This window comes from Haemaphysalis longicornis, unplaced genomic scaffold (genome assembly GCF_048455015.1).
Source record: "Haemaphysalis longicornis isolate Haplotype H1 unplaced genomic scaffold, Haemaphysalis longicornis Haplotype H1 scaffold_6, whole genome shotgun sequence".
Taxonomy (NCBI): Eukaryota; Metazoa; Arthropoda; class Arachnida; order Ixodida; family Ixodidae; genus Haemaphysalis; species Haemaphysalis longicornis.
The window spans coordinates 38,182,886-38,327,064 of record NW_027526407.1 but is presented as its reverse complement, the minus strand read 5'-3'; the positions used below and the strand labels follow the sequence as shown (position 1 = coordinate 38,327,064).

The window sequence follows — 144,179 nt, the reverse complement described above, 5'->3', positions numbered from 1 at the left end:
CCGCTGGCACTTGTGGTCTTCGGCTTTTTGAACTTTCATTTGACCCTCCCCGAAAGAGGTATGGATACTGCTTCAAGGCCTTTTTGTGTTTCTTTTCCTCCGTAGCTGTAGTGGAATGTCGTTCTGTCGCTGTTTCCGTTCCCGACGCCTTTTCAACCTTTGTTTCCTATCCACAGAAGCGTCAACATTCGAATTGAGTAAAGATTGAAGTAATTAACTATAATTCATTTCAGCAAGAAGAGTCCTTAGCGACGTCCCGTGGCAGGTGGTTGATCATTTTCACATCGACGGTTGCACATCAATTCTTCACATCAATGCACTCTTCAGTCTTCCAACAGTGGTTGTCTAGTCTCAGAATGGTCTCTTGAATACGCTTTCCTTATCTGGTAAACATCGAAAATACGTTGTTTTTACAAATTGTAGATATGACAAGATGCTCCGTTCATCCCGTACCCTATACACTAGCAGATCGAGGGCATTCATCTTCTCAAGTTCAAAGAGTCGGTTGTCTTCCGTGCACGCCATTACAATGTGGTTGGTGCAGAGCTCTTTGCTTTCTTGTTTACTTTTCCCGTCGGCTACCTTCAACATGTCGCCGCTTCTGTCGGCTGTTGCGTGGTTCCCGTGTTTAAAGCAACGTACATTGGCATCGGCAAGAAGTCTCACATGCTGACGTGCTGTAGGAAATGTCCCTTCAGTTCACTTGTGGGTGCCTGGCTCTGCTGGAGTCTTTTCAAATGTGCGGCGTCGGTATTTGCAGGAGTCATTTGCCTATCGAGGTGCTGTATTCATGAAGAATCCCAACTGCTTCCCTTTGCTCATATCGTGAAACGCGGGGAGTTCGGTCACTGCCCTGTCTGATCGGACACCTTGGAGTAACCACTCAAGAAATCTTCAATTATGGCGCACTTGCTGCATTTTATCAGTTGGGTTACCCGTACATATAGTCGATAGAAGTTTCGCCATCTTTCCGCTGCCATCCATTATTGTTCTCCTCCCATTGCTTCAACAGTGGTTTCTTGTCAAACACCTTTCGTAGGATTGCTACTTATGCCTAGCTCTTGAAGCTCACGCCGTCTCTTCTAAGACAAGCTGCTTTGCGTACACGAAGTCTGCCGATTCCGGTGCTCGGCGAAGGAGTTTCAGTCCACGAACACATTCGACCTGCCATCCACTGCAGTCATCAGTCATCCTTTCCCAGACGTTCTCGTCTGCACCGTACAATGTTGGTGATGCTGAGGTGGTGTCGATCATTGGCACAAACTGCATTGCGCACCTTTAAATACGCGCTTGTGTGGCGCCATCGCCTTTCCTTGCATTGAATGGGTTGTCTTGTATTACAATTCGTTGCTGGAAGAGTTGCGCCATAATTTAATTTGTACCGTTGTGGAGAGCATCGTGTGCTCACTTATCTCAGTTGCCGTAGGGTTTCTGTGTCAATCAGAGTTTCGTGAAAGTTCTTCCTCCAGCGCCTCTTTCTGGGTAATCACTTCTGTAGTGGTGTTTCGGCATCGCGTAATGGAGTTTGTCAGCAAGATCCTTCAAGGCCGTTGTTGCTCTTCTGGCACCTAGTGCTTGGACTTGGTATTTGGACTTCACTGACACGGCGGAACATAAAGACATTAGGATTCGCTTGATTCCGCGTCGTTGACATCGCTTAGCTTATCTTGTCGTTACATAAGACAAGCTGCCTTTGTTTTTACTATTGAGTACCACTTCTGCTAACAGGGAGGCTGTCCACCTAACTGTGCAGCAACCGGTCCCAACAGGATCTGCACTTGGTTCCACAAGGGCGGCAGGTGGTCCTGCAGGGATGTAGTTGGTCCCATATTGCGCGGCAGCTCATCAAAGCTGGGCGCAGCTGTCTCAACTACATGATAGCTGGTTCCACCTGGGCGGCTAGTGGTCCCAACCAAGCACTGTCTGGTTCCGAGTGGGCAACAGTTTTAGTTAGGACGCCTTTCGCAAGTGACCATCATTTGGTGTACCGGCCTCTCTGATACACCTGTGGTGAAACCAGTTTTGCACCGTGCTATTTCACTTTCACTGCTCCCAACGGTTGCCGACCATGACGAAATTAGCGCAGAGTACCAATGAGTCCTTGGCATTAAAATACCACGAAGGTATGCGATTAGCAGAACTCATCATTTCACATTCCAGCACTGAGACGTTTGCCAGTTGTAGATGCGATATTCCCGCTGGCACTTGTGGTCTTCGGCTTTTTGAACTTTCATTTGACCCTCCCCGAAAGCGGTATGGATACTGCTTCAAGGCCTTTTTGTGTTTCTTTTCCTCCGTAGCTGTAGTGGAATGTCGTTCTGTCGCTGTTTCCGTTCCCGACGCCTTTTCAACCTTTGTTTCCTATCCACAGAAGCGTCAACATTCGAATTGAATAAAGATTAAAGTAATTAACTATAATTCATTTCAGCAAGAAGAGTCCTTAGCGACGTCCCGTGGCAGGTGGTTGATCATTTTCACATCGACGGTTGCACATCAATTCTTCACATCAATTCACTCTTCAGTCTTCCAACAGTGGCTGTCTAGTCTCAGAATGGTCTCTTGAATACGCTTTCCGTATCTGGTAAACATCGAAAATACGTTGTTTTTACAAATTGTGGATATGACAAGATGCTCCGTTCATCCCGTACCCTATACACTAGCAGATCGAGGGCATTCATCTTCTCAAGTTCAAAGATTCGGTTGTCTTCCCTGCACGCCATTACGATGTGGTTGGTGCAGAGCTCTCTGCTTTATTCTCGTTTACTTTTCCCGGCGGCTACCTTCAACATGCCGCCGCTTCTGTCGGCTGTTGCGTGGTTCCCGTGTTTAAAGCAACGTACATTGGCATCGGCAAGAAGTCTCACATGCTGACGTGCTGTAGGAAATGTCCCTTCAGTTCACTTGTGGGTGCCTGGCTCTGCTGGAGTCTTTTCAAATGTGCGGCGTCGGCATTTGCAGGAGTCATTTGCCTATCGAGGTGCTGTATTGATGATGAATCCCAACTGCTTCCTTTTGCTCATATCGTGAAACGCGGGGAGTTCGGTCACTGCCCTGTCTGATCGGACACCTTGGATTAACCACTCAAGAAATCTTCAATTATGGCGTACTTGCTGCATTTTATCAGTTGGGTTACCCGTACATACAGTCGATAGAAGTTTCGCCATCTTTCCGCTGCCATCCATTATTGTTCTCCTCCCATTGGTTCAACAGTGGTTTCTTGTCCAACGCCTTTCGTAGGATTGCTACTTATGCCTAGCTCTTAAAGCTCAGGCCGTCTGTTCTAAGACAAGCTGCTTTGCGTACACGAAGTCTGCCGATTCCGGTGCTCGGCGAAGGAGTTTCAGTCCACGAACACTTTCGACCTGCCATCCACTACAGTCATCAGTCACCCTTTCGCAGACTTTCTCGTCTGCACCGTACAATGTAGGTGATGCTGAGGTGGTGTCGATCATTGGCACAAACTGCATTGCGCACCTTTAAATACGAGCTTGTGTGGCGCCATCGCCATTCCTTGCATTGAATGGGTTGTCTTGTATTACAATTCGTCGCTGGAAGAGTTGCGCCATAATTTGTACCGTTGTGGAGAGCATTGTGTGCTCACTTGTCCCAGTTGCCGTTAGGGTTTCTGTGTCAATCAGAGTTTCGTGAAAGTTCTTCCTCCAGTGCCTCCTTCTGGGTAATCACTTCTGTAGTGGTGTTTCGGCATCGCGTAATGGAGTTTGTCAGCAAGATCCTTCAAGGCCGTTGTTGCTCTTCTGCAACCTAGTGCTTCGACTTGGTATTTGGACTTCACTGACACGGGGGAACATAAAGACATTAGGATTCGCTTGATTCCGCGTCGTTGACATCGCTTAGCTTATCTTGTCGTTACATAAGACAAGCTGCCTTTGTTTTTACTATTGAGTACCACTTCTGCTAACAGGGAGGCTGTCCACCTAACTGTGCAGCAACCGGTCCCAACAGGATCTGCACTTGGTTCCACAAGGGCGGCAGGTGGTCCTGCAGGGATGTAGTTGGTCCCATATTGCGCGGCAGCTCATCAAAGCTGGGCGCAGCTGTCTCAACTACATGATAGCTGGTTCCACCTGGGCGGCTAGTGGTCCCAACCCAGCACTGTCTGGTTCCGAGTGGGCAACAGTTTTAGTTAGGACGCCTTTCGCAAGTGAACATCATTTGGTGTACCGGCCTCTCTGATACACCTGTGGTCAAACCAGTTTTGTACCGTGCTATTTCACTTTCACTGCTCCCAACGGTTGCCGACCATGACGAAATTAGCGCAGAGTACCAATGAGTCCTTGGCATTAAAATACCACGAAGGTATGCGATTAGCAGAACTCATCATTTCACATTCCAGCACTGAGACGTTTGCCAGTTGTAGATGCGATATTCCCGCTGGCACTTGTGGTCTTCGGGTTTTTGAACTTTCATTTGACCCTCCCCGAAAGAGGTATGGATACTGCTTCAAGGCCTTTTTGTGTTTCTTTTCCTCCGTAGCTGTAGTGGAATGTCGTTCTGTCGCTGTTTCCGTTCCCGACGCCTTTTCAACCTTTGTTTCCTATCCACAGAAGCGTCAACATTCGAATTGAGTAAAGATTGAAGTAATTAACTATAATTCATTTCAGCAAGAAGAGTCCTTAGCGACGTCCCGTGGCAGGTGGTTGATCATTTTCACATCGACGGTTGCACATCAATTCTTCACATCAATGCACTCTTCAGTCTTCCAACAGTGGTTGTCTAGTCTCAGAATGGTCTCTTGAATACGCTTTCCGTATCTGGTAAACATCGAAAATACGTTGTTTTTACAAATTGTAGATATGACAAGATGCTCCGTTCATCCCGTACCCTATACACTAGCAGATCGAGGGCATTCATCTTCTCAAGTTCAAAGAGTCGGTTGTCTTCCGTGCACGCCATTACAATGTGGTTGGTGCAGAGCTCTTTGCTTTCTTGTTTACTTTTCCCGGCGGCTACCTTCAACATGTCGCCGCTTCTGTCGGCTGTTGCGTGGTTCCCGTGTTTAAAGCAACGTACATTGGCATCGGCAAGAAGTCTCACATGCTGACGTGCTGTAGGAAATGTCCCTTCAGTTCACTTGTGGGTGCCTGGCTCTGCTGGAGTCTTTTCAAATGTGCGGCGTCGGTATTTGCAGGAGTCATTTGCCTATCGAGGTGCTGTATTCATGAAGAATCCCAACTGCTTCCCTTTGCTCATATCGTGAAACGCGGGGAGTTCGGTCACTGCCCTGTCTGATCGGACACCTTGGAGTAACCACTCAAGAAATCTTCAATTATGGCGCACTTGCTGCATTTTATCAGTTGGGTTACCCGTACATATAGTCGATAGAAGTTTCGCCATCTTTCCGCTGCCATCCATTATTGTTCTCCTCCCATTGCTTCAACAGTGGTTTCTTGTCAAACACCTTTCGTAGGATTGCTACTTATGCCTAGCTCTTGAAGCTCACGCCGTCTCTTCTAAGACAAGCTGCTTTGCGTACACGAAGTCTGCCGATTCCGGTGCTCGGCGAAGGAGTTTCAGTCCACGAACACATTCGACCTGCCATCCACTGCAGTCATCAGTCATCCTTTCCCAGACGTTCTCGTCTGCACCGTACAATGTTGGTGATGCTGAGGTGGTGTCGATCATTGGCACAAACTGCATTGCGCACCTTTAAATACGCGCTTGTGTGGCGCCATCGCCTTTCCTTGCATTGAATGGGTTGTCTTGTATTACAATTCGTTGCTGGAAGAGTTGCGCCATAATTTAATTTGTACCGTTGTGGAGAGCATCGTGTGCTCACTTATCTCAGTTGCCGTAGGGTTTCTGTGTCAATCAGAGTTTCGTGAAAGTTCTTCCTCCAGCGCCTCTTTCTGGGTAATCACTTCTGTAGTGGTGTTTCGGCATCGCGTAATGGAGTTTGTCAGCACGATCCTTCAAGGCCGTTGTTGCTCTTCTGGCACCTAGTGCTTGGACTTGGTATTTGGACTTCACTGACACGGCGGAACATAAAGACATTAGGATTCGCTTGATTCCGCGTCGTTGACATCGCTTAGCTTATCTTGTCGTTACATAAGACAAGTTGCCTTTGTTTTTACTATTGAGTACCACTTCTGCTAACAGGGAGGCTGTCCACCTAACTGTGCAGCAACCGGTCCCAACAGGATCTGCACTTGGTTCCACAAGGGCGGCAGGTGGTCCTGCAGGGATGTAGTTGGTCCCATATTGCGCGGCAGCTCATCAAAGCTGGGCGCAGCTGTCTCAACTACATGATAGCTGGTTCCACCTGGGCGGCTAGTGGTCCCAACCAAGCACTGTCTGGTTCCGAGTGGGCAACAGTTTTAGTTAGGACGCCTTTCGCAAGTGACCATCATTTGGTGTACCGGCCTCTCTGATACACCTGTGGTGAAACCAGTTTTGCACCGTGCTATTTCACTTTCACTGCTCCCAACGGTTGCCGACCATGACGAAATTAGCGCAGAGTACCAATGAGTCCTTGGCATTAAAATACCACGAAGGTATGCGATTAGCAGAACTCATCATTTCACATTCCAGCACTGAGACGTTTGCCAGTTGTAGATGCGATATTCCCGCTGGCACTTGTGGTCTTCGGCTTTTTGAACTTTCATTTGACCCTCCCCGAAACAGGTATGGATACTGCTTCAAGGCCTTTTTGTGTTTCTTTTCCTCCGTAGCTGTAGTGGAATGTCGTTCTGTCGCTGTTTCCGTTCCCGACGCCTTTTCAACCTTTGTTTCCTATCCACAGAAGCGTCAACATTCGAATTGAGTAAAGATTGAAGTAATTAACTATAATTCATTTCAGCAAGAAGAGTCCTTAGCGACGTCCCGTGGCAGGTGGTTGATCATTTTCACATCGACGGTTGCACATCAATTCTTCACATCAATGCACTCTTCAGTCTTCCAACAGTGGTTGTCTAGTCTCAGAATGGTCTCTTGAATACGCTTTCCGTATCTGGTAAACATCGAAAATACGTTGTTTTTACAAATTGTGGATATGACAAGATGCTCCGTTCATCCCGTACCCTATACACTAGCAGATCGAGGGCATTCATCTTCTCAAGTTCAAAGATTCGGTTGTCTTCCCTGCACGCCATTACGATGTGGTTGGTGCAGAGCTCTCTGCTTTATTCTCGTTTACTTTTCCCGGCGGCTACCTTCAACATGCCGCCGCTTCTGTCGGCTGTTGCGTGGTTCCCGTGTTTAAAGCAACGTACATTGGCATCGGCAAGAAGTCTCACATGCTGACGTGCTGTAGGAAATGTCCCTTCAGTTCACTTGTGGGTGCCTGGCTCTGCTGGAGTCTTTTCAAATGTGCGGCGTCGGCATTTGCAGGAGTCATTTGCCTATCGAGGTGCTGTATTGATGATGAATCCCAACTGCTTCCTTTTGCTCATATCGTGAAACGCGGGGAGTTCGGTCACTGCCCTGTCTGATCGGACACCTTGGATTAACCACTCAAGAAATCTTCAATTATGGCGTACTTGCTGCATTTTATCAGTTGGGTTACCCGTACATACAGTCGATAGAAGTTTCGCCATCTTTCCGCTGCCATCCATTATTGTTCTCCTCCCATTGGTTCAACAGTGGTTTCTTGTCAAACGCCTTTCGTAGGATTGCTACTTATGCCTAGCTCTTAAAGCTCAGGCCGTCTGTTCTAAGACAAGCTGCTTTGCGTACACGAAGTCTGCCGATTCCGATGCTCGGCGAAGGAGTTTCAGTCCACGAACACTTTCGACCTGCCATCCACTACAGTCATCAGTCACCCTTTCGCAGACTTTCTCGTCTGCACCGTACAATGTTGGTGATGCTGAGGTGGTGTCGATCATTGGCACAAACTGCATTGCGCACCTTTAAATACGAGCTTGTGTGGCGCCATCGCCATTCCTTGCATTGAATGGGTTGTCTTGTATTACAATTCGTTGCTGGAAGAGTTGCGCCATAATTTGTACCGTTGTGGAGAGCATTGTGTGCTCACTTGTCCCAGTTGCCGTTAGGGTTTCTGTGTCAATCAGAGTTTCGTGAAAGTTCTTCCTCCAGCGCCTCCTTGTGGGCAATCACTTCTGTAGTGGTGTTTCGGCATCGCGTAATGGAGTTTATCCTTCAAGGCCGTTGTTGCTCTTCTGGCACCTTGTGCTTGGACTTGGTATTTGGACTTCACTGACACGGCGGAACATAAAGACATTAGGATTCGCTTGATTCCGCGTCGTTGACATCGCTTAGCTTATCTTGTCGTTACATAAGATAAGCTGCCTTTGTTTTTACTATAGAGTACCACTTCTGCTAACAGGGAGGCTGTCCACCTAACTGCGACGCAACCGGTCCCAACAGGATCTGCACTTGGTTCCACAAGGGCGGCAGGTGGTCCTGCAGGGATGTAGTTGGTCCCATATTGCGCGGCAGCTCATCAAAGCTGGCCGCAGCTGTATCAACTACATGATAGCTGGTTCCACCTGGGCGGCTAGTGGTCCCAACCAAGCACTGTCTGGTTCCGAGTGGGCAACAGTTTTAGTTAGGACGCCTTTCGCAAGTGAACATCATTTGGTGTACCGGCCTCTCTGATACACCTGTGGTCAAACCAGTTTTGTACCGTGCTATTTCACTTTCACTGCTCCCAACGGTTGCCGACCATGACGAAATTAGCTCAGAGTACCAATGAGTCCTTGGCATAAAAAAACCACGAAGGTATGCGATTAGCAGAACTCATCATTTCACATTCCAGCACTGAGACGTTTGCCAGTTGTAGATGCGATATTCCCGCTGGCACTTGTGGTCTTCGGCTTTTTGAACTTTCATTTGACCCTCCCCGAAAGAGGTATGGATACTGCTTCAAGGCCTTTTTGTGTTTCTTTTCCTCCGTAGCTGTAGTGGAATGTCGTTCTGTCGCTGTTTCCGTTCCCGACGCCTTTTCAACCTTTGTTTCCTATCCACAGAAGCGTCAACATTCGAATTGAGTAAAGATTGAAGTAATTAACTATAATTCATTTCAGCAAGAAGAGTCCTTAGCGACGTCCCGTGGCAGGTGGTTGATCATTTTCACATCGACGGTTGCACATCAATTCTTCACATCAATGCACTCTTCAGTCTTCCAACAGTGGTTGTCTAGTCTCAGAATGGTCTCTTGAATACGCTTTCCGTATCTGGTAAACATCGAAAATACGTTGTTTTTACAAATTGTAGATATGACAAGATGCTCCGTTCATCCCGTACCCTATACACTAGCAGATCGACGGCATTCATCTTCTCAAGTTCAAAGAGTCGGTTGTCTTCCGTGCACGCCATTACAATGTGGTTGGTGCAGAGCTCTTTGCTTTCTTGTTTACTTTTCCCGTCGGCTACCTTCAACATGTCGCCGCTTCTGTCGGCTGTTGCGTGGTTCCCGTGTTTAAAGCAACGTACATTGGCATCGGCAAGAAGTCTCACATGCTGACGTGCTGTAGGAAATGTCCCTTCAGTTCACTTGTGGGTGCCTGGCTCTGCTGGAGTCTTTTCAAATGTGCGGCGTCGGTATTTGCAGGAGTCATTTGCCTATCGAGGTGCTGTATTCATGAAGAATCCCAACTGCTTCCCTTTGCTCATATCGTGAAACGCGGGGAGTTCGGTCACTGCCCTGTCTGATCGGACACCTTGGAGTAACCACTCAAGAAATCTTCAATTATGGCGCACTTGCTGCATTTTATCAGTTGGGTTACCCGTACATATAGTCGATAGAAGTTTCGCCATCTTTCCGCTGCCATCCATTATTGTTCTCCTCCCATTGCTTCAACAGTGGTTTCTTGTCAAACGCCTTTCGTAGGATTGCTACTTATGCCTAGCTCTTGAAGCTCACGCCGTCTGTTCTAAGACAAGCTGCTTTGCGTACACGAAGTCTGCCGATTCCGGTGCTCGGCGAAGGAGTTTCAGACCACGAACACATTCGACCTGCCATCCACTGCAGTCATCAGTCATCCTTTCCCAGACGTTCTCGTCTGCACCGTACAATGTTGGTGATGCTGAGGTGGTGTCGATCATTGGCACAAACTGCATTGCGCACCTTTAAATACGCGCTTGTGTGGCGCCATCGCCTTTCCTTGCATTGAATGGGTTGTCTTGTATTACAATTCGTTGCTGGAAGAGTTGCGCCATAATTTGTACCGTTGTGGAGAGCATCGTGTGCTCACTTATCTCAGTTGCCGTAGGGTTTCTGTGTCAATCAGAGTTTCGTGAAAGTTCTTCCTCCAGTGCCTCCTTCTGGGTAATCACTTCTGTAGTGGTGTTTCGGCATCGCGTAATGGAGTTTGTCAGCAAGATCCTTCAAGGCCGTTGTTGCTCTTCTGCAACCTAGTGCTTCGACTTGGTATTTGGACTTCACTGACACGGGGGAACATAAAGACATTAGGATTCGCTTGATTCCGCGTCGTTGACATCGCTTAGCTTATCTTGCCGTTACATAAGACAAGCTGCCTTTGTTTTTACTATTGAGTACCACTTCTGCTAACAGGGAGGCTGTCCACCTAACTGTGCAGCAACCGGTCCCAACAGGATCTGCACTTGGTTCCACAAGGGCGGCAGGTGGTCCTGCAGGGATGTAGTTGGTCCCATATTGCGCGGCAGCTCATCAAAGCTGGGCGCAGCTGTCTCAACTACATGATAGCTGGTTCCACCTGGGCGGCTAGTGGTCCCAACCCAGCACTGTCTGGTTCCGAGTGGGCAACAGTTTTAGTTAGGACGCCTTTCGCAAGTGACCATCATTTGGTGTACCGGCCTCTCTGATACACCTGTGGTGAAACCAGTTTTGTACCGTGCTATTTCACTTTCACTGCTCCCAACGGTTGCCGACCATGACGAAATTAGCGCAGAGTACCAATGAGTCCTTCGCATTAAAATACCACGAAGGTATGCGATTAGCAGAACTCATCATTTCACATTCCAGCACTGAGACGTTTGCCAGTTGTAGATGCGATATTCCCGCTAGCACTTGTGGTCTTCGGCTTTTTGAACTTTCATTTGACCCTCCCCGAAAGAGGTATGGATACTGCTTCAAGGCCTTTTTGTGTTTCTTTTCCTCCGTAGCTGTAGTGGAATGTCGTTCTGTCGCTGTTTCCGTTCCCGACGCCTTTTGAACCTTTTGTTTCCTATCCACAGAAGCGTCAACATTCGAATTGAGTAAAGATTTAAGTAATTAATTATAATTCATTTCAGCAAGAAGAGTCCTTAGCAACGTCCCGTGGCAGGTGGTTGATCATTTTCACATCGACGGTTGCACATCAATTCTTCACATCAATGCACTCTTCAGTCTTCCAAGAGTGGCTGTCTAGTCTCAGAATGGTCTCTTGAATACGCTTTCCGCATCTGGTAAACATCGAAAATACGTTGTTTTTACAAATTGTGGATATTACAAGATGCTCCGTTCATCCTGTACCCTATACACTAGCAGATCGAGGGCATTCATCTTCTCAAGTTCAAAGATTCGGTTGTCTTCCGTGCACGCCATTACGATGTGGTTGGTGCAGAGCTCTCTGCTTTATTCTCGTTTACTTTTCCCGGCGGCTACCTTCAACATGTCGCCGCTTCTGGCGGCTGTTGCGTGGTTCCCGTGTTTAAAGCAACGTACATTGGCATCGGCAAGAAGTCTCACATGCTGACGTGCTGTAGGAAATTTCCCTTCAGTTCACTTGTGGGTGCCTGGCTCTGCTGGAGTCTTTTCAACTGTGCGGCGTCGGTATTTGCAGGAGTCATTTGCCTATCGAGGTGCTGTATTGATGATGAATCCCAACTGCTTCCCTTTGCTCATATCGTGAAACGCGGGGAGTTCGGTCACTGCCCTGTCTGATCGGACACTTTGGATTAACCACTCAAGAAATCTTCAATTATGGCGTATTTGCTGCATTTTATCAGTTGGGTTACCCGTACATACAGTCGATAGAAGTTTCGCCATCTTTCCGCTGCCATCCATTATTGTTCTCCTCCCATTCGTTCAACAGTGGTTTCTTGTCAAACGCCTTTCGTAGGATTGCTACTTATGCCTAGCTCTTGAAGCTCAGGCCGTCTGTTCTAAGACAAGCTGCTTTGCGTACACGAAGTCTGCCGATTCCAGTGCTCGGCGAAGGAGTTTCAGTCCACGAACACTTTCGACCTGCCATCCACTACAGTCATCAGTCATCCTTTCGCAGACTTTCTCGTCTGCACCGTACAATGTTGGTGATGCTGAGGTGGTGTCGATCATTGGCACAAACTGCATTGCGCACCTTTAAATACGCGCTTGTGTGGCGCCATCGCCATTACTTGCATTGAATGGGTTGTCTTGTATTACAATTCGTTGCTGGAAGAGTTGCGCCATAATTTGTACCATTGTGGAGAGCATTGTGTGCTCACTTGTCCCAGTTGCCGTTAGGGTTTCTGTGTCAATCAGAGTTTCGTGAAAGTTCTTCCTCCAGCGCCTCCTTGTGGGCAATCACTTCTGTAGTGGTGTTTCGGCATCGCGTAATGGAGTTTATCCTTCAAGGCCGTTGTTGCTCTTCTGGCACCTTGTGCTTGGACTTGGTATTTGGACTTCACTGACACGGCGGAACATAAAGACATTAGGATTCGCTTGATTCCGCGTCGTTGACATCGCTTAGCTTATCTTGTCGTTACATAAGATAAGCTGCCTTTGTTTTTACTATAGAGTACCACTTCTGCTAACAGGGAGGCTGTCCACCTAACTGCGCAGCAACCGGTCCCAACAGGATCTGCACTTGGTTCCACAAGGGCGGCAGGTGGTCCTGCAGGGATGTAGTTGGTCCCATATTGCGCGGCAGCTCATCAAAGCTGGGCGCAGCTGTCTCAACTACATGATAGCTGGTTCCACCTGGGCGGCTAGTGGTCCCAACCAAGCACTGTCTGGTTCCGAGTGGGCAACAGTTTTAGTTAGGACGCCTTTCGCAAGTGACCATCATTTGGTGTACCGGCCTCTCTGATACACCTGTGGTCAAACCAGTTTTGTACCGTGCTATTTCACTTTCACTGCTCCCAACAGTTGCCGACCACGACGAAATTAGCGCAGAGTACCAATGAGTCCTTGGCATTAAAATACCACGAAGGTATGCGATTAGCAGAACTCATCATTTCACATTCCAGCACTGAGACGTTTGCCAGTTGTAGATGCGATATTCCCGCTAGGACTTGTGGTCTTCGGCTTTTTGAACTTTCATTTGACCCTCCCCGAAAGAGGTATGGATACTGCTTCAAAGCCTTTTTGTGTTTCTTTTCCTCCGTAGCTGTAGTGGAATGTCGTTCTGTCGCTCTTTCCGTTCCCGACGCCTTTTCAACCTTTGTTTCCTATCCACAGAAGCGTCAACATTCGAATTGAGTAAAGATTGAAGTAATTAATTATAATTCATTTCAGCAAGAAGAGTCCTTAGCGACGTCCCGTGGCAGGTGGTTGATCATTTTCACATGGACGGTTGCACATCAATTCTTCCCATCAATGCACTCTTCAGTCTTCCAAGAGTGGCTGTCTAGTCTCAGAATGGTCTCTTGAATACGCTTTCCGCATCTGGTAAACATCGAAAATACGTTGTTTTTACAAATTGTGGATATGACAAGATGCTCCGTTCATCCTGTACCCTATACACTAGCAGATCGAGGGCATTCATCTTCTCAAGTTCAAAGATTCGGTTGTCTTCCGTGCACGCCATTACGATGTGGTTGGTGCAGAGCTCTTTGCTTTCTTCTCGTTTACTTTTCCCGGCGGCTACCTTCAACATCGCCGCTTCTGTCAGCGGTTGCGTGGTTCCCGTGTTTAAAGCAACGTAAATTGGCATCGGCAAGAAGTCGCACCTGCTGACGTGCTGTAGGAAATGTCCCTTCAGTTCACTTGTGGGTGCCTGGCTCTGCTGGAGTCTTTTCAAATGTGCGGCGTCGGTATTTGCAGGAGTCATTTGCCTATCGAGGTGCTGTATTGATGATGAATCCCAACTGCTTCCCTTTGCTCATATCGTGAAACGCGGGGAGTTCGGTCACTGCCCTGTCTGATCGGACACCTTGGATTAACACTCAAGAAATCTTCAATTATGGCGTACTTGCTGCATTTTATCAGTTGGGTTACCCGTACATATAGTCGATAGAAGTTTCGCCATCTTTCCGCTGCCATCCATTATTGTTCTCCTCTCATTTGTTCAACAGTGGTTTCTTGTAAAACGCCTTTCGTAGGATTGCTACTTATGCCTAGCTCTTGAAGCTCACGCCGTCTGTTCTAAGACAAGCTGCTTTGCGTACACGAAGTCTGCCGATTCCGGTGTTCGGCGAAGGAGTTTCAGTCCACGAACACATTCGACCTGCCATCCACTGCAGTCATCAGTCATCCTTTCCCAGACGTTCTCGTCTGCACCGTACAATGTTGGTGATGCTGAGGTGGTATCGATCATTGGCACAAACTGCATTGCGCACCTTTAAATACGGGCTTGTGTGGCGCCATCGCCATTTGTTGCATTGAATGGGTTGTCTTGTATTACAATTCGTTGCTGGAAGAGTTGCGCCATAATTTGTACCGTTGTGGAGAGCATCGTGTGCTCACTTATCTCAGTTGCCGTAGGGTTTCTGTGTCAATCAGAGTTTCGTGAAAGCTCTTCCTCCAGCGCCTCCTTCTGGGTAATCACTTCTGTAGTGGTGTTTCGGCATCGCGTAATAGAGTTTGTCAGCAAAATCCTTCAAGGCCGTTGTTGCTCTTCTGGCACCTTGTGCTTGGACTTGGTATTTTGACTTCACTGACACGGCGGAACATAAAGACATTAGGATTCGCTTGATTCCGCGTCGTTGACATCGCTTAGCTTATCTTGTCTTTACATAAGAAAGGCTGCCTTTGTTTTTACTATTGAGTACCACTTCTGCTAACAGGGAGGCTGTCCACCTAACTGCGCAACAACCGGTCCCAACAGGATCTGCACTTGGTTCCACAAGGGCGGCAGGTGGTCCTGCAGGGATGTAGTTGGTCCCATATTGCACGGCAGCTCATCAAAGCTGGTCGCAGCTGTCTCAACTACATAATAGCTGGTTCCACCTGGGCGGCTAGTGGTCCCAACTAAGAACTGTCTGGTTCCGAGTGGGCAACAGTTTTAGTTAGGACGCCTTTCGCAAGTGACCATCATTTGGTGTACCGGCCTGTCTGATACACCTGTGGTGAAAGCAGTTTTGTACCGTGCTATTTCACTTTCACTGCTCCCAACGGTTGCCGACCATGACGAAATTAGCGCAGAGTACCAATGAGTCCTTGGCATAAAATACCACGAAGGTATGCGATTAGCAGAACTCATCATTTCACATTCCAGCACTGAGACGTTTGCCAGTTGTAGATGCGATATTCCCGCTGGCACTTGTGGTCTTCGGCTTTTTGAACTTTCATTTGACCCTCCCCGAAAGAGGTATGGATACTGCTTCAAGGCCTTTTTGTGTTTCTTTTCCTCCGTAGCTGTAGTGGAATGTCATTCTGTCGCTGTTTCCGTTCCCGACGCCTTTTCAACCTTTGTTTCCTATCCACAGAAGTGCCAACATTCGAATTGAGTAAAGATTGAAGTAATTAACTATAATTCATTTCAGCAAGAAGAGTCCTTAGCGACGTCTCGTGGCCGGTGGTTGATCATTTTCACATCGACGGTTGCACATCAATTCTTCACATCAATGCACTCTTCAGTCTTCCAACAGTGGCTGTCTAGTCTCAGAATGGTCTCTTGAATACGCTTTCCGTATCTGGTAAACATCGAAAATACGTTGTTTTTACAAATTGTGGAGATGACAAGATGCTCCGTTCATCCCGTACCCTATACACTAGCCGATCAAAGCATTCATCTTCTCAAGTTCAAAGATTCGGTTGTCTTCCGTGCACGCCATTACAATGTGGTTCGTGCAGAGCTCTTTGCTTTCTTCTCGTTTACTTTTCCCGGCGGCTACCTTCAACATGTCGCCGCTTCTGTCGGCTGTTGCGTGGTTCCCGTGTTTAAAGCAACGTACATTGGCATCGGCAAGAAGTCTCACATGCTGACGTGCTGTAGGAAATATCCCTTCAGTTCATTTGTGGGTGCCTGGCTCTGCTGGAGTCTTTTCAAATGTGCGGCGTCGGTATTTGCAGGAGTCATTTGCCTATCGAGGTGCTGTATTGATGATGAATCCCAACTGCTTCCCTTTGCTCATATCGTGAAACGCGGGGAGTTCGGTCACTGCCCTGTCTGATCGGACACCTTGGATTAACCACTCAAGAAATCTTCAATTATGGCGTACTTGCTGCATTTTATCAGTTGGGTTACCCGTACATATAGTCGATAGAAGTTTCGCCATCTTTCCGCTGCCATCCATTATTGTTCTCCTCTCATTTGTTCAACAGTGGTTTCTTGTCAAACGCCTTTCGTAGGATTGCTACTTATGCCTAGCTCTTGAAGCTCACGCCGTCTGTTCTAAGACAAGCTGCTTTGCGTACACGAAGTCTGCCGATTCCGGTGCTCGGCGAAGGAGTTTCAGTCCACGAACACATTCGACCTGCCATCCACTGCAGTCATCAGTCATCCTTTCCCAGACGTTCTCGTCTGCACCGTACAATGTTGGTGATGCTGAGGTGGTGTCGATCATTGGCACAAACTGCATTCCGCACCTGTAAATACGCGCTTGTGTGGCGCCATCGCCATTCCTTGCATTGAATGGGTTGTCTTGTATTACAATTCGTTGCTGGAAGAGTTGCGCCATAATTTGTACCGTTGTGGAGAGCATCGTGTGCTCACTTATCTCAGTTGCTGTAGGGTTTCTGTGTCAATCAGAGTTTCGTGAAAGTTCTTCCTCCAGCGCCTCCTTCTGGGTAATCACTTCTGTAGTGGTGCTTCGGCATCGAGTAATGGAGTTTGTCAGCAAGATCCTTCGAGGCCGTTGTTGCTCTTCTGGCACCTTGTGCTTGGACTTGGTATTTGGACTTCACTGACACGGCAGAACATAAAGACATTAGGATTCGCTTGATTCCGCGTCGTTGACATCGCTTAGCTCATCTTGTCGTTACATTAGACAAGCTGCCTTTGTTTTTACTATTGAGTACCACTTCTGCTAACAGGGAGGCTGTCCACCTAACTGCGCAGCAACCGATCCCAACAGGATCTGCACTTGGTTCCACAAGGGCGGCAGGTGGTCCTCAGGGATGTAGTTGGTCCCATATTGCGCGGCAGCTCATCAAAGCTGGGCGCAGCTGTCTCAACTACATGATAGCTGGTTCCACCTGGGCGGCTAGTGGTCCCAACCAAGCACTGTCTGGTTCCGAGTGGGCAACAGTTTTAGTTAGGACGCCTTTCGCAAGTGACCATCATTTGGTGTACCGGCCTCTCTGATACACCTGCGGTGAAACCAGTTTTGTACCGTGCTATTTCACTTTCACTGCTCCCAACGGTTGCCGACCATGACGAAATTAGCGCAGAGTACCAATGAGTCCTTGGCTATAAAATACCACGAAGGTATGCGACTAGCAGAACTCATCATTTCACATTCCAGAACTGAGACGTTTGCCAGTTGTAGATGCAAAATTCCCGCTAGCACTTGAGGTCTTCGGCTTTTTGAACTTTCATTTGACCCTCCCCGAAAGAGGTATGGATACTGCTTCAAGGCCTTTTTGTGTTTCTTTTCCTCCGTAGCTGTAGTGGAATGTCGTTCTGTCGCTGTTTCCGTTCCCGACGCCTTTTGAACCTTTTGTTTCCCATCCACAGAAGCGTCAACATTCGAATTGAGTAAAGATTTAAGTAATTAATTATAATTCATTTCAGCAAGAAGAGTCCTTAGCAACGTCCCGTGGCAGGTGGTTGATCATTTTCACATCGACGGTTGCACATCAATTCTTCACATCAATGCACTCTTCAGTCTTCCAACAGTGGCTGTCTAGTCTCAGAATGGTCTCTTGAATACGCTTTCCGTATCTGGTAAACATCGAAAATACGTTGTTTTTACAAATTGTGGAGATGACAAGATGCTCCGTTCATCCCGTACCCTATACACTAGCAGATCGAGGGCATTCATCTTCTCAAGTTCAAAGATTCGGTTGTCTTCCGTGCACGCCATTACAATGTGGTTCGTGCAGAGCTCTTTGCTTTCTTCTCGTTTACTTTTCCCGGCGGCTACCTTCAACATGTCACCGCTTCTGTCGGCTGTTGCGTGGTTCCCGTGTTTAAAGCAACGTACATTGGCATCGGCAAGAAGTCTCACATGCTGACGTGCGGTAGGAAATTTCCCTTCAGTTCACTTGTGGGTGCCTGGCTCTGCTGGAGTCTCTTCAAATGTGCGGCGTCGGTATTTGCAGGAGTCATTTGCCTATCGAGGTGCTGTATTGATGAAGAATCCCAACTGCTTCTTTTTGCTCATATCGTGAAACAAGGGGAGTTCGGTCACTGCCCTGTCTGATCGGACACCTTGGATGAACCACTCAAGAAATCTTCAATTATGGCGTACTTGCTGCATTTTATCAGTTGGGTTACCCGTACATATAGTCGATAGAAGTTTCGCCATCTCTCCGCTGCCATCCATTATTGTTCTCCTCCCATTGCTTCAACAGTGGTTTCTTGTCAAACGCCTTTCGTAGGATTGCTACTTATGCCTAGCTCTTGAAGCTCACGCCGTCTGTTCTAAGACAAGCTGCTTTGCGTACACGAAGTCTGCCGATTCCGGTGCTCGGCGAAGGAGTTTTAGTCCACGAACACATTCGACCTGCCATCCACTGCAGTCATCAGTCATCCTTTCCCAGACGTTCTCGTCTGCACCGTACAATGTTGGTGATGCTGGGGTGGTGTCGATCATTGGCACAAACTGCATTGCGCACCTTTAAATACGCGCTTGTGTGGCGCCATCGCCATTCCTTGCATTGAATGGGTTGTCTTGTATTACAATTCGTTGCTGGAAGAGTTGCGCCATAATTTGCACCGTTGTGGAGAGCATCGTGTGCTCACTTATCTCAGTTGCCGTACGGTTTCTGTGTCAATCAGACTTTGGTGAAAGTTCTTCCTCCAGTGCCTCCTTCTGGGTAATCACTTCTGTAGTGGTGTTTCGGCATCGCGTAATGGAGTTTGTCAGCAAGATCCTTCAAGGCCGTTGTTGCTCTTCTGGCACCTAGTGCTTGGACTTGGTATTTCGACTTCACTGACACGGCGGAACATAAAGACATTAGGATTCGCTTGATTCCGCGTCGTTGACATCGCTTAGCTTATCTTGTTACATAAGACAAGCTGCCTTTGTTTTTACTATTGAGTACCACTTCTGCTAACAGGGAGGCTGTCCACCTAACTGTGCAGCAACCGGTCCCAACAGGATCTGCACTTGGTTCCACAAGGGCGGCAGGTGGTGCTGCAGGGATGTAGTTGGTCCCATATTGCGCGGCAGCTCATCAAAGCTGGGCGCAGCTGTCTCAACTACATGATAGCAGGTTCCACCTGGGCGGCTAGTGGTCCCAACCAAGCACTGTCTGGTTCCGAGTGGGCAACAGTTTTAGTTAGGACGCCTTTCGCAAGTGACCATCATTTGGTGTACCGGCCTCTCTGATACACCTGTGGTGAAACCAGTTTTGTACCGTGCTATTTCACTTTCAGTGCTCCCAACGGTTGCCGACCATGACGAAATTAGCGCGGAGTACCAATGAGTCCTTGGCATTAAAATACCACGAAGGTATGCAATTAGCAGAACTCATCATTTCACATTCCAGCACTTAGACGTTTCGAGTTGTAGATGCGATATTCCCGCTGGCACTTGTGGTCTTCGGCTTTTTGAACTTTCATTTGACCCTCCCCGAAAGAGGTATGGATACTGCTTCAAGGCCTTTTTGTGTTTCTTTTCCTCCGTAGCTGTAGTGGAATGTCGTTCTGTCGCTGTTTCCGTTCCCGACGCCTTTTGAACCTTTGTTTCCTATCCACAGAAGCGTCAACATTCGAATTGACTAAAGATTGAAGTAATTAACTATAATTCATTTCAGCAAGAAGAGTCCTTAGCGACGTCCCGTGGCAGGTGGTTGATCATTTTCACATCGATGGTTGCACATCAATTCTTCACATCAATGCACTCTTCAGTCTTCCAAGAGTGGCTATCTAATTTCAGAATGGTCTCTTGAATACGCTTTCCGTATCTGGTAAACATCGAAAATACGTTGTTTTTACAAATGGTGGATATGACAAGATGCTCCGTTTGTCCCGTACCCTATACATTAGCAGATCGAGGGCATTCATCTTCTCAAGTTCAAAGATTCGGTTGTCTTCCGTGCACGAAATTACGATGTGGTTGGTGCACAGCTCTTTGCTTTCTTCTCGTTTACTTTTCCCGGCGGCTACCTTCAACACGTCGCCGCTTGTGTCGGCTGTTGCGTGGTTCCCATGTTTAAAGCTACGTACAGTCGGTAAAACGCTTGTCTATAACACGGCTTTTGTACTTCCGACCTTCTGGGGTGTTGGCTTGAAATAATTTAGAGAAAATTAACGCACCATTCTGAAGTCTACGTTGACAACTTCAGTCTTCAACGCTTGTTTGAAGAGTATCCGTCAACGCTCTCCAGATATCGCAAGTTGAAGTTGAAATCGCTGTTATAGACAAGCGTTTTACGGACTGTACATTGGCATCGGCAAGTCTCACATGCTGACGTGCTGTAGGAAATGTCTCTTCAGTTCACTTGTGGGTGCCTGGCCCTGCTGGAGTCTTTTCAAATGTGCGGCGTCGCTATTTGCAGGAGTCATTCGCATATCAAGGTGCTGTATTGATGATGAATCCCAACTGCTTCCCTTTGCTCATATCGTGAAACGCGGGGGGAGTACGGTCATTGCCCTGTCTCACCGGACACCTTGGATTAACCACTCAAGAAATCTTCATTTATGGCGTACTTGCTGCATTTTATCAGTTCGGTTACCCGTACATGTAGTCAATAAAAGTTTCGCCATCTTTCCGCTGCCATCCATATTGTTCTCCTCCCATTGGTTCAACAGTGGTTTCTTGTCAAACGCCTTTCGTAGGATTGCTACTTATGCCTAGCTCTTGAAGCTCAGGCCGTATGTTCTAAGACAAGCTGCTTTGCGTACACGAAGTCTGCCGATTCTGGTGCTCGGCGAAGGAGTTTCAGTCCACGAACACATTCGACCTGCCATCCACTGCAGTCATCAGTCATCCGTTCCCAGACGTTCTCGTCTACACCGTACAATGTTGGTGATGCTGAGGTGGTGTCGATCATTGGCACAAACTGCATTCCGCACCTGTAAATACGCGCTTGTGTGGCGCCATCGCCATTCCTTGCATTGAATGGGTTGTCTTGTATTACAATTCGTTGCTGGAAGAGTTGCGCCATAATTTGTACCGTTGTGGAGAGCATCGTGTGCTCACTTATCTCAGTTGCCGTAGGGTTTCTGTGTCAATCAGAGTTTCGTGAAAGTTCTTCCTCCAGCGCCTCCTTCTGGGTAATCACTTCTGTAGTGGTGCTTCGGCATCGAGTAATGGAGTTTGTCAGCAAGATCCTTCGAGGCCGTTGTTGCTCTTCTGGCACCTTGTGCTTGGACTTGGTATTTGGACTTCACTGACACGGCAGAACATAAAGACATTAGGATTCGCTTGATTCCGCGTCGTTGACATCGCTTAGCTCATCTTGTCGTTACATTAGACAAGCTGCCTTTGTTTTTACTATTGAGTACCACTTCTGCTAACAGGGAGGCTGTCCACCTAACTGCGCAGCAACCGATCCCAACAGGATCTGCACTTGGTTCCACAAGGGCGGCAGGTGGTCCCGCAGGGCTGTAGTTGGTCCCATATTGCGCGGCAGCTCATCAAAGCTGGGCGCAGCTGTCTCAACTACATGATAGCTGGTTCCACCTGGGCGGCTAGTGGTCCCAACCAAGCACTGTCTGGTTGCCGACCATGGTCGGCCCGAACGGTTACCGACCATGACGAAATTAGTGCAGAGAACCAATGAGTCCTTGGCATTAAAATACAACGAAGGTATGCGAATAGCCGTACTCATCATTTCACATTCCAGCACTGAGTCGTTTTTCCAGTTGTACATGCGATATTCCCTCTGGCACTTGTGGTCTTCAGCTTTTTGAACTTTCTTTTGACCCTCCCCGAAAGAGGTATGGATACTGCTTTAAGGCCTTTTTGTGTTTCTTTTCCTCCGTAGCTGTCGTGGAATGTCGTTCTGTCGCTATTTCCGTTCCCGACGCCTTCTGAACCTTTGTTTCCTATCCACAGAAGCGTCAGCATTCCAATTTAGTAAATATTGATGAAATCAAATATATTTCATTTCAGCAGGAAGAGTCCTTAGCGACGTCCCGTGGCAGGTGGTTGATCATTTTCACATCGACGGTTGCACATCAATTCTTCACATCAATGCACTCTTCATTCTTCCAAGAGTGGCTGCCTAGTCTCAGAATGGTCTCTTGAATACGCTTTCTGTATCTGGTAAACATCGAAAATACGTTGTTTTTACAAATTGTGGATATGACAAGATGCTCCGTTCATCCCGTACCCTATACACTAGCAGATCGAGGGCATTCATCTTCGCAAGTTCAAGGATTCGGTTGAAATGAAGGTACAAGCCGCTGCAACAAAGGACACGCAGGCGCCGGAGAAATCGGAGAAGAGCGCTCCGAAGTTCAACGTAGCACATAAGAGAAGGATTCCAAACCTTCCCAAGCAGGACTTCAAACCTAAGGAAATGCCAATACGTTCGTTCACGGTGCCCCAAATCACCCAAGCTATAGCGAGAGCATGCCCCAGTAGGGTGAAGAACCTTCAAGAGGCCATAGTAAGACCGAAGTGGACTTCCAACATCAACTTGGTTAGTACACCGAACCAAGAATCCGCTATCGAATTTAGAACCATAGAAACCCTGACCATCGGAGAAAAAAAGTATGATGTATAATCGTACGTGGCTTATGCCGAACAAGGAGTTAAAGGCGTCGTTCACGGCTTTGCTCCTGGCACTACCTCAGAAGAACTTCTGGACGGCCTGCGCGTGCGGACCATCGACACCAAGATCGTGTTCGCTCGCATGCTGGGCAAATCGACCACCGCTCTTGTCACCTTCGAGGGCAACACGGTTCCCCGCGTTGTCTACTTTTGCGGAGGGGAAATGACGTGCTACCTATACAAGGCTACAAGGCTGGTCTGCCAAATATGCAGAAAAACGGGGCACAGAGCCGACGTATGCCCAGAAACCAACGCCAACATCTGCTCGTCATGCGGAGAAGAAAACCCTGCGAAAGACCACGAGTGCACGCCGAAATGTGCGCTGTGCAAAAAGGAACACCCCACGGGCTCCAAGGAGTGCGAGCTGAAATTCCGTAGCCCCAGAATCTCACCAGGCAACAGAAGCAAAATTTCAACGAAGCAAACCAGACCAAGATTGTTCGACGACGAGTGGGCAGAGCTGGAACACCACCCGGAGCCAGAAGACTGAGAGGACCAACCAGCCCAAGGGTTCTGGTACCAAGGCCCTCAAGAAGAAGAGAAGCAAAGAAGACGACAGAACTAAGGTGAGCTGGGCAGATGCAGCTTCCCAGTACTATATTTGTCATAAACGCAAAATGTCCAAGCAAAACAAATATAAGGATGAAATTGCAGCTCTCAAGGAACTTATATTAGACAGTAAGGCCGAAATGTAATGTTAAGGAAGACATTGGAGAACTACGACAGATCAGAATGAAGAAACCCAACCTAAACAGAAACTGAACCCTCCACATCGGGCGCTCGAACCACAGCAGTACTGGACGACAATTTTATTAGTCGAATGAACAGGAAAATTCAAGAATTTAAAATAGAAATAGAAGTACAGTTAAAAAATCCTCATGGATTGGAGCAAAGCCATAGGGGAAGAGAATGCACAAATCCCAATGGACCAGGCGAAGAAGCAATTAGAACAGGCTAATAAGCGGAAGCTCGATGACACACGAGCGAACAAAAATCCAAAAGAAATAATCATTGAAAACGGCCAAAGCCAAATGGACGCGGAATCCGATGACACAGACTCAGAAGATGACCTATAGACGGCAGCAAATCCAAGAACAATTAATAATATGGCAATGGAATTGTAGAAGCCTACGTAATAAGAAATACTCCTTAGAAACGTACATATGCACCATAGAACTGAAACCGGACGTCATATGCCTGCAAGTAAAGGTGCAAACTAGTCTCAGAGGATACAATAGGATGGACCTTTCAAAAGACTTCAGAGCAGCTGTATACCTAAAAAAAGACATAACTTGCCGGAAGCACTACTTATCCACTAGAGAACCGTCAGCGAACTTGGTTGAAATATACCCCACCCAGAGAAGACAGAAGAGTTTCTTCATATTGAACATATACAGCTCTCCTTCCAACCCAAAAGAGAATTTTGCCCCTCTTTTCCAAGAGACGATGTGCCTAACCCGGAACAATAACATCATAATCTTGGGAGACATGAACGCTCCACATAATGAATGCAACAACAACTACAACTCCGTAAAAGGAAGAAATTTAATTGATACTATGGAATATCTAAATCTCCAAACGATCAATGATACGGCATACCCCACCAGAACGGGTAACCACAGATGCAAAGATACATGCCCTGACTTGACCATTGTGCCCACCAAGGACAGACTCACGGCCTGGACAAATACGGGTGAGAATCTCGGCAGCGATCACGATATCGTAGAGATCAGGACGAAATCGGACAACTTTAGAAGCAAGGCAAGAAAACAAAAGATCACTAATTGGGACGTTTTTCGAGAAAAGCTAAGAGAAAAAGAAGAAATAGAAGACATAGACATCTGGTGTCATAACATAAGAGAAGCTCTCAAAGAGTCCACCAAGGAATTTGGACAAGAGAGCGAATACCTGTGTGTCGGCAACCATCTGATCAGTCTATGGAACAAGAAACAAAAGCTAACTAAGCGATGGAAAAAGAAAAGACACAACAAGAAGCTAAAAGCAAAAATAAAAAGATCACGAATCTAGCTAGGAAGTACGCGATACAACTCGCGAATCAGAATTGGCAAGACTTCTGTGACACACTCAAGAATACCCTAAATACCTCGAAGACATGGGCAATAATTAATTGTATGCTCAATCCGGAGACAACAAGAAGGGAGACTGGACACAACATCAACAGAGTAGCCAAAGGTTTCGAAGGCACCAACGAGGAACTAATTAGAGCCCTAAAAGACAGATTTGAACTGACCACGAAACTTCCCCCCTCTACAAGAGAATACCGATCTTCCCAAAATGCAAATCTCGACAGTGGCATCACAAAAGAAAAAGTATATCAAGCCATCCTTGCCAGCAAACGAAAGAGTGCGCCAGGAGAAGATGGAATTGACAATAACATACTCAGGAACCTAAATGACTCACAACTGGAAGCATTAGCTGCATACATAAATGAAAAGCTATGGAAGCCGAACCGATTACCTATGCAATGGAAACACTCGAGAATTACGACAATACCCAAACCAGGGAAGCCACCGGCTATTGAGAATCTACGACCCATATCACTAACCTCGTGCGTAGGAAAGGTGTACGAAAGAATTATCACGACAAGGCTTCAAAAGCACTTGGAGGAAAACAACATGTTTCCACACTGTATGATTGGTTTCCGCAGTGGACTATCCACTCAAGATGCCTTTCTACAGCTGATACACGACATCCTCAATCGCAATGACGACTACGATCAAATTGTATTAGCCCTGGATCTGAAAGGGGCATTTGACTACGTATCGCATGAGGCAATATTGAAGGCAGCTGAAAAGGCAGGATGCGGCAAGAAAGTTTATGATTACATATGAAACTTCCTGTCAAACAGAACAGCCACGATTGGCATTGGAAACACTAGATCCGAACCTTTCGAAATGCCTAACAGGGGAACTCCACAAGGGGCCATCATCTCCCCAGTGCTGTTCAACCTGACAATGATTGAAATAGCCAAGAAATTAGACGAGAAAGAACACATCGACAAATCAATATACGCAGATGACATCACTATCTGGACCAAAAGTGGAACCCTCTCTGAAAAACTACTGATCCCGCAAGAAACAATCAACGAGCTACAAGAGCCAATACGAAGAGATGGCCTAAAATGCGCCCCGGAAAAAACTGAACTCATTAGAACAAGACCCTCCAAAGAGAAAATTCCCTCTGGAAGCATAGTAATTGACAACCAAAACATTCTCTTCAAACCGACGATAAGAATATTAGGCATGCACATACAAAACGACAAGGCCACCACCACCTTGGACAAGCTAAAGAAAACAACACAACTGGCTAGAGCCATCCGAATAATCACAAGAACAAGAAAAGGCATGAGAGAAGAAGACACTCGCAAGCTGGTGCAAGCATTAATCATGAGTAGAATTACCGCTTACCGTACCACCACATCGACGCAAATCAACATGAGAGGGTCGACGCACTCATCAGAACTGCCTACAAGGCAGCTCTCGGTCTTCCCATATACACCTCAAATGAGAAATTCTACAAGTTGGGAGTGTGCAACACCTTTCGGGAGGTCACAGAGACTCTCCTAGAAGCCCAGAAAGAACGACTACTGAATACCAAGACTGGAAGAGAAATACTGAGAAGAGCCGGGTACTCTGTCCACTCAGAGTACATACAGAGAACGACAGAACTTTCTCGTCAACAAAGAGCAAGCCTCAAAATTGCACCGATTCCCCGAAAAATGAATAAAGGAAGAAGACTAGCACGAACAAGATACATAAGGAAGACATACAGCAAAGACCCGGACGCAGTCTACACCGACGCGGCAACTAACAGCCGTGGCAACGCCTCAGCGGTGGTAGTCAACTGCGACGGGAAAGCTCTAGACTTCCTAATGAGCAACAAACAGAACATACAAGAAGCCGAAACCACCGCCATCCTAATGGCCATAAGGTGGGGCGAGCACAAAAAGAAAAATCTCACCATAATTACTCACTCCACGAAAGCAATTAGAAACCTAATTTGCGGAATAATTCCTAAAACAGCAAAGAATATAATGCCTCTGACACCGAAAGGCAAACACAAAATAATATGGACCCCGACTCATCAGGGACTGGAAGGAAATGAAAAAGCGGACTCCCTCGCGAGGCAAATCACGGACCGCGGGGAGTCTGAGCATTCATACGCCCTTCCTCCATACAGTGCGGCTACCGACCGACTCCGGTTATGCCGACTAACCAGAAAAACAATGCCGACACATCATCTTCTACTAGACGCAGAGGAGGCCAGAAATCTTAGGAAAATTCAGACAAATACCTACCCACATAAGTCTAGATTAGCACTCATGTTTCCGGATAAGTATAACGAAGAATGCCATAAATGGCATCAGAAGGCAGACCTCTTCCACAGTAAAGGTCGTTGCGACAGCGAAGACCCAAGCATACCACTTAGAGAGATTGACCAAGATTGGCCAATTAAACATAATAATAATCATAAAACATAATAACATACGCGTTCCCGACACATTTCACGCGATTTCAGAATCAATCCAACGGAAACACCAAGTGAACCGCACGAGAACCAAGAATCCGCTATCGAATTTAGAACCATAGAAACCCTGACCATCGGAGAAAAAAAGTATGATGTATAATCGTACGTGGCTTATGCCGAACAAGAAGTTAAAGGCGTCGTTCACGGCTTTGCTCCTGGCACTACCTCAGAAGAACTTCTGGACGGCCTGCGCGTGCGGACCATCGACACCAAGATCGTGTTCGCTCGCATGCTGGGCAAATCGACCACCGCTCTTGTCACCTTCGAGGGCAACACGGTTCCCCGCGTTGGCTACTTTTACGGAGGGGAAATACAAGATGCTCCGTTCATTCCGTACCCTATACACTAGCAGATCGAGGGCATTCATCTTCGCAAGTTCAAGGATTCGGTTGAAATGAAGGTACAAGCAGCTGCAACAAAGGACACGCAGGCGCCGGAGAAATCGGAGAAGAGCGCTCCGAAGTTCAACGTAGCACATAAGAGAAGGATTCCAAACCTTCCCAAGCAGGACTTGAAACCTAAGGGAATGCCAATACGTTCGTTCACGGTGCCCCAAATCACCCAAGCTATAGCGAGAGCATGCCCCAGTGGGGTGAAGAACCTTCAAGAGGCCATAGTAAGACCGAAGTGGACTTCCCACATCAACTTGGTTAGCACACCGAACCAAGAATCCGCTATCGATTTAGAACCATAGAAACCCTGACCATCGGAGAAAAAAGTATGATGTATAATCGTACGTGGCTTATGCCGAACAAGAAGTTAAAGGCGTCGTTCACGGCTTTGCTCCTGGCACTACCTCAGAAGAACTTCTGGACGGCCTGCGCGTGCGGACCATCGACACCAAGATCGTGTTCGCTCGCATGCTGGGCAAATCGACCACCGCTCTTGTCACCTTCGAGGGCAACACGGTTCCCCGCGTTGGCTACTTTTACGGAGGGGAAATACAAGATGCTCCGTTCATTCCGTACCCTATACACTAGCAGATCGAGGGCATTCATCTTCGCAAGTTCAAGGATTCGGTTGAAATGAAGGTACAAGCAGCTGCAACAAAGGACACGCAGGCGCCGGAGAAATCGGAGAAGAGCGCTCCGAAGTTCAACGTAGCACATAAGAGAAGGATTCCAAACCTTCCCAAGCAGGACTTGAAACCTAAGGGAACGCCAATACGTTCGTTCACGGTGCCCCAAATCACCCAAGCTATAGCGAGAGCATGCCCCAGTGGGGTGAAGAACCTTCAAGAGGCCAAAGTAAGACCGAAGTGGACTTCCAACATCAACTTGGTTAGCACACCGAACCAAGAATCCGCTATCGAATTTAGAACCATAGAAACCCTGACCATCGGAGAAAAAAGTATGATGTATAATCGTACGTGGCTTATGCCGAACAAGAAGTTAAAGGCGTCGTTCACGGCTTTGCTCCTGGCACTACCTCAGAAGAACTTCTGGACGGCCTGCGCGTGCGGACCATCGACACCAAGATCGTGTTCGCTCGCATGCTGGGCAAATCGACCACCGCTCTTGTCACCTTCGAGGGCAACACGGTTCCCCGCGTTGTCTACTTTTACGGAGGGTAAATGACGTGCTACCTATACAAGGCTACAAGGCTGGTCTGCCAAATATGCAGAAAAACGGGGCACAGAGCCGACGTATGCCCAGAAACCAACGCCAACATCTGCTCGTCATGCGGAGAAGAAAACCCTGCGAAAGACCACAAGTGCACGCCGAAATGTGCGCTGTGCAAAAAGGAACACCCCACGGGCTCCAAGGAGTGCGAGCTGAAATTCCGTAGCCCCAGAATCCCACCAGGCAACAGAAGCAAAATTTCAACGAAGCAAACCAGACCAAGATTGTTCGACGACGAGTGGGCAGAGCTGGAACACCACCCGGAGCCAGAAGACTGAGAGGACCAACCAGCCCAAGGGTTCTGGGACCAAGGCCCTCAAGAAGAAGAGAAGCAAAGAAGACGACAGAACTAAGGTGAGCTGGGCAGATGCAGCTTCCCAGGACTATATTTGTCATAAACGCAAAATGTCCAAGCAAAACAAATATAAGGATGAAATTGCAGCTCTCAAGGAACTTATATTAGACATTAAGGCCGAAATGTAATGTTAAGGAAGACATTGGAGAACTACGAGAGATCAGAATGAAGAAACCCAACCCAAACAGAAACTGAACCCTCCACATCGGGCGCTCGAACCACAGCAGTACTGGACGACAATTTTATTAGTCGAATGAACAGGAAAATTCAAGAATTTAAAATAGAAATAGAAGTACAGTTAAAAAATCCTCATGGATTGGAGCAAAGCCATAGGGGAAGAGAATGCACAAATCCCAATGGACCAGGCGAAGAAGCAATTAGAACAGGCTAATAAGCGGAAGCTCGATGACACACGAGCGAACAAAAATCCAAAAGAAATAATCATTGAAAACGGCCAAAGCCAAATGGACGAGGAATCCGATGACACAGACTCAGAAGATGACCTATAGACGGCAGCAAATCCAAGAACAATTAATAATATGGCAATGGAATTGTAGAAGCCTACGTAATAAGAAATACTCCTTAGAAACGTACATATGCACCATAGAACTGAAACCGGACGTCATATGCCTGCAAGTAAAGGTGCAAACTAGTCTCAGAGGATACAATAGGATGGACCTTTCAAAAGACTTCAGAGCAGCTGTATACCTAAAAAAAGACATAACTTGCCGGAAGCACTACTTATCCACTAGAGAACCGTCAGCGAACTTGGTTGAAATATACCCCACCCAGAGAAGACAGAAGAGTTTCTTCATATTGAACATATACAGCTCTCCTTCCAACCCAAAAGAGAATTTTGCCCCTCTTTTCCAAGAGACGATGTGCCTAACCCGGAACAATAACATCATAATCTTGGGAGACATGAACGCTCCACATAATGAATGCAACAACAACTACAACTCCGTAAAAGGAAGAAATTTAATTGATACTATGGAATATCTAAATCTCCAAACGATCAATGATACGGCATACCCCACCAGAACGGGTAACCACAGATGCAAAGATACATGCCCTGACTTGACCATTGTGCCCACCAAGGACAGACTCACGGCCTGGACAAATACGGGTGAGAATCTCGGCAGCGATCACGATATCGTAGAGATCAGGACGAAATCGGACAACTTTAGAAGCAAGGCAAGAAAACAAAAGATCACTAATTGGGACGTTTTTCGAGAAAAGCTAAGAGAAAAAGAAGAAATAGAAGACATAGACATCTGGTGTCATAACATAAGAGAAGCTCTCAAAGAGTCCACCAAGGAATTTGGACAAGAGAGCGAATACCTGTGTGTCGGCAACCATCTGATCAGTCTATGGAACAAGAAACAAAAGCTAACTAAGCGATGGAAAAAGAAAAGACACAACAAGAAGCTAAAAGCAAAAATAAAAAGATCACGAATCTAGCTAGGAAGTACGCGATACAACTCGCGAATCAGAATTGGCAAGACTTCTGTGACACACTCAAGAATACCCTAAATACCTCGAAGACATGGGCAATAATTAATTGTATGCTCAATCCGGAGACAACAAGAAGGGAGACTGGACACAACATCAACAGAGTAGCCAAAGGTTTCGAAGGCACCAACGAGGAACTAATTAGAGCCCTAAAAGACAGATTTGAACTGACCACGAAACTTCCCCCCTCTACAAGAGAATACCGATCTTCCCAAAATGCAAATCTCGACAGTGGCATCACAAAAGAAAAAGTATATCAAGCCATCCTTGCCAGCAAACGAAAGAGTGCGCCAGGAGAAGATGGAATTGACAATAACATACTCAGGAACCTAAATGACTCACAACTGGAAGCATTAGCTGCATACATAAATGAAAAGCTATGGAAGCCGAACCGATTACCTATGCAATGGAAACACTCGAGAATTACGACAATACCCAAACCAGGGAAGCCACCGGCTATTGAGAATCTACGACCCATATCACTAACCTCGTGCGTAGGAAAGGTGTACGAAAGAATTATCACGACAAGGCTTCAAAAGCACTTGGAGGAAAACAACATGTTTCCACACTGTATGATTGGTTTCCGCAGTGGACTATCCACTCAAGATGCCTTTCTACAGCTGATACACGACATCCTCAATCGCAATGACGACTACGATCAAATTGTATTAGCCCTGGATCTGAAAGGGGCATTTGACTACGTATCGCATGAGGCAATATTGAAGGCAGCTGAAAAGGCAGGATGCGGCAAGAAAGTTTATGATTACATATGAAACTTCCTGTCAAACAGAACAGCCACGATTGGCATTGGAAACACTAGATCCGAACCTTTCGAAATGCCTAACAGGGGAACTCCACAAGGGGCCATCATCTCCCCAGTGCTGTTCAACCTGACAATGATTGAAATAGCCAAGAAATTAGACGAGAAAGAACACATCGACAAATCAATATACGCAGATGACATCACTATCTGGACCAAAAGTGGAACCCTCTCAGAAAAACTACTGATCCTGCAAGAAACAATCAACGAGCTACAAGAGCCAATACGAAGAGATGGCCTAAAATGCGCCCCGGAAAAAACTGAACTCATTAGAACAAGACCCTCCAAAGAGGAAATTCCCTCTGGAAGCATAGTAATTGACAACCAAAACATTCTCTTCAAACCGACGATAAGAATATTAGGCATGCACATACAAAACGACAAGGCCACCACCACCTTGGACAAGCTAAAGAAAACAACACAACTGGCTAGAGCCATCCGAATAATCACAAGAACAAGAAAAGGCATGAGAGAAGAAGACACTCGCAAGCTGGTGCAAGCATTAATCATGAGTAGAATTACCGCTTACCGTACCACCACATCGACGCAAATCAACATGAGAGGGTCGACGCACTCATCAGAACTGCCTACAAGGCAGCTCTCGGTCTTCCCATATACACCTCAAATGAGAAATTCTACAAGTTGGGAGTGTGCAACACCTTTCGGGAGGTCACAGAGACTCTCCTAGAAGCCCAGAAAGAACGACTACTGAATACCAAGACTGGAAGAGAAATACTGAGAAGAGCCGGGTACTCTGTCCACTTAGAGTACATACAGAGAACGACAGAACTTTCTTGTCAACAAAGAGCAAGCCTCAAAATTGCACCGATTCCCCGAAAAATGAATAAAGGAAGAAGACTAGCACGAACAAGATACATAAGGAAGACATACAGCAAAGACCCGGACGCAGTCTACACCGACGCGGCAACTAACAGCCGTGGCAACGCCTCAGCGGTGGTAGTCAAGTGCGACGGGAAAGCTCTAGACTTCCTAATGAGCAACAAACAGAACATACAAGAAGCCGAAACCACCGCCATCCTAATGGCCATAAGGTGGGGCGAGCACAAAAAGAAAAATCTCACCATAATTACTGACTCCACGAGAGCAATTAGAAACCTAATTTGCGGAATAATTCCTAAAACAGCAAAGAATATAATGCCTCTGACACCGAAAGGCAAACACAAAATAATATGGACCCCGACTCATCAGGGACTGGAAGGAAATGAAAAAGCGGACTCCCTCGCGAGGCAAATCACGGACCGTGGGGAGTCTGAGCATTCATACGCCCTTCCTCCATACAGTGCGGCTACCGACCGACTCCGGTTATGCCGACTAACCAGAAAAACAATGCCGACACATCATCTTCTACTAGACGCAGAGGAGGCCAGAAATCTTAGGAAAATTCAGACAAATACCTACCCACATAAGTCTAGATTAGCACTCATGTTTCCGGATAAGTATAACGAAGAATGCCATAAATGGCATCAGAAGGCAGACCTCTTCCACAGTAAAGGTCGTTGCGACAGCGAAGCCCCAAGCATACCACTTAGAGAGATTGACCAAGATTGGCCAATGAAACATAATAATAATCATAAAACATAATGACATACGCGTTCCCGACACATTTCACGCGATTTCAGAATCAATCCAACGGAAACACCAAGTGAACTGCACGAGAACCAAGAATCCGCTATCGAATTTAGAACCATAGAAACCCTGACCATCGGAGAAAAAAAGTATGATGTATAATCGTACGTGGCTTATGCCGAACAAGAAGTTAAAGGCGTCGTTCACGGCTTTGCTCCTGGCACTACCTCAGAAGAACTTCTGGACGGCCTGCGCGTGCGGACCATCGACACCAAGATCGTGTTCGCTCGCATGCTGGGCAAATCGACCACCGCTCTTGTCACCTTCGAGGGCAACACGGTTCCCCGCGTTGTCTACTTTTACGGAGGGGAAATACAAGATGCTCCGTTCATCCCGTACCCTATGCACTAGCAGATCGAGGGCATTCATCTTCGCAAGTTCAAGGATTCGGTTGAAATGAAGGTACAAGCAGCTGCAACAAAGGACACGCAGGCGCCGGAGAAATCGGAGAAGAGCGCTCCGAAGTTCAACGTAGCACATAAGAGAAGGATTCCAAACCTTCCCAAGCAGGACTTCAAACCTAAGGGAATGCCAATACGTTCGTTCACGGTACCCCAAATCACCCAAGCTATAGCGAGAGCATGCCCCAGTGGGGTGAAGAACCTTCAAGAGGCCATAGTAAGACCGAAGTGGACTTCCAACATCAACTTGGTTAGCACACCGAACCAAGAATCCGCTATCGAATTTAGAACCATAGAAACCCTGACCATCGGAGAAAAAAGTATGATGTATAATCGTACGTGGCTTATGCCGAACAAGGAGTTAAAGGCGTCGTTCACGGCTTTGCTCCTGGCACTACCTCAGAAGAACTTCTGGACGGCCTGCGCGTGCGGACCATCGACACCAAGATCGTGTTCGCTCGCATGCTGGGCAAATCGACCACCGCTCTTGTCACCTTCGAGGGCAACACGGTTCCCCGCGTTGTCTACTTTTACGGAGGGGAAATGACGTGCTACCTATACAAGGCTACAAGGCTGGTCTGCCAAATATGCAGAAAAACGGGGCACAGAGCCGACGTATGCCCAGAAACCAACGCCAACATCTGCTCGTCATGCGGAGAAGAAAACCCTGCGAAAGACCACAAGTGCACGCCGAAATGTGCGCTGTGCAAAAAGGAACACCCCACGGGCTCCAAGGAGTGCGAGCTGAAATTCCGTAGCCCCAGAATCCCACCAGGCAACAGAAGCAAAATTTCAACGAAGCAAACCAGACCAAGATTGTTCGACGACGAGTGGGCAGAGCTGGAACACCACCCGGAGCCAGAAGACTGAGAGGACCAACCAGCCCAAGGGTTCTGGGACCAAGGCCCTCAAGAAGAAGACAAGCAAAGAAGACGACAGAACTAAGGTGAGCTGGGCAGATGCAGCTTCCCAGGACTATATTTGTCATAAACGCAAAATGTCCAAGCAAAACAAATATAAGGATGAAATTGCAGCTCTCAAGGAACTTATATTAGACATTAAGGCCGAAATGTAATGTTAAGGAAGACATTGGAGAACTACGAGAGATCAGAATGAAGAAACCCAACCCAAACAGAAACTGAACCCTCCACATCGGGCGCTCGAACCACAGCAGTACTGGACGACAATTTTATTAGTCGAATGAACAGGAAAATTCAAGAATTTAAAATAGAAATAGAAGTACAGTTAAAAAATCCTCATGGATTGGAGCAAAGCCATAGGGGAAGAGAATGCACAAATCCCAATGGAACAGGCGAAGAAGCAATTAGAACAGGCTAATAAGCGGAAGCTCGATGACACACGAGCGAACAAAAATCCAAAAGAAATAATCATTGAAAACTGCCAAAGCCAAATGGACGCGGAATCCGATGACACAGACTCAGAAGATGACCTATAGACGGCAGCAAATCTAAGAACAATTAATAATATGGCAATGGAATTGTAGAAGCCTACGTAATAAGAAATACTCCTTAGAAACGTACATATGCACCATAGAACTGAAACCGGACGTCATATGCCTGCAAGTAAAGGTGCAAACTAGTCTCAGAGGATACAATAGGATGGACCTTTCAAAAGACTTCAGAGCAGCTGTATACCTAAAAAAAGACATAACTTGCCGGAAGCACTGCTTATCCACTAGAGAACCGTCAGCGAACTTGGTTGAAATATACCCCACCCAGAGAAGACAGAAGAGTTTCTTCATATTGAACATATACAGCTCTCCTTCCAACCCAAAGAGAATTTTGCCCCTCTTTTCCAAGAGACGATGTGCCTAACCCGGAACAATAACATCATAATCTTGGGAGACATGAACGCTCCACATAATGAATGCAACAACAACTACAACTCCGTAAAAGGAAGAAATTTAATTGATACTATGGAATATCTAAATCTCCAAACGATCAATGATACGGCATACCCCACCAGAACGGGTAACCACAGATGCAAAGATACATGCCCTGACTTGACCATTGTGCCCACCAAGGACAGACTCACGGCCTGGACAAATACGGGTGAGAATCTCGGCAGCGATCACGATATCGTAGAGATCAGGACGAAATCGGACAACTTTAGAAGCAAGGCAAGAAAACAAAAGATCACTAATTGGGACGTTTTTCGAGAAAAGCTAAGAGAAAAAGAAGAAATAGAAGACATAGACATCTGGTGTCATAACATAAGAGAAGCTCTCAAAGAGTCCACCAAGGAATTTGGACAAGAGAGCGAATACCTGTGTCGGCAACCATCTGATCAGTCTATGGAACAAGAAACAAAAGCTAACTAAGCGATGGAAAAAGAAAAGACACAACAAGAAGCTAAAAGCAAAAATAAAAAGATCACGAATCTAGCTAGGAAGTACGCGATACAACTCGCGAATCAGAATTGGCAAGACTTCTGTGACACACTCAAGAATACCCTAAATACCTCGAAGACATGGGCAATAATTAATTGTATGCTCAATCCGGAGACAACAAGAAGGGAGACTGGACACAACATCAACAGAGTAGCCAAAGGTTTCGAAGGCACCAACGAGGAACTAATTAGAGCCCTAAAAGACAGATTTGAACTGACCACGAAACTTCCCCCCTCTACAAGAGAATACCGATCTTCCCAAAATGCAAATCTCGACAGTGACATCACAAAAGAAAAAGTATATCAAGCCATCCTTGCCAGCAAACGAAAGAGTGCGCCAGGAGAAGATGGAATTGACAATAACATACTCAGGAACCTAAATGACTCACAACTGGAAGCATTAGCTGCATACATAAATGAAAAGCTATGGAAGCCGAACCGATTACCTATGCAATGGAAACACTCGAGAATTACGACAATACCCAAACCAGGGAAGCCACCGGCTATTGAGAATCTACGACCCATATCACTAACCTCGTGCGTAGGAAAGGTGTACGAAAGAATTATCACGACAAGGCTTCAAAAGCACTTGGAGGAAAACAACATGTTTCCACACTGTATGATTGGTTTCCGCAGTGGACTATCCACTCAAGATGCCTTTCTACAGCTGATACACGACATCCTCAATCGCAATGACGACTACGATCAAATTGTATTAGCCCTGGATCTGAAAGGGGCATTTGACTACGTATCGCATGAGGCAATATTGAAGGCAGCTGAAAAGGCAGGATGCGGCAAGAAAGTTTATGATTACATATGAAACTTCCTGTCAAACAGAACAGCCACGATTGGCATTGGAAACACTAGATCCGAACCTTTCGAAATGCCTAACAGGGGAACTCCACAATGGGCCATCATCTCCCCAGTGCTGTTCAACCTGACAATGATTGAAATAGCCAAGAAATTAGACGAGAAAGAACACATCGACAAATCAATATACGCAGATGACATCACTATCTGGACCAAAAGTGGAACCCTCTCAGAAAAACTACTGATCCTGCAAGAAACAATCAACGAGCTACAAGAGCCAATACGAAGAGATGGCCTAAAATGCGCCCCAGAAAAAACTGAACTCATTAGAACAAGACCCTCCAAAGAGGAAATTCCCTCTGGAAGCATAGTAATTGACAACCAAAACATTCTCTTCAAACCGACGATAAGAATATTAGGCATGCACATACAAAACGACAAGGCCACCACCACCTTGGACAAGCTAAAGAAAACAACACAACTGGCTAGAGCCATCCGAATAATCACAAGAACAAGAAAAGGCATGAAAGAAGAAGACACTCGCAAGCTGGTGCAAGCATTAATTATGAGTAGAATTACCGCTTACCGTACCACCACATCGACGCAAATCAACATGAGAGGGTCGACGCACTCATCAGAACTGCCTACAAGGCAGCTCTCGGTCTTCCCATATACACCTCAAATGAGAAATTCTACAAGTTGGGAGTGTGCAACACCTTTCGGGAGGTCACAGAGACTCTCCTAGAAGCCCAGAAAGAACGACTACTGAATACCAAGACTGGAAGAGAAATACTGAGAAGAGCCGGGTACTCTGTCCACTCAGAGTACATACAGAGAACGACAGAACTTTCTCGTCAACAAAGAGCAAGCCTCAAAATTGCACCGATTCCCCGAAAAATGAATAAAGGAAGAAGACTAGCACGAACAAGATACATAAGGAAGACATACAGCAAAGACCCGGACGCAGTCTACACCGACGCGGCAACTAACAGCCGTGGCAACGCCTCAGCGGTGGTAGTCAACTGCGACGGGAAAGCTCTAGACTTCCTAATGAGCAACAAACAGAACATACAAGAAGCCGAAACCACCGCCATCCTAATGGCCATAAGGTGGGGCGAGCACAAAAAGAAAAATCTCACCATAATTACTGACTCCACGAGAGCAATTAGAAACCTAATTTGCGGAATAATTCCTAAAACAGCAAAGAATATAATGCCTCTGACACCGAAAGGCAAACACAAAATAATATGGACCCCGACTCATCAGGGACTGGAAGGAAATGAAAAAGCGGACTCCCTCGCGAGGCAAATCACGGACCGCGGGGAGTCTGAGCATTCATACGCCCTTCCTCCATACAGTGCGGCTACCGACCGACTCCGGTTATGCCGACTAACCAGAAAAACAATGCCGACACATCATCTTCTACTAGACGCAGAGGAGGCCAGAAATCTTAGGAAAATTCAGACAAATACCTACCCACATAAGTCTAGATTAGCACTCATGTTTCCGGATAAGTATAACGAAGAATGCCATAAATGGCATCAGAAGGCAGACCTCTTCCACAGTAAAGGTCGTTGCGACAGCGAAGCCCCAAGCATACCACTTAGAGAGATTGACCAAGATTGGCCAATGAAACATAATAATAATCATAAAACATAATAACATACGCGTTCCCGACACATTTCACGCGATTTCAGAATCAATCCAACGGAAACACCAAGTGAACTGCACGAGAACCAAGAATCCGCTATCGAATTTAGAACCATAGAAACCCTGACCATCGGAGAAAAAAAGTATGATGTATAATCGTACGTGGCTTATGCCGAACAAGAAGTTAAAGGCGTCGTTCACGGCTTTGCTCCTGGCACTACCTCAGAAGAACTTCTGGACGGCCTGCGCGTGCGGACCATCGACACCAAGATCGTGTTCGCTCGCATGCTGGGCAAATCGACCACCGCTCTTGTCACCTTCGAGGGCAACACGGTCCCCGCGTTGTCTACTTTTACGGAGAGGAAATACAAGATGCTCCGTTCATCCCGTACCCTATGCACTAGCAGATCGAGGGCATTCATCTTCGCAAGTTCAAGGATTCGGTTGAAATGAAGGTACAAGCAGCTGCAACAAAGGACACGCAGGCGCCGGAGAAATCGGAGAAGAGCGCTCCGAAGTTCCACGTAGCACATAAGAGAAGGATTCCAAACCTTCCCAAGCAGGACTTCAAACCTAAGGGAATGCCAATACGTTCGTTCACGGTGCCCCAAATCACCCAAGCTATAGCGAGAGCATGCCCCAGTGGGGTGAAGAACCTTCAAGAGGCCATAGTAAGACCGAAGTGGACTTCCAACATCAACTTGGTTAGCACACCGAACCAAGAATCCGCTATCGAATTTAGAACCATAGAAACCCTGACCATCGGAGAAAAAAGTATGATGTATAATCGTACGTGGCTTATGCCGAACAAGGAGTTAAAGGCGTCGTTCACGGCTTTGCTCCTGGCACTACCTCAGAAGAACTCCTGGACGGCCTGCGCGTGCGGACCATCGACACCAAGATCGTGTTCGCTCGCATGCTGGGCAAATCGACCACCGCTCTTGTCACCTTCGAGGGCAACACGGTTCCCCGCGTTGTCTACTTTTACGGAGGGGAAATGACGTGCTACCTATACAAGGCTACAAGGCTGGTCTGCCAAATATGCAGAAAAACGGGGCACAGAGCCGACGTATGCCCAGAAACCAACGCCAACATCTGCTCGTCATGCGGAGAAGAAAACCCTGCGAAAGACCACAAGTGCACGCCGAAATGTGCGCTGTGCAAAAAGGAACACCCCACGGGCTCCAAGGAGTGCGAGCTGAAATTCCGTAGCCCCAGAATCCCACCAGGCAACAGAAGCAAAATTTCAACGAAGCAAACCAGACCAAGATTGTTCGACGACGAGTGGGCAGAGCTGGAACACCACCCGGAGCCAGAAGACTGAGAGGACCAACCAGCCCAAGGGTTCTGGGACCAAGGCCCTCAAGAAGAAGACAAGCAAAGAAGACGACAGAACTAAGGTGAGCTGGGCAGATGCAGCTTCCCAGGACTATATTTGTCATAAACGCAAAATGTCCAAGCAAAACAAATATAAGGATGAAATTGCAGCTCTCAAGGAACTTATATTAGACATTAAGGCCGAAATGTACGAGAGATCAGAATGAAGAAACCCAACCCAAACAGAAACTGAACCCTCCACATCGGGCGCTCGAACCACAGCAGTACTGGACGACAATTTTATTAGTCGAATGAACAGGAAATTTCAAGAATTTAAAATAGAAATAGAAGTACAGTTAAAAAATCCTCATGGATTGGAGCAAAGCCATAGGGGAAGAGAATGCACAAATCCCAATGGACCAGGCGAAGAAGCAATTAGAACAGGCTAATAAGCGGAAGCTCGATGACACACGAGCGAACAAAAATCCAAAAGAAATAATCATTGAAAACGGCCAAAGCCAAATGGACGAGGAATCCGATGACACAGACTCAGAAGATGACCTATAGACGGCAGCAAATCCAAGAACAATTAATAATATGGCAATGGAATTGTAGAAGCCTACGTAATAAGAAATACTCCTTAGAAACGTACATATGCACCATAGAACTGAAACCGGACGTCATATGCCTGCAAGTAAAGGTGCAAACTAGTCTCAGAGGATACAATAGGATGGACCTTTCAAAAGACTTCAGAGCAGCTGTATACCTAAAAAAAGACATAACTTGCCGTTTGCACTACTTATCCACTAGAGAACCGTCAGCGAACTTGGTTGAAATATACCCCACCCAGAGAAGACAGAAGAGTTTCTTCATATTGAACATATACAACTCTCCTTCCAACCCAAAAGAGAATTTTGCCCCTCTTTTCCAAGAGACGATGTGCCTAACCCGGAACAATAACATCATAATCTTGGGAGACATGAACGCTCCACATAATGAATGCAACAACAACTACAACTCCGTAAAAGGAAGAAATTTAATTGATACTATGGAATATCTAAATCTCCAAACGATCAATGATACGGCATACCCCACCAGAACGGGTAACCACAGATGCAAAGATACATGCCCTGACTTGACCATTGTGCCCACCAAGGACAGACTCACGGCCTGGACAAATACGGGTGAGAATCTCGGCAGCGATCACGATATCGTAGAGATCAGGACGAAATCGGACAACTTTAGAAGCAAGGCAAGAAAACAAAAGATCACTAATTGGGACGTTTTTCGAGAAAAGCTAAGAGAAAAAGAAGAAATAGAAGACATAGACATCTGGTGTCATAACATAAGAGAAGCTCTCAAAGAGTCCACCAAGGAATTTGGACAAGAGAGCGAATACCTGTGTGTCGGCAACCATCTGATCAGTCTATGGAACAAGAAACAAAAGCTAACTAAGCGATGGAAAAAGAAGACACAACAAGAAGCTAAAAGCAAAAATAAAAAGATCACGAATCTAGCTAGGAAGTACGCGATACAACTCGCGAATCAGAATTGGCAAGACTTCTGTGACACACTCAAGAATACCCTAAATACCTCGAAGACATGGGCAATAATTAATTGTATGCTCAATCCGGAGACAACAAGAAGGGAGACTGGACACAACATCAACAGAGTAGCCAAAGGTTTCGAAGGCACCAACGAGGAACTAATTTAGAGCCCTAAAAGACAGATTTGAACTGACCACGAAACTTCCCCCCTCTACAAGAGAATACCGATCTTCCCAAAATGCAAATCTCGACAGTGACATCACAAAAAGAAAAAGTATATCAAGCCATCCTTGCCAGCAAACGAAAGAGTGCGCCAGGAGAAGATGGAATTGACAATAACATACTCAGAAACCTAAATGACTCACAACTGGAAGCATTAGCTGCATACATAAATGAAAAGCTATGGAAGCCGAACCGATTACCTATGCAATGGAAACACTCGAGAATTACGACAATACCCAAACCAGGGAAGCCACCGGCTATTGAGAATCTACGACCCATATCACTAACCTCGTGCGTAGGAAAGGTGTACGAAAGAATTATCACGACAAGGCTTCAAAAGCACTTGGAGGAAAACAACATGTTTCCACACTGTATGATTGGTTTCCGCAGTGGACTATCCACTCAAGATGCCTTTCTACAGCTGATACACGACATCCTCAATCGCAATGACGACTACGATCAAATTGTATTAGCCCTGGATCTGAAAGGGGCATTTGACTACGTATCGCATGAGGCAATATTGAAGGCAGCTGAAAAGGCAGGATGCGGCAAGAAAGTTTATGATTACATATGAAACTTCCTGTCAAACAGAACAGCCACGATTGGCATTGGAAACACTAGATCCGAACCTTTCGAAATGCCTAACAGGGGAACTCCACAAGGGGCCATCATCTCCCCAGTGCTGTTCAACCTGACAATGATTGAAATAGCCAAGAAATTAGACGAGAAAGAACACATCGACAAATCAATATACGCAGATGACATCACTATCTGGACCAAAAGTGGAACCCTCTCAGAAAAACTACTGATCCTGCAAGAAACAATCAACGAGCTACAAGAGCCAATACGAAGAGATGGCCTAAAATGCGCCCCGGAAAAAACTGAACTCATTAGAACAAGACCCTCCAAAGAGGAAATTCCCTCTGGAAGCATAGTAATTGACAACCAAAACATTCTCTTCAAACCGACGATAAGAATATTAGGCATGCACATACAAAACGACAAGGCCACCACCACCTTGGACAAGCTAAAGAAAACAACACAACTGGCTAGAGCCATCCGAATAATCACAAGAACAAGAAAAGGCATGAAAGAAGAAGACACTCGCAAGCTGGTGCAAGCATTAATCATGAGTAGAATTACCGCTTACCGTACCACCACATCGACGCAAATCAACATGAGAGGGTCGACGCACTCATCAGAACTGCCTACAAGGCAGCTCTCGGTCTTCCCATATACACCTCAAATGAGAAATTCTACAAGTTGGGAGTGTGCAACACCTTTCGGGAGGTCACAGAGACTCTCCTAGAAGCCCAGAAAGAACGACTACTGAATACCAAGACTGGAAGAGAAATACTGAGAAGAGCCGGGTACTCTGTCCACTCAGAGTACATACAGAGAACGACAGAACTTTCTCGTCAACAAAGAGCAAGCCTCAAAATTGCACCGATTCCCCGAAAAATGAATAAAGGAAGAAGACTAGCACGAACAAGATACATAAGGAAGACATACAGCAAAGACCCGGACGCAGTCTACACCGACGCGGCAACTAACAGCCGTGGCAACGCCTCAGCGGTGGTAGTCAAGTGCGACGGGAAAGCTCTAGACTTCCTAATGAGCAACAAACAGAACATACAAGAAGCCGAAACCACCGCCATCCTAATGGCCATAAGGTGGGGCGAGCACAAAAAGAAAAATCTCACCATAATTACTGACTCCACGAGAGCAATTAGAAACCTAATTTGCGGAATAATTCCTAAAACAGCAAAGAATATAATGCCTCTGACACCGAAAGGCAAACACAAAATAATATGGACCCCGACTCATCAGGGACTGGAAGGAAATGAAAAAGCGGACTCCCTCGCGAGGCAAATCACGGACCGCGGGGAGTCTGAGCATTCATACGCCCTTCCTCCATACAGTGCGGCTACCGACCGACTCCGGTTATGCCGACTAACCATAAAAAAAAATGCCGACACATCATCTTCTACTAGACGCAGAGGAGGCCAGAAATCTTAGGAAAATTCAGACAAATACCTACCCACATAAGTCTAGATTAGCACTCATGTTTCCGGATAAGTATAACGAAGAATGCCATAAATGGCATCAGAAGGCAGACCTCTTCCACAGTAAAGGTCGTTGCGACAGCGAAGCCCCAAGCATACCACTTAGAGAGATTGACCAAGATTGGCCAATGAAACATAATAATAATCATAAAACATATTAACATACGCGTTCCCGACACATTTCACGCGATTTCAGAATCAATCCAACGGAAACACCAAGTGAACCGCACGAGAACCAAGAATCCGCTATCGAATTTAGAACCATAGAAACCCTGACCATCGGAGAAAAAAGTATGATGTATAATCGTACGTGGCTTATGCCGAACAAGAAGTTAAAGGCGTCGTTCACGGCTTTGCTCCTGGCACTACCTCAGAAGAACTTCTGGACGGCCTGCGCGTGCGGACCATCGACACCAAGATCGTGTTCGCTCGCATGCTGGGCAAATCGACCACCGCTCTTGTCACCTTCGAGGGCAACACGGTTCCCCGCGTTGTCTACTTTTACGGAGGGGAAATACAAGATGCTCCGTTCATCCCGTACCCTATACACTAGCAGATCGAGGGCATTCATCTTCGCAAGTTCAAGGATTCGGTTGAAATGAAGGTACAAGCAGCTGCAACAAAGGACACGCAGGCGCCGGAGAAATCGGAGAAGAGCGCTCCGAAGTTCAACGTAGCACATAAGAGAAGGATTCCAAACCTTCCCAAGCATGACTTCAAACCTAAGGGAATGCCAATACGTTCGTTCACGGTGCCCCAAATCACCCAAGCTATAGCGAGAGCATGCCCCAGTGGGGTGAAGAACCTTCAAGAGGCCATAGTAAGACCGAAGTGGACTTCCAACATCAACTTGGTTAGCACACCGAACCAAGAATCCGCTATCGAATTTAGAACCATAGAAACCCTGACCATCGGAGAAAAAAAGTATGATGTATAATCGTACGTGGCTTATGCCGAACAAGAAGTTAAAGGCGTCGTTCACGGCTTTGCTCCTGGCACTACCTCAGAAGAACTTCTGGACGGCCTGCGCGTGCGGACCATCGACACCAAGATCGTGTTCGCTCGCATGCTGGGCAAATCGACCACCGCTCTTGTCACCTTCGAGGGCAACACGGTTCCCCGCGTTGTCTACTTTTACGGAGGGGAAATGACGTGCTACCTATACAAGGCTACAAGGCTGGTCTGCCAAATATGCAGAAAAACGGGGCACAGAGCCGACGTATGCCCAGAAACCAACGCCAACATCTGCTCGTCATGCGGAGAAGAAAACCCTGCGAAAGACCACAAGTGCACGCCGAAATGTGCGCTGTGCAAAAAGGAACACCCCACGGGCTTCAAGGAGTGCGAGCTGAAATTCCGTAGCCCCAGAATCCCACCAGGCAACAGAAGCAAAATTTCAACGAAGCAAACCAGACCAAGATTGTTCGACGACGAGTGGGCAGAGCTGGAACACCACCCGGAGCCAGAAGACTGAGAGGACCAACCAGCCCAAGGGTTCTGGGACCAAGGCCCTCAAGAAGAAGAGAAGCAAAGAAGACGACAGAACTAAGGTGAGCTGGGCAGATGCAGCTTCCCAGGACTATATTTGTCATAAACGCAAAATGTCCAAGCAAAACAAATATAAGGATGAAATTGCAGCTCTCAAGGAACTTATATTAGACATTAAGGCCGAAATGTAATGTTAAGGAAGACATTGGAGAACTACGAGAGATCAGAATGAAGAAACCCAACCCAAACAGAAACTGAACCCTCCACATCGGGCGCTCGAACCACAGCAGTACTGGACGACAATTTTATTAGTCGAATGAACAGGAAAATTCAAGAATTTAAAATAGAAATAGAAGTACAGTTAAAAAATCCCCATGGATTGGAGCAAAGCCATAGGGGAAGAGAATGCACAAATCCCAATGGAACAGGCGAAGAAGCAATTAGAACAGGCTAATAAGCGGAAGCTCGATGACACACGAGCGAACAAAAATCCAAAAGAAATAATCATTGAAAACGGCCAAAGCCAAATGGACGCGGAATCCGATGACACAGACTCAGAAGATGACCTATAGACGGCAGCAAATCCAAGAACAATTAATAATATGGCAATGGAATTGTAGAAGCCTACGTAATAAGAAATACTCCTTAGAAACGTACATATGCACCATAGAACTGAAACCGGACGTCATATGCCTGCAAGTAAAGGTGCAAACTAGTCTCAGAGGATACAATAGGATGGACCTTTCAAAAGACTTCAGAGCAGCTGTATACCTAAAAAAAGACATAACTTGCCGGAAGCACTACTTATCCACTAGAGAACCGTCAGCGAACTTGGTTGAAATATACCCCACCCAGAGAAGACAGAAGAGTTTCTTCATATTGAACATATACAGCTCTCCTTCCAACCCAAAAGAGAATTTTGCCCCTCTTTTCCAAGAGACGATGTGCCTAACCCGGAACAATAACATCATAATCTTGGGAGACATGAACGCTCCACATAATGAATGCAACAACAACTACAACTCCGTAAAAGGAAGAAATTTAATTGATACTATGGAATATCTAAATCTCCAAACGATCAATGATACGGCATACCCCACCAGAACGGGTAACCACAGATGCAAAGATACATGCCCTGACTTGACCATTGTGCCCACCAAGGACAGACTCACGGCCTGGACAAATACGGGTGAGAATCTCGGCAGCGATCACGATATCGTAGAGATCAGGACGAAATCGGACAACTTTAGAAGCAAGGCAAGAAAACAAAAGATCACTAATTGGGACGTTTTTCGGGAAAAGCTAAGAGAAAAAGAAGAAATAGAAGACATAGACATCTGGTGTCATAACATAAGAGAAGCTCTCAAAGAGTCCACCAAGGAATTTGGACAAGAGAGCGAATACCTGTGTGTCTGCAACCATCTGATCAGTCTATGGAACAAGAAACAAAAGCTAACTAAGCGATGGAAAAAGAAAAGACACAACAAGAAGCTAAAAGCAAAAATAAAAAGATCACGAATCTAGCTAGGAAGTACGCGATACAACTCGCGAATCAGAATTGGCAAGACTTCTGTGACACACTCAAGAATACCCTAAATACCTCGAAGACATGGGCAATAATTAATTGTATGCTCAATCCGGAGACAACAAGAAGGGAGACTGGACACAACATCAACAGAGTAGCCAAAGGTTTCGAAGGCACCAACGAGGAACTAATTTAGAGCCCTAAAAGACAGATTTGAACTGACCACGAAACTTCCCCCCTCTACAAGAGAATACCGATCTTCCCAAAATGCAAATCTCGACAGTGACATCACAAAAAGAAAAAGTATATCAAGCCATCCTTGCCAGCAAACGAAAGAGTGCGCCAGGAGAAGATGGAATTGACAATAACATACTCAGGAACCTAAATGACTCACAACTGGAAGCATTAGCTGCATACATAAATGAAAAGCTATGGAAGCCGAACCGATTACCTATGCAATGGAAACACTCGAGAATTACGACAATACCCAAACCAGGGAAGCCACCGGCTATTGAGAATCTACGACCCATATCACTAACCTCGTGCGTAGGAAAGGTGTACGAAAGAATTATCACGACAAGGCTTCAAAAGCACTTGGAGGAAAACAACATGTTTCCACACTGTATGATTGGTTTCCGCAGTGGACTATCCACTCAAGATGCCTTTCTACAGCTGATACACGACATCCTCAATCGCAATGACGACTACAATCAAATTGTATTAGCCCTGGATCTGAAAGGGGCATTTGACTACGTATCGCATGAGGCAATATTGAAGGCAGCTGAAAAGGCAGGATGCGGCAAGAAAGTTTATGATTACATATGAAACTTCCTGTCAAACAGAACAGCCACGATTGGCATTGGAAACACTAGATCCGAACCTTTCGAAATGCCTAACAGGGGAACTCCACAAGGGGCCATCATCTCCCCAGTGCTGTTCAACCTGACAATGATTGAAATAGCCAAGAAATTAGACGAGAAAGAACACATCGACAAACCAATATACGCAGATGACATCACTATCTGGACCAAAAGTGGAACCCTCTCAGAAAAACTACTGATCCTGCAAGAAACAATCAACGAGCTACAAGAGCCAATACGAAGAGATGGCCTAAAATGCGCCCCGGAAAAAACTGAACTCATTAGAACAAGACCCTCCAAAGAGGAAATTCCCTCTGGAAGCATAGTAATTGACAACCAAAACATTCTCTTCAAACCGACGATAAGAATATTAGGCATGCACATACAAAACGACAAGGCCACCACCACCTTGGACAAGCTAAAGAAAACAACACAACTGGCTAGAGCCATCCGAATAATCACAAGAACAAGAAAAGGCATGAGAGAAGAAGACACTCGCAAGCTGGTGCAAGCATTAATCATGAGTAGAATTACCGCTTACCGTACCACCACATCGACGCAAATCAACATGAGAGGGTCGACGCACTCATCAGAACTGCCTACAAGGCAGCTCTCGGTCTTCCCATATACACCTCAAATGAGAAATTCTACAAGTTGAGAGTGTGCAACACCTTTCGGGAGGTCACAGAGACTCTCCTAGAAGCCCAGAAAGAACGACTACTGAATACCAAGACTGGAAGAGAAATACTGAGAAGAGCCGGGTACTCTGTCCACTCAGAGTACATACAGAGAACGACAGAACTTTCTCGTCAACAAAGAGCAAGCCTCAAAATTGCACCGATTTCCCGAAAAATGAATAAAGGAAGAAGACTAGCACGAACAAGATACATAAGGAAGACATACAGCAAAGACCCGGACGCAGTCTACACCGACGCGGCAACTAACAGCCATGGCAACGCCTCAGCGGTGGTAGTCAACTGCGACGGGAAAGCTCTAGACTTCCTAATGAGCAACAAACAGAACATACAAGAAGCCGAAACCACCGCCATCCTAATGGCCATAAGGTGGGGCGAGCACAAAAAGAAAAATCTCACCATAATTACTGACTCCACGAGAGCAATTAGAAACCTAATTTGCGGAATAATTCCTAAAACAGCAAAGAATATAATGCCTCTGACACCGAAAGGCAAACACAAAATAATATGGACCCCGACTCATCAGGGACTGGAAGGAAATGAAAAAGCGGACTCCCTCGCGAGGCAAATCACGGACCGCGGGGAGTCTGAGCATTCATACGCCCTTCCTCCATACAGTGCGGCTACCGACCGACTCCGGTTATGCCGACTAACCAGAAAAACAATGCCGACACATCATCTTCTACTAGACGCAGAGGAGGCCAGAAATCTTAGGAAAATTCAGACAAATACCTACCCACATAAGTCTAGATTAGCACTCATGTTTCCGGATAAGTATAACGAAGAATGCCATAAATGGCATCAGAAGGCAGACCTCTTCCACAGTAAAGGTCGTTGCGACAGCGAAGCCCCAAGCATACCACTTAGAGAGATTGACCAAGATTGGCCAATGAAACATAATAATAATCATAAAACATATTAACATACGCGTTCCCGACACATTTCACGCGATTTCAGAATCAATCCAACGGAAACACCAAGTGAACCGCACGACGCGTCGCATCTACACAGGGTTCCCGTCGCGGGGAGGTGGGCGCAATTTTATTTTCTTTTTTCGTTTTTTTGTTTTTTTTTTTGTTTTTTATACGTATTTTGTTAACTTTTCACCTGGCTTGGACATTTCGGTGTCCGCCTGATACAAAGGGTTTCTGGCCACAACGATCATCATCATCAGCGCTCGGTTGTTGCTGCTGCCGGCGCGGCTCATTTCTCCTGCGCCGCCAGCCCTCCAGCGCGAAATCGGAGCGAGGACTGACGCGCGCTCCTAGCAGGTGCTAAGGAGCTGACAGCGGTGCAGCGTAAGCGCGTCGTGGACATCGGCAACGGAGGCTATCGGGAGGCCCCGTTTATGCCGCTAAAACCGTTTTCCGAGCTGCCGCCCGAAGCGGAGTCGCTGCATGGGCGCGCCGCCGAAACGTCTCTCGCGCCGCGGGAAGCAGATGCTTCAGGCGCTGCCGGTAGCCGGCGCGCGCAGCAACCTCCGGGTAAGGTCCCTGAAAGGGACCTTACCTCCGGGCTCGGTCGTTGCTGCTGCCGTGGCTGATTTCTTTTGCGCTGCGCGCTTTCCACCCCGAGGTCAGGGCGAGAAATTGGGCGCGCTCCTAGCAAGTGAGCTGACAGCAGCGCAGCGTGACCGCGTCTTGTCGTTGTTAGGTGACTTCTGCGAGATATTCACTGAGCAAGCAGGTTGCACAAGGTTGGTGCAGCACTGCATAGACACCGGCGATGCTCAACCATGGAAATGCAATCCCCGGCCCGTCAGCCCCGCCAAGAGGCAAGCAACTGATGAGGCGCTGGATGAACTGCTGAAATCAGGCATTATCCGCCGCTCGACGAGCCCTTGGGGATTCCCAGTGGTGCTCGTTGGAAAGAAAGACGGTAGTTAGCGTCTATGCGTCGACTATCGGCGGCTGAATGCGGTCACGAAAAAGGATGCGTACCCCTTCCCGAGCGTTGACGAAATCGTCGCGAATCTCGGTGGCGCAAAATACTTTTCCAATTTGGACGCCAGCGATGGGTACCTACAGGTCGAGATGCGTCCCGGCGATGAATGCAAGACAGCGTTCACTTGCCATCGGGGGCTGTACGAGTTCGTATGTATGCCCTTCGGTTTGTGCCGAAGTCCGAGCACATACCAACGCCTGATCGAACATGTGCTCCGTGAGGCAAAGTGGCAGCATGCCCTCGCTTATTTGGACATCGTCGTCTACTCCCGCACCTTCGAGGAGCACCTCTCCCACCTGAGAGACGTCCTGGGAAGACTCAGGGCGGCTGGCATAACCATCAATCCTGCCAAGGCGCAAATATGCAGCGCTCAAGTGAGCCTGCTCGGCTATCGGATCGAACGCGGACAGTCGTCCCCCGATCCCGACAAACTTCCGGCGATCTTGGAGTTTCCCACCCCGAAGGATGTCGCCGGAGTTCGGCGCTTCCTAGGGATGATCGGCTACTACCACCACTTTATCCCCGCTTGCGTGCGCCGGCAAGCACCCTTGACAAGGTTGTTGAGGAAGTACGCCCCTTGGGAGTGGGGAGAGGAGCAGGAAAGCAGCCTACGCCAACTGGCGAAAGCTGTTGCAGACACTGCATCGCTGAAACTGCCGGGTCTGAACAGGCCATTCAAGACTCAAACGGACGCGAGTGACCTCGGCGTAGGGGCAGTGCTCCTCCAGGTGGATGGAAAACTGCGACCCGTGGCTCTTGCGAGCCGTGCGCTGACACCGGCAGAGCGAAGCTACTCGGTCACCGAGGATTGTCTGGCCATAATCTACGCACTTCGAAAGTTCGAGATATACGTAGAGGGGGCAAATTCACGATGGAAACTGATCACATCGCCCTCACATGGCTTTCCCGCCTCCGTGAGCCCAGCGGGAGGCTCGCGCAAATCGCGATGGGCACTGACATTGCAACGCTTCGAATTCGAAGTTCGCTACCGCAAAGACGTGGCACGAATGTGGTTGCGGACGCGCTGTCACGGGCGCCGGTGGACGACACCCAACTGGCCGGAGAGGCCGAGGAGGACGCTGAAGGTCAGCGACCCTTCTCGGATCGGAGAGAGCGCGGAACGCGGGAAGACCCAAGTTTCGAAAGCTCAACGCACGTGCATCTCGTCAGGGGAGGACTTCCGCTCGAGGTTGCGTTCAGTCGGGAAGAGCTAGTAGAGGCTCAGCACGAAGACTCGTTTTGTCGGGAGGTGATCGCCAGTCATAATGGAGACAGACCCTCAGGCAAATCGAACACCGGAGAATTACGGGCGCCGGGAAGCTGCTGGTATTGCGGCTGGCGCGAGCTCTAATGCAGCTGGTATTGCTGCGAGTGAGCTGGAGAGTTACCTGCTTGCCGCCGACTGCGCTCTGCTGAAATACGTGCCCGGCAAAAATTACCAAGTGAGTGTTTTAAAGCCGTTATCCCGCGCAAGCTCAGTGTGCAGACGGTCACGGTAGCGCGCCAAAGACATGGCGGAAGCTTTGTCGGTATGCTACCTGGCCCGGCACGAAGGCACAAGTATGTAGGTACGTATACGCGCATGCCACGTCTGCCAAGAGCGCAAACCGCGAGGCGGTAAGGCGCCGGGCTTGCTTCAGCCTATCGTGAGCGCGAAGCCATGCGAGGTCCTCTACCGCGCAGCAAAAGGGGGTACAAAAGTTGGTACTTGTGGTTACATGCCACTTCAGTGGGATCCCTGAACTTTATCCGCTGCGCAAAGCGACAGCACAGGATGTTCTGCAAAAGCTGTCCGAGGTGTTCTGTCGCTACGGATTTCTGGAGCGGCTGATTTCCGACAATGCCGCGTATTTCACATCAAGGTTGTTTCGTGAAGCGTGTGCGGCCATGGGTGTCAGGCAGCAAACATCGTGCTATTACCCCCAGTCTAACGTGACGGAGCGCCTAAATCGAGACGTAAGGCCACTGCTTGGGGCATATGCCCGGCGGCAACAAGACTGGGATGAGCACTTGAGCTCGATCTCCTCCGCTACTGGCACAAGCGTGAATCGGTGCACGGGCTTCACGCCTGCATTCCTGATGTCCGGCAGGGAGCTGTGTCCGTGTCCGGCACACCTACAGAACCGTGTCCGGCACACCTACGGACACGGTTCTGGCCAGGAGGTCGACCGCAGTCCCCGCGAAAGCAGCATATGCGGCTTACGCGCGGCGCTTGCGCGAGCGTTTGGCAGAAGCCATCAAGGAGGCGAACCGCAGCCGCGGTAAGGCCAGGGTCGCCCAAAAGGCGGCTTATGACCGAGCTCATCGAGACGTGGCGTGCCAAGTGGGCGACACTGCCTTGAAACGTAACGAGGCGCCGAGCGATGTCAGCGCGGGGGGGTTCGCGGTCGGTCTCGCACCCAAGTGGGTCGGACCGTTCGTAGTCGCCGAGAAGATCTCGCGGCTGAACTACAAGCTGAAAGACCCGAGGTCTGGTCGGATCAGCGGCCCCATTCACGTGGGCGAGCTGAAGTAGTGCTTTCCAAGGGGACAAACGGCAGACGCTGCTCCCACTTCGGACTCGCGAGGTCGAGGGAGGTGCGGAAGGAAGGTTCCCGACGCACCGCTACAACACCCGCAACCGGCGAGTTCGCTGACCACTGCCCTCCAACGCGCGAAGTCGCGCACAGGAGTCGTTGCCAGAGGAAGCTCCTCGAGGCGCGCCAACGGAACGCACAGCCTACGCCGTGAGGTCCGGCAATGGGTTGCGCGGGGTGACTTTAAAGGGCGCCAGCCGGCAGGAAGACACTGCTGACGCTCCCACTTCAGGCTCGCGAGGTCGCGAGCTCAAGGGAGGAGGTGCGGAAGGAAGGTTCCCGACGCACCGCTACAACACCCGCAGTCGGCGAGGTCGCTGACCACGCGGGCCACCGTCTCCGGAGGGTTCAGCTGAGGGTCCCACCAGGCTGTCCGGGCGCTTCGACAGTACAGTCATCAATTTGAAAAGTGCGTACCGATGCGGAGCGCGAACAGCGGGGGCAAAACAAGACCGAAATGTGGAGGGGACAGAGGGGGATGCCCCACTTAGAAAATTTCAGTGCCCGTGATCAAAGTCGATAAGCGCGCAAAGCCGGAATAAGCCTGCGGCAGCGCAAGTGATTTTGCTTCGTGGCAAAGGCGCGTTTAAAAGTCAGCTACAGACAGGCATGGGGAAAAACAAGAAGGCGTACGAGCACCTCCTGAAGAACGCTAAACAAACTTTCAACTATTTTGCATAGTTTCCGAGAAGCGGCGCTGGCCGGTGGACATGAAAGCACGCTGGAAGGCTACGGAGCGGGAAAGGGCAACAGGAGTGGCTGTTGCGCCATTTTTCGCTCACGCGGTAGGCAATATATACACGTGGCGTTGAGACTATACCTCCCGTTACACCAGATATTTTCCTCTGACGATCCAATGCTTTCTGTCCAGTGTGTTTTTAAATATTTAGCAGAAACAATATTTTTAGACCTGATTTTATACCACGCATAATAACAACCTGGCTTTCCACACCAGCCATCCTCATGATCTTTTACTGATTGTAGTTTCGTCCTTATTGGACGAAACCACTGTTTTGGCGCTCTTTGCCACAGTTGGCCTTGCGCCATTAACATCCAACCATCAACATCATCATTTGCTGTTTCCCTTGCCCTGCTCATCATCTCGTAATTTCACGTCATCCCTCCTTCCCTGCTTAAAGCACCAATCATACGCGATGCTTTCCCCACTTACCGGTTTGAGTTGCCAGTCTCTTGCCAGCCAACGTCCGCAAAAACAGCCGTGACAAAAGGCACAAAAAGACACAAACACTTACAACACAACGAGTGGAAAAGAACCTTTGATGCCCGTTCTACATAGTGCGACTTTACGACTTCGCTGCTGCGTCACTGGTGTAGCAAAAGTCCTATTTCGCTGCTCTGGTGTGTTGCCGAATGCTAAGGGCCGTTCACAGGGGACGTTCGGCCATTCCAAACACTTCACAATTTGCCACAACAATAGATGGTTTTGCCGTGCGAGCGGCTGAGTAACAATGAGGTCGAGGTTAAATTCGCATCATGTACAACGGGCTCGTGACGCTTTGCTAGTAAACACGACACTCGTAACATAGATGGCAGTAAAAAATCTACATCTAATATGGTTCACCAGTAAACACGAGGCTGTCCCCAGAGCTGTAGCTGAAGGCGAATGTTAAGCCATTCACTTTTCGCCCCTAATGCGGAGGTAATTTCGAAAATACGTTGCGCTTGTGCCGCCCTTACATTTTAGTCCGTTTCAAATTAACTCGAAAGAAAAACAGTTCGTCAGTTAAAAAAGGTTGGGATTCTAAAAAAACCTGATCGTAGCAATTGCTCTTCTTCATCAAGCGAACAGCGACAAAGCAACCAATGTTCACAGAAACATCACCCCAACCACCGGTCTAGGAACTTCGCATACTGGTGAACGCTTTCAACCTGCGCTTCTGTGCAGTCTAAAAGGTATTCAAGGGCAAAAGACTGGAGCAACAGACCAGGTACGTACAGCGCGAAAAGACGCGAGCGAAATGTTGAGGTGTGCCCACGCCACTATGCACTCGTCCTTCCGCGCTGTATTTAATGTGCTTCATTCTTTTGAACCAAGGCTACTAAGAGTCACCTGTTTTCCTCCTACTCTCAAAAAAAAAGAACGAGTACACTGAGAAACATTGCTGCTTCACTCACCGTTTGACGACTCGACGACGCTTGGCGGATGTTCTACGCCCAAGCCCGTTCTAGAGGCACACACTGCTGCTGGTCGCGAAACGTTCGAACGCGCACACGTCAAATCACGAGTGACGAGCCTCGAAACACGGCACGCAATGTTCCTAACTCCCTCGCGAGCAGATGCCAAAGGCTTGTAGCGAGGGGCGCTGTGACCGGCGCGGGTTTTGAGCTTCCGAGCATTCAAATATTGTTGGCAAAACCCACCGCAAGAAAAGACGGCACCAAAGTCTCAGGAAACCTGAAGCACTCCTCGTGGATCCCAAATGAGAAAGTGTGCATGGCCCCTTGGACGCCTTTCTTTCGCCTCGCGTTCTCGAAGGGCCTGGACACGCTTTGCCATCTGCCTAAAAGCTTTCGAATGGCTCCGATCTGTGTCCCCTACGCGTTGCGCCGCTGCCCGTGTCTGCCACCTCATAATCAGAGACTGGACGACGAGGAGGTTGCATTTCGCTGCTTTGTCTGTTCGCTGTTATGGCCGCCTGTTCCTATCTTTTCACCCGGGGGGCGTGGACAGCATCCTCTGCCTACCAGCCGAGTTGGGGCTCACGCTATGGAAAGCTCTTTTCTCCGAAACGCATCCCAATTAAGTTTTACTGTGGCAGACGCCGACGTCAGATGTTAATGCGACAGCATTAAATAACCCATTCAGCGTCGGCGTCTGTCTTCAGAAACGGTTCCTTCAGAAGTGTTCTGTAGCATCGAGCTTTCCACAGCACGAGCTCCAACTCTGCATTCGGCAGAGGTTGCGGTCCACACGAGTACACAATGCGGAAGCGGTGGCCAAAAGAGCGGACAAAGCAGCGAAATGCACCCTCCGCGTCGTCCACTCGCCGATTACAAGGCGGCAGAAACGGGAAGCGGCGCAAAGCACAGGGGGGGGGGGAGACTTGAATATCACCATCAAAGCTCTTGGAGAGGAATAATGCTCTTGCACGAGCGCGTGTTACTTATACTTCATCAATAAACGTTCTCAGTTCTACGTCGTCACTGGCCTCGCTCGTCTCAACAAATATGCCGTCACCGTATGCTCCCTTTCCCGCCTGCAAGGAACATCTACCTGCAATTGAGCAGCGCAGACCTGGATCACGCGACGAGACAGAAGCGGGCAACAGAGGCATCGGAACGGCTAACGACGCGTCATAAGTGCTCGCCGAGAAATTATCAAAGTAATTACGAAGAAACGGAAGGTGCTTGCACCGACATCACGCAGCTTATCAACGCAGCAGAACAGCAAATTAATAAAGACGCGAGCAGAGAACAGCTGCTCGGAACACCGGCGCAGACTTAATTAAATCAGCGAAAGCCTCGAGAACACCAACGAGCAGATGGAGAAATATCTGGCCGAAGAAACAGCCGATGCCGAGTTTGACAGAAAAATTGAGTACCGCATGAAAATAACGCCACTTTTGTCTATTATCGAGTTCAGGACCAGAGAGCCTGCACAAATGGATTTCACCAGCAGCGAAAAGCAGGCGGCTTCACCAAGTAAAGCGCAAGAAGCGACCGAGCTAGTTAAACGACAGATGCTCCAAACGATAATGTTCGGCGGAAAAGCTTTGGAGTGGTGCCGATTCTGGTTTCAGTATGAGTCAGCACTTCACCTCAGTTCTAAAATCACCAAGGGATGAAAATTCAATTTCTTATCTTTAACCGGAAAAGTAGTGACTGCGATATGAAAGCTGATTCAGTACTCCGCAGAGGAAAATTACGATGAAGCTATAAAAATTCTGCATGGCAGGCACGTTTGAAAATCGAGAACACTCGGTGGAGCTGCACGTGAGTGAGCTATCACACTTACATCAAATAAATTCGCCACAAGAAGCTGATGACCTCCGCAGGCTCGGTCGGAAAAAACAGGTCAACACATTGGCAGTGAAATCACTGGAGGTGGCGTGCCACAGGCGGCACCGATATTGTTGCCAGTGTTGACATAGCAATTCCACCGGAGCTGTCACTACAGTTCAACGAAGCGAAAAGATGCAGCTTAGTCACGGAAGTTAAGGTTTGAAACAACTCGGTGGGGGAATAGGCGTATAACATTTCTACGGGAGCAGCCGTGTTTTCGAGAGGAAACAAGGGCTGCGAAGCCCAGAGATAACATCAGGCAGCTCCGCACAACTTCCAGCTTTTGCAAAAAGCACAGTTGGCAGAACCTGTCCTTTCTACAAGCAGAAAAACCGTGCTACTGAATGAAGACTTGGGAAGAGGCATTCCAGTCACCTAAAAGAAGGCCATTTTCTCACCGGGAAAATAAAGCATGCTTCAGGTGCACCCTACTGAATCACTCCTCACGTTTGCGTAAGCGCGCGTCAACTGCAAGCAATACGAAGGACGACGTGCTACATCAATTAATGTGTAGAACGCTGCGGCCACAAAAGCCGATGCAGGTCGAAGCACAGCGAGCGAAGACGACGACGTCTACTCCGCATGCTGCTGTAAATATGCAGCATAGTTATGTGCTTTTCCAGACGGCTGTAGCAAGAATAGAGCGGCCGACATTGCCGTTTGCTTTTGGACAGCGGAAGTCAGCGACCATTCAATTACACTGGGTTGGCAAAAAATCTGCGCAAAGCTGATACGAAAGGCTGACAATACGTTCATTCGGAGGGGACGAGAAAATCAAATTCGTGAACATATAGTTCACGTTACCGTAGCCCACCGAGACAATCAAGCAGCAACAGTTAATAGAAGCTCTACAGGTCATGCTTGTGAACCACGTTAAAAACACACCAGGACTAAACTAAAGTCCCTGTAACCTAACCAAGAAGCCGAGCAGTCCTTTGGACACAGGTTTCAAAATAAAGTTTACCTCTCTCTCTCTCTCTCTCTCTCCCTCTACAGGTCCAAGTGATATGCTCCCAATCCGATCAACGAAAAAAATGAAACTGCAGCTACGAACTCACGACACGACCAAGACGATAGATGCAATAGGACCCCTAGTCGGCTCAGATTATTATTGGGAGTTTCATACTGTTAGGACACACCTACTCTACAGCAGGCTGACGGCGGCCGAAACGCCTCCAGGTTAGGTACTGCAAAGCCCTTCGGAGAAACGTAAAACGAGACAAACGCAAAACGAAGCATTCGTGGTTCTGAAAGTTGGAGCTGCGGAACTTAAGCAGACCTTCAACAAGGCGTGCAGACGTTTTGGAGCCTAGGATCGATTGGCATCCTAAGATTACACAGTTGGTATACTCCAGTAACCGAAATCGTACAATTTCAGGGGAGCATGGAGCAGCTAAACGCACTCTACGAACTCAGCTTGCCGCAGGGGAAGGGTGTTAATTTGGAGACCAATAAGGAAAATGCGATGAAGACTCTTCCAACTTACTAAAATGTTAACGATATACGAAGCCATGCTGCGTCACTACGACCATGTGATCTCAAAATATGTGACTTTGGGAGTCGCAGTATATAGGTTCAAGAATCCTCGGAACCGCCTACTGCGCTATATAAATACATGACACAGCACGTGGTTATTGCAGAGGACTGAGTCACGACAAAAGTTCGCGCGATATTCGACGCCTCTTTACACACGACGAAAGGTAAGTCGTTAAACGACAACCTAGATGCAGGACCTAACTTCAATGAGTGCATGCTGGCGCTGCCCATCAATTTCCGCAAGGAAAATGTGGCCTTCTTAAAAAACAGACGCAGATCGAAGCCATTCGAAATCGTTCAGGCAGTTGGCAAAGCGTCCCCGGTGGCAAGATCACTAAGTCCTTTCGAATACGCGAAGCGGAAACTTAGGGCGTTCAGCTGGACATTCCGCTTTCACATTCAGTCTACAAGAAGTGCGCCTAGGTGTGCTCGGACTTTTTCGCTCAGCTGACCCTTCATGGCCTTTGCACCGAAACCCGTGAAACAAGCACCCGAAAAGAAGATTTAACATCGTTCACCAGTATCCACGAAACTTTTCTCCAAACTGTAGCAGACCGCTACCGCACTGAATTTTAAGCACGTCTCAAAATACCTCGAAAGAAAAAGCCGATTCCTCCGTTAAAACAAGCAAGCTTGGTTTCTGAAAAGTTCAATCAATGATTTTTTTTTTTTTTTTTTTTAACCAAGTGGGTATCAACGGTAACACACCAGACCAGCCACAGGTACAGAAAATTTTCGAGTACTGGTGAACGCTTTTATGTTGCACAGAAGCGCAGGTTGGCATTACTAAATTAATAAAGACTGAACACATAGGAAAACACTTCGCATTTGTCATTCAACATGTACGGCACATTGAGTGCTTTACCTAATCAGTTGGTTCAACAATGCGGTTCGTTAAGGGGCACTACATGATCACATTCCATTGGGACTTGCTGGTCCCTCACCCACCGTTTAACAGGTCCACGAAAAAACTTTCCTAACGACAGAGTTTACACAGTGTAAAAACGCTTAATTTTTTTAATGAAATACAAAATTAAAAAGAAATTTAAATTGTTTACATAGTTGGCAATAGCTTGCGCTTGCATATCCGCAAGGGCCAGTTTTATTTTTCCCTTCGGTACAGAAGTGCATTATCCATAAAATAAGCAACTAGTCCGTTGGGACATTTTTCCTACATCTGCAATACCTTTTCTATTCCAGTAAGATGATTTTTAATAAACCCATTGGTAGTGAATGAGTAAGACCCATACGAATGTGATGAAGTGATGCCCTTCAACGTGTACTCGCTTAACACAGGTAGGCGCTGGTGCGCGCCAACTGGTATTCTTTTTACTTCTAGGGTAAAAAAAGCAAAGCTCTCTGTTTCATCCTGTGCAGTCTCGCAAGAGAGCTGACACACTCGACTCACGTCGATCCGACCACGCATAATTGCGGCGACATTATTTTGGCCATAATATGGCGAACAATCGACTGAACCGAAGTCGACTTCCGTAGCGTTCAAGGGAGGACAACAAATTGGCTTGAAATTGGCCGCAAAATCGAATCACGTTGACGTCGGATTGACGAGCGTCAAAAAACGCCTTTCACCTAACAAAAAAAAGGGAGAAAATAGGTACGTCTACGGACTACACGACTACGTGAAGCCTACGCGACCACGCATGGTAGAAGACTGCTGTACCGTGAATGCAAATATACCATTTACTGCAGCGGCTGCGCTGTCGATGAGGCATAAAATGCCAAAGGCGCGGAAACCGGTATCGGCGCCTGCATTCACTTTGCCGCACCACGAATTTGTGACAATCTTCAATCCGGAACCGCGATATAGGTGCAGATTGGCCCAGCGGTTTTCTGGAAAAAAACACACGGACTACGTTTTAGGAAGTTTTTTTTTTTTTTTGCATTTATTGCATGTGATCGTTCCAGAAAACTGCTTTGGCAAGCCGCACCAAGCCGGCGCTTCAACAATAGAGATTTGTGGCGTCACAAATTCGCGGTGCGGTAAAGTGAATGGAGGCGTCGGTACCTGTATTGACGCCCTCGGCATTTTCTGCGGTAATAAGCAACATCCGTTATCGTGAATGGTACATTTGCATTCCCGTCACTGTAATCTACTGATAACGGCAAACTCGTTTGCACACTCTAGCGTCCCATTATGAATAGTAGTGCTCGGTGGTTTCAGATAAGGGCAGAAAAAGGGACACCATGACCATTTTTTAATCGAGATTACACTTTATCATTGGGTAAAACACTATACTCACTAAGGATATTAAAATACTTTCGTGAGAAACAATGACTTGGTTTACTAAAAAAATTACAGCCACGTACAATATCGGGAATTGAAAAAACAGCGACACAAGTTGAAAACGTCACAATATGTTTTGCAATTAACAAGTTGAACTATGCTAAACACGACTTCACCTGCAAGTTTGGTGAGGTCAGTGTTGAGGAACCAGCTTTAACGCATTGTAAGGTGACATCTCGCACAAAAACAAATCGACACAAACAAAAAAGAAAAACAAACAAATCGAATGCACGGTTCGCGGCAATATGGTCATGGCGCCACTGCGGCTGTCCTTAGTACTTAAACACACACACACGCTGATGTGTGTGTGTGTGTTTTTTTTTTTTGAGCTACGTCTACTAAGGCTATTATAACTTCCACCGGCCTAGCACACAGCATTTTGCTGTCTCTTTAAAACGAAAGAAAAAACGCCTCGAAAGAGAGGCAGGCGACTCTACTCACGGCCCGACGACACGACGCACGGCGGACGACCCACAACCAAAGCACACCACGTCCAGTCACCAAGACGTTCACACGCGCGCACACCTCACATCACAAGTCCACACCGAGTCTTGAAACACGACGCACGGCGGACGACCCACAACCGAAGCACACCACGTCCAGTCACCGAGACGTTCACACGCGCACACATCCCATCACAAGTCCACACCGAGTCTTGAAACACGACGCACGGCGGACGACCCACAACCGAAGCACACCACGTCCAGTCACCGAGACGTTCACACGCGCACACCTCCCATCACAAGTCCACACCGAGTCTTGAAACACGACGCACGGCGGACGACCCACAACCGAAGCACACCACGTCCAGTCACCGAGACGTTCACACGCGCACACCTCACATCACAAGTCCACACCGAGTCTTGAAACACGGCGCACCACGTTCGTTCCTCCTGCCTCACTGGCGAGCCGATCTCCAGGGTCTTTCTGCCAAAATGTCCGCGCAGGACACAACCCGCACGCTGAACCACAGCGCTTCTCAGGACGAAAATGTACGGGTTCGTCGAGACGCGCGACACTGCACGAAGCAGTGGGCACAAGTCGGTGAACCAGCCGGCGTGAAGGAGTCCGAAGTTGAATCTGCGGAAGAAAAAAAAATGCAATTCGAACTCACAATCCAGTCACGTGGAGAAAAAAAAAACTACGGTGCCATACTATTTTAACAAAATTGCCCAAGCAACCGTTGCCGATTCTCCAAGAGCACCAACGGCGTAACACCGCGAATCGGCCCGTCCAGTCGAAAAACAAAAAACATTCGAAGTCTAATTACAACGGCTGAAAACACCATTAAACCAATTGGAACCATTTGGAAACACAATCGGTCCTAATCAGTCGTTTTCGACAGGTCCAATTTGACCTCCAATGGTTTTTTTTTTTTCTTTGGCCGGGAGTTAGGTTCACGCCTTGCCGAATTCGGCGCCATGGGGACTACATACAACTAAGTTCGATTCGAAATATACGCCCCAAAATATTTTTAAACGAAAATAACGCAATGAGTGTTGAAACTTCCAAATTTCGCCCTTCACTAACGTAATATGGGCAAGAAGGACGTAATATTAGCCAGCAATAATAAAACAGCGTAATCAATGAGTTAGTGGCACTGTAGCATTTTCTTCAATATCTGATTTGAAGTTCGCGATCAATTGCCATCATTTTATTATTTTAACGAAATAGAAGTTGATTTAATGAACTAAATTCGCATTTTGCCTTCATGGCGTCTTCAATTCACCTAATCATTATAAAATTCTACAAGGAAATGACACTACAAAAAGCAAGGACCTAAAAACTAAAGATGAACTAACAAAATCGCAGTGTTCAATCATCTGCGGTACTTACGCGATTAAAATGAAGTTTACAAAAAACGAACAGAAACGGAGCCTAGTACAACGCAGCAAGTGTAGGGCCTTGTAGCTAAATAACACGTAATTGACTAAGGGTATTTATTACAACAGCAAAATAATGAACTGCTTAAGGAAATAGAAACGAAAAAAAGGAAGAAATCATCCAAATATTACCTTAAGGAAATGAAATCACGAAGGTTTCTTAAATCTACCACCCTCACGCAGCAACACAAAGATGAAAAAGCAAACGAAAAAAATTAATCTCTGTAAACACATAATTGGCCCTTGTCGGCATTTATCTGTACCAAGAGTAATTATACACGGCTGGTAAAAAAAAGAATGCAAACAAGAAAACAAGAAATGTAAGCGAACGAAATGAAACCACGACCAATATATAAGCCACCGCGGTCTGTAAAACACGGCCCCAGCATTTTCCGACCGTGCAAATTCAGCACCTCAGGGAAAATAAATTCCGGACTGGAGATGCCAGTAAGAAATCCGGCGCTATGGAGCGAAAAGGCAAAAACCCGAAGAAAATCGTGCGAAGGTACGATTAAAACTCGCTTGGTCACCGCGTCGCAACGCTTCATGGCGTACTGAGCGCGCCAATGCGTCCCCCCTTTCCTCCCCCCTTCCTTCTTCGTCGGGGAGACGATGTCACAAGATGGCCGCCTGGACGAGCCGACGACCGGCCGGCCTCCTCCTCCTAACCGCTGCGCCTCGACTGCCCAGGTACCTCGGTGCCGTCACCAAAGCTAACGGATAAACGATTTACAAGCGCCGCTAAACCACTCATGCGCCTCAAAACGTCGAACCAAGTGATTTTCCTCTACTTGAAGTTACCAGTACAAAGTGCAATGTTCTACGGCCGCCTCGGAGGGGCCGCATCGCCATCTTGCCTCCTTCCCCGACATATCAGGAAGCCGCGCCGCCATCTTGGACACACTGACCTCCTAGTCGCTTTTGCGGACTGAGCTGTCTGGGTTCGCAGTAATTCTTTGACAAGTCCTCCGGGCGAATTTTAGCGCGCCCCCGTGTTTCTGAGAACTGGAGAAACTACAAGCGCAACTTCATTTTTACCCGTAAAAGTATTGCAACAACAGTTCGCGATATCCGGGACCGCGCCGCGAATTCCGCAGGAGAACTCCACCGCCGAGTCGACCGCGTGACCCCAAACCTTGACCACGGCTCGAAAGCGAGCGCTGGTTTGTGCAGAAACAGCAAGACGTCGCAAAAAAACTGCATCTCCTGTAACTACGCCGTGTGTAGAGAGGAACCGCTACTGCAGAAAGTGAGGCCTATTTGGACACAGAACGCTGCACGGACGAGCTGCGTACACGTTCTCTTACCGGAGCTTCGTATATGTCCCTCGCAAACCGCTCCGCAGACGAATACTAGATAACCCGTTACATCCCCGCCAATACTACATTCAAGCAAAAGACAAGGCGAAATGGCCGTTGAACTCACCGGCAACCGAGGACGCAGTATCCAAAAAGCTCCAAAACGCATATATTTACGGTGCAGCCGACACGTCTCGTCAGCCCGGAGGCGGCAGGACGTCTGACTAACTTGTCCCTGTGTTATTCTTTCGATAACGGCAATTACGCCAGATGCGAATCTTCTCCCTAAATCTAGGGACACCACGCTTTCCCGCAACGGTTTTCTTCGTTTTTTGAATTGTGCGCGGAGATGATGTCTTCGTCGGGAGAATCGGCTGGTTGGTTGGGTACCGTTTGAACATCGTCTGCTGCAGTATCCGTGGAGTCGCCTACCTGGATAACAGTCTTTTTCGCTGTGTTTGTAGCGTTTGATGCGCGCTCATTCCATGCGGAAAAGAGGCCCGGTACTCTGGCTGGAGGGGGGAGCCTGTTTAGGGGCGAACTCCGTTGCGACCAATGTTACGACTTTAAAAGGGACTGAAAACAGGGAATTCTTCGAATAACAGAAATTGCAGCAGATGCGGGGTTACACACCGCCCACTTCTCCCTACATCTAGGGGCGTAACCTGAATATCGTCTGCTAAGTATCCGTTTGTTGCGCACAGTTTGTTTGTTGTATTTTGTTTGTTTTTTGCGTTTGTAGCGCGCCCATTGCATGCGGCCCGGAACTCTGGCTGGAGAGGGGACCCTGTTCAGAGGCTGAACTCGGTCACGACCAATGTTCCGACTTTAAAACAGACTGAAAACAGAAAAATTGGTTCACCGCAGTGACTACTGACGTATCTATGGCTTTATTTAGCTACAACCCGGATAAGACATTAAGATGTAGTGGCAGAGGGTCGCAATAAGAGCGTCAATACTCTCGCATGCAAGCTAGACGGATTTGTACGGCGATTGTGATTGACTATGAGGTTTAACGCGCAGACGCTTCAGAGGTGTTGAGGTGCGCCGTAGTGGAGGGCTCTGGATTAATTTTGACCTCCTGGGGATCTTTAGCGTGCGCCGAAATCAAGAACACACGGGCGTTTTCGCTTTTCGCCTCCATCAGAAAAGCTCCACCGAGGCCGCGAATCGAATCCGCGTCCTCGGGCTCAGTAAGAACAACGCCACTAAACCAGCGCAGGAACACCGATTCTGACGAACGCTAAACAAGGGGCTACATTACCGATAAAATTTACTCAAAGCAATGAAAAACGACGGTCGTTACTTCAAACACATTTTGTTTAAGGGTGCAAGCTTTTCTTCTTTCGTCTGCAGTATTTCAAAAAAAAAACTGATTGCGCGCAGCAGTAATGCGCGCTAAAAAAAAACTGAGTGATACAAGCTTCGGGATTAGAGAAGTGCAAAACCAAATTTAAAGACCAAATCGCCCTTCCCGCTTTGCGAAAAGGCTGACGAGCCGAAATTTTCAGCACACGGCATATAGGTTGCACAGAATTTAGTCGAACGCATTACGACGAAATTTTCTTTGTTTTGAGCGTTGACGGCGATCGTGTCCAAAAATGTATAGACGCAAACACATTAGCCGTTTTTTTTTTTTTTTTCGAAATCAACCAGATCCACCCAACGCGAATTTGAGAAACAAGCGGAAGTCTGTTACCGGACCTAAATGAAACGCTGTCAAAGCTATTACATGATATACTTTACCCGGCCAACACGGTGGCTCAGAGGCTAAGGCGTTAATTGTGCTGCTCAGCACGAGGTCGCGGGTTCGATTCCCGGCCGCGGCGGGCCGCTTTTCTGATGGAGGCTAAAAGCGAAAAACGCCCGTGTGTTCTAGATTTCGGCGCACGTTAAAGATCCCCAGGTGGTCGAAATTAATCCGGAGCCCTCTACTACGGTGCGCCTCATCGCCTGCGTTGCGTCGGTGCGTTAAACCGTACAACCAGTCAATCAATACATGACATATTTTCTTCTTGGCGAAACTTCTTGGCGCATACCCAATCAGGGGATCGGCCAAACATCGTCGTTAATTCGAATGAGATTACTGCCTAGGTGGATGATTCGAGGAAAATTATAAAATTTTGGAAGCTTTTTTCTTCTTGTGCTTGAGGAATCGAGTTTGGAAATTAGTCAATATTGAAACAATAAATAAAAAATAAGCAAATAAATAGAGAAGAAGAAGAAGAAGAAGAAGAAGAAGAAGAAGAAGAAGAAGAAGAAGAAGAAGAAGAAGAAGAAGAAGAAGAAGAAGGTAGAGGAGAAGGAGAAGTAGAAGGAGAAGAAGAAGAAGAAGAAGGAGGAGGAGGAGGAGGAGGAGGAGGAGGAGGAGAAGAAGAAGGAGGAGGAGGAGAAGGAGGAGGAGGAGAAGAAGAAGGTGGAGAAGAAGAAGGTGGAGATAAAGAAGAAGAAGGAGGAGGAGGAGGAGTAGAAGGAGGAGAAGGAGGATGCTTTTGGGGGGCTCTGGTGAGGTTCCAGAATAAGATACGAATTAGGTTGTGCAACTTTTGGAATTTTCTATGAAGCGCAGAAGAGCAGAACAAACATCGCGGCGGCCATATCCAGTTTATGAAGCCCCGAATGATAAAAGAGCCGGCACTGATAATGCCAAGCCCAAGCAGAAGTCCGCTCATATCTTCTTCTTCACCTTAATGAAGTGGCTCGTATACTCTCACAGGGGGGGGGGGGGGGGAGGGGGCGCAGATTTGCCAGGGCTTGTAAGCAGCGGCTATTTAGTTAAGCACTAATATGGTAAATATGGGAGTAAAAAATTAACATAACCATAGTTATTCCGTAGGGACGGGTGAGACGCATCGCAGTTTCATATGTCGTTCCCTCCTCCGGTTCCCTTCGTCGTTGACATCTGGGGACATATCTTTTGCCGATCTCCTAATTGCCGGCTGAAATCCTAATTCATTTCATTCATTTGCTCCTTAATAATTCAGCCCCGGAAAAGAAAGAGAGAAAAACTTCTCATAGCACCAACGAAACAGTCTCAACAGTCAAGCCAAAAGCAAAGCCTTATTGGGCAAATGGATTTGTCTCATTTTTTCCCGTGAGCCAGGAGGATGTGGCTCATTTTTCGATACGAACTGCGATCTGCGTGCACGCTTTCAGGCCGCTATCTCAACTATTTTCATATCACCTCTTTTTTTACGGGAGGGTTCTGGAGTTTTTCTTCTCGTTGCAGTTTTATCCGACTTAGTTTCGCTTTCTGGATCTGGCTGATTTCGAAAAAAAAAGCGCCTCACATTTACTTTGCACTGACCTAAAAAATGGTGCTTACCACTGGTAACTGTTAATTCCAATGCGTGTCCAAGTGATGACGTGCAAGTTCAAGGTCAAATCATGCCGCGGTTGTGCTGCTGAGCGCCAATGCGCGGGTTCGATGTCGGGTTCGTTTTTAAATGGATGCAAAAAGCTAAAACGCCGGTGAGTCAGGATTTTGGCGCATGTTAAACATCTTCAGGTGGTCAAAACTAATCTTACCCGCCGCGGCGGCTCAGTGGCTAAGGAGCTGCGCTCTTTTTTTCTTAATGAGCATGTCTTGGGCGGCGAACGTGTGGTACATAAAGAGTGAAAGTCGTACAGAGGGGTGTTCTTCTGGAGATCACAAAGAAATTGTTGACATTTAAAAACAGTATCGTTTTCAACAGAGGCCAGAAGCATCGGGAGGGGGGCTCCGGCCTCCCAGTTGTTAAAAAAGGTCTCAGACCCACTGCCCTTGGCAGCATTCGATTATTCATGGCTACATGGTTGATTCCTTTGTCAACCCACCGCGGTGGCTCAGTGGCTAAGGCGTTGCGCGGCTGAGCACGAGGACGCGGGTTCGGTTCCCGGCCGCGGCGGCCGCTTTTCTGATGGAGGTTGAAAGCATAAACGCTCGTGTGTACGAAATCTCGGCGCACGTTAACGTTGATTGATTTATTTGATTTATTGTAAGGTTTAACGCGCCGACGCAACGCCGGTGATGAGGTGCGCCGTAGTGGATGGCTCCGGATTAATTTTGACCACCCGGGGATCTTTAACGTGCGCCGAAATCTCGTACACACGGACGTTTTTGCTTTTCGCCTCCATCAGAAAAGCGGCCGCCGCGGCCGGGAATCGAACCCGCGACCTCGTGCTCAGCAGCGCAACGCCTTAGCCACTGAGCCACCGCGGTGGGTTGACAAAGGAATCAACCATGTAGCCATGAATAATCGAATGCTGCCAAAGGCAGTGGGTCTGAGACCTTTTTTAACAACTGGGAGGCCGGAGCCCCCCTCCCCACTAAACCCCCCCCCCCCCCCCCCCCCCCCCCCTCCCGATGCTTCTGGCCTCTGTTGAAAACGATACTGTTTTTAAATGTCAACAATTTCTTTGTGATCTCCAGAAGAACACCCCTCTGTACGACTTTCACTCTTTATGTAACACACGTTCGCCGCCCAAGACATGCTCATTAAGAAAAAAAGGTTCACCGATATTCAGGTTTGAACCTCGGTCTCTTGGGTTTGAATGCAGAAATTTTCCGCGAACACTAGTACCGATTTGTTTGTGTGTGTGTGTGGCCTGCTTAAACATGGCAAACACAACAGACTAATCAATAGCTAAAAGTTACCAGCCCAAACCAAGCTGAACATTGCCACTCTAAAATCGCTTCATGACACGAGGTCACTCAATAAAGACTCCGAATACCGCAGATTTCTCGCATTTTCCCCGTATTTTCAATGGGGTTTTAGTTAACTTGCCTGCCATTATATCGGCCTGGTGCGCACCCATCCTAGTCTTCCACAGGCTGCGATGGCCCAACAGCAGGCCCGTAGCCAGAGGGGGGGCCCTAGGGGCCCGGGCCCCCCCCGAAATTTTTATGAGAGGAGGAGGGGAGGGTGTTCTTCAGCAGCAGGGATTTCGGCACTCCGCTGCATCAAGAAATTTGTCTACAGCAGATGACCATGTGCAAAACTGAGCATATCTTTCCGTGCCCGTGTCCTGCGCCGCGTAAGCAACACGGAGCATCAGAAAAGAGTACAGGAAGCCGCATACGACAGTCGGCGCCTGATAAACAAAGTAGGGCGGCTGCGATACCGACTTTGCTGCCACTGCCGCTCGGACCACCCACACCATTAATTTCACCCCCAAACATGCCCAGCCTGTGGCGCCCTCGACGAGCACTTCACTCTCTGTGCGAGGGCGCAGCAGACCCCTTGCCTCCCAGTCCATCTGGCAGCAGGCGCTGCGCGACCCGGAGGCATCAAGCCAGGTCTACGTGATGTCGCGAAAGCCGTCTTCGCCGTCCTGGGGTCGACCACCCAAGTCTGCTGTCGACCGAGTGCCCCCTCCCCTCACCCCACTCATCGGCGAGGAACATCCCGTCGTCTACACAATGACGCGTCTTCTACCCGTGCCGCGGCTGCTGGACATAATCCGCTTTCGGCGGCCCTCTCGGCCACCCAACCGCCCCAGAATGCCCCCTTAATGACCGGAAACGTTCCGAAGAGGTGGCGACAAAGGCTTCATGCGGCGCCTCACTTTTGGCGGCAGGCTTGACGTTCCTGTCTGCTTCTTTGGGGACGTGCCGCGCATCGTTCTCCAGCACTTTGCGGTGTGGCTGATGACTCTGTAAAGGCCGTTGTTCAATGAGCCGCCAATGCCAGTATACCAGAAGGGGCCCCAGATGTCCTCCCGACGCTTCAACATCGGTGGTCCGAAGGGCTTCGACCTTAGGCAGATTGCCTCACCGGAGTCAACCAGACCTTCACGTGTGCGAGAGGGAAACGTGCCCCCTCTGTGTGAGAGTGTGGGCGAGAATATGAGCGCCATGGATTTTTGTGATTGGTGCGTTCCTAATAACAGCGGGAGAAAGTGGACGGAACTACGGCACTGCCTGTTCACGCTGGGCAAGAATGTAAATACTTCTACATAAAGTTTTCTTTCTCCCTCACCTTGGTCCTCATGAGTGCTCCGGCACGACACCAACGGCGGTCAACTTCGACCATGCTACCCCGGTTCACAACAGTGACCACCCCGGCCCTGGCAATCGCGGCGGCCTTCTGGCCCGCCCCTCCCCATTCCCTTGATCCCTGAGTTTAAACAATGTTGTTCTCTCTCTCTCTCTCTCTCTCTCTCTCTCTCTCTCTCTCTCTCCGCCCCCACCAAGCAAAATCTGCGACACGGAGCGACACAGGGCGCCCCCGGCTCAAATTCAGTGGCGAGGTCCTTTGCAATGGAGGCCAAGACGCACTGCAGTTCAGTCCGTGTTTGGGACGGAATATATCGCGTGTTTGCCCTCCTTTGTGTGGTGTTCTCTGCGTTCCTCATTATGAGCACAAAAAACAAGAGGCAAGGTTCAACACTGATGAACTACTTCAACAAGCTTCCGAAGGTAAGATTTTCTAGATTTGTGTAATTTTACATAAGTGCGAAAGCGTAATAGAACGCATATACAATGCATCAGAATTTGTTATGTCGAGTTTGCTCCGCGATCGCACATCGATCCGCGATCGCACATCGGCTCATCGTACGCACTTCGGCTCTGGCAGGCCTTTCTTCAGTGCTTTAAGGAAGAAGGACCTGGCCGCTTCTTCGCAGAGCCGCCCCAATACCGCCCCACCTCAAAGGAGTGGACACGGTCCCCGTCTTCCACCACGTCAACCCACTTTATTTCTGCCGCAGTATTTTTAACCTGTTATATGCAGAAATAAAAACGCACAAAAAATATTTCGGCTATTCGTAGTTTTATTTTTGGCCCAGAGTAACGTAGTTTTATTTTTATTAGCGGTATTTGTTGAGACATATTGCCCGTATTAAAATATTGCACTATTTGGTAGATTACTTTCCAAACTAAATATATAAAAAAGTAGAATAGTACTTAAAAACTCAAATAGTTTATATACTGCTATTTTACGGAAAATAATTACTGAAAATGGAAGGCCTACAGCGAGTGGGCCCCCCCCGAACGAAATTCCTGGCTACGGGCCTGCCCAACAGCATGAACATGTCTCGAGAGAGAGGGAGAGAGAGAGAGAGAAAATTTTATTCTGCTCAGCCCCTTGCTGGAGGCCCAGCAGCCAAGGCGTTGGAGTCTCAGCGGTGGGCCTCAGCCGGGGCCTATGTTGCCAAGCCTCCCTCACCTCAGCGACCCGTGTGAGAACGGGCAAGTCCCCCCGGCGCCCCGACCCCCCGGCGCCCTCGTGAGGGCGGGCCAACGGTACGGTGCCGGCACGTCCAGTCGAATAAATTCCTCCGTAATTCACAACGGACCAACACTTGATACCATGTGGTGTTTCTGGTAGTTCTCTTTCCAGCACTCTTGGCGGCACGTCCCAGAAAATTGTTGAGGAAGCGGGTTTCCTTTTTTTTTTTTGCAAGGAGAACAGTTTATTCTTTACAGAAAAAAAAAGCCCTTTCCTGGCAGCCTTGCTTTACCCATGGATTACTACTGTACAGTTTGAGAGAGAGAGAGAGAGAGAGAGAGAGAGAGAGAGAGAGAGAGAGAGAGAGAGAGAGCAACTTTCTTAAAGTGCCTGCAGCTCGGTTTGACGCCCTTACCGGTAATGGGGGGGGGGGGGGGGGGGGTCCTTCCGCGACACGGTCGTACTTCTCTTTCAGCATTACACTTTTATGTTTCATACTGAACAAATGTTTTATTAAAAACGCTGAGGAAGGCCAAGCGTAGTTTATAAAAACTTTATGAGAATACCACAAATTCTTTTAAACATGCATCGGATGGTGTCAGTGAAGCTACCGGAGCACCCATCTGGGCTCCATCTGGTGGCGTCAGAAAGGCGGACAATTGGTGGCATGCTTACCTGGTGACGGAACTTCGCTGATCCGGACGGGCGGGCTCCCAGGGTGAGGTACGTGCATTGCACTGCGCTCGTGTTGACCCCTGCCACTTCCCCAAACTGGGGTAGATGGGGCATGCAGTTTTTGGTAGGGGGGGGGGGGGGGGGGACTGCGCGCGCGCTTTCCCCCCTTACATGTGCAAATCCAAAATCAGGCTCACAATTCAGTAGGTTGAGCTATCTTTTATGTAGCATTCCCTTGCAGCGAAAGTTCGTGCAGTGTGTTGTAATACATATATATGCAGAGCAAATTCAGACGGACGCCGGCTCTCATGTCTTCCCGTACCCATCAGTGTTAGGTTACACGTTCTGCTTGCCTTATTTCTTTTGAGGTAGCGATCGCTAGATCCCTGTTACGGCAGCCCTAATATAACGATATACCGCAGCTGTAGTTCGGATTTACAAGTACAGTCGGTTTTACAAGTGCAAGTGTGGTATGGGTATTTATAGGCGGCCAGGTTTGTTCAAGAGTCATTCCTGTCACTCACTCTCTCATCTTTCCCACAACTGACGTCGTTTCCGTCCCTCTCGGTCTTCCCGTGAGATAAGCAATGTATGTTTACCTAATATGACTTAATTTTACCGCGTAATCGTGCTGCAGACAGACAGACAGACAGACAGACAGACAGACAGACAGACAGACAGACAGACAGACAGACAGACGGCCGGACGTACAAACAGTCAGACACAGGCAGACAGACAGAGAGACGGACGTACGTACGAACAGACAGACGGACAGACAGACGGACGGACGGACGGACGGACGGACGGACGGACGGACGGACGGACAGACAGACAGACGAAAGGACGGACGTACAAACAGACAGTCAGACACAGGCAGACGGACGGACGGACGGACGGACGGACGGACGGACGGACGGACAGACAGACAGACAGACAGACAGACAGACAGACAGATGGACGGACGGACGGACGGACGGACAACCAGACAGACAGACACAGACCGACATACAGGCAGACAGACGGACGGACGGACGGACGGACGGGCGGACAAACAGACAGACAGACTGACAGACAGACAGACAGACAGACAGACAGACAGACACACAGAAATTCCCGCGTTTAGGTATCCCACGAAGACAGTCGTCTTTAAAATGTTCGCACGCACTCACCTAATAAGGAAGTGTTCAGGACAGTTAGAGGACTGTACACTCACCGCATGCGCCTAGTTGACGCCTAAACCAGCTAGTTTGAGCCGACGCTTTAACACAAGAAAGAGCCGGACAGTTCAATGTTTCCTTCGCAACGCGCGTGAACACTCTGTCTCTTTGTTTCTGCTCTCCCTTCGACTTGTCCACTTTTTGTGCCCCTATTTTTCCCCGTCTCTTTAATTTAACTCCTCTTTTTTCTTACATCTGTTTCGATGCCCCCTTTGCTGAAATAGGGCGCGGAACGACTGTACACGAGAGAATCTGCGTTCATCGCTAGTCGTTTATGTTGTGTATGCATTCTTCTGTCGACCAAACTGCATTACGCCGAAAGTTACTCTTGACATATAGGCCGGACCATGACCGAAACTTAGAATAAATATTCAAATTTGTCCAATATACAGTCTAGTCCACTTAAAACGATACCGTTTATAGCAATATATCAGATATAACGATGAACAGCTATGGCACCGTCAACTTTTGTATTCTTTCTGTGGTAAAATAAACCGCTTATTACAATGCTCTAGTGCCACGATATCGGATATAACGATTGAATTCGCTTATATTGTGCACCAATTAAACGTGCAACAGTGATGACTCTAACGACGCGGTTGCGCATCCTACTCGGGTAATGTCTTCGTAGGAGGCCAAAGGCGTGACACAGTCCCTCGGGGACTTTGGTTCCGCCAACGACATTGACCTCATCTAGGTGAAGCACCCATAGATGCTCTTGGAAAAGATTTGCACTAGCGGCAAACAAAGGTGACCGTCTGTGGCTTCTTTTCCGCAAATTAGTAGTAGCACGACCTTGCTGGCATGCGAATAAAATGTTTTGAGCTCTGTTCCGTCTTTTTTATTTCGCAACCCGCTTACAACAATTATCGGTTATAACGATGGGATTTCCTTGGCACTTGGATATTGTTATAAGTGGACTAGACTGTATAGCAGATCTTTATAGAATCGGCTTTCGACCCACGCACTTCGAACATTTGAACACACTCCGCTTCAGTGCTAATGTTTCAATTAAAATCCGGCTGACATGAGCGGTAAGGACAACACATTATCGCGTGTGTTGTCCTTTCTTTTACCTGTGTTTTCGTGTTTTCTCGCTGTTTTCTTTCAATAACGTCAGAATGAGCCAACTGGCCCAGCAAGCTACGCTTCTACGGTATAGCATCGACGCCTGGCCACCAACATGGCATAACCTATAGCACTTTCTTACATGCTTTTGCTTCGCCTCCACATCCTATGCCGTCCACCCCTCCTCCACTATACTATAGAGGCCTAGAACTTCTTGGGGAGGTTAAGTTAACGAGGAGGTTTTAGAAGAATAGATGTTAGGGCTGGGCTAGCTAATACGTAAACTTGCATCAATTCTAAGGCTGCGCAGATGTTGTCGCATATTATTCCACAAGGCTTAAAAGACCCGCCTTCGTGGCTCAGTGGCTACTGGCTAAGGCATTGTGGTGCTGAGCACGAAGACACAGGTTCGATTCCCGGCCGCAGCGGCCGCTTTTCAGACGGAGGCGATCAAAAGCACAAACGCCAGTGTGTATACGAGATTTCGGTGCACGTGTGTTAAAGATCCCTAGGTGTTCAAAATTAATCCGGGGTCCTCAACAACGGCGCGCCTCATCACCTGTGTAGCGTCCGCGTGTTAAACACTGTAATCAATCGCAATGCTTAATAAAAAAAAAAAAACATGCGTCGGCCGGGAATCGAACCCGGGTCAACTGCTTGGAAGGCAGCTATGCTAACCACTATACCACCGACGCTTTTTTTTTTTTTTTTTTTTTTTGGTAACACACTATACCACCGACGCGGGTTCTTGGCGCCTGCTTTGAGGCGGTCGTATTGTTGCAGGAAGCACTACTGCATAGTCCATTTTTTTGTGAGTTATAGTGGCTAGAATATAATTGCGAGTTGTTCAATAAGTAGAAAGCAAGTTAATGTGGCGGTTGCGTGTATCAGCATCACAAAAAGTGTTCGTTTGCTATGCTTCGACCACGTATTTTCCGTCTTTTTTTATGCTTCGTGGATAGAACCGAGGGTTCGAGTGCGAACCGTCTTCCCTCAAATTTTAGGTCAGCAGGTAGCAAAAGCGAGAATAAAATCGGTTTTTCGGTTATGTGGGTCAGCACTAACAAAACTGCTAACGCAGCCCCAATTCTATCACACAATATGAACAAACAGCATGAGTAAGGTGCAGAGAACACTAAAAATAGATGCAGGTTGAGTCGTTTAGTTAGCTGCGCCCGTTATTCTGTACTTACGTTAGCTGTTGCGACCTAGGTTATGTGCGGCGACAAGAAGCAGCTGCTATGCATTTTCAGAATTCGCGCCTAAATAGTGACCACGTAGGAGGTACTTCTTTGTATTGAATGCGCCTTTAAATGACATTACAGCGTAACTGACCTGTATTTGAGAAACGCTACAAACTACATTATCTTTATTTGAAAAGTTCATTTCAGTGTTTAGTCTCCACAATCTCTTCCCCGGTCACTTTTCGAAACTAGAACAGCGCCATCATCATCATTGGCCGAACGTGATTAACCGCGGGTTCTGAAGCAATCGCACGCGTGCGTAAAACTTGCGAAAGTAACTTCTTACCGCCTACCAGTTTTGCAAACAGCTCTCCGGACGTTCAACATTATCTCCACGGAGTCGCCCATAATATTGTTTTTGTGACGTGGTGATTTTTTGGGGCCTTACCGGAGTCTCGAAGGTGAACCGACTGTGTAGGCTAAGCTCGCAACCGCAGGTGCGTTTTGAGTGGGATTTCTGTTGTTTTGTTGTTATTTTTCAGTTGACGCCGTTTTGTGGTGTACCACAACTCGGCAATGTAAGTACTTCCCTACTTTTGTGAGATTTGGATGTGCAGTTGAATAACGGCGTCATTTGAAAACCCTGCTGACGTTTGTATAGACGCGCTGTGTGCAATGTCGAAAGTGAAGTGAAAACGAAAACGAACGAGTTTTATTCGGTTGTAGCGACATGAACATGTGTCTAACGAGGAAAAATTCAGCGAAGTTTGCACTCACGCGCAGGACGTGTATAGCGCAGCTGTTGTTGGTGAACATTGCCGGACACACAATTAAGTTTCACAATCATTGTTTATTTGGATAGTTGCGGTGCTAGTAATCGTCGTCATATGCATCGAGGGGGTCGTCGTCTTCTTCTCAGCGTGTGGTGGATGCAAAGTCATCCCCAGCATTGTAGACTTCCACCAGATTTGCGTCATCGACTCGTAGCGGCACTGGCGGGATCTCCACGTCGTCTCGGGAAGTATTGGCACACTCGGAGCCATATCTCTAATTATCCCTAATTGCTTCTCTAATTATCCCTCATGGCCGCGATAACTTCAATCAATCAATCAATGAAAGTTTTATTTCCAGGAATTTTTTTACACAGGTGAAAAAAGCGGACGGCGAAAAAGCTGCAACAATGCAGCTTGACAGGGCACCGTCCGCCGACGCGGCAATGACAGCAATGACGACACAGCAATTTACGGTCACTTACGACGTACATTGAAAAACGATTATACAAAATAATTAAAACAGTGAAAATCTACAAGTAAAACTCCTATAAAAACATATGCAATATGCAGCCATCATTAACAGTCAGAATGTCAACGTCCTGTCTGTGCAAGTGATTTAGTGTATTTAGAAGTGTATGCTCGAGCAGCTGCTGTCCATGATGAGTTCGTGATGATGGGATCTTCCAAGGTGGCTTATATCGGTGTGAATACACATTTACGGTTTCCTCTAAATGTGCTAGGTCCAGAAAAGTGTCTATTTTGCCTCGCTTAGCAGATCTATATGTGCGGATAAGTTTATATTGATATATGTATTCGGCCTTTACTATTTGGTGTTTTGAAAATAAGTCCTTAGTGTGTGCTAGAAAAGGAACATTCTCAATTGCCCAAATGGCTTTCTTTTGCAGTAATGTTACTCTATTTAGGTTTTGCAAGGTGGTATTTGCCCACACTAAAGCACAGTAGTTAAGATGCGAATGAAACAGCGCCTGGTATAAAAGTCGCTTGATATCGCTTGGTATAAAAGTCGCTTCCCAAGCAGGGTGTCGTTTCTTCCTTAGCATCAGCGCTGGCGGTCGTTTTCTTTCCTTTTTTTTGCAAGCCCGACAGCGCTGGAGGTATTTCTTTCTTTATCTTTTTTTTTTTTTGCTAAAGCCACTGCGTGGGCCGGGCACTCGGCGGTCACCGCGAGGCACGCGCTCACGAGCGCTCGGCATTTTGTCGTTATTTTTTCCCTGCAACGGCAAACTTACTACCAGTAACAACAGCTCTCCTGTGAATTAGCGGTCGTAGGTGTGTTTTCGCCAGAGCCGTTTTGTATACGATATCTAAGTTTTTTGGACAAAACCTCGGGAAGTCTTCAGTAGCTCTCACTCAGTGCGGATTTGTGGTTTACGTGATACACAGCCGCCTTTTGAGCGGCATTGTATTGCTTTTGCTGTGTTTGTAAAGTGATAATTCTTGGGAAGGAGGGAGCTAACTGTATTATAATAAACGCTGTTTGTAAGGGACAGAAAATATCTAAAAATGAGTGAACATGCGCGATTTTTTATCTTTCTGCGGTCAAAATCGAAGCATGCACGTTTCGACGAGAAACTGATTGTGCTGGGAAGGTTAACTCAAAATATGTGGGTACAAGAGCTACTTCATATATTTTCTCGGGATTTTTGGCTGGTAACCATGGGGCGCCCATTTTTCATAACGTGAACAGAGCCGCAACACGCTTAATTGCGCTTAAACAGAACCTGTTGAGATAGTTCGTTCAATTCTGCAGAACAGGGCACTAAACAGACGAAGATGAAGTTAGGCACAAACGACATATGCAGCGCTTGTATGTGTCATTTGTGTCGAGTATTTTCGTCTTCATCTGTTTAGTGCCCTGCTCTTTTTGCTGCCTAATTCCGCACAAGCTTATACCCGTGCCACATGTACACGAAAAATGACATTAATTGCTTAATGTCTTAAGTTTGAATTCCATTAATCCACTGCTACACGAAAAAATCTAATGTCATTCGCTCGCATGTCATTTTTGGTTTAAGGAGTTCCGCACAACTCATTCACCTTCGCGAATGCCTTAACTCTGCCTATTCTTGAACGCGATGAGCACCAAATGAAGCCAACGAAACTCTCCGCACCAGAGTGTTGACGCGGAAACGTAGCTGAACTTCGAAATAAGACGAGTTTTTGGGCACAATTAGTGGCAAAGCTTTGAAGAAGACGAAGTTCACTAGAACAGCGGCAAAAGGAAAAACATCGGTTACTCTTGTTCAATTTTTCGGATTTGGCTACTGCTGGCCAGACACGGCAGCTGCTGAAGCTACTTTTAGAAATGGCTCGCACCATTTTTAAGAAAACACTATTTGTCGTAACGTTTTCTTTCACAAAAAACTGTTTTAACCCTTGTAAGACGTTTTTCTCTACGTTAACGACTTCCAAAGTATGAGTGAATTTCACTTTTTGCTCATCATGCCTAACACATTTAATGCTTTAGCGTTTCCACGTATAGCATGGCCCGCCCAAATAGTGGCATTTGTTATCTTAACGCCTTAAACTCCTACTGTCATTTTTTGTGTACGTGTGGCACGGGTATTAGACTTTGAAATACCAGCTTTCGCACTTCACGCAGACATCGTGGGGGAGAGTGTTGTGGGGTTGGCAACTTCCAGGGTTATTAATGGCGCAACCTAGCTGCTGCATCCAAATTTTGGATGCAACAATAGAGGGTTACGCGGGATGGTAACGCAAAAAACCAAAAACTATCTTCACTGCGCATGTGTTTTGAATGAATGATGGAGCATAAATGTGTGTGTGCGTTTTTATTTAATTAACGGTTGGTAGAAAGTGCTTGCGTTGTTCTCATCTTGCGTATCGTCTGTCTCCGCTTTAAATATGAATCTATTCCATGTTGAAAGGTGCCAGGGAATGAAAGTTGTTCACCTTATGCTTTTAAAGGAACGAAGACGAGTAGTACGCTCACATTTCTCAATTTTTTTCTTCATTCAGGTTCTCTCTGGGCCGACGTGCGAGCCAAACTACACCCTGGAGTCCGAGTGATGAAAGCTAGTGAGGGAGCAAGAATCGGGTTGCCCGTCAAGCCAATCAGGCAAATCTTGGACGATTAATATCCAAGCCAAGCCTCATAGCGGCATGCCAGATACTGCTCTTCGGGAAAGCATCTGAATGAACATACGATGGCTGCTTCAGGCGATTGATTCATGCCATGGCATGAATCGATCACCTGGCTGATGGTGTGAATTTCGAAGAAAAGGAGTCAGGGTGTCTACCAACCTGGAAAACAGGGAAAACTGGAAATTCTCTGAGATTTTGAATAGTCTGGAAAAACTCGGGAAAAGCTCATGGAATTTGTGCTGCTATGGGGGAAAATTATACCCCTGTCACACTGGCACTTTCAATCGCAATTGAGTCAATCCGGATCAAGCTCGATCCGGATCGGACGCTGCTACACGGCAGTTTCAAACGCAATCGAGCCTGATCCCGCTCGAACTCAATTCCCCAAGCGCGATCGAGGCTTCCAAGCGCAATCAAACGACAGCGGAGATGCTCTCGTCCCTGCTGAGTGATGGCACAGAAGGTGAAAGCCTCAACTAATGCTACAAATTGTGTCAAATAACTTGACCCAAATAAGCGTGCGGTAACATTTACATAGTTACGTATACCTACGACTGCGCGAAGTTACCAGACGCTGGCCGCAAAGTACATTTTTAGCGCTATCTGGCGTACACGAGTGCAATTGGTGCAACTTCTCGATCGGGATTGAAACGTGCCGTGCAGCAGCGGCAGTGCGTCGAGCGCGCTCGAAAACTCGATCGCAATTCACTTCAATCGCGATTGAAAGTGCCCCTGTGACAGGGGTATTAGGTGTACTTTATAAAGGAAGCGAAATTCATGGTAGTGCTGGCTCAAGTAACAGCAAGTCAGTAGTGGGCAGCCGTCTGGAACCGTCGCTGATGGCGCTGTCTGAAATCGCTGGTTCCAGTGAGAATTAGCTTTATGCAGCTTGCAAGTCACCCCCCCCCCCCCCCCACACACACACACACACAGGGTTCGCACACGTCCTTGAAAACCCTGAAAACCCTTGAATTTAGAAGTGTCAATTTCAAGGCCTGGAAAGTCCTGGAATTTTTAAATGGTCCTTGAAAACTCCTGATTTTTCCGGAGAGAATCAATGACCCTGCCTTTTCACAAGAATTTAGGGTTTGTCATGGATTTTAGGTGCTAACAAATGTAAAGAAAAATTGTAACAACCAAGTTTTAGTGTATTGCGTGAAATTACAAGTTTGGTGGATTTTCATTATTACAAGGCAACATTGGGAGCAGGCACTTGTCAATCTAATTCATATCATGATACAATCCAGTGAAAGCCAGCTTCTGTTCTCTATCTTGCATCTTCCATCTAGTCTGTGCCTCATACGCTCCATCTAAGTTTGCTTTTACGTGCAAATGGTGGACGTGCACATAGTTCATCCTGCCTTGAAGCAACACTTGCTCCAGCTGATGCTCTTGCTGACAAAACAGGAGATGCAGGCAACATGAACTAAAATTTGAAATCACAGCCTCAGAAAAACACAAAGAAAAAAGAAAAACCTGTAAATACCAGCCATGAAATAAAAATAAAGCTGGGGGAACATTTACGAACCCGTTAGCACCTACCTAATTGTGCACTAATGTGCTTAGGTATTGTGCAATAAGAAACTTTTTCATTGTTTTGAAAAGGTTATAAATAATCCCAGATAAAACATTACATGGGAACCTTGAAAATGTGTTTTCTGGTCCTTGAAAGTCCTTGAAAACCCTTGAATTTTTGCGCTTGAAGCCTGTACGAACCCTGACACACACACACACTCTTGACCGCCTTGTACGCTCCCCTTGTGTTCTGGCGTGTTTCCCAGACTCCTGAAATGCGGAAGAAAAGGCCCGCCGCAATATCTTGTTGTGGCAGCGTAAGGGAGTCTACAGGGCAGGGGCAGCAGTACCTTTCAGTCCTATGCTGGAACACCTGGCACCATCTACTGTGATCTCTAGTTAGTTGACGCACCTTGCGAATCTTTGAGTTGGGAATCTGGCGTAATAATAAAGACACATTTCTCTCAATTTTCAACTTTAAAAGTTTGCAGCTGTGTTTAGAATATGTCCTGAGTATCGAATATAGACATTGTTGTACCCCGTTTTAAGAGTTACTTTTAACTGCAAGCCGGCACACTATATTCCGCTGTGTAGAAAGACAGAGCATGTTTTGGCTCCGTAGCTTTCGCTGCGTGCGGAGAAAACTTTGCATGGAGTCACCATAGTGGAGTGTGGTTGAGGTGTTTCTGATGTCCAATGTGAATTCCAAATAAACTTTTCCCGCTCACCCTGCGCAGTGCTTTGGTGCTAGAAGTGGGGCGCCTCACGTGACGGTGTTTAGGAAGCAGATGTCCCTCATCCAAATCAAAATAAACTCTTTGACGCAGTGAAATACAGCACTGATGCATTGAGCGCGAGCTGAGAACATGGCAGTACGATTTTACCATTTCTTTCGATGTTTCATCCACTGTGAATATTACTACCACTCTGTTATGTTTTCTTTTTGGATGAGGTGAAAGTTACTGGCCAGCATTCAAACTTTATTATGTCATATTTTATTTTTTAAGGTGCTTTTTAGAGGGTGACAGCAACTGGTGAAGTAGTGTTAGCCCGTCTTGACGTAAAACAGAGTTCTGTGTCACTGAGGGATTTTATCAGAAAGACTCAAGGAAAACCTGGAAAACTCGGGGAATTTGAAAATGTCAACTTGGTCGGCACCCTGAGGAGTCCTTTTTGAACACTCCACTTCACCGCCAGTTCCCAGCAACGCACACCTTGCGCGTGCAATAATTGTTTGGCCACTCGCAATCAGACTTTACCCAATCAAGAGATTTCGTTGTGCAGTGGCCTTCTATGGCATAGTGTAGCCAGCAGTAATAAGTCACCAGGCGTAGCACCAAGAGGCTGTTTTGCTTGAGTTTGGTCCATTGGATGCAGTTGGCAGATCACGACGGCAATGAATACGAAAGCAGCTTCAAGAACATTTGGAAAGGTAATTAGCATGTTTACTTTAAAGGAGCACTGACACGAAAATTTTATGTTACACTTTTATTGCTTTTATCGAAGCTTAATGGTCTGGCGAACCTGAAACAGCACTTCAAATACTTCAGCGCGCGATAGTTAATTACATTGAACGGCCTGAAAATCGTTTTTGTTTCAAATTCCCGCGCTTTCATCCCGAACGGCGCATATGGCAGAATCCCGGCCTGACCTCACCGCTTTGTGCAGACGTCACCGGCGCCCGCTTGAGAGGGTGTTGCGCCCGCTCGCCGCTCGTGGGGCCGCGCGCGTGAAGTGATGTCACGAGTTTTTGACGAACGCTGTCGCGTCACTTCTTTTGGCTTCACGGGGTGATGTTACGCTGATGTCCATTTGCTGAGTGCCGCTCCTCGCGCTGCTCCTGACACCAAAAATTGGTATCACTGCTCCTTTAATACGATGTATAAACCTAATACATCTTGTAAAAGGAGTTGGGATGCGTGGTCAGTCTCGTCCACAAACCAGCTTTGCGAGTGCCATTGGGTCAAAACGTTTTCTTGTCAAGAGTACCTCAGTGCATAAGAGTGTGAACTTATGCAGGTTCATTGTTTTGCTTGTCACATAAAGAAACAACTTTCAGGTTTAAAACTGAGAGATCAAGTTTACACATCATTCGAAAAAGCTCCGTCTTGGGGGGGGGGTTCTGAGCGGTACCATTGCGGTACGTAGCTGGGCTTTCTTAACTAGAGCAAGTTGACCATGAGAGCACTGCTACCATCCAATGCAATTTAAATTTCCCGCCTTCGCAGTGCTCGCGTGCCCCCTGCGTGAAACTGCGCCAGCGGGAGTTCTGTTCTTTTTGTGCTCGCTTTTCCTCCCGCACGTGCAAGCGTTACTCTGCCACTTTTTTTCGCTTACTATTGTAAAAAACCAACCCAACGAGCTTTCCGAACTGAACGAATGCAGGCGCTGCCGGTTAATTACATATATTTTGCCTCAGATGTACCTGCATTTTTATTTGCGCTAAACAACGGGGAGATGTATGACAAGAGCCAGCGGTTCAGGAGTTTCGAACGCTTGTGACTAGAAACCGCTTGGCTTTGAAAGCCTCCGGGTTACACCGGAACGGCAGCCGCTACGAGGGAACGCTGTGTGGCTCTACTTGGGTCCAGCAACGGAGCTATGACGACAAGGCGAGCCCTCAAAGTGCTCTGCACTTGCAAGAGAAGCTTGAGGGAATCGTTAGCCCAATGCCGTGGAGATAAGAGGTGCTCCCCAGAAGCACCTTCTTTTTTCCGCTTTAACCACACGTCACCCGAGTATCGCGGGGAAGCCCCTCGCCACTCTCGGGGGGGGATAGCCGGAGCATCTTTTCAAACTTCGAAATTCTCAGGCACAGGTTTTGCACAGGTCCTTGAAAACCTTGAAAACCCTTGAATATAGAAGTGCCAATTTCAAGGCCTGGAAAGTCCTGGAATTTTTAAATGGGGTTTTAAAACCCTTGATTTTTCTGGAGAGAACCAATGGCCCTATCTTTTCACAAGAATTTAAAGTGTTTGTCGTGAATTTTAGGTGTTAAAAATGTAAAGAAACATTGTAACAATCAAGTTTCAGTGTATTGCGTGAAATTACGAGTTTGGTGGATTCTCATTATTACGAGGCAACATTGGGAGCAGCACTCCTCAATAGAATCCATGTCACGATACAATCCAGTGAAACCCGGGTTCTGTTCTCTATCTTGCATGTTCCATCTAGTCTGTGGACGGCCGCTCATTGTGTGTTTCCTGTGCCTCATATGCTCCATCTGCGTTTGCTTTTACATGCAAATGGTGGACGTGTACATAGTTCATCCTGCCTTGCAGCAACACTTGCTGAGTTAATTTCTGCTGATACTCTTGCTGACAAAGCACGAGATGCAGGCAACATTAATAAATGAAGTGTTGAAATCAAAAAGCTTCAGCAAACCACCAAGAAAAAACAAAAACCTCTAAATACCAACTCTTAAATAAAAAATAAAGCTGGGGGAGCATTCTAGAACCCGTAAGTGCCTATATAAATGTGCACTAATGTGCTTAGGTATTGGGCAATAACGAAATTTTGCATTGTGTTGAAAAAGTTATAAAAAATAATCCCAGATAAAACATAAGATGGGGACCTTGAAAATGTGTTTTCTGGTCCTTGAAAGTCCTTGAAAACCCTTGAAGTTTTGCTTTTGAAGCCCGTACAAACCCTGAGGCATGAATACAGGGAAGTAAACTGTCCACAAGGAGACTCTTTGAAAGTCGAATATTTTCACGCTCCTGTAACAAATTGTTATCTTATTTGGGTGGTTTGTGTAGCGAACACACTTTCGTTTCTTTATTGCAGCATCAATGGCCTTGTAATGCAAGCAGTGGCTGCGTTGAGTTGCTGGTCATCCTCCCAAGTGAATGCTGCAAGATGGGAGCAGTGTTTGAGCTTGCTTGAGGATCACTACTACCTCTACATCGAACTTTCTTTTTTTTTTTTACAGTCCAACACTAAAGTGCAACAAACATGAAATCAGCAATTTCAAGTTAGTGTGAGCATTCCATATCCTTTTTGAGCAAACCAAGTCATTTGTGATTATGTGTGGCTGCTGGAAGGAAGATTTATACCAACTGTGTTGTTTTTTAAAGACAGTCTTTCTTGGGCTACTTAAACGCAGAAATTTTGGTCTGTCTGTATGTCTCTGTGTGACTCGATTTTTGGCCACCCGGCCAAAGTTGAACGAAAGCTTCGCAATAGTCTTATATACTCACAGCCAAATGTAAATGTCTAAGTCCGGTGTCAGTGTTCATACTTGTCAACATTGTTGAACAAGAACAAAACATTACGCAAATGTAAGGCAGAAAATCAATGCATGAGTGATATTCGCAGTGTTCCTTTATCTAAAAAATTCATCGGTGATTGGTTTTTGCGATAGGAAATAAAATACTAAATCAACAGCACTGAGGCCCTGTGAGTATTAAATAATGGGTGTACTCAAGATTGTTTGGCAAGTGAATGTTTTTGAGGCTTAGCTTGAAAGTAAGCCGTAATTAAACATCTAATACTAGAGAGGTAATTATTTTCATTGTTGCCATCTGGCATGCAATCTCAGTTTTCTTTGCATTTCTCTAAATTATGCGGCATTTGAAGATGTTCTTTTTACCTGTTTTAATAGAGCCACCTGTAATCTCAAAAAGAAAAAAAAAATTCAGGGCTTTTTTTTTTTTTTCTTGAACCTTTGCTGTTTTCTGGAAACAGGAATATAGTATGTTTAGCGTAAAAACAGCCTCGTAGATTTAAGTACTGCAAATTCTTTGGAACTTTTTATGGTGTTTTCCAGACTTCATTTATTGTTTTTTATAATCAATGGTAGCCTTTTTTTTTTCAGATGTAGTGAACAACTTGAATTGTTTCATGTTGCAGTGCTGATAGTTGTACTGATATCGGAGCATTCATGTCTCTTAGCTATCATCTACAGGGTGTCCCAGCTATCATGCACCAAGATTTAAAAAAAGAGTAATGGCGTAACTCGAAGAAAACCTAGTGCACAACATTTGCAGTACTGTGGAGAAGCGGGAAGCATTTTTTTCGTTGATGAGATTTACCTAAGTATTGTAATTAATTATCTAACTCGAGAAGTACTGTCCTAATCATTGAAGTGTCAATGAGGCACTTGTAGGTACCCACGAGGGGCATCTAACTGCGGTATTTTCAGCGACGAACTAATTGCGTACGCATTTATTCTGACTGGTAAAGAAAACCCGTGAAATATGAGAAATACCACGTGACGGCGCCTCTGCGCGCTTTAGCGCGCATCGTAAAGCAATGCCCTCAAACAGGTTGCTCTGAGTTAACCAGAATGAAATAAGCAAAAGAAAGAAAATAAATCGTGATGGAGTTTGTGCCTTATCTGCACACGCGCCCCGCGAATCTTGCTGTTGCTGCTCCTTCCATGCATGCCATTATCAAGCTGATGCGCTGTCTCTTCAGGCGGGTGACAGGCGAAGCAGTTGCTTTCAGTCAGCTTATTTGGGTACGCTGCTTTACAAGGCGCGCGGATGCGCCGTCACGTGGTATTTTTCATATTTCGCGGGTCTGCTTTATTAGCCAGAATAAATGAGTACGCAGTTAGTTCATCACTGAAAATACCGCAGTTAGATGCCCCTCGTGGGTACCTACAAGTGCCTCATTGACACTTCAATGATTAGGACAGTACTTCTCGAGTTAGATAATTAATTACAATTATCTAGTTAAGCATCATTAACGAAAAAATTATTGCCCGCTTCCCCACAGTACTGCAAACATTACGCACTAGGTTTTCTTCGATTAACGCCATTGCTCTTTTTTTTATTCTTGGTGCATGATAGCTGGGACACCCTGTATATTCGCGTTTACTTCTACAGCAGGAAATATTACTCTGCTTGTCGAACTGTCCCCCATCATTCATTTTCATTCACTGCAATGGTTTCCTGTGGTGAGCTTTTATGGTGGACACTAAGTAGACTTTGCCAAACGGAGTGAGATGGAGAGCGACAAATGAGGGGTCATGAAACGGCAGTTACATTCACGTGGTGTGCCACAGGGAGTCACACTTGCAGTGATCCTGTTCCCAGAAAGGGAAGGTGAGTTTTAAATCTGTAGAAAGCGTGGGGAAAAAGGTGGTGAAACCTAGGACAAGCAAAACGAGGCACTAGATTTGTTGTGCTGTGGGGAGAGGAAACTACTTGGGTGTTGAAGGAGAAATATGTTTGGTGCGTAGTAAATGGTGCACGCTGATTTGCTTCTTCGCTCAGCGGTGTGTAGACTGCAGAGAGCGGTGACGTTTTTTTAACTTGCAGCTGTGGTAACCTTACAGGGGCCATGCAGACAAAACACAAATTTCGTTCACTCAAAAGATTGCGTCGTTACAATAACGCTGGCACCACTTTTAATGCACACTTCGCTCAAATAAACTATTAAATTAGGAAAAAAGATAATGGCTATGCTACCCACTAGCTCATTTCCCGCAACGGAACCTATGATGTCATACCAGCCAGCTCTGTGATTGGCGGAGGCCGGCAAAATCAAACGCAAATTAGACACGGCGTATAAGCTTGCCGAGCGAGCTATTTGCGTTTAAACGTAATACATATTCATTTTACAACAGTAAGAATGGTGCAGTAAACAACAAAAGCCACGAAAATACATGTAAACATAGAAGTACCAATGCGCACTGCTGTGGGTAGTGGGTGCACCATGCTTGTTTCAGCTGCACAGCAGTCCACCACATTGGAGTTGTCTTACACGACACTGGCTGATTGGCGTAAGCGATGTGGTTCTACGTGACCCTGTTTGTCGAGCATACCTCATGTTTCACGAAACGATTACTTTCTACCGTAACAAAAAAACGAGCCAGGTGCAAATGCGGTCAAAAACAAAGCAACGGTGGCCAACAGTTAGCAGCTGTGGACTGACGGCAGAGGACTGATGGTAAGCAAGGCTGCAGAGCCCACTGCACTGGATGTTCGTTGAATACCGGCTCTTCTCACTTCCTGAAGTCAAGGGTTTGACGGAAACCCGCCTGGTCGGGAGACATGTTGAAGTAAGAAGACATGTGACTTCCTGGTAGACGTCACAGAAACACACGATTTGGTGTGAGAATCAAAATTTTAACCCAAAATAATTTCGCGGTGAATACGGCATCGTTTGCGGCCGGACAAGCGCTGTGGGCACTATAAATACGAAATATTTCAAATGAAACGCACGTGTATTTTCTCTGCATGGCCCATTTAAAAACAGGTGCAATCATTTCCAGTCACGTTACAGGTGCGTGCGACTCTTCAGTTCCTGTGCCTTGTGGCTTGGATTGCTAAAGCCTGTTCAGCACGACTTCAGTCAAACTCGGCAGTGCTGTGAGACGTGCGCGCGTAAAATGATGCCGAGATGCTCCTTGCACACGTGTAAATGTTTCTGTCTGCTTTTTTCTTTTCTTTTTCAGGAAGTAGAAGAGCGAGAAAAGCGTAAGGAAAACAAAAACATCCCAAGCGATTCTTCTGCCGAGTGTTGCTACACTAGGTTGACAAAAACGCGAAAGGAGTTCCTCATTTCTAAAGCTGTGCAATCTGTCATTGCACAAAGATGTTGAGTTGTTGCTGCAAAAGATTGTGTGTCACTTATAATGTCTCTGAATTGACTCATTTTTTTTTTTTTTTTCAGATCACATTTTATTTTATGTGGAACGTTAACAGGACTGAAAGTGTGTGTACTGGAAAAGCCCTTCACTGGTCCATTGTGTGGGACAGTTGATGCAGAATAGAATAGAATTGCTGATTCAGTAATTTTCACTGAAAAAAAATCCATGCTATCAAGAGAAAATGGGCTTTGAGTGCATGTTGTGTTTTCCTGGAGCATTGTATTGTGCTGTGCAATTTTCTACAGGGACAATTTGAGCTGGAACTTGTGCATTGATGTTCATGGCAGGGACTTGCACTGTTCATGCCTTAGAGGGACAGGCAACTGATTTTTGTCGAGTATATGTTCATTATCTCGGAGCCATGAAGAGAAAATACAACTTCGTTTAATTGGAAAGAACTAGGATTCAGTATATCACTAAACTCCATTACAGCCACAAAAGATGTTTTTTGTACGAAAAAAAAGCAAGAAGTATTTAAAAACATTCAAAGTTTGCACCACAGTGACGTGTTATGAGCAAGAATGACGTCATACGGGCCGACAATAAAACATAATTTTCAGTGCGTTAACTGCACGTTAGCATTCAAGTGATGCAGTCAAATGGAACTAGAGGCCCCATTACAGACGTCCAGTCGTGTGTCGTCGCGACAGGTCAGTTAGGCGGCCGCCAATCGCACAAACAAGGTTCCGTGACGTCATAGAAAAGTTGTGGGAAATTGGCTAGGGGGTCGCGACTGCTTCACACGTTTTCTTTAATATCTCCGTTATTTGTTCGAAGATTGCGATGATATTGGTGTCATTGTTATCGGGACTAAGCAGTCTTTCTAATAAACCCAACTTGTATTTTGTCTTCATGGCTTTTAAAGCACCTTAATCCAAAGCAGTTTTCTTGATAGCACCGTAGAACTTTTGAAATCGGAATGTTTAGATCAACCAACCATACGTGTACTGTCAAAAGGTATACTGGCAACCATCACCTTGTGCTGTGCGGAAACACACTTCTAACTGCACGTGAGATTAACTCCGCAACAGCCTTGAGCAGTGCGGATAAACCTCCGTGACGTTTAGATTACACTGCCAGGAATACCTGAGCCAAATATTACACCTGCTCGTGAAGCAGTGGGCGCACAAATCGCTTTGAAAGACGTGGAAAAACCAACCGTGCTCTCTTCAGTTTTCCTCATTATGCACCTCTGGCATGGCCTAAACGATTTCATTGTGGTCATGGCTGTCATATTAGCTGTCGCTGGTCAATTTCATGGCTCATTTCTTGCGTTTCCCGTGACAATCCACCATCGTCAGGGCTGTGCACCAGCCTCTTCTAAGTTTGAACCTGTACGAACAGTTTTGACGCTTCTTTTGCGTTTTGAGCGTGTGCGGAGTTTGAGTAAAGAACTAAATACTCCCCTCTCAACGAGACCACTCGACAATGAATGTTGATTGCTTCAAAAAAAAAAACAGCCGGAGCGAGCAGGCAGCCATGCCTGCTTTTTTGTTGCACCAGACCGGAAATAGAGCCCTCCACGTTGCGGAGAAAAGGAGAAAACTCCCCAGCCGGTGATATATCGAAGGCCACCGAAGAGGACGCCATGAGCCGCCTCCCTGTCTGGGAGAGAGCGCACAGCTTTCGTCGCGTTGTCTGCGGTCGAGTTGAGAGGGGACAATTATGCGCGATTCCTCATCGTGCGTAGTTTCGGTGATAGTGAACAGATTTTCATAATTCTTGCGGGAGGAGATTGCTGGGACAATAGACTTTATAAGTTTTATAAGGGATAATTAAGCAAATTTTTAATCTCTTGTTACCTTATCCGTTTAATGCCTAACTTGTGTAGGCCATCTCACGAGCTTTTTTTTTTTGAGGGGGGGGGGGAATTTTCACGACGAGGAAGGTGCATTTTAACGTGTCTTGATCCACCGTAAATTTTTGTTTGCATTTCTTAAACGACACAATATCGTGTCACCTCGTTGCCATAATCTGATTTGTTCTGAAGTTTTCAGAAGCAGCTTAACCATGTTAAGAAGTAACACTTTGTTGAAATACTTCATTGAATCAGTGCACTAACCCGTGACGATTTGTTGAACCGCCCACGTCGTCACATTGCTTCCCTCACACCACCTGTTCTCCGCCCAGGGGTTGAGCGGGGGACGTCGTCCGCACTGGTGGCGCACCAGGTGTACTCCTGCGACGCCTGCACCCAGTGCTTCTCCACCCGCGGCCACCTGGACAGGCACTGGCTTCTGAGGCACGCCGAGCGGCCCCAGGCCCGGTTCCAGTGCAGCTACTGCTCCTACTCGGCCAAGCTAAAGTAAGCCCGTGTGTGAAGGCATCCAAGAGGGTTTTGCAAAAACATTGTGCAAAAACATGGAACGAACGCACGAGGAAGAGGCAAACACGAGTGCCGCCAACTGCCTCGTCCTTCAGTTGCGCCGTTTTTTCTCTAAGCTAATGAACAACTATTCCGACCCCACAGCTTCATATGACTTTATTTTGTTTAATTAAGTTGCTTGCAGTGATGTCCAGCGTGATTGCTTTCATGTTTCTGGGTGTCTGCTAATGGCAGTATGTGTACGTTGTGGCATGTGTTGTCAAGGATAAATCTGGAGCGTTGTTTCAGCTGTCAAGTAGTGTTAACACAATAGTACCGTAAAAGCCTATGTGTAATGTGAAACCTTTTAACAGCGGAGCTATTTAGCAAATCGTTTGACTTTTTGTGTCCGCAGTTCAAAATAGCGATAAAATGCCATGCGCACGTGAGCAGGGGCGTTGCGGCGACTGCGCGGCAGTTAAAAAAAAAACAAGAAAAGGCACAACGCTCGTGTGTGCCTGCCAAGTGGCGACCATCCAGTGTCCCCCCCAGCTCATGTTTGTCAGGCTAAACATACAGCGTTCGCTGCAACCATGGCAATACATTCGTAATCATAATCACATTGCTTTTGTCACTCGCTAGTTATGGCCGTGCCCACGATATAGGGCTGTGCGTTCGTCATTCGCATGCACTAGGAGTTAGTATAATACCGTATTTATTCGAATATAGGTCGACCTTTTTTTTCCGAAAATGTGCTTAAAAATTGAGGGTCGACCTATAATCGTGACCGAAGAACCTCGACCTATAGTCGTGATCAAAAATGGCGGGCGCAACGAGCGATCCGTTTCTCCGTCGCGCCCGGCGCTCCTCAATTTGAGGCGGCAGCGCGGAGCATCTAGAACAAAGACAGGCAAGAAAATAAAGGAAAAAATAACAAAACAATCAGCGTAAGAAAACCACCCACAGTCACTGCCGGCTATCGCGCATTACCTGCGGCCGAACCGGACACGAGCGAGCTTACGTACTGGCTAGAGAGCCAGATTGGCTTGGCTTGGTGTCTTTGGCTTGGCTAGGTGACTTTCGCCACCTAGCGTAGCCACCTCGTGAACGGAACGGCGTTGCCTGCTTCGCTCGCTGTCTCTACTATCTCCCGTTCTCCGTTTCATGCGCTTTCTTTGTGTTTGCTTCGTTGTGATTTCCGCACACAACGTTTTTCTCGTGCGCATTTCGCGATGTCACGTCGGACTTTAAGCGGCGGGTGATCCTGTTTGCTGAGAACTTGAACAACTGCGCCGCTCAGCGAGAGTTAGTCGTTAATGAAAAGCTGATCAGGGGATGGCGGAAACAGCGGGACGAACTTTTTGCTTGTAGGGGACTGCGTCGTGGGTTTCGTGGTGGGAGGCACGATGCTCTCGAGAAAAAACTCCGGCTGCACGTGGAAGAGAAGCGTGCGAAAGGACACTGAGTGTCCTGCGAAGATATTCAGACCAAAGCTCAACAGTTAGCGCTGCGAGGCGGGATTGGCCGTTCAGCCTTCGAAGCCAGTCGGGGGCGGGGGTGGGTAATGAACTGCGGCGCATGCGGCGCAAGTTCCGACGACGACGCATTGTGTGGCTCCGACCAGTGAGGTGACCGCATTGTAAATAAATGGGAGTTTTAAAAAGTTTCCTCAAGTTTTTTTCTTAAAAGTATGGGTCGACCTATAATCGACTATATTATTTTTTTTTTTCGGCGACTTCAATTTTTAGGGGGTCGACCTATATTCGTGCTCGACCTATTTTCGAATAAATACGGTAGTTCGTCTCGGTAGCGCGCCGGCTCAGTCGCCCACGGATCGTCCGCACGCCCGATGATGAGGCTGCTCACCTCGAGGCTCATTGCGCTAGGAATCAAGAATGAAAACAAATACAGAGAGAGGTTGTGTGCAGCTTCGCTACCTTCAAGTCTTGCACGTTAGTGTGAGCGTCCTTCATTTTTTTTCTTAGCGTGTTGAATTTCGGTATTGTGCATACCAAGGGTCTCAAACTCACATCGGCGAGCAGGTCGCAGTTAAGAAATTCAGTCCCACTGAGGCAGTGAAGAATGCTGAAATGAAGGGGGGCAACGGGGGGGGGGGGGGGGGGGGGGCAGCATCTCCACTCCGTGGATGATGGCGATGGCGAGGGTGCGGAGTATGGGGACTCGAAACGACATCCAAGTTGCGCCGCAAGTGACATCCAATTTGCGCCCCGACCGTCATTCGATTTCAGCCGTGAGTTGCACCGTGATTATTCGCTAAATGAAACTGCAACCCACGGCATTTCTCTTGCTTTTTGCTTGATGGTTGTGTGTGCACGGATGGACGCGGACGGACATTGGGAGGTCCTAAGGTACTCCGCACCGTTACAGGCGAGGGAGTAAGCCGTTTGACTCTCGGGTACTAACTCGCGGTCGTAACCCAGTGGGTAAGATGGCTGGCGCTAATTCTGTCTGGTCTACCAGACACAGGCTCGAATCATGCCAGTGCCTGTGTGGTTTTTTTGCGATTGTAAATGCGATGCGCACGGACGCGGACGGACATTGTGCGGTCCTAAGGTACTCCGCACCTAAAACAATATGCCAGCTGTCGCTACCCTTTAGAAAGAAATGTGAAGCCGTGAAAGACAATATCAACGCGTTTTCGAGCAGTCTCTGGCCATTTGCGGCCTTGGCTGCCGGAGCAAATTGTGCACTCATGCATTCGCTTTTAAAAAACAAGTAAAAATGAAAAGGAAGACCGTCATGAGCGGGCCGGGTCGCAATTGAAAGGTCTGCAGGCCGCGTGTTTGAGACCCCCGGTGTATACGGATCCAAACATTCTTCAGCTTGAATCAGCAGTTCCTGTTTAATCATTATTCAGTGCAGTCGTCATCGCGTTGCTCAAGAGAAGGAGGGGTATCTAGCAGAGGTGTGAGCTGTTTTGATGCTATTTGACCACTGACAGTGCGAGTGCTGATGCCTCTGAAAGCGGCGCAGTCCAAACCTCACATGTTAGGACTGTGAAAGCAGTATTTGGCTGCTTTTGTAAGTGAAGTGGTCATAGCTTCTGAAAACATCAGCAACCGTCCTACATTGCAGGAGTTCACTGTAAAACAAGGGCAGTGCTCGCAGTTTGCGAAAATAAAACAAGGCCTTCTGTAAGTGTACGGGGCCTACATAGAAGTTTCCAGAGGCAGAAGAACATAGCAAAGTAGAACGACATAATAGAGATCTTTACTGCGCAAAGTGAAGAGTACAAGACAGGACACGTATCACTCAGTCGTACAGTTAAACTTTTATTAACTCTTTCGTTACCACGAGAAAATTGACCGATTTTTAGAGGTCCGGTTTTCTTTTTTTACCAGAAAAACTGGTTAGGCACTAATTACAGGAACACAAAATGCAGAATATTTAATGGCCTTTTTAATAACACCAGTTTTTTTTAAAGGGACAGACAACCGATTTTTGTCAAATACATATTCTCTACTCCAAATGAAAGGGCATCACTTAAAGCACCTTGGCGAGAAGCGGTTTTGCTGATAACACCCTAGAACTTTTTAAATCGAAATTTTTAGATCTGCGAGCTGTATGTGTCCCTCCCAAAAATGGTGCTGGCAACCATGACATAGAGTAACTCGGCAACATACTTTTGTCTGTATATGAAATGAAAAACGATAGTTAAAAACCTGTCCCCAGATAAAAAAGTTTGTATCGCAGGCTTTCCTGTTCCGTTATGTGTCTTTTAATGTAACGTTCTATTGTGCACGAATGCGCCATCTGTTGGGATAGATGATAGGTAGAATCTGGCATCACCTTGTGGAGGTGGGAAGTTCGATTCTCCCCGGGCGCGACGTTTCTTTTATTTTTTAAAAGCTGCTGTTGGCGTAGTTGGAAACTGAAATCAAATATTTTGGCAGAACAAACGCCTCGGCCTCAGGCAGGATCGTTAAAGCTCCTTCACTGGGTCTGTTTACTGAGCACTGCCGTTGATTCTGAGCATGGTGGCTCAGTTAGCCACACTGAGAGCACCCCAGCGGCGGCGGACGGCGTGTCTTTAGAATTTTCAAAATAATGTTTAGAAATACATATACAATTTAACCTTGTCAAATACTTGTGTTAAAAGGTTTTCAATACGTAAATAAACGTTTCAGCAGTTACAGTAGCTGCTAGGTTTGAGGTCGCGCGACAGGCACACATATTGTAGTGCCAAGTTTCGACACTATGAACCGCCACCCTTCCGATTTCAGGCAGTTTGCTGTCAAATTAAAATTATTTCCGCCAATTTGTTCACAAATTGCTTGTGGTTACTGGGCTATATAAAATGCTGGCTTTCATACGAGCTAGAGAACATATGCGCGACAAAAATCGGCTGTCTGTCCCTTTAAATATTTTCATATATCATAGTTGCAAAAAAAATATCAAATCAACATTTTTGTCAAAATGTAGAAAAAAAATGATAAAAAAGGAGTTGTGTACAACAAACCACCGGTAGTAAAAAAAAATTAGAATATACGTTTTCTAGGGAAACATTTCAAAAACATGCCCTAGAAAAAATGTAGACATGCGCGGAACAGTTTTTCAGATATGAAAAGAATTGTTAGCACGCGCGGTGCTCGTGTCATGCGGTGAAGCCCAACCTTCTATTCAAAATGTGCAATTTTGGTTGGTTCCATGGAAGAAATCTGACGGTTTCACATTATCAAAGGCACCAATTTGCCCCCACATAACGTAAAAACATCTTGCCAATGACTGACTTTGCATTTACAGCCAGCACAATATCTGGGACAAGCACGTGATGTGGAAAAATATGCATGAAGTTGAAAACGGAACTCCGTGGTTGATGCTTGTTGACGTTCACGGTCAGTTATCTCTCAAAACATGAAGTTGAGCTTCATTATCATCTTCTGACTCGCAGTTGTAGTCTTGCTTGCAGGAATGAGGTGCGATGCACTAGAATCGTGCCCTACTGTGCCTGAGTAGCTGTTGCGCGATAAAGATCAGCACAACGAGCCTCCTCCATTGTAGTGCCACCTAACATTTCTGAAATGAAACAGTACAAAAAATTCCCCGCATTTCCCCGAGGGGAAGAATGTGAAAGTGCGAATGCACGAGTTGAATTTGCGCGGTTCGGTAATGTTCGCGAAAGAGAGATCTCACACACACACACAACTACAAAGAAAGAAAGATGCATTTATTCTCAGACACCTATTTGTGTTGTCGTTGTACTTGATTGCTAGAGCGGATCTCAGCTTTGAAATTTCGTGTCAGTACTCCTTTAAGCGGGTGCATTAGCCCTTCTCACGCCCGATTCTTGGCCAATCCCCCACGTGGGTATGTGCCATGTCAGCGGCCAGGCAGCGCGCGCCCATCTCCCCCCGTTGCCAAGGAAGACGAGGAGATTCCTGGCCAATCCCCCACGTGGGTATGTGCCATGTCAGCGGCCAGGCAGCGCGCGCCCATCTCCCCCCGTTGCCAAGGAAGACGAGGAGCGCGCGCACCCGCAGCTGTTGCTATGCGGACGGCGGCGGACGCTTCAGGCTCGCTTAAGAAGTGCATTCGCACTTAAAACTTGTCGGAGACTCCGTCCGAATAGACAGTTCAACTAAGCAGCAACACTAGACCTCCGGAGATACCCTCGTATGGAAACGAAACTGGAAGGTGAACAGTTGGCAGTGTGTAAGGCCGGTTTGAAGCGCTGTCCTTGTCGGAACAGATATCTGGCGACTGGGCGTGATTTTTTTACTTGCATCTTAAGTTCTTATCACAGAAATCAGGTTAGGGTGGCAGGAAATCAGGAGTGGTGTGCTTTGTTCGAGGATCAGTCACAGATGCTCAAGGCGCCATGGCAGGTAGCCTTGAAGTTGCTGCGTAGTAGCGCTAAATCTGAATTTCACGATGCAGAAACGAAACCGAAACTGTTGTAAACTGTTCGCGAATGGTTCTGGGGTTAGTGGAACTACCACACAACTTCGAACAACGTGCGCAGAGGCAATAAGACTGCCTAAAATCATAAAGTAGCTTTGCAAACAGGCGCTGCTTGATATTGTTACGTGGCGGCAGATGACACGGACTATGTAGCGATGAAGCGATGTATTTACATAATGGTTAAAGAACTATTTACATAATGCCAAAACGGAGCCCGGCCTGGCAGCGCGGCCCACCAGCTCGACGTCGTCACCATCCTTGGTGGTGGGCTATGGCGCCACGGGGATTGTCCGCCACGTCCCGTGACAATATTTTCAGCTGATTTCTGGGATTATTACTGTCAGAGTGCAAACCTGACGATTGAAAATCGTTTGCTGGTACATCATTCATGCCATGATAACAAGAAACAAACGCTGACGCAGAATAATTACGAGTGGCACACATTCTTCGTTGGTAGCAGTGATGCGCGATGACCACGCCCCTTTTTCACACCCAGATGATTCAAACACGTGTCAAAAATCACGTTTTTGTTGCAAAAATTAAAACAAAACTGATTTTGAAAGGCCATTTTCTGATCTAACTCCAAACAGCTTTACTTGTTCGAGCAACGCCTGGAACGATTTTGAATAGGCGCGGTGACGAAAGAGTTAAAAAGGCAGATGACTTGTACGTAACCAAGTGGTCACATGGTCATTAAAGTGAGGCTGCATGATAATGGTAGAGTTAAATCTCAATATAACGAAATCTTAAAATGCAGATTTTTACTTCGTTCCATTTACATTTTGTTGCATCAAACTTCTGCACCTAGCATGCAGAAATAACACCAATATACTCCAGTTGTAAGGACTTATTCAGATCCTTATATGTCACACTCAAAACTTTGCTGCTCTGGTTAGTCGATGGGAGACAGCAGCAAAGAGAGCTTTTGTGGTACAGTCAAACCCCGCGATAACCAAATCTTGCGAGTACAAAATTCCCCCCACGGCAACGAAATGTTTTCGGATCCGAGGCGAACGTTCATAGGAGCCCGTGTTCTTCATATCTCAAGGCACCGAAATGTTTTAGGAAAGCGATTTCGCGTTAACAAAATTCTCTGCAAGTACGGTTGGCATTTTATTTACCCATTTGAGGCTAACAATCTCGAAAAAGTGATCAGATGCATTTCTTTTTTACTCAGAGTGCATAAACTTCTGCCACAGGCCACTGCCATATTTGTTTGCATCAAAATTTGTGCAACAGGCGGCCGTGCTCAGCCAGGCTGTGGAAGCGGCCTCACCGCGACACCATCAGGGGGTGACACACGGCATGTCTTTGGCTTTGGCTTGGGCTACACTGGTTGGCTACTGCTGAACAGTGCGTGTGCGTTCATTGTGTGCGCGTCAATTGGCACGTTTGCTGTCAATCAAATGCGGAAGTTTTTATCGCTACGAGATAAGGCAGCCATCATTGCCCAAGTGAGTGGCCCAAGTTGAAGAAGGAAGGGTAGCGCCGACGAGTTTGACACCGTCTGCAGCTCACCCTAACATCCTGAAAAGCAAGGACCCCAACAAAACAAAACAGTGACGGCTGTGGCCTTTCTAGACGTCAACAAAGCGGTCCAGGGTCCTCACTTGGTTTTGCAGACAGCATTGTATCAGTAAGGTGCTACTGTCTGGCAAAGTTCGTCAACAGAAGAACGTGAACGTCGCTTGCATGGTTGGGCGTACCCACTGCAAGAACCAGGGAGAAAAACGTGCAGAGAAGGTGAACCCGCGGGATGTTTTGGGTGCGTTTGACACGATTTGGTCGTTCTTAGGCAGGCACGGCTAGCAATGGAACACTTCTCGCAGTGTGAGAGCTTAGCTGTGAAGTTGCTGCAAGGTAGGGCTAACGAAGTAGTAGAACCAACATCCGGAAATAAATTTTCGGTTTGTGGGCGATTTTCCCGTCGTTTAGTATGTTTCATTCTTGCAGCAATGAAATTTCCGCAAAAGCGAATTTTTTCGCTTTCCCCGGCGGATTCGTCGTTGTGAGGTTCAACTGTATTATGGCATGCGATCCCTCGTCAAGGATATGTGTCTTCAGCCAAAGAAAAGTGAGGGAGGTTAGCTCGCGCTGATTCCAGTCTCACGGTCCAAGTCCACATCTCCTTCAATGAACTACCTTCCCTGTGGCCCTGTAAATAAATTCCTTCGCACCACAGTCGAATCCCGCTACAACGAAATTGACGGGACGTGCGAAAAATTTCGTTGAAGCGAAAATTCGTTAAGGCGAAATCTGCCCCAACACACCACGGAAAGGCCAGAAAAATAGCCCCGTGCGTTTCCGCAACATTGGCAGCATAATACAATGTTTAGAAAAAGGAGTGACGCGCAATAACTCGTGTTTATTCGGATAACAAACATACCAATGGTTATCTGTTTTTTTCACCACCCAAAGAACGCGTTACGGAGGGGGGGGGGAAATATGCAGGCGCAAAACGTATCGCTGCGCAACAAGGCGTGTCCACCGAGCTGATTACTTGCAGATAGCTGCTAGGCCGTGGAAAGCCCCCCTCTCGCTTGTGGCAGGAGCAGTGCCGTTATCTTATCCTCTGACAGGGCCCGGCAGCTACTGACCTTGGCAGGCAAGACGCGCGCGCTTGCATTTAACATGACCGCGCGCTCGCGACTAAGATAGGATGACTAGGCTTCAAGGCCAAACGCGCAAACATGATTTTCGCTCTTGGCTATGAAGAATGGTAGAAGGAAAACGGCAAGGACAGCTGCTCACAACGCATACATGACGGCACCGCGCCAGCAGCGGAGCACATTCATGCAATTTCAACTGGATACGGATTGGCTGTAGCTCTGGGGCTCCGCCTTGGCGACGCGGGCCTGCGCCTCGTGTAAAGACGGCCAGCCACATCGTTATCACCATCAAGCAATGGCGTGCGCCTATGAGTTATTTTTTGTTTTGTTTTGGGTGGCGGTGTGGTCGCAACGCGCATTTTCGGTGAAACTAAGCGTCCTGAATGTATAAAAAGTTACAGATAGCTGGCGCTATGCTTATTTTATTGTAAAATAATTGTTCAAACCCAGCCCAAATCATCGAAAATTTCGATGAAGCGAAAGCAAGCCTGACAAATGGTTCGTTGTGGCGAGGACTTCGTTGCATTGACTTCTATGGCTAGCTGACGGGGAATTGGAAATATTTCGTTGAAGCGGAAATTTCGTTGAAGCGGCGTTCGTTGTAGCGGGGTTCGACTGCATAACATTCATCATCATCACCAGCCTATCTACGCCCACTGCAGGGCAAAGGCCTCTCCCATTAATCTCCAATTACCCCGGTCCTGTGCTAACTGTGATCAATTTATCCCCACAAAATTCTTGATGTCATCTGCCCATCTAACTTTCTGGTGCCCCCTGCAACGCTTGCCTTCTCTAGGGATCCACTCTGTTACCTTTAATGACCAACGGTTATCTTGCCTTCGCATTGCATTCCCTGCCCACGTCCATTTCTTCATCTTAATTTCTACTAATATGTCCTCAACACGCATTTGTTCCCTGACCCACTCCACTCTCTTCTTGTCCCCTAATGTTACACCTATCATCTTCCGCTCCATTGCCCGCTGAGCCGTCCTCAATTTAAGCTGAACCCTCTTAGTGAGCCTCCAAGTTTCTTCCCTGTATGTGAGTACCAGTAAGATGCAGGGGTCATACACTTTCTTCTTGAGGGACAATGGTAGGGTGCCATTCATTATCTGAGAATGCCTTCCAAATGCACTTCACACCATTCTTATCCTTCTAGTTATCTCTGCCTCATGGTTGGGATCCGGGGTCACAACTTGGCCTAAGTAGATATATTCGCTTACCACTTCTACTGCCTCGCCAGCTATCTCAATCTGCTGCGCTGTCCCGAGGTTATTGATCATTACTTTAGTTTTCTGCATATTAATTTTCAGACCCACGGTTCTACTCCGTTTGTCCAGTGCGGTAAGCATGCTTTGCAATTCATCCACTGTGGGGTCAGCATCACGGCATATATTTGATTGCCGCTTCCACTAGCTGCGTATCGGACAATCGCTGCTGCAATTTTCCTCTTGCATGTGCAGCCTCATTTTCCCTGGGAGTTTTGTTGTGACTAGTGGTGATCAATGCTGTGGCACCAGTGTCACATGGCCATGGCACATTGGCGTCGGCAGAGAGTAATTCCACGTGCAGAAAAAACTTCGTAGTTTCCGTGTTTAGCCCTTTCACTGCCACCCCTGAGATAACTCGGGCGACCTCACAAGCACACTGCCTGCCACGCCCAAGTATACTCGCGTTGCCTCTTTACCCAACTCATCAAGATCTGAAACCTTTTGTAAAAAGAAAGCTGCGGGACCACCCACTGGCAGCAACAATGGAACAGAGAAGCAGAGAATAAACTACATGTCGTTAAACCCAAAATAGGAAAGCCCCCTGCTGAAAAACATGACAGATTTGTGGAGGTAGCCTTATGCAGATTGAGAATTGGCCACACACACATCACACACTCATACCTCTTAACAGACACAAACAAGCCACACTGTCATCGGTGTGGGGGGCAGCTCTCAGTTCTTCACATGCTTATTGAATGCAAGATGTGCAACACAGAGAGAAAATGTCACTTTCAAGAAATATACACTCATTGCATACCCTTGCACCCTTCATTATTTTTAGCAGATAGTCCCATGTTTTCTTACAGAAGAGTCTTTAATTACCTTGCCGATGTTGACTTCTTGAAGTACATAACATACTCCCCATGATCTCACTTGGCCTCATGTTCCGTCATAAAACAATGGCGGTATTGTGGGGTTTTTAACGCCTTGCAACCAATATTTCTTACTTTTAATTATGGCCCCATACACCAACTTCCATAGTTTAATTTTGATGTAGTGGATTTTTTACAGATTCCATTTTAATATCGCCACATAGGATCCCACCATTGTCATGGCGCTCTTTGCCCTCGTCGGCCTCGCGCCATAAAACCCCTAAATCATCTTTACCCAACTCCCTGTCACTCCTGGGAGAACTCATGTAGAAGAAATATTGCGGACGTATCGCGACATCTATTTAAGGGGGACACTGCTCTAAAAAAGCTATTTTAATTTTCAATTAAGGTAAAACTTGTCAGTCTTGCTGTTTTTCCCACACTGATTTCAAATATGGCATTATTTTTTTAGTTGGTAAATTAGTTCCCGAGATAATTAGAGATAATGAGCCAATTTTGGAGGAAAAATAGACGAAACAGTGTTGGTCATAAAACTGTAATCTTTACATTTTACAACACTATGAACCCTGGTGAGTGCAATAAGAGAATCAGTTTTTTGATGCATCATTTGAAACTGATTTTACAGTGATTAAACCTTGGTGGCACCAGTGGCAAGGAACTATTTCGAATGCCTATTTCAAACACTGAAGTTTAATGAGCTGTAAAATTAGTTCCAAGCGATGCATAAAAAAACTGAACCTCTTATTGCACTCCCCAGGGTTCATAATGTTGGAAAATGTAAATATTACAGTTTTATGACCAACGATATTTTTGTCCATTGTTCCTCCAAAAATAGTTCATTACCTCGAATTATCTCGGGAACTAATTGACCGACTAAAAAAATAATGCCATGTTTGAAATCAGTGGGGGAAAAGCAGCAAGACGAAAGAGTTTCACAGAGCTTACTTAAAAAAATTAAAAGAAATAGTTTTAAGAGCCAATGACCCCCTTTAAAAGCCACGTAAATGCATAGATTGGGTCGGGTAAATTTTAGACCACAGATGGAGCCCATGTTTCTTCACTGCGTTTCTTCACCCCTTGGCGACTCAGATGCAACTAAAGCAGCGAAGAAAGGCTCATTATGTACGTGTTAGCTGCGAGGTGCCACTTTTAGCGGTGCATTTTTTGAAAAATACGTAACTAAAGATCCCACAAAAATAAATTTTTCTGGCTTTCCCCGGCAGATTCGTTATTGCGGGGTTCGACTGTATATTGAAGTTTGTTATTCCAAGCAAAGTGCAGTATTGGGCGAGTTGGTTATCCATCATACTGAACAGCGCAACAAAAACACGGACTTTAGCTGAGGTACACAGGATGAGCGCTGACTTTCAACTGAGCTTTTATTGAAAAGAAACACATATTTGTACCCCACACACCTACACAAACGTGCTATAAATGCACACAACAAAACAAGCGATTCATCATAGCGGTACTATGACGCGCCACACACGCTCTACAAATTCCCATTAAGAACACACGCACTTGAAATGATAATAAGCCCTCTCAAGCCATGACACACTTGTTGCGCCCCCAGATGACAAGGGAGATAGTGGAGGCAGCGAAAATTGCTAGGTTGGGGGAAAATTGCGTCAGCGTACCTTCGGTTGCTCTGTCAGCCAAGGAACTTGATTTCTTACAAGGGGGAAGGAACGCAACATAGAAAGTAATCTGGGGGCGCAACACGTGTGTCATGGCTTGAGAGGGCTTATTATCATTTCAAGTGTATGTGTTCTTAATGGGAATTTGTAGAGCGTGTGTGACGCGTCATAGCACCGCTATGATGAATCGCTTGTTTTGTTGTGTGCATTTATAGCACGTTTGTGTAGGTGTGTGGGGTATAAATATGTGTTTTTTTCAATAAAAGCTCAGTTGAAAGTCAGCGCTCGTCCTGTGTACCTCAGCTAAAGTCCGTGTTTTTGTTGCGCTGTTCAGTATGATGGTTGTTATTCCAAGGCTTTACTGGATATCTGAAAACAAAATGTCAGTCTGCTTCTGTGGGAGGTCATGGTAAGTCCAAGAGCGTGAATTGAAGAGACTCAGTAACTGACTGCGCTAAAAATTTATAAGCCACTGCAGCTTGGCCCCTGTCATCCCTGAGCAAGTAACCGAGCTGGTTCCCAAACGTTAGGTTCCCCGTTTTAAGTACATTTGGAGTCTGTTTTCTGGTATATCCTCGCATGTGTTCCAAGGTATTTGCAATGTTAATACGGCAGAGACATTCCACAAGCCGTGACTACTTTAGGGGAATGGACGACCCTCATGACAAACGTGAAACTGTTGTCATTACAACGCTTCACTTGCACATCACCATCGGGTGTGTTCCAGTTTACCCTTTAGACGGCTTTGTTGCCATCTTTGCAAAGAGCCTGCCATGTTCAGCGCTGTTCCAGTTTCAGTGAAGCCGGCAATGTTGACTGCTTTGCGGCTACAGCATCGAATGTAGCAACGATGCAGGCTGCTTTCCTGCCTGAGCTAAAAAGGGATGCCATCACTACCGTTTCGTGTACTAATGTTGCGAAAGACCAGCTTGTTCCTTTATTGAAATATTTCGTATAATTTACTAGTGGTGACGGTGTCATTGTGTACTTTTAAATTACGTAATGCTTATAAAAATAATGCAAATATTGTTTATAAAACCTGCAGTTTCATGTGTCAACTTGTCTGCTACGAGGTTTTCGTCTGCGTTGGTGATTGCTACGCCATTCCAATTCTTGTTCCTTTAGACGCCTAATTGACCAGATTTAGGAGAAATCACCAAGGTGGAGTAAGTTTCCGCAAAGGAAAATATTGACATCCACCTTATTGCAGCCGTACGGCTACAAAGGAAAGCTTACAGCTTTCTCAGAAACTTTGCAGTTGAGGAAGAATTCGTCCTGTTCCAAGATTCCTTTGTCCTGGACCAGGATTCGTCCTGGTCCAGCTTTCCTTTGTAGCCATACGGCTGCAATAACAATGAACCAACTAGCCCCAGTCGAGACGCTAATGCAATAAGGTGGATGTCCAAATTTTCTTTCGCTTCACACGACTAATTAAACTGCTTCGTAAACTGTCTTCCAAGCTGTCCGCGAATTGGAACGCAGCCATAGTTAAGACTAAGACAGCTTCCTCCCTTCTTACTTTCCCACCGGGCGAGTGCCATGCAAACGTTTGTAAATGTTCTTCTCCTCCTCCCCGCAGGGCAGACGTCATCCGGCACGAGAAGTCGCACACGGGGGAGAAACCGCACTCATGCCACATTTGCGCCATGAGTTTCATCCGGCGGGAGCAGGTGTACATCCACCTGCGCACCCACACGGAGGAGCGCCCGTATGGGTGCGAGCACTGCGGACAGCGCTTCAAGCAGCGCTGCCACCTGGTGCGACACCGCAAGATCCACCTGGGTAACGCCGAGCTCTACGTGTGCCCCCACTGCGGCCGCGGCTTCGCCCGCAAGGACAAGCTCAACATCCACCTGACCGTGCACACCAGGGAGCTGGACTTTCCCCCTCCGCCTGCTCTGCCTCCAGGAGGAGGTGGCACCGTCGAGGAGGGTTAGGAGGAGTGGCAACTGTGCATTGCTCCTGGAACTCTTCTCCTGGTGTGATTGGAAGGGGACATTCACAGGACGTCCAGTTTGGCTCTGCGTACCACTTCTGTGGTGGTGGGTGCACCTGGAATTGAAACTCCCAGTGTGATTTAAAGAGGACGCTTACGAGACGTTGAGTTTGTCTTCGCATACCACTTTTGCAGTGGTGGGTGCACCTGGAGTGAACTCCTGGTGTGGTCTGAAGAGGGCGTTCACAGGACGTCCAGTTTTTCAGTCTGGCTCTGCGTACCACTTTTGCCTGATTGTGGGTGCACCTGCGATCGGGAGCTCCTGGTGTGATCTGAAGAGGACGTTCACAGGATGCCCAGTTTGGCTCTGCGTACGACTTTTGCAGTGGTGGGCACACCTAGAATTGTGAACTCCCGTTGTGATCTGGAGAGGACGATCACAGGACGTCCAGTTTGGCTCTTCATAGCACCCCCGCAGTGGTAAATGCACCTTGAATTGTGAACTCAGGCAATCTGAAGTGGATGTACTGAGGAGCCGCCCCCCGTGCAGTAGTAGATCCACAAGAGAGCACTGCAAGATGGCCGTGTCCTTCACAGCAATGCTGTCCGTATCTTTTCTGCACTCCTGAAATGGCACCAGCTGTCGGCTTCTGGCACAAGTCTCAAGCAATGTTCGTGCGTGCTTCTTTTTATGTGCAACGGCCGCTATACTAGTAGCAACATTGCCGTGTTCTCGGAATTGTCTACTCCTGGTGTGATCGGAAGTGGACATTGATTCAGGCGTCTCATTTTGCTGGTTCATCTGCGAGGGAGTGTTGGGAGACAGAAGGGACGTATTTTTTTCCAGCTGTGCTCTTCGTGTCTGTCGCGCACTTGGAATGGCAACAGCTGGTGACTTCTGGCATAACTTGAAGATGTCCGTGTGCGCATCCTCTGTGTGTGTGTGCGGCTGTGATCCCAGTGGTGGGCCAGTGGTGGTTGTTAAGATACAAATGGGGCATAGCTTCAGCTGTGCTTGCCGCAACTGTACGGTGCATCTATTAGCTGCCAACTCCTGGTGTCAAATGAAGTGAACGTCCGGTTGAGGATGTCTTCGAACCTGCAGGTGCCTACAAAGAGATTCTCGTGGCTTGTGAGTGACACAGAAGTGCTGCACTAAACAGATGAAGATGTTACTTGTCTTCTTTTCGACAGGTCCGTGCACCCACAGGTTGTCACAGCAACTGACCTGTAACGTGACACTATAGGTGGACATCCATCTTCTGGATGGTGTGTGAGTGCACCAACCTTGTAATTGCAATGTGGAGGAAGATGTGTAAAAAAAAAAAACTCCAGTGTAAGTATGTTGTGTATTGTCACTGTGCCAGGCACGGAGAATTTCAGCTGCTGCTTCTGGCTTGTAATGAACACATTGTCAGGAAACGGAAATCACTTTATTGTATCCGTTTTTAGCTATACAGTAATACCTCATTAACTCGAAGTAGTAAAAACCGGGAAATATTTCGAGATAAGCGGATCTTCGAGATAAGCGAAGTTGCATGAATCGCCATGAAAAATCGAGTTTTCTGAGGAATGCCTGCGCTCCATACAATTTTTTAATCACAAAAGGGACCCGCGCTCTCCATTGGATTTTTCCCCGCACAACACACCTCTATCATCTAGTACACTGTACATCTGCGCATGTCTCTACCGTCACATGACATGCCACAGTGTCGCTTGACGAAGTTGATATGCCTCTAGGCTCAGACTTCACGCTCAGGGAAAACATCAGCTTTGTGGTGGGTGCGGCTAAACGAGAAAAAAATCGAGGGACTTACGCGAGCAGCATCGCGAATCTTGTGAAACGGTCTGTGGCACGAAATTTTTGTTCCACTCTCAGTCAAGATTTCGAGATATCCGCAGTTTGGCCCAAAAATACTTCGAAATAAAGGGCAACAAATACCTGGGACGTATATGAAATGGTTCGGTGCCGCAGAAAGTTTAGCCGATTTTTCGAGATATGCGGGTTCAAGTTAGCGAGGTATTACTGTATCTGGACAGCAAATCTATGTATACAAATGGTAACAAGAAACGAAGATTCGTTTGTTATAGCCGGGATTTTGTAAAACCGGGTTTGCTCTAAGTGGACTGTACTGTATTCAATAGTGTCTAGTCGTTAAGCTAGCGGCTGAGAATGGACAGCTTTGCGGCAGAACAGTTGTTGTCAGAGTTGATTTCGCACTGTTGGAAGTGTGTTTTTTTTCCACAGCGTGTGACGTGGTGGTGGAAATATGTTTTTTTGGAAAAATAGAGGCTCCATTTTTAAAAAGGCGCGCAATGTCCGTGCAATGACATACCAGAAGAGTAAACCTTGATGTGATGTATACGTGCCATTACTTGAGTAGAGGCAGAGGTGTGTAATGAAGTGCTCACTGCTGTGGTTGAAGAGGATTGCGTGTTTCACAGAGACAAAAAAATTTCAACGAGTGATTTTCTGCTAACGCTAAATATGGAAAGTCTGACTGAGCAACATTTTTAACCGAATGGTGCCGTTGCATCTTTTGACTCGTAATGACACTTTAAAGCACTAAGCCATGTTCATGCATGTGAGAAAATTATTGCAAAGAGCGTCCGTCATTGCCTTCATGTTCTGGGGAAAATGGTCTTGGGCCAACTCTATAACAAGCTGCAATAGCTGCGGGCATTCTATTTCTAAGAACATGCTATGTTTTGCTCTGCCATTGTATCAAACTTAACTTTCTGAGAGGGGATCTTGTATGATGCACTGGAATGCACAAATAGTGCCAAGCTTCTATCTTTTTCACTTTTTTTTCTACTCTGCTTTTTTTTGGAGCACTCTACTCCAGCATTTAAATGAGTCTCGTGTGTTGGGATACACTGCATTTTTAGTTTTCATGTGTCCAACTAAACTACTTGGATTAAGTTCGAAGCTTCTAAAATTTTTTGGAAATATTTTGATATAACACAGTTCAAGATTAGCAGCTAATTTTCATTACAACAGTGATGTTTGGCCAGTGCTTGGCTGTCAGTTGCTTGACGTGTTCTTTTCTTTGCCACAAGAAATAAACCCCGAGTCAGCAGCGAAAAGCAGGCACGTGGTTGATGCAATGGGTCTTCTTGAGTGCCAGTGTTTACACAGCGAGGTAGTTGGCTGAGCTTCGTTGGCAGATATTGTGAACTTTATATTTGAGAGGTTTGCATGACCATCATTGCTCTAACACAAAGCTTGTTGGCACCAGTCATTGCTTACGGAAACAGACGGAATCAATTGTAGCCACGCAACCTTATAGTGTCCAACGATCAATCTTGGGCACCAAGGGAGCAAAACAGGTCACTCAGCCCTGCTTGACCTTAACATGGACATGAGACAATAAAGTTTCTTTTGTTTCCCTTTAAAGTGAGCATTATTTCTCTTAAAAAAATATTGAAAAAATATTTTATACCCCAATTGGTTTATTTGTAGATATTACATTAATTTCTACTAATATTGCATTTCTTTATGCGGAGAAACTGTGGAAAATCGTGTCACATATGGACAGGCAGGTTTTCCCGAGTCTACACTGGAATGCTTATGCATTTGAAAACATCTGCTGTGGTGCAAATCACACACTACTATTCGGTGCTGTGAAGAACTGGCAAGAAAGAAGGATAATGCGTCTTGTCAACCAGGTTTCAGGGCCCCTTTAATTAATTGAGAGGACGGGAGAGGTGAATTGTGAGTGGTCTTATAAGTGACATGTTCTGGCACAGAAGTTGAAAAGACAGCAAATGCACATGCGTGGAGCCAATCAAAAAGCAGGTTTATCAATGTCAGTGTCAAATATTTAAACAGTTATTAAACAGGGGGAAAAGGAGGATTGTTGACGGTTTTACCATTTCATAAATGGCAGGAAAGGAGAGATTGAGGGAGCACTGCATAAAATTGTCTTTTGAGCTTCGTTTTTATGTATACAAGAAATTCCAGAAATATTTTGTCTCACAAAACGTGAGTTACAGCTGAGTTCCAGTTGAAATTCTCAGAGGTTGAATTTAGGACAAAAACCAGCGTGGCACCACATTTGGTAGTAGTACTTGCGAGGCTAGTTGGGAAAGCATCTGCTCTACACTTGCGCCATTGACGGTGCTTCGTCAACTCGAACTACCAACATTCAGGTTCTGCGCACTCACAATGTCATTTTTTGAGCAGGATTAGGGCTGCCGAATGTTTATCCTAGTTGATCCTGATACCTAAATTTCTATAGAGTTCAAGCATCTGGCATAAACACGCTAGTCAATTGATCCAAACGTTTTTCGAAAGCATCTGTAATATGGCTGTGCAGGATGATGCTTTGCAGCTCCAAGCTGTGTTAGTGTTCTATTACATCATTACTATCCGTTGAAGACGTAGACAAAATAATACATTGCGACACGTATCTAAAACGAATAGCTAGTGAGGCAGTACAAAACGGTAAATAAAGGCGACTACACAGAAGGCATACGCCTGCATGTCTCGTTCCGTTGCTGGATCGTTATTTTCTCTAGAATGTACAGCTGATGTGGCAGTGTCCGATTAGCTCTATCGTCTGTGTTGCAACAGATTGGAAACTATACGGCCGCATAAATTGATAAAAATTACATCTAGCGTTGATACGGAATGCGAAACTCCATACCAAGAGTAATTGTTTTTAAAACAGTACATGTATTGCAGCTGACCTGTACAAATCTGACTCAGCTTAGTAATTGTTGCTCATCAGATCGATATTGTGTAACACAGCTTGAAACTTGTTAAATTCATGGTCACATTGAACCTGGATCTTAGTAGTAAAATGGCTTGAAAAAGAATTGTGCAAAAGGATGAAAAACGAGACAAAGCTCTTGCAGGGCTTGGTGCTTGAATTTTATGTCTTCTTGTTTGATTAGGAAAAAACAGCAATTAAGAAATTAGCAGCATGATTGATGCCCTCCTGTAGTCCAGTACAAAGTGAAAATGGTTAATAATGTTCATTTCCTGGAGCAAGAAAGCTGTACAGGGAACTACCAGTACACAGACTGCATTTTAATTTTTTTTTTCATTTTATTTCTCCTTTATTTCGATTACACCATTAACCCATGAAAGGTAGGTCAGTATTGTTGCCATTAATACACAGCGCACGATATTTTAACAAAGAACATGTACTGTAGAGGGCGTGAATGCTCTGTATTAATATACAGCATATGTGTTTCAAGAACTGTCAGTGACAACAAAAGGCTCTCTGAGAACAACCATCTAAGAAAACATGGGCGTAACAATGTGAAATGTACTAAACAGTGTCGGGTATAACATGCATTTGAACATTAGGTACATGAAGGTGTCAGAAAAAAAGCATTAAACATATATTTATTACACACTACTACAACTGAAAAACAAAGCTGCAAAAATGTATCTTAGCTTAAAAAATGCTGTGAGCGGTAAATAAGTGCCGGTTTCAAATTATAACGTGTTGAGTTTGTATTTGATCATGCTCAACAACAGGGAAAGAATTTCCACTTGTGAATTTGAAATACCGGCCTCCAAGGACACTCTATCTTGAGAAACAAGTACTATGGGTTGCAATAATCGTACAATTACAATTATGTCACCAAAATTGTATGCAAAAGATTATGATGAAACATTTTTTCTTTAACTCGCGAGTACAGATTCCTGGGCTAATTGGTGTTGCACTACTGAAAAATTCATAGTACATGCAGACTAGGACAAAGAAGAGAAGAAACACCATGAAACGCTAACTTTCAACTAGTTTTATTTGAAAGACAGGTGTGTACATATTCACACACTTATCGCATTTTCACCGCCAATTTCCACAGGTTGCAGCCATGTGAAGGAATGCCGACTCTTCATCTGTTAGACTTATCAACGGCACACCTGTGCAAGTTGACCGTGCTCTGATAATGAAGTCTGCTTCTATAATGTCTCACTCGGAGAATGCATTACTCAAACAAGGGCACGCAACCGCAGTCATGGCAGTGAATGGACAAGTGACCATCCCGGTGATTGCTAACATTTAATCTGCGTTCCCTTAACCGGTCGTTAAGACATCGGCCTGTCTGGCCGGTACGCTGCTTACCGCACGACAGCAGTACTTCGCACACCATCCCAACCATACATTCTACAAAAGGCGTCCAATGATGTTTCCTTGTAATTCTTGAAATTCGTTTAGAATTCTATTTTTCCAAATACTTGCCGGTAAAAGTAAGGTGCTGTGATGACTAGGCTAGTAAGTTTTCACTGCATATTTGTTCGAGAGTAAAATTATAAACTTCTATGAAAAGAATACATAGGTGACCGCCTGTCACAGCAGCAGCAGTTGACATACAACGATCAGTTGATGATGATTCTCCAACAATAATGTTTCACACGGTGCATCATGTAGCTCATGTTTCAAATAAGGAGAAACCCGGAATGTGGGTATTTGCGTATGTGCCTGCTCCAGAAACAACAGTTTTGCACTTTTCTTTAAAACGTCTACACTTTCGCTAAGAATACCACAAAGACGTACAATAAAAATACGAAGCATATACACTCAGAGCGTAAAACAACCTGGGTCAGTGCACTTAGGTGACATTTAAAAGCACGAAGAAAAATATATTCTTGTTCTATCGAAGAACTAGCCTTTCATAGTGCACGAAACATGGTTCCGGCTAAATAGTATGTTGCTTTTGCGAAGAAACATAACAAATACTCAAAAACTTTCAAATTTCCCGCTATACTGAACATCAGCAGAGACATTATTAGTCAACGTTACTAGATAGGTTCAGTTGTAAAACTCTCCCCATGCGCCGTGCATCGCCGGCGTCTCCGTTTCTCGGCGTGCCGCGAGAGGGCGGGACCGCCGCATTTTGCTCTACCCGGCCGCTGCTCGTCGCGTGCAACGGCTCTCTCCCAACGCCTCTTCGGCCTTCTCATGACGTTAGCGCGCGATAATATTAAAGACTACCCGCTACCCGCCAAGTTGTCCGCGTCCAGACTACATCTAGGCCAGAGTACGTTCCAGTAGCTGCTCAGGATAGCTAATGTGGGGCGTAAAAGCCGATCGTTACGGCTCATATTGCTTTGCTTTCTTCAACAGGTCAGCCGAAGCGCATCGTAGTTTGCGCGCGCTTGCGTCGGCTGCTCGCTGGCAGTCCAGCACTAGCGTGAACGGTCTGCAGCGAGCTGGTAGCAAAGAATAAGCCTCCGTTAAAGCTTAGTTTGATTGACTCTTCCGAATTTTATAAAAAATCATGAAACCGCTCATTTTGTTTCCAGCCAAAGAAGCAAGGTCAGCATTGCAGCTACGCCACAGTGGCTTTAGTAACTCGAAGACGAAACTTCCTAATTTTCTCGACGTCCTTTTTAGAATAGTATCTTTCCATGTTTTGCCCTGACAACAGTTAGCTTTACCAAACGTCACTAAGAAGCGACATTTCTGCAAAAGGCGAAATATCTCTAACTGAAAGAATTATTTAGTCAATTAACTGACGAAGTTAAACCAGCTTACATGTCAATAAGCATGAAGTTCTTTTCAGCAATTCATTGGTTTTCACAGTACACACTTTACGGCAGACACAAAGTAGAAAAATATATCCAACGTTTTTTTTTATTTACAATCAACTGCACATCTTTTTTGCTTAAGGTGAACATGGCTACAATACACCAAAGCACGTTAAGAGAACCAAAGTAAGTAATGAATAGAAACATGCAAGCATTTTTATTTAGAAATCAACTCCACATCTTTTTTGCTTACGGTGAATATGGCTACAAAATACCAGAGCATGTTAACAGAAAAAAAGTAATGAATAGATATATGTATGCAAGGTTTTTTTTTTTTTTCATTTACAACAAACTCCAACTTTGCCAGCGTGCTTACAGTAGCTTAGCGCGTTTGCGCGCCGACTTAACCTGCACATTCAAGGGACGTTCTCACTGAAGGAATCTGCAATAGAAATGCATGCGCGTCAGCAAATATTTCGATTTGATGACGCGTGCAGAGAATTCCTCAGAGTGAACGTCATTTTGTGTACGTACCATTTGTCGATGTCCTGTACGTGAAAATGGCAGTCGCACACTTTGGACTTTGTCGAAAGCTCCTTATCCGCACGCGGGATGGCCTTATGCCATAGCGAGCGAAGCGTCGCATCTTTGGGAGCCGAGAAGAAGTGCCTGTCCGTGTGGCTCTTAATTGTTTCTGCTGGTACACCCGGGAACGAAGCAGGTCGGCATTGTCTGCCTCAGCCTCACATGCAGCCGCCCACATCAATGGAATACAGTCGCTGGCAAATCACTAAACGTGCCACTCGAACGGCATCGCGCATTCAACACTACGGAGAACGACCGCGCGAACAAGAAACGCCGGAGACCGGGGCACTGAATGCGCCGGCTACTGCGAGTACTGCTCTTCGGCAAAAAAAGGACCCGGAAGAACCACACAAGGGGCGAAAAAAAATGTCATTGTGTCTGCTGTTTATTGTAGCTATTTGCTTCCGAGAATGTAAATAATTACCAGATGTGTGCGCCCACCCACGCGCCCAAGCACGCACGAGAGAAGTATGCGCCGAGCGCTGAACTAGGAACGCGAAGGGAGAAGCATAAGCGAAACCGCCTGCGAGCGCCCCGTCTACCGAGCCGGTTGCGACTGCAGCGCCACAGAGAGAAGGATCGGTGGCGGTTCCGGGCAGCGCCGCCCAGTTTTACAACTGAAAATAATCTAGTAACGTTGATTATTAGTGTAGTGTAGAAATGCCAGTATTATTAGTGTGGTAGCAAAGCAAGGGCGGTTCGTGTGAAAATTTATATTGGCGTTAAAAGGGGCCATGAACACAAAATACAGCTTTGTTCATGCCTGCATGCGTCAGAAACAGACGTTGAACGCCTGTCGTGGACTTGCCCATGGTCCTGCAGAAACGCCCAAATGACACATCTCCGAGGCGCAGGGCTCCATCTTGGGAGACCCCCAGATCTTCAGCGTTGGATATATATGGGAGCCCGAAGACCGGTCTTCTCTTGAATTTTTGCGCGAAACGGGTACGTGCACTATTGTACCTTTGAAAACTTTCTCTTCTGCCGTAGCTAGGGCAATCTCTCGCGAAAAAAAAAATCAATTTCAAAGTACCAGCCTTTGGTAACACACTCCGCTACATGCCAGCATCGAAATCTATTTTTATTTGAAAATACTGCAGTATTGAAAAACTCACATGTCTCACTGCAGTGACGTAATATGGGCAGGTGTGACGTATTACGTATCTAAAAAGATGGTTATCAGTGCTGTACGATAGCATTCACGTGATAGCAAGAGGGAGTTCTAGCATAGCGGCTAGCAAACGCTACGCTACGATCGGTAGGTACCGGGACCCGATTGGACAAGTGCGCGTTCGTTCCATGGAGACGAGCGGCCCGCCCCTCCGAGCCCGCGAATTCATTCTGTAAGGGGGAGAGCCCTCCTGGCCCTGCAAGCCCACGCGCGCGTGCGCAGTTCGCTACCCGCCAACCCTACCGCGCGCTAGTCTCTATGGTAAAACTCCATAATGGCTTTGGCAGGCGGCCGTCATTTACAGCAACAAGATTCTCTGACGTGATAGAGCAGTCGCCAAGTGCACGTCTGGGGCGTCGCCACTGCTTCGTATGTTTTCGGTCACCTTAAGTTTTACGATAAGATTGGTATCATCGTTACCGGGGAAAAGCTGCTTTTTTTATTGAACACCACTGGTATTTTGTCCTCATGGCCTCTTTAAGCGGTCGGTCCATCGCCGGTCGCCAAATTGCACAAGCTAGTCCATGAAGTCAAAGGGCAGTGCGATGGGATATATAGTAATTACTACTGATGGCTGACAGTCAATACTAATTACTACTGATGGCTGATTCGTCGCTCCGTCTGTCTACTTCATCACCTGGTTTAATAAGTTCTAGTTCACTCCAAGTTCGCGCTAAAATTTACATAATGGTGATTTTGATGCGATAGTCATTCGAGTGGACCAGACTTGTAGTTTGTCCTCAGGGTTGCTCAATGTGGAGTCGGGATCGAAGAAATGATTTAGTTAGAAGCGCGAAGTCCATCCAAACAAAGTTCGCAACACTTTCTTCATACACGAATTTTTGCTCATACTCTTGGGAATTGTTCATTCTTCCCCACTTTACCCTCAGTACTTGGTGCCTGATTACATCTTTTTTTCTTTGCTTACAAGCTCGATCAAGTTGTTTAAGCAGGATAGCATAAAAAAGGACTGAGGTGCAGTATTATGCATGTTGCCGGTACGATCCTGTAGTTCGGAAACATCGTAAAGCACAACTTTCCTTTGTCTTAACACAGCAATGTAAGGCTAGGCATGCACTAGGCTTACATGGCTTCTCTGTGCTAATATTTCAACACAACAGAGCTGATGATGAGCATGAAGAGCACGCCAAGTGGAGATAGCAAAGTTGCCGATGACTGCATGACGGCTGACAGGTCGACGGGGAAAGAAACGCAGCCCACAATCTTGCCGTCCTCCATAAAAGTATAGTTGAACATCTTCTGCATGCTCTGAAATATGAAATTATGAGAGCGGGCACAATTTCGACAAGTGGGTGGGTCACATTGTCTTAGCTGCAAAGCGGGCTCTTGTCGCAGAACCAGAAAGAAAGGACGACGCATCACTAAACGTAGGATATTGTTTGTGTTTTAAATGCTCGAACAAATTTTTTTGACGTATAGCTGGGCGTCATTTTACGTTACCTCAGCATGCGAAAATTGAAACTTTCTTTGTGAATAAACTTTAGTGAAGGCTGTAAATTAGTGCTTTCACTTGACAAGAATACTCAATTCTTCTTGCGGCCTTCACGCGACGCCTGCAGTGCACCATTCAGGGCTGACACATCCTAGAAGCTTGCCTAGAAAATTAGGCAAGTAAAGTGCACAGGAAAAAAAAAATCCTGGACCATCACCACTAATGTGAAATCTGGTGAGGGGTGAAACATGCAGTGCATAAGTATTCTTGGCGTCGTGGCGTTTTTTTCCAACGCAGATGAAACCGGTGGGGGTGCAGGTATACTGCTTTTCTATGAAAGTCTCTTGCCTTTGAAGCACAAAGCTCTCTAGCGCGAGGCGTAAACGAATGTCCAGGTGTTTCTTAGTACGCGTTACGTTCTAGCGCGAAGCGTAAACGAGTTTTCCGGTCTTTTAGTACCGTGACTACATGAGTCCAACGACGATTACGACGACAACGACAGGAGACACCAACAGCCCCAGCCCCTGAGGGGCTTCGCCCCTAAAACAGTTGGTTTGAACTCCCTCATGTGGTTTCTTTACTTTACTTTCTTTACACACTTTGCTGTTTCTTCGCGTCAGAAGGGCCCGTGCTGTTACAATGAAATTTTCAAGCCACTTCACTCTCGCGAATACTCGGCCTTCTTCGAGCACGCAGCGCATTTCTTTGCATTGGTATCTGTTCGTTTACGAACAGCTAGAGGTCAAGTTGACACAAGCAAGCGTCCTCTTCATGAGAACTTCTGGTTTTGTGGACCCCTTGGTAGTAAAACGTGTACAGTCTCTGCGTGGGATGATCCATAAAATGGCAATAAGCAAGGTTTTGTAGTTGGGAAATTGTGTGCCCAATTTTTTGTTCACTCATGCGAAGCACAAGTAAAACCTTTTGCCGGACAAAAACTAATACTGATGCTACATTTTACTCTGCGTCGACGTAGAATACACGAAAGCTGACTATTGGACGTCGAACTTTGATAGAGAGCGTCACTTACACCGTGCGGGTCTTTTCATGGAGCGCGTAGTTTGTAGAAAATTTATAGAAAAACTTCTAGAAAACTTATACATAAACAGGATGCCTGAGCACTAACTGTATCTGCTGATACGTTGGAGAGGCTCGGTTTCGATTTGCTTACATAACAGAAAGAAATTAACCATTCCAACTCATTTCACACAAAAATTATGTTTGGCATGTTCTATGCTTTCAAAGTGGGCTAAAGGAGGAAGTGGTTGTTCTTCGGCGCCGCAGATACAAAAGCGACGCTCATATTTCTATCGGAGGCTTGCTCCGCTAATCCGCCACCCAGACAACATGGTTTGGAATGTCTCACTGGCAAAATTGATCCTTTACAGAAATTACATTGCTCCCAAAGCTCCTCATATATCTTGCGATGCTAACACTAGTAACACAAAAGCGAACAACAAATTCTTTCTTTTGCTAGACAAAAGCAGACTGGGCGCTTAATTAATTGTTTTATTAGTTACCTGCAGTTACCTAACAGCTCACAGCAGAGGCCCGCTGCAAATTTTTGTAGTACTGTGAAAGCATAAAAAAATTCCCGCGCCTTCCCGCGAGGGGAACACGAGTAAATGCAGAGCAAGGGGGGGTCGTTGACGCCGCGTAAAGTCGCGTTAGGGTGGGTAGTTGGGTCGTAGTTGCGTTGGTGTTGGTTTGGGGTAGAGAGAGGAGAGTAAAGTCGCGTTAGGGTGGAGCGAGCGTCAACCAAGGAAGGAAGGAGCAACGCAGTGACTGAAGCACGAGCGACCGCTAGCCGCTTTATTTTTGCAGCGCGCGCAGTAGAGGGAGAGCAGTACGGGGGGGAAGGAGAGCGCACATGCGCAAGCAGCGCGCGCCCTTTCACGCCCAACCGCGCTGCTATCACGCACTTGTTACGCCGAGACCGCGACGGAGGGAATGGGCTGACTACGACGCATGCGCGCGCCAGCTGCTGTTGAGAGAGAGGAGAGGCGCACCTGCTGCGGACGCGGAGCTGTTGACGCCGTCCGACGCAGGAAGAGGCGAGGCTAAGAAATGCTCTGCATTTAAAACATGAGAGTTTTGGAGCTTGCGTCGTATTTAACTCGATGGCATTGTGCAAATGAAGGACATCGTCGGCAAATCAATGATGAAAACTTACTCCAGATTGCAGGTGCCCGTTCATGGTCAGGTCCCACATTATGCTGACCGGGTACATGCCGTCGGGTATGGGACAAGTGTTCTTCCATTCTTTTGTAATTTGCATCTCCATGCTAGAATTTCCATCACAAAGTTTGTACATGCTGAAAATTGAAAATTGAGATAAAGAAGTGGTTAGGCTTATCCCTAAAACCGAAGGCAGCATGGAAATTCAGCGTTCTTACGAATAATGCACACGTAGTCGCCTTACATTTTTTTCTCACTTTGCTAGCGACAACGGTAAGGTCAAGAAATATCTAACAACTTCCAGATAACAGTTTCCTCGTGGTCGCAGCCCATGTAAGAACACGTGGCGTAAATTTAACGATGACGTCACGCTTAGAACATTTCTGCCCTGGGCAATAATTGCAGGCCAGGCATGAACTCTTACTCCTAATACTCTGGTGGTATGCAAACAGTAAGTACGAAAGATGTTGTGTGGCAGTGATGGTGCGAATAGTGGTAAGTCTCCTCTGTCCAAAAAAACTCTGGAGGATGCTACCGAATTCACCCAGTAATCACATTCTTCTGGTTCTCCTGATCCTCATGGGCGAGCAGCGGCTTCAACTTTTCAGCGGTGTCGTGTTCATCGGTTGTATGAGCGTATGTCAGGCGTTCTTTTGAAGTGTGCGCACGCCGGTGCCTGCGAGTATGCACGCCAGGCCATCTCCGTCCGGCAGTCTCCTTGCCCAGACACCCCTCTCACCCCCCCCCCCCCCCCCCATATCTCCTCACCCACTACCGCCTCAGCCGCCGCAGATATCCTCCCCCTCACCCTCGCCTTAGTCGTCCCGAAGCCACTACCCTGCGAAGGCTGCAAACAAACTTTTACCCCCACCGTACCCTCCTCCTTAAATGTACCCTACCCAATACTACACGACCTCTGCCTACTGCCCATTCCCTGGCACCCTATACCACCTGGCATGGGAATGCCAGCAATCTCAGTCTTTAGAGAGATAGCGTTTTAGCTCAGGCGTTTACGTTTGCGCGCCGCAATCGCAAACGGATAGCGCCTCGTTACGCGAAGGTTAGCGTGCCCGCTACCGCTATGGGCACGCTAAAGTGGTGCTTGCCGCTGTACTAAAACTCTCTTTTATATCCAATTCCCAATCCCACTTACGAGCAGTGGGCGAACCGGCTGACCAGCTCGGACCTTGCGGCGCAACAAGAAGTCGTCGCTAGAACACGGACAGCCAGCCAGGACCAGGGCATCCCGGACTAAGGACGCCCCCACAGGGCTGGTGCCCCTGCCATCTAGCACCAAATATGCTCGTTTTCATTAAACGTTTATTTATCTCTCTCTCTTTCTCCCAACCGTTTTGTCAGGTCAACTAGGCCACCATCGTTGTGGCGGCAACCACAGCTGCCGGAGGTGGGGTCGCCTAGCCACTACGTCTTCCTTACTTTCCCAGCAAGTGTGTCCGTGTGCTTTTGTAGTATAAGACAGTCCCGTGCGAATTTCATGCCACACGGAGCAAATGCTTTTCACTAACTCGACAGCTTTCCCAGCGAATGATAAGCACATCTGTTTTTAACCTAGCACATATGCGGCTTCTGCCTGATGAAGGATACTTTACAGAGGTGTAAAGCCGGCGCCTAACAATAGGGTTTCAAATGATCGCGGAGTTACGAGCGAATATATAAATCATCATCATCATCATAATCAACAGCCAACTAGGTCCACTGCAGGATGAAGGCCTCTCCAATCGACCTCCAACCGCTCTTGTTCCGCGCCACTCGAGTCCAGTCTTTGCCTCCGAAATTGCTTATTTTGTCCCTCCGTCGAGTAATTGGCCTGCCTGTTTTTATAGGCTCGTCTCTCGGCGTCCACTCTGTCACCCTGGTTGTGACCGGTTGTCATTTCGGCTACGTACATGGCCAGCCCAAGTATATTTCTTTTTCTTTATTTGAACTGTGGTGTCTTCTACTCTAGTTGGTTCTCTTATCCAGGTATACCTCTTTTCCTGCCTCTAAGTGTTACTCCGATCATTATACGTTCCATGGCCCATTGATCTGACCTAAGTTTGCTTTCAAGTTTTTTTAGTAAGGCACAAGTTTCATCTCTATATGTCATCACCGGCAGGACACATTGGTCGTACATTCTCCTTTTCAGTGGTAGAGGTAGCTTACTTTTCATAATCTGGGAGTGTTTGCCGTTATGTACTTCAGCCCGTACCAATTCTGCGCCGGATTTCTTTCTAGTGGTTCGGATCAGCACAGATCACCTTACCGGGGTAATTATAATTGTTCTAGTGTTTCGTTACATATCAGGGCGCTTTCGGCATGTTTATTCAAGATTACTTTAGATTTATTCATATTATTTTAGATGCGGAGCATCTCCTGCTCGGGGCTGTGTCCCTCCCTCCCTTGTCCGCCGTCCGCACTCTACTGAGCATGCGCATCTCTGCAGCCCCGTCAGCGTTTGGGCTGACGTCAGCGCAATCCACTATAAAAAGAAATGGTTATGGGGGGGGGGGGGGGTTTCGATCCCATGACTCTCTGGCCGCAACGGGAGGTACGTGGCGCGCTTTCCACTGCGCTACAACCCTATTTTTTTCCTTTAATGCATGGAAATTTTAGAAAACTTTAGACGACAAGACACTTAACGCGCAATAGAAACACTAACAGACAGCAAAGGGCAAGGACATTAGTCGAACAAAGATCAAACCAAGACGGGAGCATGTGCTACGAACGCGCCTTATGTCCTTCACTCATTCAAAATACGTCAAGAAGCTACTGATACAACGAAGGCACGCGAAGCTGAACGTCAACGGAAACGACGAACTGAAAACTAATGGGAACTTCCCTCGACCCCATGGCTCCTTCGCATACTACTCAGGGTCCCCCTACTGGAAGATGGTGTAATTTTTGAGTACCACGGCCTTTATGTCTGTGTTTAGTTCCTCAAGCAGTTTTGTAGATGTTCTGCAAACTCGCTTAGCAAGACTATGTCGTCTGTGAACCTCAAATGGCTCAAGTATTCTCCGTTTATCCGTAATGAAGTATCGTCCCAGTCAAGCTTCCTGAATACCTGAGACGAGCTGTGAACAGTTTTGGCGAGATGGTATCTCGCTGTCGTACTCCTTTACGGATCGGGAATTTCATGGTCGCTTGATTTGTGAAGGATTATCCTGTCCGCACAACCGTTATATATGTCGTCTAGAAGTCTCATGTAGGTCGCCTTTATCCCCTGGACTTTCAATGCTTCCAGCACTACTGCGGTGCTCACTGAATCAAACGCTTTTTTGTAGTCTATCAATGCGCTGTAAAGGGGTTTATTATGCTCTGTGGATTTTTCTATCACATAATTAATGACGTGGAGGTAATCCAGTGTTGAGTATCCTTTCCTGAACCCAGCCTGTTTTCTGAATTGATGAGAATGTAGGATGTTACTTTTCCGGTTATGTATTTATGTGGTAAACAGCTTGCATACGAATGAGAGTATATTTAGTCTAATGGGTATGTAGTTCTTAAGATCCCTCTGTTCCGCATCTTATCAATATTAAGTTGGCTGTCTTCTAGGCTATGGGCACGGTTAGAGTCATTAATGGAATACTGACGCGAAATTTTTGTGTTACGTTTATTTCGCGGCTATGCCTACTAACCCACTAATCATATAATGGCACATTAGATTTTCGAACACAGCATAAATAATTGCTTACAGCTCCTTTCATTTAGGACAGTTTCGGTTTCGGTGACGCGAACACCGAGGCAGACGCCATGGCGGGAAGGCGAATTTGGCGTCAATGTTCTCGTCGCACCACAGTCGACGCCGGTCTAGGCGCGCGCGCGCTAGAACGGACTATAAGCTACGCTCATTTAGCCTTTATTTAGTGACGCTACAACAAAGCGATCGTCAGTAGTCGCACGTGACGTGAGTCTCAAGAACTGTGACGTATTGCACAAGGCGGAAAAGCGCGCGCCAACAGCACCGCGGCAGCCTTGATACGTCACGGGAGCCCTGACCCCGGAAGATTTTGTTCACGTTATTTTTCTGCAAATGAGGCAGTTTCAACTTTTTAGGTTCTCACTCTGTCTCGAATGATTTTTCAATTTAATGGAGTTGAATTTTATTTCCCAAGAGTTTACATGATACATGAATGGGTAAAAACCCCTAATAATTGACTAACAAAGATATCCAGCGTGAAATCCGCGTGTTTCCAGAAACATCGTTTGATACATAAAATAAAGAGGTCAAGGTTGTGTATGAAAATAGTTCGTAGCTCTAATAGTTCACAGCTGTAACCTAGCTGTCATATCTGTAAGCCCAAAATGGAATTACCAGGACCCGACGCCCTCCATGCAGGGTATCATGGAGGTGCTTCCGCTGTCTGTAACGGCGACATGGAGCGTCGAGTTGGTCTTCAAGGTGATGCCAGCGTCCATGGTGAACGACATATTAACCATGCTTCCCCCAGGCATCATGGCGACGGTTAGGTTGGCCACAGTCACACTTGGGCTTCCTGGAGAGAGAATAAACGTTTAGTAGAGCAAACGGGGTTGGCTGAACCGTCGCACCCTATACCCATCGGGCTCTCTGCAGTAATGAAAAAAAAAGGTGGACCCTGCTGCAACTAACTTGGTAAAAAATAGTAGGTTGATCAAGATTGCAGAAACAAATTATGGGGGGATGAGGCACAGATAAAATAAACTAATAAAAACGGACTAAGAAACTCGAGAAAATAGTGATAAATTGCTTCTGGGCAATTGTGTAGGATATGTGAGACGTATGCAACAGTTCCAGATTTGCGCAGTCGGCTGATTCCGTGGTGCTTCATGCATGATCATGGAGTGCCCTTGCGAGGACCACCATCCAGAGCCACCTCACGATAACCAAGCCTCCTTAACAACCCTGACTGCCGCACCACAAGGTAATGCGTACACCTCAGAAGAACCCTTGTCACCCGCTCACACAACCGGTGAACCCGACATTGCTGATAAGTCAAAGCCGCTGCTTGTCAACGAGGATCAAGAGAGCCAGAAGAATGTGATTACTGGGCGAATACGGCAGCCACCTCCAGAGCTTTTTCCTCGGACCGGCAAGGACCAAGTTCTAGCCAGCCTTTTCAGGAAATAAACGTTTGTTTCATTTATTCCCTAGTGGCGCAAATCTTCCTGCGCATTCTTCTTTATCCTTCTCGTTACCTCCTGATCGTTTACTCATCAGATCATAAGCCAGACAAGCACGCTTCATCGGGATGGCACCCAGGTCAGCATAGAGTGGACCCTTGGACATTACGCTACGTTATCGGAGAGTCAGAGGGACCCATGCAGCTGCATAGGACGCGCCTTATTTCAACTTTGCTGAGTGTCCGCTCCAGTCCCCCTGCCCATCGGAGTTTCGCCCCATGGCTCAAGTTTGCCTTATTAGCCCGCATTCACAAATACAAGCGCAAGAAACTGCGACTGAACCAAGTCACGCCAAAGGATCACTTAACCTCGCTCAACAGATACCAAGAAATATTTATCAACAAAATATTCACCAATACATTCTATGCACCAGAGACACTTCGCAAATGATATTACCTTCAACTGATTCCCCAGGGCAAATAATGCAAAACACTTACACCTACAGGTCTCCACTCTCCAAAGGAACAGTTCTCAAAATTTACAAAACACTGAGCTCGACAGTCCCTTTGACCTTATCCCATTGGAAATGACGCTATCGTTCAAACTGCACAAATCGGTATTAAGAACTGCTCAACAGGAGTGGTATAGGTAGTGCTGGTCAGCTATAAAGTGCTGGTCCTCCTATATACGGCACGTGTCACTGCCGAGATGTAACTTTGGTGCGTAGAACCTCCAAAGTGTATGCTTTTTTTTAATGCGTAGCATTCTTTGCCGAGTACACCCACAGCAGCGACCGTGTAACGCCCTGAATTTCCACAAAAATGCAGATATCGCGGAAGTTCTACCTGTAATAACTATAATGGCGCAAATGGAGATAACCGGTCGCACGAAGTTTTGAAAAAACTAAAAAATGACAACATTATAAAAATATACGGAAAATGGCGAAACGTGTAACATCTTGCATTTCCACAATAATGCAGATTTCGCGAAAGTTCCAACTGTAGTCGTTATAATAGCGTAAATGGACATAATTGGTCGAACGAAATTTCGGAAAACTAAAAAAATATGAAAAATATTAAATAATTACGGCAAATGGCGAACCGTGTAAGCCCTGCCTTTCCAGAATAATGCAGATTACGCGTAAGTTCCAAATGTAATCGTTGTAATAACGTAATTGGAGATAATTGGTCAAACGAAATTTTGAAAAACTATAAAAATAAGAAAAATATTTAAAAATACGGTGAATGTCAAAACGTATATCGCATGCCATTTCCAGAAAAATGCAGATTTCGGGAAATTTCCACCTGTAGTCGTTATATAGCGTAAATGGACATAATTGGTCGGACAGGATTCAGAAAGCTCACAAAATTTTGATGGAGAAAACTCACACTCAATACAGGCGGCATAAGAATGCTACGGATTAGTAGATGGTTCTCTGAATTCTGCAGATATTTTTTTTATTTCCAGCTCCCACCTTTTTGACAATGACGTTGAGTATGTTCTGGCGTTGAGAATTCTTGCCCTTGGATACCCCCCAAGTACGTCATGGGTCCAGCCCAGATGATACAGTAAAAGCTCGTTAATTGGAATCGCGAGGGGTCTCCATCTCAGTTCGAATTTACGAAAGTTCGAACAATCAAAGTGAACAATAACAGCAGTATAATGCAGTCGGCAAGCAGGCATGTCAACACTTTGACACTCTAAAAAGCTCGTGACTGCGGCCTGCCTTCTGTCCCTAAAAGCCACAGTCAGCACTTTTTGCTCAAACAAACGAATGTAGCCGGAAGCCTCATCTTCGACTTCTCAAAAACTGAAGGAGTGAGTTGCGGCATCCCACCCGGCCATGGCTTCTGAGTGGACGGCCGCGCTATGTCTCGTCCATGTCCTCCTTGTCGCCATTGGCGGCGACAGGTGTGCTTCTTACCTGAGACGGGACGACCTCATCTCTCAGTGCACCTACACACCATATACACCACTGCGTCATCATCAACGTAGTTCGCAAAGAATGCGTCTTCTAAAACGAAAACCCCTGTGCGATTTCAGTTGGTTTTACCCTATTCTGCCTTCTCCGTTCTAGGAAGCCTTGTGTGTAGGTATACAGGGTGTACGTGTGCCACGCACCGAGGCGCCGACGCAGTGGCACGACCTTTTTAACTTATTCGTCCTGGGAGCCGCCATTTTATCAGTGGGCTGTGCTAGCGGCTCTATATTTGGCGCAGTCGACAGGAAACTGTAACTGCGCATGAGCAACACAGTCCAGAACATGTCCTGATCTTATTACAGATTAACGGTTGATAACGCTCTATTATCCGTGGCACAACCTGCACGGGTTCGAATTAACGTGCTCCTTTAAACATAGACTTCTATGGAGAATTGGCCAGAGCAAATCGTGTAGTTGGAATTATACATGAATTCGAGTTAGTGAAGTTCTAATTAACGAGCTTTTACTGTGTTACAAATCGAATCATTCCAAATACGCCCCTTTGATACTGATTCGTCATTGATGGTAGCAAAGCTTCCTATCGAACAGAATCGTATTGAAATATGAGGGGCCAGATTTTTCCTACGAGGCCAAGCTGTGTTCATGCTACCTTTAAAGAAAAACAGTTTTCTTTTGCAAATGCAACGTTTCGTGATTCGTCGGTATGCTACTCAGCAGCTTCACGTGACTGGGTATGATGCCATCACTGGATGCAGGCTCTCCTGTGAAATCGCTTCCCACAGTGACGTCACCTTTGCCGATTGACTCACGTACCGTCATGATCCGCGGTCGCCTCCGAGACGCGGACGAAATAGTCGCCAACCACGCCCCTCTAATGGAAGTGGGTGCCGAGGAATTCGCAATGACCCTGCCCCTGATATCTAATTTGTCGAGCTGTAAATGAAGCAGTTACGGGAGACGCGGTTCTCCAGAAATTGGTGAAAAGAGGGCGACTACCCCACTTGCTATTTATGCAATCAAAACATACGTGGTTTTAATGATGATCCATGCTAATTCCTTGGGTGACGCTAAGGCAGCAACGTAGGTGGTTGAGTCAGCCATTTTAGGGAGCTGATTCGTTTAAAAAGTAATGTTTCTAATATATTATGTCATAATATTTCAGAGGAAATATTTACCATGCTATCTACCTACGTAGCAAAGCCACCATGTTAAGCCGAAAGTCCTCCGGTCACCCGGTCACATTTTTCCGCCATAGTTGGCCACAGAAGCCGGGTGCAATGAAAATACCTAGTGCCTCCACATTCCAGGGCATTCCGCCAGTACGGCGCCTTAGGTTAGCATTTAATGAAAACTTGGAATGGATGAACTTCACTTTAGATACTGTGAGTTGGAGTCTATGTCTGCTATCTAACGCAGTAGGCCTTAAGGGCGTACTTTTTCCGCACTAATTGAAACAGCCATCACTTACCGGAGCACATCGTCAGCATCGGCATTTGGTCGCCTGGCATTACGCTTGCTTGCGCGCTTGTCAGCACAGCTATCGCTAAGACGAGTAACATGATGACCATACTTCAAGAACAGAAGCTAAAGAGTTCGGCTTGGACTTCTCTGCGCACAAGCCCTCTTGGTGCAGTGAGAGCAAGAGGCACCGGAAGCAGAAAAGCTGTAGCGAACTGTTTGTACTATGTATTACCCTCTGTGCGCATGTGCGAGATAGCGCATGTGTCTGCACTCTCTACATCGCATGAGTCAGGGCGGCCTTCACATGAAAACGAGAACGGCACCAGCAGTCCGCCATCAGCGAAAGAAAAACAACATTTCCAGGACTGCCAGCTGCGTTACATACCTGTACCACTTCCAGTCTCGTTTTGTTGTTTTTTTCGCTCACTTTGTTCTGTTAGTAGTTTCCAGCATTACTTTACGGACGGCGTATAAAACTGACAAGGCTGTATTCTCGTGCCGCGGCCTACTGCTGCGGTTGCTCACGGGGGCGGCAATCGAACAGATGGCGGTGATCCAGATGACTACAAAATGCATGCGTGGCGTTGAAAATGTACTTCGTTCTTAACGAAAGTGCCCTGAAAACACCCTGATGAAAAACGAAAATGTCCTGAAACTTGACGACCAGCCGGTATATGTTTGGTTCTTTAGGTTCTACGCAACCAATAAATTTTGAATTTACTACCTGGACTGTGTTAAGAAGCGTGCACTGAACCTTCTCCTTACTCTTTTCTTTTCTTTTTTTTTTGCTAACCCATGCGAATAAGCGCAGCGCGTGTAATCACAGCTATAGTTAACGGGTTAAACTTTTTTTTTATTACCACAACTTCATGATCACCGTGACACATAAGCAGGTGCGTCAACAACGCACTTGAGAAATTGAGAATGATTCGCCCATGTTTTTTTCGTCTGCTTCCGAGTAGAACGTGTATTTGTTTTAGTAAGCATGATTATTAATTCCGACATGGAAAGTTGCGGCCACACAAGAAAATGTGCACGAGACACAAGAAGAAAATAATTGATTGATTGATTTGTGGGGTTTAACGCGCCGACGCAACGCAGGCGGTGAGGCGCGCCGTATATATAGTCGAGGGCTGCGGATTAATTTTGACCACCTGGGGACCTTTGACGTGCGGCTAAATATCGTACACACGGGCGTTTTTTCTTTTCGTCTCCATCTGAAAAGCGGCCGCCTCGGCCGGGAATCGAACCCGCGTCCTTGGGCTCAGCAAAGAAGAAAATAGACCAGGTGGTAGAAACAACATCACTAACTTTTCGAGTAGGTAAGTTCTCAAGCATTAAAAGGAACGAAAAAAAAGGCACACAAAGGACAAAGAGACGAGACTGCTGTCATAAATACAATATTTTTTGCACATTATCGCCATGGTTTGGTTTTGTTAAACCAACTCTTGTATTTTTATTTAAAGCTAGGGCGTCCTGCATCTCAGCTCGATATGAGATCCACGATGCTTCCCTAGTATTCTAATGCAAAGCTCGACACATACGTACTTTGCACTTCTGGAATGTGCGCATTTTTAAAAATAATAATAATACAGTAAAAGCTCGTTAATTCGAAGTCGAAGGGGAACATAAAATTGTTCGAATTAAGCGGAGTTCGAATTAAAGGGCGGGTCCTAGAATGAATGGAAATCACGCCACACTGCGCGAGCAGAACACAAAGAAGTCACCTCTGGACTCGTTATCGCGAATTAGGCGCTGCTACACGTCTGTGGCAGGTGATTTCGTAAATGATGTTGTTTCGTAAATAATAATGGCATGCGCCGGAGCACTGGGCCGGTGGCGCGGCGCCCTCTGTAGAGCCGAGATAAGCTGTTGCAGGAGCCTAGCGCGCCACGCTGTTGTTTTTCTGTTTCGTTGCTTTGCATCTCTAGTAAATTTGCTTCGGTTTGGATTTGCAACACATTGTAATCACTCTGGGCCGACATCAGCGAGGAGCGATGGAAACCAGGGGATCGTAGTTCGAATTAACCGTTCTGGATACCGACGCGGTCGCCTTGCTCAGCTCTCACCCCGACTCACAACTACTCGTCCAGCTGGCGGAAGATGCCGCTAGGGCCCACGGGCTCATGGACGCCATCTAACGGGGAAGGTCAGGTGACCTCCTCCCTGTCACCCCTTTTTTTTACCAGTTTGGGCTAAATAAAGTTTCTTCTCGCTTTCTCTCTCTCTCTCTCGAATTATCGGGAGTTTTCCCCCATTGAAATATACAGGGTTGTGCAGTTACCAGGGTGTGAGTTCGAATTAACCGGAAGTTTGAATCAACCGAGTTCGAATCAACGACATTTTACTGGAGTAATAATCTTTATTACAGGAAAAGTACACATGAGAGCAGTGATGCTTGTGAGCGGGCTGGGCAGCCCAACTTCGTGCACGGGGCACATGCCGTTGCCCTTCACAAAATATGCAAGTATAAAGAGTATGAGGGACTTTTCTCTGGAAGAACAATTACTATATCACAACACAGACTAATAAAATAAAAAAAATTACACCATCTTCCGGTAGGGGAACCCTGAGTAGTATGCGAAGCAGCCATGGGGTCGATTCAAGTGCCCATTAGTTTTCAGTTCGTCCTTTCCGTGAGGTTCAGGTACGTAGCTACCGTTATATTTATCATTTGGTTTCCATGGTAACTACCACACTTTTCACTTACCGGAACAACGAAATGGGAAATTGCGTTGACCCCATGGCTGTTTCGCATACTACTCAGGGTTCCCCTACGGGAAGATGGTGTAATTTTATTGGAGTGGGGTGGGGGCGTTAGAGTGGAGAGGCATTAAGAGAGAGAGAGAGAGAGAGAGAGAGAGAGAGAGAGAGAGAGAGAGAGAGAGAGAGAGAGAGAGAGAGAGAGACGTTGTACGTGGTATGAGTTTGTCTTTATTTAAGCATTATCATCATCACGTTCAACGTAGGTGACGTCAAGCTGTGGTTGGCGTTCCGCTTTGGTTATGACCGCCTTATGGTCTGTGAAATGTAAAGTCAAGGGCTGTTGTAGTAGATGAACCCTAAAGTTGCTGAAGATGAGGTCGATGCACATTCCCCGGATGGTTGTCGGCTGCTTGTAATCACGGCCCGCCGAGACTCGCCGACGCACGCCGCTGCCGACGACAATAAAACGTCGAAGGCGGTGAAGCGTGCTCGTCTCGTGCCGGCCCACGAAGGCACCGACCACACTGTCGTTCCAGGAGCCATAGAATGGACCGGGCGTTCTGGTTCTTGTCCATAGAATGGACCAGAACCAGCCTTTTGGAGCATCCCCAAAGGCGCACGAAGACGCTATTCCGGAAGTTACATATAACAGCGTCCACGGGCATCCGCTCGAGGACTCCATCGGTTACTGAACCGACCACACGTCACGGAAGCAGTACTGGTAGGACCGACGCATTCCGAGGACAGTCAGCGGAAGCTATGGTCGCATGGATTTGAGTCGCACTGAAAGTACCTGTTTTGCGGTAGCAGGGTCACTCAAGGCTCATTCTCTCACGCCGTAGTTCTGTACGCCACCCCGCCCACGGGAACATAAATGGCAATAAACTGCTCTGTTATGCGAATCTGTGCCCGGATAGGGCGTAGCAGGCCGGGAGGCACTGCTATTCCTGACCATGGCGGAAAGTTGATGAATGTGATGCTGCTGCTGATGACCTCGATGTGTTGGGCCCGTACCAACAAGGGTGACTGGCCAGGGCCTATTGGCTGACTGTGCTCCTGTTGGAGCTTACAGGTACTACTTATTTTCCAGAAAAGCAAAAAGTGGCGGGCAATGAACGAAAGTCAACTGTGATAAAAAACCGAATTACCCAATAATTCTGGCTTGATTTCTACTGAACTGACCTGTATCAGAAGGAATACAACTTACGCGTAATTTAAATTTTACTGGTGCATCGTCATTTTTTTGTTGCCATTCCCCGCTGGGGTACATGCCACGGGCCTACGATCCGAACAGGAAGGAAGAGAAGGTCGAGGCTATGGACTGCGCGTACTTGACGCTTTCAGCCAAAGACGCTGGAAGTAACAGATCTGGCCACCCCAGATACCCAGGGTCCGCACCCGGTCTTCCCGGGCAGCCCACCGCCGACGCCCAGCTCTCCGCCAGCGGCAGCGGGCGATGCGCCAATGCTTCGCCTCCAGAGCCAGACATCTCAAGAACATACGTTCCAACGCCTCCAGCCACCTCCCGTCGGAGAAGCGCCTCACCTTCCGCGGGCGTGTAGCGCCCCTCCTTTCCCTGCCAGTCCCCACTGGTAAGGGCACTAATCAGGAGAATGGTGGTGTCCCCAGTGGAGATAGGCAACGGTTCCGGCCCTGAGCCTCGGAGATGGAAGAAGCTTCTCCGGACATCCCCGCTGTTGTGACCGGCGATTTCGACCGCTGCTCTTACCGTGGGCATGGGTGTTCACGTCACACCACCTCCGACCAGATTTTTACAAGAGCAGAAGGCATATACCGGACCACATGCGGCACCCCTGACCAGCTTCATGGAGTGAGCTGTTATGGCGCCCATATATGCTGTACCGGGAAAGTTACATCAGCATCTACGGGCGTACTCTGGAGAACTCTACTGTTAACAGCCCATGTCATCGTTCATGAAGAATGTGGTTGGAAAGCCCGACGCTTTCCGAGGACTCGGCGCAAGCCACAATGGCCTGGCTTTGGAGTCTCCCTGAACGTTACCTGTTCGCCCTCATCAGGATCATTCAAGGCTCGTCGCTACGTCGTAGCTCGGTATGCCATTTTCCCACTTCGGAGCAGGTCACTGAGACGTCAATGACTGACGCTGTAAAAATACAAACGCAACTCGGTCGTGTTTCGTGTGACTTTTTATTCGTGTGCTCTTGGGGGGAGAGCAGAGTTCTTCGTTCTTGAGAAAAAATTCTGGTTTTGAACGCCAAGCTTTATGTGCTTTCTGGCGCAGCGTCTTTTGCCGATACCCAAGAAAAAAGAAGCAGCAGATTGATATCTTTCTGGCAATTATACAATGCCAGCCCTTTGTTTCAGGGGCAGCAGCAGAAAAAAAAAAACAACGTGTAGAAGCTCGGCTAGATGACAGTTGCATTTATTCACCCTAAATTGCAGCTTTGAAAATATTTCATTTAATTCTTTTGTATTGTACGTATCAGAGAAAATTCAAAGCTTTACCAACTGTTCATAACTTTATGTCTGGACATTAATGTCAAATTCCACACATGCCAACGTTTTCTTGCCGTTCTTGCCTTCGATTTGAACGTGAATTTTATTGTCCTGAAAAAAAATGCAAAAAACGACACTTCATCACGAAATTCTGGTTTCACGCGAAACTGGTCTAGTTGCGTCTGGCCTACGCTAATTGCTGCGGTAAATCTACATTTGTTTTTAATTGGTCTATAAGTAAGGTGGCCAGACGTCCTGTTTTTTTCCAGCACAGTTCTGTTTTTGAGGCCGCGCGCTCCTGCCGTCCCGTCTTTTTTTCCAAACAGACAATCGTGTCCCGTTTTCGTGGGACTGCATAGTTTCAAAATTGTCGCCAAGCAAGTTGACAAGACCAAAATGTGCCGACTCGCTACAAATATTTTCGAAATATCAACTAAAGTACTTTCAAATATTTACCAAGAAAGTAAACTTTAGACCTATTCTTAGCGAAAAACACCTTGTTGTTTTTTTACCAAAGACGACTTTGAAGGGCAATATTTACCAGGGACCATTTTTAAACAAAAAATTGACAAGAAACTAGGAGATTCGAACTCTTCAGGTATATCTTCAGGTATTTCGGTCGATGAGAGATGGGTGCAAATCTTTTAAGAGATGACAACAGGGGTGTTCACACTGCGCTAAGATTTCTCGTGCCGCGAAGCCGGCTATGTGTTTTCTTGGAACCAGGGTTCTATGGAGTGGGTTTTATCATTGTGAACTGGAGGAGGGCATTAACCTGCTGTCAACATTGCGTGCAATGTTGCTTGTGAGGCAGAACTTTCCGTACAAAGGCTAAAATTTTGCAACAGAGTCTCGCGCGATGAAGTCCTGCTTTAAAAAATTCAATCGTCGCAAAAACAAACCAAAAAGAAAACACCAAGGAACGAATGAATGAATGAAATAAGAAATGAATGCACGTAAATGAAGTATGACAGGGATTGTTCCCTCGGCCGCAGTGAGGGCGTAGTGCAAAATGTAAAGTTCTGAATTAAAGCGGTTCTCGGATTATTATGTTTTCGCCCTATCTCGGCAATCTGCCCTTTGTACGCTCCCCTCCTCGCGGGTCTGTCCTGTTTTCTACCTCCAGGAATATGGTCAACCTAACTATAAGGTACCACAACGCCAATATAGATGAAAACTGCCGCAAATTTATAACGCCGAAGACACCTGCACGAAATGCAGAAATGAGAGAGAGAGAGAGAGAGAGAGAGAGAGAGAGAAAGATATATATATATATATATATATATATATATATATATATATAGAGAGAGAGAGAGAGAGAGAGAGAGAGAGAGAGAGAGAACGTTTATTATGGAGCATTGATCACAAGATCATGAGGAAGTGGTTCCCTATTCGAGGGAATCCATATGTCGTCTTGACCGTGGCTGCCCTCTCGACGAGGATGAGCTGGTCCTGCTCCTTGTACGGCTTTGTTTGGTGTGCTACGTGGATTTACAGATAGTACTTCGAGCCAAAACATTGTGCATAACATTTTAGACTAACAGGGATGTGCTGTAGTATCACATGCACCTTTTTAACACGAAAGTGTTTTATGCCCGGATACAGCAAGATTTCACTGACGTCACATAGAGCACGGAAATGACGCCAGTACAACGAAGCAAGCGGCCTGTAAAGGGTGCACCCCTGTACACAGGGTCTTCTCGCGGGGAAGCAACCTTTAGTACTAAACAGTAGGTTATTCTTAGGGTTGTTCGTTTTCGGGTTTTATATTCTAACACGAAAGTATTTTATGCGGAATACAGCAAAATTTCACTGACGTCATATCCATCACGGGAATAACGCCAGTGCACCTTTGCCTAAGCGAACCGCAGGACGTCGCTCGCCAAGCACACCCACTATACAGCCACCGACCCATAAATCATGCTCAGCTGCAGATTTCGCTGCGCATTTCACTTTGGTGTTTTACCGATTCCCATGGCAGTGGAATCAACCACAGTTTTTTTGCTCCTCCGATTACCACCTATGACGCTCGAGGTGCCCGTATTACCGCAGTATGAACACTAAAGTGCCTTTTGGTCGTAACGCGAACATAAATGTCGCTCCTACGAGCAGCACTTACCTTGATCAGTGATTTCGCTACCGAAGAAATCTTCGCTTTCATACTGTTAGAGTATGATCCCGCCGCTATTGGGCACTCGTTGTTCCATGGTGCTGCAATTTGCTGCTCGACCTTGCCAGTTCCACCGCACATGTCGTACGTGCTGCATTACGAGCGTTTTGTAAGGCAACCATGCTTATCAAAAGCTTCCTATGCAGTCGAGCGAGTGAGCCCCGTGTGTACGATGTCGACAGAAGTGGTGAATACTCAACTTTGTATACGTGCCTCCATCTGTACAGGATGCGTTTTAGAAACTATACTTTTGGAGATTGCCTTCAACATCCCAATATGTGATACAAAAAGGTTCAAATTGCAGAATACTGTAGCGATTCAATTTTACATGATACCAGGGTAACGCTGTGTCATGCATTTCTTACCCTCTGTTTTTCCTGCTTACAAAACGCAGAAAAGGAACACGCAAGTTTTTTTCACAAAATAAAAAAGTTGCAGAAATCGAAAATGCAGAACCCATCCATCCTAAATAGCGCTTAACAAAAAAAAAAAAACGACGAGAAGAAGGGACACAAGACGGTCCCTTCTTCTCGTGGTTGTTTTGTTAAGCGCTGTTTAGGATGGACGGATACCAACTAGCCCAGCTGTCGATTCTGCAGAACCCATAACTGAGCCCAGTATTGTTTCTTATTGCTCCACATAGACTGAATAAAATATCTCTTTTGAGTATTTCGTGTGTTTTAATTTGGCAGGGCTAAAACGTTATATACGGACACTATACGTGAAAATACTAGTGCATTGAAATTGCACATTATCTCGCGGTATATTTATATAGTGCTAGAAAAGCCCCACAGGAACAGGAGGATACAATCGTTGCAGATTTTTCTTTATAGCCACTTAACCCATTCTACAAGATTATGGGGTTGATGACTCTGTGGAGGAAAGGTTATTTGTAAGGCCGAGCGTAGGGTTGATAAGCACAATGGGTATCAATCTCGTTGCCCTATCTTTGTTTCTGCAGCGGGTACACAAGTTCCTGCAAGTGGACGTTGGAAGTAATAACTACATGAAATTGGACAGGTTTGCCTCACACAGGGGCAGAACATGAACTGGCCGAAAGTAGCTTAGAGCCACATACAGCTTAAAATTATCATGTTCTTTCCACTAACTCCCTTCAGTGTTACCTCTTTACAAATGAACGCATTTGTCCCTACATCTCTGACATTTGTGCAAGAAGTCTTGGAATTGTTTAACAGGAGCACGCCAGGTAACACCCAACGATTTTTTTTAAATGCAGAGCATTTCAGTAACTCACGATGTAACCCGCGTTGACGTCCGTAGTCCGCACCGTCGTTGTCCTTACTATATAAAAAAATACTATCCGGCGCCCGGTTTCGATCCCTCGACCCTGCGGGCGGAACGCAACGTACATGGTGCCCTAACCACTGCGCCACAAAGCCGACACAGAATAGGACGCTATGAACGCGCCTTATATGGTTGACTCATTCAAATTACTGCTGACGAGCGTTCTCTCGTCAGCAGTTGCCACAAGTGCAACAACATTAACGTAACGCAAACTACTTAACGTCGTGCGCCCCCGGAAATGCTCTGCATTTGATCGTGCCCCTCGCGAGGGGGATGTTTCGCGCTTGATCGCACTTCCACTGCTCTCTGCGCATGCGCCCCGTCGCTATAGCAACGGAGGCGCGTCGTCTGCTTCCAGGACGCCGCGGCGCCAAATTGAAACGGGTGGTGAGCGGTGGTGCCGCACGCCGCTCGTCGAAACGCGCCGTCGGAAGCGAGAAACGTCGTCGCCACATCTACGATCGAGATAAATAAATGCAAACGTAAAGCGCCAGACATTCTTTCTCCTTTTTCTTCCTCAACATAAGGAAATCTCGCTTCCCTTGGAGCCTTCTTTCATTTACTCTGGCGAGTAAAAGGGGAGTTGCCAACAATTTTTTGGCAACTGGCGGACAGGCAATGGCGTATGTGCCGTGGAGCTGTCGTGACACACTTCCGCTTTGTTCGCTCTGTGGTGTTAGGTAAGCACCGGAGGCATAAACGTGGTCGCCACACGTGACATTTGCGAATATTCGCCAACAATTCTCCCGCAAAGTACCCCGTGACAAATGTCTCCGCTGACACGTCATCGATCCTTTTCCGTCATCTTACCACTCACTGTAATTTGACGTTCCCAAACATGAGTGTTGAAAACGCAGTTGATTTTGTAACCTCACTGCGTAACTTCCTTGCGTTATTTAATTGCGGAATTTCATTGCGTAACCTCATCTCCCAATTTTCTGTACCACGCTTCCTGCAACGTCCTCATTTAACGTGGTATCAAGAGTGCACAAAGAAAGTTTGATTTGAGTTTGTAAACACAAAGCGTAACGGTATTGATCCGGCACCAGGAATTTTTCTCTGACCTGTAGTAGGGGAATATTTTAGTTGAGAGCGTTTACGGTCAACACCACTCGTAGTTTCCCCGCTAAGCTACAGCAGAGCGGGTGTGATTTCATCATTTTGCGCAGCAGAGCAAGCCTTTCGAACTTTAAGCGTCCCCTGGAAAAGTTGATGAAGTCGAGGGTTTCAAGAATGCTCGCCTGGTCGGAAAGGATACATTGAAGCTAAAAGGCACCGAAGAAGTCGAAATGCACGATTTGGTCGGTGCCTTTTAGCTTCTTCAATGGGCAAGTTTGGCGTAATAAAACAAAATAAAAACCACTTTGTCACTTTAACTAAGTACAACAAATATACGCAGCTTATTCGTAATTACAGGATGCGAGGGGCTCCTCCTAGAAGCAGCCATCTTTAAAAAAATGGCCATGTATAAACGCGGTTAAACCAGGTGTGACCAGCGATAACTTGGTTTTCCTTGCTTGGCCTTACTCCTTTTCTATCTTCTTTTATGTTATACTTTGGCGCTCTTTGCCCTCAGTCGGCCTTGCGCCATAAAAACCCAAACATCAACGTCAAATTCCTTTATGCCTGGTTTGGATGAAACGGCTGAAAGACAGTTGTTTCGAAGCAGCAACTATCGCGTCTTCAGCTGCACCACAAACAACACGCGGCCTCTGCTAGGCGCTGTCGGCGCTCCTGGGGGGAACGCGCAGTGAAGTAAATGCAGCCAGCTCCTTACTCTGTGGCAGCCCGAAAGGCTGATTTTGAGCCGCTGTTCGTTTTTACGCTGCAGCCACCATAGGCACTGGCCGCATCCAACTTTGAGTGAGCCTAAAGGCCAGGTTTCCGGAACGAGGCGTTTCTTGGGTTCGTACGTAGAATAGTGTAGCTTTCGCTCTAAAATAGGCGAGGGAGATGCTCTCGCTACACCCAAGAAAAGTATAGACTCTTAACAAAGATGCTAGTGAAAAGGTTGTAACGGGTTGTATTTACTAACTCCTTACAAACTTTGCTGCTTCTAAAACGGTACGTAGGTCGGGGCACTAAGTACGGAACCTATACATGCTATCGTTACTAGTCTAGACCGTGCACTTATAACTGCTGCTTGTTTGAACATTTACTGATATTACCAAAATTCTATGAATTACTGAACGTAATATTTACAAGACTTTTTCCACCACAAATCACGATTAAAAAGGTTTCGGAAATTTACATGCTGACTTGTATATGCGCACGTTAAAACGCTTAATTCCAAAATTATCGGTAGAATATTAAACTTTTGCGACAAGCCCACTGACTCTATCAGAGAATTTTCCGCTGCTGATTATAAAAGCAAATATAGCAGATGTATTTCCAAGGTACCTAAGTAATTCTCGCTCTCTTCATGCATCCCGTTGGTTTTCTTGTTCAATTTGTTTGTTGTCTAAGTGTTATATGTGCGTGTTGAATGTGTAATGTCGTGGTTTGCGCTCAACAGATCCACATTGTCCCGCGTAACTTTTTGCTAGGTTATGCATGACCATATAGAAAAAGCACTATGTACCCATTGGATACTGTGGCAAGTAACGCGTTAGTGTTCTGTTAGTAAGTTACAGGACGTTTTCGTTAAGAGTGTAGGATTCCTCCCACCCGGCTAAGCGTGTATACGAACCATGATCCAACGTCTGCGATGCACGGCAGCTTCTTGCCACCGGACTTCATCGTGAAGACGAGCTGGGGATTTCCGTCGATGTCTTGGTTTAATTCGATATCGTAATCTAGGGTCATTTCTTGTCCGACCACGACATTGGACACAGCGACGTTCTGGATGGTGACGATATCATTCTCCGGACTTCCTGTACTCAAGCAGAATAATATAGTAAACAGCTCGGGCATGGTTAGTTCTGGGAGCTTGGTGCCTAGACATCACAAATCGGGGTCGCCACTCGACTCATCATCTCTTGGGCAGTTGAGTACAGAAAAGCTCGGTCTGATACTAAAGAACAGACTGTATTTCTTAGCAGACGACTCTGAAATGATTTCAGCATTACGTGGTGCTATGGCGTCGGTTTGTACAAAGATTGTCCTTATTTTAGTCACCTCGGAACGTAACGTTCAGTTTAAGTCAAGCTGAACTAGGCTAAAGGAAGTTGCGACATTACCTTCTGGGTGCTTAAATTTTTCTGTGAAAGTTGTGACCTGAGCTAATGAAGTTTAAAATTAATCAACCGAACATTTATATTTCAAGTTGTTGTGCACTTGACGAGATAGCTATGTATTGGAATGTTGCGTACAATGAGCTTAATGTCTAAAAAATTCCCATTTTAGCCATTAAAACACCCTTACACTTTTCAGGCACCATAGGTGCTAATGCGGGACAAAATTCGCCACATTCATTCGCGCTTTTTAAGGCTTCACCGCCTGTAGGTAATTTGTAAATGATGGGCCGTGCGTCACACTTGGATTCTTTCATCTGTAACCAATTTGCACTGGATGTACCGGCGGCTCAACTCCGCATTCCGGGTCAGGTTCAACATATTGAAATGTATTGTTCGTCTAAAAAGCTATTCGCATGTATACGTGTCATATCCACTTTTTTCTTCAAGTCACATCTCAGGGGACTCAAGTGACTCAAAACACACCTACCTGAGCAAGGCGTGATGATTGGTGTCTGACTTGACGCCGATGTGACACTTAACAAAGCTAAAGCCAAAGCTCCGATTAAAATAATCATCCTGACCCAAAGCAAACAGGTTTAGTAAACAAAAAACTACCTGCTTTGGGCCCCGTGTCAATTGTGCTCTGGTTTAAAAATGCAATACTATTATTAAACCTATCAGCCCACCCTCGTTGCCTTTTGGCAGTTCTCCCGGTAAGGCCAAGGCGCCTTTTATACTAATAGCTCTTAAGCTTGTGGAGATCCTTTGTTCCAGTGGGGATCCCATGTTTATTGGCCACGTGCCGAGGTCTCCCCCTTCTTTCTGTACATACACAATTGTGGCCCAGATCCGCTCGAGGAGGTAGGTCACTGTGCCGTAAAAGCGGATGCCACTTTTCCCCTTATGTGACCCATTTTGCGAGGGGTCACCTTGCTCAGGTTAAAATAGTAGCAACGACGGCATTGCAGCTAACTCAGTTCTTATTCCGGCAGGCAAAGCTTGATCTGTTATTATAAGGGCACAAAATTACCTTGAGCGAGGACTTCGTGCCGAAGCAGAAAACACATACGTCAAAATAGGACAGGTTATTTAGGGCATACACTTCTGCTGAGGTTAAAAAATATAAAGTTTTTGAATGGTAGATGCAGCGATTCATTTACAAAAGCACCGCTACGCAGAGGCCGGCTGTTCTCACAGCCTCCTCACCCAGCACCAAGATTTAACGAGCCCGCGCAAATTAAGAGCCTCATTCGAATTTTTCGAGACTAGTTTCTGTGTGTTCATTGTCGTCATCTCACTAAATTTCACCTTAAGCCGAACGTTTTGTGCGAAGAGCACAGATCCATTAAAAAGAGTACTGACACGAAAATTTTATTCTCCACTTTTATTGCTTTTATCGATGCTTACTGGTCTGGCGAACCCAAAATAGCACTTTAAATACTTCAGCGCGCGATAATTAATTACATTGAACATCCTGAAAATTGTTTGTTTCAAATTCCCCCGCTTTCAACCCGAAAGGCGCACATGACAGAATCCCGGCATGACCTCACCGCTTTGTGCGGACGTCAAAACACTGCGGAGGCCGGTGGGGGCGTTGTTTCGATCGCGCCGCAGGAGCGTCCATGGCCGGAGCTGAACGACTGAGCTGCATGAAGGTGCTAGGCCTACCATTGCGGCGGAAATTCGATGACTGTTTTCAATAAAAGCCCTGATGGCGACTTCTATTGCGATTCCGGGCTATATTATCGCTTCCTTTCCCGTGCGTGGAACTTTATTTTTGCCACGAGTGCCTTTCTGGGCAGCGGTTACGCCTGTAGCTCTGTCTACGTCCACCCGTTTGTGAATGCGCCGGCGCCCGCTCGCCGCTCGCGGGGTCGCGCGCGTGAAGTGACGTCATGAGTTTTGGACGAGTGCTGTCGCGTCACTTGTTTTGGCTCCCACGGGATGACGTCACGCTGATGTCCATTTGCTGAGTGCCGCTTGGCCGTGGCGGCCGCTTTTCTGATGGAGGCGAAAAGCAAAAACGCCCCTGTGTACGAGATTTCGGCGCACGTTAAAAATCCCCAGGTAGTCCAAATTAATCCGGAGCCCTCCACTACGGCGCGCCTCATCGCCTGCGTGGCGTCTGCGCGTTAAAAAATACAAATAAGTAATAAATAATGAGTGTCGCTCCGCACGCTGCTCCGTCGGCGCGATTAATGAGATCCAATTGAAGCATGTTCTTCGCGTCGCAGGCCGCTCATATTTCAGCCAGGGTATTCTGTTGAGTAAAGGGAGTGAACTGTGCAATAATATTAACGCCAAAAATCGGTGTCAGTAGTCCCTTAATAAAACGAGGTGAACGTGAGCTTCGTCATTGAAGTACGCAGGAAGGTTAATTCTTCCGCATGCAGTGAAAGCGGGCTTCAAAAAATTAAAGCAATTACCTCCTACTCATTATTCACTCAAGCGGCAATAAGAACGGCCTCGGCTGGCGCAATCACTATCTGTGCCAGTCCCATGGACGTTGCAGGTTTTTCCGCCGAAATATTTGAAGGTGTAAAATAGTTGGATAAATGCGAAGGTTGCAAGAAGATCAGTAACGGGGCCAATAAGGGAGGGGTGATGCAGTGACGACAACATATACAACAGTTTTCTTCGCTTCAACCGTGTTTGCGGACCTAACATCACAATCGCAGGGTTGACGCTGCACGGTAAGGCTGAGCACTACTGCTTAAAAGGAAAGTTCGTGAAATACTTAAAGTGTTAAGCTGTCAAACGAGTCATGGAGACAAAATGAATGTTTGGTTGATTCGAAAGATTGCCTCGTTAAAATAACACTGACACCACTTTTAGCGCCAACTCCGCTCAAATAAGCTATATAATTAGGGAAAATGAGGATGGTCATGCGACCAACTAGCTCATTTCCCGCACCAGAACCTATGACGTATTATGGGCAGCTGTGCGATTGGCTGAGGCCGGCGAAAGCAAACGCAAGTTAGGCAAGGCTGGTAAGCTTGCAGAACGATCTGTTTTCGTTTAAATGTAATGCCTACTCATTTCACAAGTAAGAATTGTGGGGTAGACAATGGAAGTTACGAAGGTACATGTAAACATAGATGCACCAGTGAGTATTACTGTTACCCGCCGTGGTGGCTCAGTGGCTAAGGCGTTGCGCTGCTGAGCACGAGGTCGCGGGTTCGATTCCCGGCCGCGACGGCTGCTTTTCTGATGGAGGCGAAAAGCAAAAACGCCCGTGTGTACGAGATTTCGGCGCATGTTAAAGATCCCCAGGTGGTCAAAATTAATTCGAAGCCCTCCACTACGGCGCGCCTCATCGCCTGCATTGCGTCGGCGCGTTAAACCCTACAATCAATCAATCAAATCACTATTGCTGTTGGTACAGCGCGCACTATGGTTGTTTTAGCTGTACAGCAGTACGGCGCCTTGGGGATGTCTCACATTAAACTGGTCGATTGGCGTAGGCGACATTGTTTTGCGTGACCCTGTTGGTCGAGCATACCGAATGTTTCACGAAATGATTACTTCGAACCGTAACAAGAACGAGGCGTGCAAATACGGTCAGAAACAAAGCGAGGGCGGACAGCGGTCTTGCGCAGTATGGTGGTGCCGTCTAGGAGGACTGATGGTAAACAAGGCGTTCCGCAGTTCCCTGCAGACTAAACAGCGTACTAACGTTCACTTGAAGACCTATCCTGGTTACGTCATCGCATACGTCAAGAAACGCACGATCTGGCGGGAGAATCAAAATTGTACCTTCCATTGAAATATTTTTCAGGGAATGAATGATCGTTTGCTGCCGCACAAGCTCTGGGTGCACAATAAAACACCACATCTTTCGACTAAAACAACCTTGTATTTTGTGTGCACGGCCCTTTTACAGTTGCGTGAGTGTAGGGACTTGGACTAAGCGGAAAATCTACTGGGTAAGCGTTGACCAAAACATATGCAATCAGCTGGTGTATGCAATTGCCCATCTTTTTAATTAATTAATTAATTAATTAATTTACCCTCAAGGGCCGAGGACATTACAGAGGGGATTGAGTACATACATGTACTGCATACAAATCAAAATACAGCAACAGAAAAATTGCAATCAAACAACATCGCTTGATACAGGGTTGAACTAAAGGCCACCTACAAATAAAATTAGTGACTGCAACTTTAAATAAAGCAGCAGCACCTTGTTCACCAACAATGTCATAAGGAAGACGATTCGAACATACAGAAGTATTTGGCCCAAACTAGTCCAGAAAACACTTGGTGTGCGCTGACGGAACTCCTACTTTGTGACGATGGTCAATGCGAGTGGAAACGCAAGTTGGGGGGACAACATTCTTTATACTATAACAATAAAGTTAATTCCTAACAGCGTGCCATTTTTTTCAGCCAGCAATGAAGAATGTCCGTCTGCTTCAGACCTAGATGCGCACGCAGCCGGCACTTGCGTTCCAGTTTGAGGCGGGTATTTAAAAGTAGTTTAGGTGAATACCGGGAAAATTCAGAGTGAGCTAAGTGGCGCTCGTGCACAGGGTACCAAATTGACAGCCAAGAAAGTTCATCTGCTATTGCCCTTTGCCTTGCTTTAGTTATCAAATGCTCTACTTAATAACCCCTCATCTACTGCTGTATTTCTGTACTTAACCATACCTCCGCCCTTGAACCACACTCCACCTATTGCGTACAAGCTTGCCACTATTTCTTGCTCGCCCTACCTCTCGATATCGAATCTCGTACTCGCATAGTACGTTTAAGGTACAATAAAGATGGTTTACATCATCATCATCATCATCATCATCATCTAGACTGTGTAGAACATAATCGATGGCCATGATTATGATCATGATGAACATTATATCTTTTCTCTAGACACGTTGCCAAATAACAAGATTGTCGTCAGCCTTAGTTTGTAACAACGACCCGTGCGATGTTATCTTCCGCCCCGCCTCTTTCGCTTGCCTTTCGATAAAAGATTCTACTTGTTCTGCTATTTTTTTAGCACTACGGGGATGGCTATGGTTTGCTATAAGGGAATTTTTAGGTATGTTGCCATTCCTCTAATTTCAACAATACGAATGAAGCTCTGGCTGTACGTTATTATAGTAATGGAAAACAGCTAAAGCTCGTTACTTTAATGCATCTTCTGAAACCCCACTTCCACCGGTCGAGCTGACTGCACCTTTCAGTAATTTCTCGTGGGTCTGCAGACTAGTTCTCCAAGATGTCTTTATGTACCGAGTAGACGGTTTTAATACTTGGGCTCACCAGACTCTCAGTTGCTTGATTTTGTTGTCATTTCTGATTTCTTGATTTTTTTGTGCCAGCTTAATTTTTTCTTTCCGATATGATAATCTAAAAAGAGCCTAATTTCATAACTCGATTTTTATGTTATTACATTGTCAACGGCACAGAGGGCTAACTCCGAGTTCGATGTAGCAGCAGGCTGTAAACACGTGCAGTTCTCTTAAACTTCGCTAAATCCGCCTGATACCCAAAAACTTCAGATGTAGTTAGATCAAAATTACAGCGATATTCTTGTTCTTTTCTTTGTTATTTGTATTTTTACAACTTCACAAGCAACCATAATGTTACCTTTCTCCGATTTTTTAAAGCTTGGTTGGCTTTGTAACTTCAGGGTCGGTATCGTAATAGGGAGCAGTCAATCACGTTGTGCAAGTCCGCTATGCACTTCTGGTTTGCCGCACCTTCACTAAACACGCAAACGCACCACAACAACACATTTTGGTGTCACGGGCAGTTGATGAAGAAAAAGACGGCGACATCGCGCGGTTAACGCGAGGAAGCAGACGTAGAAGAAGTGACATGGCCTCTGCTCAAGACCACAAACATGCGGACACTCTGCCTGAACACGGTAAAAAAATTGGCCGCGTATCTGCTCCTTTCATTGCAAATGTCCATAAAAGACGCTAGTCTTTGTAGACATTTGCCAAGTAAATGCCTCCCTCGCTTTCCGCTCACCTCTCATGTTACCCCTCTTGCGTCGCGCTCCTCCCAAGGTAAACACGATAAAGGTTTGCTTAACTCAATTTAAATTTACCGCGTTGCAGCACTGCCGTGCGGTGGACACGCGTGAATCGAGGCGCCCTACTTCAACTTTTATACAACTGCGTTGCCCTAGTCCACGTGCGTTCCAAGCAGAACGTAAAACC

At 46.7% G+C, this 144,179-nt stretch overlaps 3 protein-coding genes, 1 non-coding gene and 1 pseudogene across 5 annotated transcripts; 2 read left to right on the top strand and 3 right to left on the bottom strand.

Annotated features, from left to right (window-relative positions):
- The first annotated feature begins 71,788 nt into the window (after positions 1–71,788).
- Positions 71,789–71,963, top strand: LOC144143637 (U1 spliceosomal RNA; annotated as a pseudogene).
- A 2,741-nt stretch (positions 71,964–74,704) lies between these two features.
- On the bottom strand, positions 74,705–74,776 carry Trnag-ucc (transfer RNA glycine (anticodon UCC)). The gene has a single exon. It is a non-coding gene; the product is annotated as a tRNA-Gly (tRNA).
- A 6,956-nt stretch (positions 74,777–81,732) lies between these two features.
- Positions 81,733–108,189, top strand: LOC144142485 (uncharacterized). 2 transcript variants are annotated; one of them, XM_077674028.1, is made up of 5 exons: positions 81,733–82,111; positions 84,611–84,658; positions 87,902–88,106; positions 90,410–90,584; positions 104,436–108,189. In XM_077674028.1, exons 3-5 carry the CDS (start codon positions 88,019–88,021, stop codon positions 104,791–104,793), a joined length of 621 nt encoding a protein of 206 aa, XP_077530154.1. In that variant the 5' UTR covers positions 81,733–82,111; positions 84,611–84,658; positions 87,902–88,018; the 3' UTR covers positions 104,794–108,189. The 2 variants fall into 2 exon arrangements, with proteins under 2 accessions (XP_077530154.1, XP_077530153.1); XM_077674027.1 differs by lacking the exons at positions 81,733–82,111; positions 84,611–84,658 and having other exon boundaries at positions 86,452–88,106.
- A 1,672-nt stretch (positions 108,190–109,861) lies between these two features.
- Positions 109,862–126,435, bottom strand: LOC144142483 (uncharacterized). Its single transcript, XM_077674026.1, has 4 exons — positions 126,182–126,435; positions 121,984–122,164; positions 117,664–117,805; positions 109,862–115,306 (listed from the first exon to the last, which is right to left on the bottom strand). Exons 1-4 carry the CDS (start codon positions 126,279–126,281, stop codon positions 115,139–115,141), a joined length of 591 nt encoding a protein of 196 aa, XP_077530152.1. The 5' UTR covers positions 126,282–126,435; the 3' UTR covers positions 109,862–115,138.
- Positions 126,436–130,159: 3,724 nt separating this feature from the next.
- LOC144142974 (uncharacterized) lies at positions 130,160–138,584 on the bottom strand. Its single transcript, XM_077674801.1, has 4 exons — positions 138,497–138,584; positions 137,523–137,706; positions 133,478–133,619; positions 130,160–130,456 (listed from the first exon to the last, which is right to left on the bottom strand). The coding sequence occupies exons 1-4, from the start codon at positions 138,582–138,584 to the stop codon at positions 130,160–130,162; spliced, it is 711 nt and encodes a 236-aa protein (XP_077530927.1).
- Between the last annotated feature and the right edge of the window lie 5,595 nt (positions 138,585–144,179).

Coding starts and splice junctions, on each gene's coding strand:
- LOC144142485 (XM_077674028.1), top strand. CDS start 88,019: ATGATGCCGAGATGCTCCTTGCACACGTGTAAATGTTTCTGTCTGCTT. Junction 88,107..90,409: donor AGTAGAAGAGCGAGAAAAGC/GTAAGGAAAACA, acceptor TTCTCCGCCCAG/GGGTTGAGCGGGGGACGTCG. Junction 90,585..104,435: donor TCCTACTCGGCCAAGCTAAA/GTAAGCCCGTGT, acceptor TCCTCCCCGCAG/GGCAGACGTCATCCGGCACG.
- LOC144142483 (XM_077674026.1), bottom strand. CDS start 126,281: ATGGTCATCATGTTACTCGTCTTAGCGATAGCTGTGCTGACAAGCGCG. Junction 117,806..121,983: donor ATGGAGGGCGTCGGGTCCTG/GTAATTCCATTT, acceptor TTCAATTTTCAG/CATGTACAAACTTTGTGATG. Junction 115,307..117,663: donor ACGGGCACCTGCAATCTGGA/GTAAGTTTTCAT, acceptor TTCATATTTCAG/AGCATGCAGAAGATGTTCAA.
- LOC144142974 (XM_077674801.1), bottom strand. CDS start 138,584: ATGATTATTTTAATCGGAGCTTTGGCTTTAGCTTTGTTAAGTGTCACA. Junction 137,707..138,496: donor AATCATCACGCCTTGCTCAG/GTAGGTGTGTTT, acceptor GCTTGAGTACAG/GAAGTCCGGAGAATGATATC. Junction 130,457..133,477: donor TAGCGAAATCACTGATCAAG/GTAAGTGCTGCT, acceptor GGGGACTGGCAG/GGAAAGGAGGGGCGCTACAC.